Here is a 135,831-nt window from a genome sequence, read left to right on the forward strand (position 1 = left end):
CTACAGTCAGAAACAGTTCTATCCGTTTTCTCATTGCTCAAGCAGCCAACTTGGATCTGGATTTAGATCAAATGGATGTTGTAGCAGCATTCCTACACCCAAAACTGGAAGAAGAAATTTACATGGAACTCCCTGACCTCCCTGAATATTTTCCTCACAGATATTGCAAACTGAACAAATCCATATACGGACTAAAACAAGCAAGTAGAACATGGTACATGGAACTAGCTGAAACCTTCAAAGACATAGGACTTTCCAGATCGAAAACTGATCCTTGCATCTTTGTTTCAAACAAGAAAGGAAAAATTTTAATAGTTGCCGTCTATGTAGACGACTTGCTGATTCTGTCGAATGACCGTAAGCAAAAAGACGAAGCTAAAACAACACTTCAAAATGAAAGATCTAGGAGAAGCCCACCACATTCTTGGAATGACCATCACAAGAGACCGTACAGAAGGAATCATCAGTTTAGACCAAAGCACCTATATCAGAAACATGCTCAAAAGATTTAACATGCAAGATTGCAAAGAAACAGCAACACCTTTCCCAACTGATCAAGTACTATCTAAAGAAATGTCTCTGAAGGACGAAAAAGAAAGGCAAGAGATAGGACAGATACCATATAGAGAAGCAGTCGGAAGTCTAATATATGCAGCTCAAGGAACACGTCCAGACATTGCATTTGCAGTGGGGGTAGTTAGTAGATATGCCAATAACCCAGGAAAACCTCACTGGATGGCTGTCAAAAGAATTTTCAGATACCTAAAAGGTACATTATCCAAAAGGCTAACTTTCCGGAAAAATGGACAACTACAAGGTTACACTGACTCAGACTGGGCCAACGACAAAGACGACAGAAAATCAACAACAGGTTTTGTCTTCTGCGAATCAAATTGTGCCATAATTTAGAACTCCAAAAAGCAACAAACAGTCGCCTTATCAACTGCAGAAGCTGAATACATGGCAATTTCTGCAGTATCACAAGAATTACTGTGGATTAAACAACTCAAAGAGGAACTGTTCAACCAAAAGATGGATGCAATAAAATTATACTGTGACAATCAAAGTGCTATAAAGATCAGTACCAACCCCATGCTATCATCTAGAGTGAAGCACATAGACATTCGTCACCATTTCATAAGAGAAAAAGTCGAACTTGGACTGAACCAGTTGTGCTACATTGATTCGAAATCCAATACTGCTGATGTACTCACCAAACCGGTGACTAGTGAACAACTTAAGAAGTTCAGTATTGTATTGGGACTTTCGTGAAGTGGGGGTGTGAGAATATCACTCAACTCTACTGAAACTTTCAGACACTGAATCTGGCAACACCATCACCGAGACTCATCTGATCAGTCTGTTTACAAACACCGCGTCGTTCAGACGCTCATGTCATTCATTCGTAATTTCCATTCTATTTTTATTTACATCAAATAAATATTTTCAGTTGATACCTGTTTCCTACGTATCATTGCTCAAATTAAGCTCTCACTAACAGGTCACGGGCCCAGAAATGGAAATACTAATCAACTAAAATGAACATTTAAGAACGAATTCGGAAATCGGAAGTGTTGGAAATAACAGAACAGGTCAGTTTCTTTTTCATCACTTGTTCGCTGAAAACACTTCTGACATCGAAAAATGGCTGAAGCAGAAGCAATTAAAGAATTGCAGCAACAAATTGAAGATTTACAGACTCAATTAAACGTTCGAAGAACACCCGTTCCTACGTCAAGTGGGGGACTTCCAGAATCGAAACATCTTGATGGCTCGAACTATTCCGATTGGAAATTTCTAATGAAAAATTTCTAAGTTGATGCTGGACTCTGGGGATGCATTGAACCGATAAGAAATGAAGAAATTGATCCAGAATTAGATAGAAGAGCACTGGCAAAAATAAATTTATCGATTAAACCGATAGCGTCAGCAGAAACCAAGAAAGCGAAAACAGCTAAGGAAGCCTGGACGTCATTGCAGAATACCTATGAAGATAAAGGGGTAATTAGAAGAATTGGACTGTATTCATCACTATTTCGAACAAAATATGAAGATTGCTCATCGATGTCAACGTATATTGACAACATAACGAACATCTTGGAACAACTCGAAAGTATCGGAAAGCCACTAGATAGTGAAACTGTTGGCGGAATAATACTTGGAGGACTGCCAGAGAAATTCAGACCACTCATTCTAGGAATACAAGGCTCAAATCAAGCCATTACAGTTGATTTTGTCAAAAATTTGCTATTACAAGAAAATGTGAAAGATTTGTGTTCTGCATCGACAAATCATTCTGAAAGTGCATTTTATGGAAAATCCCGGAAATTTGTTCATAAATCGAAGAATAAAGACACTAAAAAACCAAGATGCTACAATTGCAATGAATATGGACATTATAGTCATTCCTGTCCAAAACCAAGGAAACAGAACACACGAAAGAAGGTTGAAAACAGAGAAAATACAGCTGGCTTTTTCACATCTGTAGAATCCAACTCTAAAGATAACCTACCTACAGACTGGTATCTGGATTCTGGTTGTAATGCTCATATGACACCGAGAGGGGACTGGATACAAAATTTAAAACCTGGTGGAAACAGGAAAATTGATATAGCCAATGGCAACGTGGTTCCAGCAATAGGTATTGGAACAGTGGATATTGCATTAAAAAACAGCACTATCACAGCTAGTGATGTTATACATGCTCCGGAACTCACCACTAACCTGCTCTCCATTTCTCAAATCGCCAAAAAGGGTAAGTCAATAATTTTTGACTCTGAAGGATGTAAGATATTGGATTCTAAAATTATAATTCCAAATAAAAATGTAGTTGCTACTGCATCAGAAAATAATGGACTATATGTGTTAGACACTGCTAATTTTTCTGCATCAACTGCCATACTAAACTCTCAAAACACCTGGCACCGTAGACTTGCTCACTTAAATAGAAGAGATATGAACATTTTAAGTAATAAGATGTCCACTGGAATTATCTGCGACACTAATAAATCTGACACCTGTATTACATGCATCGAAGGAAAACTTTCAAGAACACCGTTTCCTAAGGAATCTAAAACCAAAACTAACTGCATTCTAGAACTTGTGCATTCAGATCTGTGTGGCCCAATGCAAACATTGTCTATTGGAGGAGCGCGTTATTTTCTAACATTCACCGATGATTTTTCAAGAAAATCTTTTGTTTATTTCCTCAAAAGTAAAGATCAAGTAAAGGAAACTTTTGTGAACTTTAAAGCTCTTGTTGAGAATCAAACCAACGGGAAAATAAAAACCTTAAGATCTGACAATGGAGGTGAATATGTCAACACTGATCTTAAGAACTGCCTAAAGCTTTGTGGCATCAGACATCAAACAACTGTACCAAGATCTCCAGAACAAAATGGGACATCAGAACGCTTGAACAGAACTTTAGATGAGAAAGCTCGTACTATGCTAATTGATTCAGGACTCTCAACTGAACTATGGACTGAAGCTGTTTACACAGCTAACTACTTAAAGAATAGATCACCCACAAAAGCACTGAAAAACATGACACCTGAAGAAGCCTGGTCAGGAAAGAAACCAAACCTCTCCCACCTAAAAGTCTTTGGATGCAAAGTCATGGTACATATCCCTGATGTGAACAGAAAAAAGTTTGATCCAAAAGCCAAAGAAGGCATCTTTGTTGGATACAGTGAAGAAACAAAAGGATACCGTATTTTTAATCCTTCTACAAAGAAAGTTTTCATTAGTCGAGATGTCATTTTCCTTGAAAATGACTTTTTAAATAAAGCAGATGACTCAACGTCAAAAGAATCCCAAACTGCAGACATGACTGAAATCGAAAACATTTCCACTCCAACTACAACAGAGGAACCAGACACCACAGACAAGTCTTCAGACAATGAAGATGAAGATCCTTATAATCAAGACACAAATAGATACCCGAAGAGAGCTACGGCACCTAACAGAAAAATCTCGATGACTTCATTGTGTATCAAGCAAATCTTTGTAGAGCTCAGGATCCAGAAACTTACGAAGATGCTATGCAATCTGACGAAGCTCAGAAATGGAAAGCTGCTCTGGAAGAAGAGATCGAAGCTCACAAACTAAATGGTACATGGAAACTTTGTGATTTACCACCTGGTAGAAAAGCCATTAAGAGTAGATGGACATTCAAAACAAAATTCAAACCAAATGGCGAAACAGAAAGACATAAGGTACGCCTAGTAGCTAAAGGATGCTCTCAAAAATATGGAATAGACTATGAGGAAACCTTCTCACCTACAGTCAGAAACAGTTCTATCCGTTTTCTCATTGCTCAAGCAGCCAACTTGGATCTGGATTTAGATCAAATGGATGTTGTAGCAGCATTCCTACACCCAAAACTGGAAGAAGAAATTTACATGGAACTCCCTGACCTCCCTGAATATTTTCCTCACAGATATTGCAAACTGAACAAATCCATATACGGACTAAAACAAGCAAGTAGAACATGGTACATGGAACTAGCTGAAACCTTCAAAGACATAGGACTTTCCAGATCGAAAACTGATCCTTGCATCTTTGTTTCAAACAAGAAAGGAAAAATTTTAATAGTTGCCGTCTATGTAGACGACTTGCTGATTCTGTCGAATGACCGTAAGCAAAAAGACGAAGCTAAAACAACACTTCAAAATGAAAGATCTAGGAGAAGCCCACCACATTCTTGGAATGACCATCACAAGAGACCGTACAGAAGGAATCATCAGTTTAGACCAAAGCACCTATATCAGAAACATGCTCAAAAGATTTAACATGCAAGATTGCAAAGAAACAGCAACACCTTTCCCAACTGATCAAGTACTATCTAAAGAAATGTCTCTGAAGGACGAAAAAGAAAGGCAAGAGATAGGACAGATACCATATAGAGAAGCAGTCGGAAGTCTAATATATGCAGCTCAAGGAACACGTCCAGACATTGCATTTGCAGTGGGGGTAGTTAGTAGATATGCCAATAACCCAGGAAAACCTCACTGGATGGCTGTCAAAAGAATTTTCAGATACCTAAAAGGTACATTATCCAAAAGGCTAACTTTCCGGAAAAATGGACAACTACAAGGTTACACTGACTCAGACTGGGCCAACGACAAAGACGACAGAAAATCAACAACAGGTTTTGTCTTCTGCGAATCAAATTGTGCCATAATTTAGAACTCCAAAAAGCAACAAACAGTCGCCTTATCAACTGCAGAAGCTGAATACATGGCAATTTCTGCAGTATCACAAGAATTACTGTGGATTAAACAACTCAAAGAGGAACTGTTCAACCAAAAGATGGATGCAATAAAATTATACTGTGACAATCAAAGTGCTATAAAGATCAGTACCAACCCCATGCTATCATCTAGAGTGAAGCACATAGACATTCGTCACCATTTCATAAGAGAAAAAGTCGAACTTGGACTGAACCAGTTGTGCTACATTGATTCGAAATCCAATACTGCTGATGTACTCACCAAACCGGTGACTAGTGAACAACTTAAGAAGTTCAGTATTGTATTGGGACTTTCGTGAAGTGGGGGTGTGAGAATATCACTCAACTCTACTGAAACTTTCAGACACTGAATCTGGCAACACCATCACCGAGACTCATCTGATCAGTCTGTTTACAAACACCGCGTCGTTCAGACGCTCATGTCATTCATTCGTAATTTCCATTCTATTTTTATTTACATCAAATAAATATTTTCAGTTGATACCTGTTTCCTACGTATCATTGCTCAAATTAAGCTCTCACTAACACTAAGCACATCGATCAAAGATACAAGTTTGTTCAAGATGAGTTTGCTACAGGACATTTTGAACTAGGCTACGTCAGAAGTGATGAGCAACGAGCAGACATTCTGACAAAGGCAGCACCTCAGTTTCATGCCCAGAAGACATTACTTGGTGTGACTGCAGTTCTTTGAGTGACAATATTGACTACTGACTGTTTTCATGCTCGAAGGAGGCTGTTATAAATCGAGCATGCTATCAGCGAGCCTCACGTTATATTTGTTTATCTTGTAGAGTTGCACTTTCGTAATCTGGCAACTTCTATTTCTTGTATATTCTGAGTTTATTTTTTCTAATCGTTCTTTTCTTTTTATTTCAAAGTTCATATTAAATACTAATTTAAAATAGCTGTCACCTTTATTTTGCTAATATTTATAACAAACATTTATAAAATAATATGAGCGTACTGTCTTTTCACTATTTTTCTTACTATAAAACGACATCTTTATTAGTTATTGCATGTGGAATTTGAACTTAGAATTCATTGTAAACACAAGTAAATAAACAAATACAACGTTTGCAAGAACTACTATTCAAAAGAATCTCAAAACACATACACAATCATCTCGTTCTGAGCTAAATTTCTTCAAAATACACCAGAAACAGTAACCCGGAAGTATAGGCGGTAAAGAGCCTGCAGTGGTCCCTAGTGTAGAAAACACCATCCTTTACGTTGGCATTTACAAGAATGAAATAAGTCCCGAGCACACATGAAAGCAAAATCTGTAGCCAAAGTCAATTAAACGCCAATCGATGCATATCATCACCTATGGGGTGGAACCTATTCACCTTAAAGTAATTAATGATATTTGTGTCAAACGACTTAGGTGGCAGTGGCGACTGGAAGACTTTGACTCGGATATTAGGGCTGTTTTACAGACTGCACGTCCCGACTGTCCTCCATCTAGGCTTCACCCATCCACTTTTCGTTCTGTGCCCTACGGTAAGTCTCTACCAACCAATACGGGATTTGAAATTTTTACTGATGGTTTGAGGATGGAGGTCGCCAACCCCAATACTAACGATAAGGAATATAGAACAGGCTCTGGCATGATTGTGAAATTGGATGGTGAGACTATTGAGGTGGCCTCCATCAGACTCACCAATAACTCTAGCGTTTATGTTGCAGAGCTCGTGGCAATTAAAAGGGCAATTTCATGGCTTTCTGACATGAATTATCCCAGGGCAACCATCTACTCCGATTCGCTGTCCTCGTTGCAAGCACTAAACAATCCAAAGCCTATTTCAAAACTTGTGGAAGAGATAAAACTTCTTTGGCATGACAACATTGATTGCAATTGGGTCAAAGCCCATGTGGGCATTCAAGGCAACGAGGAGGCGGATCGGGTAGCAAAAGAGGCCACGAGTGACTGCAACATCTCAATTGAAGTCCCCAGTTCCAATGCCCAAATTAAAACCGTGGTCAAATCACACAATATGAGTCGCTGGAAGCGGGAGTGGGAGAGTTCCGGGAAGGGCAGGCAAACTTTTAAATTCTTCAAGGAACCAAAACTAAACAGACTGCAGGCAAATTTTTATTTTAACCAATTTTTAACGGGTCATGGAGTGTTCGGAGAACATCAAAATAGACTATTTAATAAAAACATTCAGTGCAATTACTGTGGGGAACAACAAACAATCGATAATTTAATTTTTAATTGTTCCCATTTCCGGACACTTCGTGACAATATTTTTACCAACTTTAATCAACACCAATGTTTTGCCAATTTGGCCTGCAGAAAAATTATCATCTCTATTATTAAACAAACACTGGAAGATGCACTCGGAGACAGGCAATAACACCCGGAACCTGCGCTCCCTACTTCTTGGGTGTCTCAGGCATTTCATCGACTTTTAACTTATTGTTTTACTTTATTCCATTTTTAATGTTTTTTCTTTAACGATTTTGTGTTACTCATTAATTGTCATTCATCTTTTCTACTGGGGCTTGATTCTATGCTTTCATGGGTTTTTTTTATCACTGTCAACTTTTTAATATTTCTTTTTATCGGTTTTACCTGCATTTTTCTATTACGATGTAATCTCAGTAATTTTAACTCTTTTTGTGTTCGATTTTAATACAATGTGATTTTATTGTGTTTGATTTTACTACTATGGTCTTTCAACTGTCTGTTTGCCCCTTTGGGTGTTTATGTAACTTTTTTTCTTCTGTTTATTGTACAATTTCTGTTTGACGTAAACCCTACACAAATAGGGTGGGTCGTGTCAATATTCAATATCATCACCTATATAGGAGCCTTATCATCACCCTTTGCACACGTAGTGACGTCATTTTCGTCCAACAGCGTGATCCTACCTCTTTGAACTTTATGAAAGAATATAAAATACCAGGACCGGAGGTTATTGATGGAATCAGCAATACGAGGTTGTTGTAAGCAGTCTGACTGATGCATTGCCTTGTTTTGTTCGTTTGATTTTGGCAACTTCTTATTTTTTAATTTTATAAAAAATATATCAATAGAAGTGTTCTTTTTCTTTTTTCGTTGATGTTTGTTTTATGTTATAATCTTTATTAAAATATTTCCTTTTCTCAAAATGATCTGTTTATTATAATTATAATTTAATTTCAACACTTTAATCACTCGTCGCGTGCACTGCTAATGGATGGTGTCTTCTACACTAGGGAACGCTGAAAGCTCGGAACTGCCTAAATTTCCGGGTTACTGTTTCAGTTGTATTTTAAAGCCATTTGGCATCATTGTGTTTTGAGATTCTTGCAAGCAATGTATTTGATTACTTATTACTTATGTTTACAATGCTAACAATACTTGTGTTTACAATACTTAAGGTGTTAACACTAACGTAAGATGGTGCACAGCTTGCAGCACGAACAAACAGTAATAAACAAATGGAAAGAGGCCAAATCAAGACTACCAAAAAAGCGAGTTATTCAAAATCTAGCAACCATGTCACCTTTTTTAATAATAAATAACAAAATAACTAAAACAAATTTTCACTCCAAACTCTCCAGAATTACATAATAACATTAATATCTAATGAAATACGGCAGATTTGAGCTCAGAAGTTATCTAATTCGTGCACCAGTCAAATCGGCATCCACCAATCAGCATGAAGTTGGAATAGACCAATGCAGTAGTAGAAATCCCTATTCGCGCACATGGGGCAAATCTTTCAAAGCTAGAAGCTAATATATCAATAAAACATCTGCTGTTGATGAATGTTTTGGTTTCCATAGTAACTTTGCTTGTAGTAAAACAATAGCTGTAATTTTATAAATGGAAATCTTTAAATTAATAACCAGTCTTGCAAAAACTTACTATCATGTTTTATAGTGGATCAATTAGTTTCGAAAAACATCGTTTTTGAAGTAAATGAACTCGACTAATATTTAAATGAGTGTTCTATCTATTATTTTAAAGAATGCGTTTTAAAACATATCTCGGAAAAGAACCTCGGCATATCCTTTTTGACTTTATTTGTGTTTTGATTGTGTATATCTCTTTGACAGTCCTATTAGCAATGTTTCGTATTTTATATTTTAGTTTATTCATAATATCTTTATTTGAATGATGTTATTCAATGACATGAAAGTATTGCCTGAGAAGATTTTCATATCGTGATCTGCGGAAGAATAATCGTCAAATCGTGGCAACTTTCGGGCTACAGCCCACGAGAAAAAGAAAAAAAAACATCGCATAAAGTTACCTACTCGTACTCGTAGTCACCCCTGGTGAAACTCTACATGTTGTTTTTAAAAAATTGCAAGTTTATAATCCATTTGGTGCCTTGGTGATAGATTATGATACAGATAATCCCCATATTCGTTTCGGTTGAATTAGTCTTTGGTGATATTTCCGTATCGTGATCTGTCTCGCCAACTACAATCTCCAAGTTGCCAAATAGATTTTAAACTCGCAATTGTTTTTTAAAAAATGCATGTAGATGTTTAAATGGTGAGGCTTTGAGTTACACCATTTGAGTCGGTCTCTTTTTGCAATGTTTTTTTGTTTTTGTTTTGTTTTGGTTTCTCTCAGGCCACTGCCCCGAATTTGTCAAAACTTTTTGATTATCCTGCCACGATACAGAATTATAGATGGGATTATAGAGATAAATTATAGATGGGAAATATTATATATAACCGTACTACCTGAGCCAAAATATTTGCCAAGTTTTAATGGGTTTCGAGAAGAAAGTGCCAGAAAAAGAAGAAGAAAAATTTAAAAGGCGACCAACTCAAAAACAATAATTTATTGCCACCCCCCAGCCATGGAAATATTTTCATATCAGTATCTAGTTATACAAGCCATAATCGCAAATGTACCAAATTATTTTAAACTTGCAAATATTAAAAGGACAAAAGCATGTTGAGGTTTGGTAAAATCATTCATTCTAATATGGAATTGCTGCATTGATGATCAATATATCGCGTGCTGTAATGATACGAGCATCAATGAAAATTACTTACCAAATCAACCTTTTATTAAATATTATTTACTCTTTTTTGTTGTTATTGTTAAACTTAAATTAAAAGTCAATTGATGCAATTTTCACATAGACCTTAGATAAGAAAGACCCTATTTTTATAAAACCACAAAAAATAACACCTTCTTTTCAAATTGGATTCTAGTCACTTATCAGTTATAAAAACCAATATTCATGTTAGCTACAACTCAGAAAATAAATCGTCGACACACGGTGCTGATTATGGATAATTACTTCAATTTCTTATTTAGTTCAACAAATTTTAAAGTTTCTGTTTGTATTAATCTTTAATTTATTAAGTTTGTGTGCATGCCTTGACTCGTAATACATTCAGACATTGTAAGTTGCATTGCGTGGAATACGACAGATGAAGTATTATCGTGTGCTGATGATCATGAGGTGTTGATTTGGAATCTTATCACCAATGAAACAACTAAGCTGCTCACCCTTTCAAATGATCTCTTTCCAACTGATATGCATATATTAAAAACATCAAGTCCTTCTGGATTGAAGAAACAAATTGGTGGAGATGTTTTTGTCATAACTACTACTGATGGTGAGAATGAAGTTATATTTGATTTAGTATTAAAATTTCTTTTAAGCAAATCCTGTTTCACCGTAAAAGTTGGCAAAACTAAAAATTACTTGTTTAGTGAAAAGTATTAAGTTTAAACAAATTAAACTATATATTTAACTGTTTTGAAATTATATCTATATTTATATATTTTTGTTTGTACCAAGTATGGCAAGTTTCTTCCACAATGGAAGAAAACAACTCAGAAGAAATAGGTTTCTTCCAACCGAAGTGGAAAGGAAGAAAAAAAGGAAATTTTTTCAAGAAAAGAAAAAAAAATTATCAAGAGTATTATTTAAATAGTTTGTAATTGAAATCTAGTTTAAATAATAGTAATTATTTCCAAGCAATTTTGTACCTCATTTTTAAATAAAGGCAATAATTGCAAAGAAAAATGAGTTTAATAAATTTCTAAAGATAATAAAATAACTGTTATTAAATATTTTAGACAAATGAGTCTAATAAAATCTTATTTCATAATTATATAAAGAACTATTAAAATATCATTGCCAATTTTATTTAATGCTCCTAAATTAATAAATTGCATATTTACACTACTACAAATCGCATATTGAATTCACAATTGCCAATAGCATATTATTTTCTTATAACCAAATACTTATAGGTATTTATTCTTAAACTGATTCTCAAATAATTTGATATAAGGATTTTAAAATTCAGTATATTACTAAGCTATTCTTATAAATATTTATTGCTAAACAATTGTATTGGTCATTAGTTGTTTCTTTTTTTTCTTCTGGTTTTTTCCAATTACTGCCAGTGTCGTGGATGAAATGCCCGGAAGAAACTAAAGTTGTTTAGTATTATTTTAATAGTTAATGAATTTAAATAACATTTGATATACTACCAAAAAATTAATAGTTATTCTTTCCTATATTTTTGAATGTATAGCAATTTGATGTAATTATTTTGCAGAATTTTAAAAGCTGCATGTTACTTTAGATTTGGGTTTGAATATCTTCATACATAGGAGTATTGACGACTTTAAAATTGTAAAAATAATGTTCACAAAATAACTAACAATTTTTGACAAATTCTGTATTAGCGATTTAATAAAAAATTTCAAAAATTACTTCCTTAAACTCTAACGACTGATTTTCTCCACTCAAATCTTTTAATTTAATGTTTTATGAAAATATCTAATAAATTTACAATTTTATTGCATTTTTAGAAAAAGTTTACTCATTTGTTGTCTATTTTTGTAACAGGAAAGTTCCACTTAATCAACAGAACTGGACGCATTGAAAAAAGTGTTGAAGCGCATAGAGGTGCTGTGCTTGCTGGTCGTTGGAGTTATGATGGAACAGCTTTCGCTACTGGTACAATTTTTTGTTTAAATGAAAACCATTTTATCGTTCATTTAAAATTTTTATACTTTTAAATAAAGGGTCGTACAAGTCTAAGTGTGAACAATTCTATAAAAGTGCCCATTATTGTTCAAAAAAAATTTTTTTAGTTAACATTAACTTTAAAAATAATCAAAATTTTTAATAAGTTTTTTGTATTTAGCTACTTGGAAAAAAAAATTTCATAAATTTTATTATGAAATATTTTATCCCGTTTTGAATAGTATATAAAAAAAATTGTCATTCTGTAACAAAAGATAAAAGTTGATAATTCTTTAATATATGTGATATATGTTTAAATTTAAAATTTCATGCAGCTTATACCCCATGTGTGTGTAATTACAATTATCTACAGTTTAATTTAATGAAATCAAAAATTACTTGTAAACTAAAATTTTCTTCTTTAAATTAACACTTTTGTTGCAAGAAAAGTGATTAAAAACTACTGCATACATTAAGTGGCACCCTAGTAGCCATCATATGTTTCCTCTATCTATTCACATGACAATAGCATAATGTTGCGCCAGGTTTATCTTTATATTACTGTTCTAGTCAAAGAAGTTATCAAGAATTAGCCACTATCTTTTATCTGCATTTCTTATGCTCTCACCCATTCATTGTTCCTTTTCTCCTTCTTAACTGCAAAAGGACACTTGATTTGAATTCACATTTTATAAAATAATTCAATTTATGGTAAATGTGTATTGTGGTTTGAAGATCTCTATGTTAAAAAATAAATTCTAAGAATTGTTAAGATTTCCCTTTGGCTAAGAATTTTGAAATTTGGCTAATTTACTGGCTAAGAATTTGGAGTCCTTAGTACGGGACCTTTGTATGTGTGTGTGAGTATATATATATAAACATACACATACATACATTATAAATATACACGTACATACAGACATTTGTTTTATATCTTTGTTTGTAGCTGGTGAAGATGGTAGTGTAAAAATTTGGTCTAGAAGTGGAATGCTGAGATCAACTTTGGTTTCTACAAGTAAGTTAAAAAAAATTATATATTTTATTGAATAATTCACTAATTTTAGCATTTCATTGATATCACTACACTATTTTACTATTCTACTATATACCTGTTATTAAAAGACGAAAAATATTAGTGGCAAAGTATTTAAAATGTGTATCCATACTTAGGAACAAAATAGTATAAAATCCATTGGTATTATTGATGCAAAGTATCAATAATATTAAAACTAAGAAGTGCTACCTATAGTATTGACACTGAATTTTTATTCATGGATTGATTTGTGCTTTATTAATTATATTAGTACCCATGGTTGACAAAATAGTTCAAACAGGGCTGTACTCTGTCCTACAGGGCTATTCATGAAGAAGCTGTACTCTGCTTATTATCGTAAGTATAGGCCAAAATTCATGTACTTGATTGCAAGGAAAAATTTCAAAGAAGTAATATTAGGCAAACTTAAGAAACAGTGTGATTGTTGCCTATATTTAAAGGCGGCATTCATATTTTCTTCCTTCTGATATATAATGTATTTGTTGTTACTATCAATATCTATCCTATATATAAAAATCTAATGATGGTGTCGCAGTTTTCCATTGTTGTCGGTGCATTTTTATTGGCCGGAAAATCACACAGTAGGATCCAGTTTTCCCACATTAATTTTCATATTGGTTTGGGTTGTCATCGACATAAAATTTATATAAGTCATAAAGGTATTGTTTTCCTTTAAATATTTTTGCATCCCTCATTTATTTTACCTGTACTTCTTATTTATTTATTGATGTAATATTGATGTTATAACATTTTTAATTTTGCTTATTTTCCAAATTAAGTTTGTATATGTTTATCTTCAATAATTTCAACTGTTTCATGACAAGAAGCAACTATTGCAAAGAAATCATTGGGGTTGGTGAGTGTGAGCAAGCAGAGAGCTTAGCCCCTTAGTTTTTATTTTATTTTATAACCGTCGTTGAACAGCATACCCAATTTTTGGGTTTACTACTGCTAATGTTCAACTCCGTATTCTTGTAATTTTGAACCCAATTCAGAAGACAGGGGAACTCTTATTATGCTAAGTCATTATATGGAATGCCTGCATTTTTATTCAAAGTGTCAAATACCAGAATTATTGTACACTTTGCCTAGCCGTTGTATAGAACGCCTGTAGGTTTTTAATAGCATACTTTTTGATGTCTTGGTAATGAATGAAATATTAATTGTTTCATATTTTGCCACTTAGTTGTTTATCATTCCCTGGGCAATAAGTTAAAAAATATGTATTTCATATTTGACTTGTCAGTTTTAAGGATAGATTACAATGACTAGACATTCTATAGAAATTCAGATTTCATCTATCAATAACAACATATGGATTGAAATGTGTACTTTTATTTGTGTATTGATTAGTTTTATAGTGAAATTCTTCCATCAACATAGAAAATCTTTCCACTAAAGTTTTTTTTTTTTTTTTTTTTTTTTTTTTTTTTTTTTTGAAAATTGATCTAATTTGTGTTAAAGCATTTTTCCCCCCTTCTAAGCTTTTTCTTTTTTTCAGGCTTTCCTATATATTCTCTTGCGTGGGGACCAAATTCAGACCAAATATTACACACTTCAAGCCGCCAGCTCGTCATAAAACCTTTACAGCCAAACTCTAAACCTCTGCAGGTAGCTTCAGTTTTGAATCATAATTTTCTTTGGATAGAAATTACTGTGTAGAAAATTTTTGTTGAAAATGTTGAATATTTATTTCCAATTGTTTATTATTCTAGTCCAGAGTAATTTAGTTATATAGTTATATTAAAAATCAGAACTGGAGAATTTAATCTGATATGCAATAAAAAATCTTTTATTTTGAAAATATGGAGCTCCATCAAATTAAAAATTATTGTTCATTTTTAATGGACATGTGAATTGCTAAAATAAAAAATTTTGAAAATGGCTGCAGGAACAAATCCGTTCCTCCATTGGAAATCAAAAAAGCCTGTGATATATATATATATGTTAGAATTGTTTTCGCCAAGGAAAGTTAAGGAATCCTTGTATTGGCTATTAATTAATTAAATTTTTTACCAAGGTTCCCTTTCTTTCTGGCAACACATTTGATTGTGTTGGCAGAAAAGAAAGTGGGGAAAATAACGAACTTCAATAAAATTAAAAAAATTAGCAACAATGTAACGGTTTTCAAATTCTATGCTAATGTGTTAATGTATGGAATCTCTAAAAATAGATTTTATTCTGAACTAAATCAAGGTTATTGAATAAAAAGATAAACAATTATATTTAGAATTTTTATTTATTGATCTTTGCATGGCAATTTCTTATAAAAAAAATTTTAAGATGGTGTAAATCTAAGATTACATCTTGTTGTCTAATTAATTAACTATGTTTCAAATAATTGAATTTGATGTTTTTTCTCAAGATGCTAATACATTAATGATGAAAACCAAACCATAACAATTTTGTAGTCTGAAGTCTAATTTTTTTACACTTTAAGATAAAAAATATAATAACATTTGGCAATAATTAATAATTATGTCTAATAAAAGATGCTAAATGTTTATCTTTGATGACAGTTAAAAAAAAAATTTTTTTTAGTGGCGTGCTCACGATGGTTTAATTTTGAAAGTGGCCTGGAATCCTAGTAACAATCTTATTATTTCTGGTGGAGAAGATTGCAAATATAAGGTTGGTTTATTTAATAATTGAATAAAGAAATTCATTAAAAAAATAAACTTCACATTAATGTACCATGGACATCATTGGCATGAGGGACAGGGGATTTATGTTTCCCTCAATAATTAAAAATCTCTCCTATTATTTCAGACAATTAAAATAAAAATTTCAGAAATTATCAATTTAAATTTTGTGAAATTGGAAAAAAGCTAAAAAATTATTTATTTTATAGTTATTTATCAGATAGGAAAATTTTTCTACTTCAAAAGTGAAATTTCGAAAAGTATTGTATTTAATGTCATCCCCATCGTGAGGGACTTCCCATGTACTGATTACATGCAAAACTTTTCATTTTATTCATGTTATGAGTTTTATTGTGCAATTAAATTTTAATTATAAGAAATTTTATGTAGTTTAAATTAATTTGTTAGTTACAATCTTGTTTAAAAATCATTGATTATATTCCCCATTGCTTAAAGCTCCTGGTTAAAATTGTACCAAAATTACGTAGCTATAGGCAATTTCCAGGTTGAATAACGCAAAAAGACAGGGATTTTTTTTTTAAGCAAGGGTTATTTATGGTTTTTGTGAAGAAAAAAACTAGTGGTTTTTCCATTCTTTTGTGAAAGGACCTGTTTTATTTAATTCTATTCATGAACCCTCTCCAAAATTTCAGAATTAATAATTGCTGTAAAATGGAGTTCTTTCCTCCAGGGCCATGTTTTTTTTTTTTTTTTTAAATTTTTTTATACAAAAATAAACATTCTTTGAGGGGAAATTTGTTTTTTAAATTATAAATTAAGGATGTTATTGACTCTGTTTTTTATAAGAAGAGTTTTGTAAAGCCTCAATTTTTAAATTGAAAAGTATTGTGAGAAATCCATTTTTGTGACAAAATATATTTTTCAATAAAATATTTTGCAAAGACTCTTTTTTATCATAAAACGTCATATTTTTTACTTTTATTTATCTGCTTGAACAAAATGAGTTATAAGTTGGAAAGAATTGAAAGGTTAAAAGCAAATAGTTCATATCTACAAACAAAGTGTTCCATATTATGATATAAATATGCTTATGCGGGTTCCATAATAATAGTTTCATTCATTGAAAAATGATTATTAGCTGTGCTATTCTGCCTTTTAAGTGTACTAAAAAAAGTGTGTTCGAAGATCAAAAGAGAGCATTAATCACAGTTATGAAAGATGTAAAATTGAAAGAATGCTTAGCATACATCCCGTCATACATGTTGTTTCTAAAAGCATAATAATTGTTTAGTTTCTATAAGTTTTTCTATTGCTTGCCTTTTTTTCAATTTATATATATTTTTACATAATTTATTATTAACTAAAGTTTTAATTATTTAAAGAAGAAATAATTTTAAAGATTTTAAAAATGAAACTCTTAACACTAAACATACCAACACTTTACAATACAATGCACTATACAATAACCAGTCTTTTGACTAGTATTGTATATCGCGGCTTTCAGGAGAACTCTTCCGGACATCAGTCTCACATTGTAGCGGGTACCATGGTTACGAGGAAAAGTCACTTCAAATAGGGGTGTGAGGTGAGTAGTTTTGCCTTGATATTGGCATAGGTTAGTGTGAGTAAACCAATCGACACCTTTATTCCTCCATTGCACCCCCATTAGAATTGTGCTCTCGCTTGTTTCCATAGCAGCAGACTGCCCCAGACTTTTAGTCTGGAAGAGTTCTCCTCAAAGCCACGCAATATGTGTTAAGATTTTACACTGAAACACATTTCAAATGGGTTTAACTTAAGAGCGAGCAAAGCAAGCTGGTTTTGAAAAACAAACCATATGAGATTGCATAGCAGTCTTTGCGGGTTGGCTTTGCATCAGCAAACAGGGTGTGGAGCCTCTAGTTACAAGAAATGTCTTTTAAGGGAATGAAAATAAATATATAAAAATATGAATTTGTCATCAAAATCTGCTAAAAATCTGTTGTTAATAATTGAATCTATTGATGTCCTTTTTGAAGTATTCTATAACTGTTTTTGTAAATCTGGCCTAATTTTGAATTTCCTTACATCGAAATTTGTTATTAGAGTTACTGTAAAAACGGAAATTGATATAAATAACGATTGATTGATCTCTTCTAAAGGTATGGGATTCTTATGGCAGAATTTTGTACAGTAGTCATGCTAATGATTATCCTGTTACTTCTGTTTCCTGGTCTCCTAATGGGGAGATGTTTTGTGTTGGATCATTTAACTCTCTACGCCTCTGTGATAGAACTGGCGTAAGTATGTTTAAACTAGCTCATTTCTTCCTGACATGCATCACTATAGTGTGGTAGAACCACTGTAAGAGAGAGTAGAAAAGTATAGAAAGTGGGAGAATTACTTAACCTTGAGATGCTTATTCTATTTACAAAAGTATAGTCACTTATTACAGAAAGAATAATATAAGATTGCATTAGTGGTCACAAAAACTAAATTTTTTTATTGTTAACTAAACTACTTTATTGCAAATATCGTGAACTATTTCTTTAAATGTAATGATTAGTAGCTACTTTTGAAATGTAGTCACTATTTAACGACTTTAGGAAACGAATTTTGCTAGAGGATTCAGTTTAAATTCATGTTCAAAGTTAAGTAAAGTTGTATATTGAAAGAAAAAAACTGTAAAAAATTTAATTGGAACAATAAATAAGCCAATTTATTTTCGTATAGTTTTTTTTTTTTTTTTTTTTTTTTTTTTTTTTTTTTTTGTCATCCTTTAACTTGAAACCTTAACCTTTCTTGACAGTGGATATTTTTTCAAATTATTTTTTTCAGAAAATGCTGCAAAATTATCAAATATTATAGATTTTATGTGTTTAAAACTTAAAAATTAAGTATAGTACTTTGAGGACATTGTTATAGCTGTCTATAGACTCGAGTAAAGTCTTCATTATTCAGATTAAAAAATTAGTTGTAGTTGTTGTAGTAAATATACTGCTGAAAAAATGTATGACTGTAGTAGTTTTGTAACTTTTAATGTGTTAGTTACACATACTGGATTTAGTCATGAATAATTTATACCTTAAAAGTTATGCTCTTTGTTACTGGGTTTTGTTTTTCAACCACAATGCCACAAACCATACATTTCTATCTCTTTTATTTGTTTTTAAACTGATCATTTAAATCCTAGATCATTTTTAGGATATCTAATATGAATAGCATATTTATTTATGAAATAAAACAATAAGAAAAAAGCACAAATAAAAGTACAAAAATGGACATAACATAGTTTCAGTTCTGTAAACAGGAACCTTCCTCAATGTCTGAACACAAAATGACACACAGTTAAGCACATATTCATCTTGTTACTTTCTTAAGTGTTCAACACCAAGTTAACCTATCCCTATTTGGATTTTGAGCTATATCAATACATATATACAGGGCCCGGGCTAAGCATTCGCTGCCATGCCAAATGCAATAAACTTGTAAATTTGACGAATAAAATTGTGTTTTGGTGAAAGTATTGATGAATAATTTTTTCCATTTGAAAGAAAAATATATATTTAACTTGATCCTCAAAATGAATTTCTCTAAACAAGTCAGTATTTTGTATTCGATTACAGTAATTTTCGATAGATGCGTCACATAACCAATTTGAATTGGGTCCAAATAATATAAGCCTGAAATAAACTGCCGTAAAATAGTTTTCTATGGGAAAAAAATTAATCCTAAAAACTTTTTAAGATTTCTATTTGGCGAAGACTTTAAAAAATTGGAGAATATTCTTTTGATATTTGGCTAATTTACTGGCTAATAATTTGAAATCCTATTCACATTCCCTGTATATGTATATATATATAGAATTCAACACATAATTTAGTTAGAAGTGTAATAAGTATTTGATGGAATTTACGTAAAATTTCTCTTCAGGGTGCACTCCTTTACAAAAAAAGGTATTTCAAAATAAAGAATAATAATCCTAAGATAAAAATTATTCTTTATAATGCATGTAGGCCTCAAGAAACGAAATAATAATGTAATTGTTTATGAATTTTAAAATTAAATACGAAATAAAGGAAACCAACTTGACACTAAAAAGTGAAAGAAAAAATACATTAAAAATAAATTTACTTACCTTACAGTTAACAAAATTTGCTAAGAAGTAAATATAAAAATAATGAGCCTTTAGCTGTCTATGTATGATGTAATTGGTAAAAATATAATAATTTAAAACTCAATATTGCTATCTATGAAGAAAAAAACACTTTAATAATAATAATAGAATTTCGAAACATGTTAGAAACAACACCCAGAATAAGTAAAGAAGTTTATGAAAAAAGTAATTGAATTTGCTTGATTATTATTTAAAATCATGAAGAAATTAAAAAAAATTTAAAAATCGCATTGATATTAGTAATATTTTCTGGACTTTACATGCAAACAGAAATAAATTATTTTACTAACTTTCTTTCTTTTGTAGGATGACTGCTTATAAAGCAGAACCTACTTATATGGCTGTTTATGGACCCTTGGATAGAAGGCTGTTTATCATTCATAGCGATAAAGTCTACTGCATTCATTGGGGGTGTCTATTTATAGGACATACTTACTAAAAATATAACTGCTTTTTAAAATTGTCAATTAAAACTTAAAAATTATTTAATAAATGCTACAAATTAATAGTTTCACTAATGAAATAATTTATCCAGCATAAAAAATCATACATCTAAACTATTCTGTCCAGTGGCTTTAAAATAACTTATCATAATTAGTTTTCACCTTAAAAAAGCAAATCAGAGCTAGTACTAGGATCAGAAATAAAAATAAGTTAGTATCCTAAATTGCTTATAATTTTGTTAAAATGTAATTGAAAGACTGAATAAATAATACATAGAGAATGAATAATTACTAATTAGATATAAGTCTCTTTATTTTGATTTTGCATGAAATTATTTTATACTTTTTGCAGTGGTCTCATAGTTTAGACAAACCTGAAACACAAAGTTTATTTTGTTTGGAATGGTCATCAGATGGAACACAAGTAGCAGGTGCTTGTGGAAATGGACATGTCATCTTTGCTCATGTTGTTGAGAGGTAGAAAAGAAATTGTGTATTCCAGATCTCTAATTGTTTATTTAATTTATTTTTCGTTTGACAAAAATTTCATGTAACTGCAATTTTTTTCTGGAATATTTTTGATAATCAGAAGCAAAATTATAGCTGATTGAGGCATAAAAAATAATATGTATTTGCTTTTTTGAATTATTTTCTTTCTAAAAAGACGAATTTATCCTGAAAGATAATATCTTTATGTTTTTAACTAACATGACAAAGGCAATAGGGTTGGTAAAAGTTATGCATATATATTTTTGAATAATCGAAAATATCATTTTTTTTTAAATTCAAATTAAATTTTTTATATTTAAGTCTTTTTTTTAATTTGTTTTGCATTTAACAATTATATATCAGATAGTATGTATTAATAATATTTAATATTATTGAACAACTATAAAATATTTAATATTTCTAACTAAAGCTGTTATTATTGTTGCATAATTAATTCTTACAAACAGATCACTGAATTAAAGATTATTAAGAAAATTGTTTTTATTTAAGTTCAAAATCCTCATAAATAATAATTTGACTTAGATCAGAAAAAAAAAATCATTGTTCTAAAATAATCCTGGTGGAATATGTTAATTTTTCAATATTTAAATATGTGGCCTAGTTGCATGTTTGCTAAGTTTTAGCAGCTCTTGTATTTAAATGGACAAAGTACTAAAATGGTACAATTTAAATATATATTTATTGGAAATAAAACTTTCTTCTATACACAATCAAAGCAAAGTTATTATTACATTATTATTTGAATTTTGTCTATTATTTAGATAAAACCTTCATTACTAATGAAATTAGACTTAAAACATAGTCTTAAAAATCTGTATTTATTTATCAACATTTAAAAATATTTTTGACTCTGACTGGGTAAAAATCAAGTATTTCAGAAAGAAAATTAGATTTTTTTAAATTGACTAAATTCAAACTTTGGTTTATTTGCTTTCTAAATTTTTGTTCTCATCTTTAGAAATAAAGTTATGGCTGTTTTTCTTTTATGCTGAACTGGATGCTTTAAATGTTCTTATGCTTTAAACTGAAACTGGAAGCAAACTCCCAAAAATGTTTATTTATAGTGCTTATACTTTAACGCTTTTTAATATGTTTTGATTTTAACCTTTTTTTAATGAACTGTATTTATAATTTTAGTTAAATTATAAATAAAAATAATTCATTTAAATTAATTATAAATTTTTTAAATTTATAACTTAGGATTTTTTGTTTATAATCTTACTGAAAATAAAATTAAAATTTTCTTTAAAGCTGTTTCCAAAACAATTGTGTCATACCCAGCCGGATACTTAAATCCTACATACGTATTTAAAAAAGATTAAATGATTTAAATTCATAATTTCTAAGGAGAAAAAAAAAGCATGTAAATGTTTCATTTTTTAGGAGGCTGGAGTGGAAACACTTTGAAGCAACTGTGAGAGGAAGGAAAACAATTACTGTACAGAATGTGAGCTTTGATTTAATGGAAAATTTAGACTTCAGGGATAACATCATTAAAGTGTCTTTTGAATACAACCACCTCATTGTTCTCACTTCAACACAGTGTTACATTTACAGGTATTCATTAAGCAACTCTAATACTCAGGCGGACAGTTTACGGCGAATAAATTTAGATTTATATAAAAATGTTTAAAAGAGCCTGATGTCGTGAAATACTTGAAAATTTAAAAGATAAAATGGGCTGGACATCTGGTTAGAATACAAGAAAATCGAAACTGCCGAAAACTATTTCTGGCTAGGCTTATAGGAACTAGACCAAGAGTCAGATCTCGTCCTAGATGGATCAACTTTCTCGAAAAAGACATGGACAATTATTTACAATTTCATTTAAAACAATTGAAAACTATTTAAATTGTTAATTATCATGTACATTTTGTTTAATTTTAAATAACAAAATACGAAATTTTAAGCCCAATTCGCTGAATAGTTTCTGAGAAGAAATATTGAATTCTATTTCTCAAGCACTAGTTGACTAATTCTGTTAAAATTTTCAATTTCGTCAGTTTAAGTTTCGACGGTCAGTTTCATTAGGTCTTTCCTATTTACATTTCTAGTTTTATTTCCGTAAAAATAATCGTTTTATTGCTTGCTTTAGAAAACGTAATTAAGTATTATTTACTGCTTAATGAAGTTAGATTCAAATTGAAAGTTAATTAAAAAATGCTCTCTTTTTCTTAGCAATTATTCTGAAACTTCTTTTTTTTCTACTTTTTATTTATAGATTGACAATTTTTATCAAGTTAAAAATGAATGAATATTAAATTTAAAACTGTATGTTTTATAAAAAATATGCTGTAACTATCGAAAATTTAATGTCTATAATGAATTTAGAAATATATATTTCTTTTTTATATTTTCACTCTCTAGCACAAAAAATTGGAATACTCCCATAATTTTTGACTTGAAGGAAGGAAATGTTTCTTTAGTAGTTCAAGCTGAAAAGTAAGTTACTTTGTAAGTTTTTATTCCTAACTGGGCATGTGCATGATATGTTTTTGAAAGGTTTCAGCAAAATAGTTTGATATTTTTATATTTTCAATCTCACATTTTCAATATGAAAGGCTAACCTTGAAGCCTAGAGACCTCAAAGTCTGAGCCTTTGCCCCATAATGATTATGCTTAGCGTTTAAATAAGTAAGAAAAGGTAAGCATGCAGTTCCTCATTTAGTTGTTAAATTCGGATAGAAAACTGAAAAAGGTAAATTTTTCGCTGTGACTCTTTTTGGTAATTGAGCTGTGTTCTTCTTCCTTAACATGCAAAGAGCTTTTTCCATTCTGGTAAAAATGCATTTGCAGCTTTGTCCATTTTCGTAAATACACAGTTTGAGCTTTGTATATTTTCGCAAAAATACATTTTGAGGTGTGTCCCTTTTTGTAAATGCATTTTGAGCTGTGGCCTTTTTCATAAACACACATTCCAGCTATGCCCAGATTTAAAAACTATCCAAAGGGTTCCTTATTTTGTTTATGAGGAGCCATTTAAATATTATGCTTGTATGTTTTGGGCAATTTTAGACTCCTTCTGGTAGATAAAATAATTTTGTCAGCAAATCACAACAGTCCTTTGTTTATGCTATATCCAATACTCTAGTTATCTAATTTTCCAATTTTAAAATTAAATTCAAGTAAAAGATGTAACTTTGCGCAAAAAAAATCATGCTTCAATTCTTTTTAAAAAATTTTAGTGGAATATTCTTTAGAAATCATTTGTGTTCTCTTTCAGTGGATAAAACTGTCGACTTTTGAAGAAATGTTTTTCCTACTTTTATTTCAAATTTGATGTTTATTTTTTCAAGAAATGTTTTTTTCGAGAAATTTTTTTTTCCAATAATTTTTTTTTTTTTTTTTGCACTTAAATTAATTTTTCAAATGTATTGTGATTTTAATGTCTTATATAAGCTTTTCTCATAAATGCTTAACGAAAAAATTTATACATTCTTTAAGAATTTTAACATGTCTTTCATTATATTGTTTTTCCCAAACATAGAAATTTCACAAATATTACAATAAGAAATGAAGTTGAGCAATAGTTATATAGATTACAATTAGAAATGAAATTGAGTTTTGCTTCTATGCATATCTTGTTAAAAAAAATTTAATTCTAAAATTAAAATAAAAAACTTCATAATTTTTCAGGCATTTTCTGTTTGTGGATGGTCAGAGTATGTACATTTATAACTACGATGGTCGCCTAGTGAGCTCTCCCAAGTGGCCGCTCATGCGTACAGACTATCTTAACCAATCCACTGTTAGCTTGAGTAATGATACAGTTGCTGTGAGGAACAAAGGGGATGAGAAAAGTGAGTCTTTGCTTCCATCATTTAGGATAATTTTCTTATGCAAGTATGAGTAGAATATTTGTATTAATGTTTTGTATTTTTTTTCTTTTTAAGTTATTCATATCTTTGATGCTGTGACTGGGAAATATGTACCAGAGGGAAAACCCTTTACTCATAAAGTAAATGAGACTTCTTCTTTTTTTAAAATCAAGTCTTCTTTATAATCATTTGCTTATGTGATAATATTGTGTTCACTCTTATAGAGTTTTTAAGCAAAATAATGTTAGTTCTGTCTGTAATCTTTTGTATGACTACCCAATTCAGCAACCTTTCCATTATAATGACTAATGTATAAAATCTTGTTTGCTATTCCAGAAATGCAATGCTATTTTACTGTACAGTGCACACAAAAATAAATGGACCACACCGAATAACGTATGATCTAACAATTGAATTTTTAGTTTATGACTTTTTTAAAATTAAATTTCTCAGGAAATATTCGACCCATTTCACTTAAATTTTCTATTTTGCCATTTAAAATTACATTCTTTAAAATGGTGTAAACAATTGTATACCTTACAAATCCAAGTTATTTCTACTATTAAAGTAAATGATAAAAAATAATTAATATTTACTAAAAGTTATTTTTTGCACGGAATTATCTTTGGATAAACAAATTTAATAATTCAGTGTAAAATTTTTTTAATTCGCTTAAAAATCTCTCGAGATATAGCGAAATACACAAAAGGTACAATTAACTTTAAATGGTCCAAATTAAGAAGTGCTCTCCTGTTCTAACTATTGGGACCCTATTTCCCAGACTGCGGTCACCCTCTATATGTTAGGGGGTCAGAAATCCGAATCCGTCCAAAAAAAGGCATATTTCAGAGAATGTAAGTTTTTTTTGTCTAATTTAGTAACTTAAAATATTGTCTGCTTTTATTATTTATCATATTTGAGATCATCCTCTCAAATCATTAAGATTGAGTCGTAGAACGTGAAGATCCGATCTTTAGATCTAAAGTTACATAGAAGAACCATTAACTTTTTTTGTGCACTGTACGTTAGAACAACCACCATTCTGATATAGGGAACAAAATTCAATCTTATGATTTTAAAAAGGTTTTGAAGAAATTACTCTTCATACTGTTATCCTCTTAGATGTTAATACAAAATGAATATAAAACACCTTTGAATGAAGGAAGGGTGGCATGTCCTAGATGGTCATAATATATGGTCATTCATAATCACTCTAACTTTATTTTTTTTTTTTTTAAAAAAAACAATAATTGTATCAATCTTGATTTTCTTGTTATGAAATTGTATTTTGTTAAATCTCAGTCCCTTTGTGTGCTTCATTTTTGAGTTAAAACATGTAGTTTTTGCAGTTATTTTGAGGCACATGTTATTTATTGAAAATGGCAATGGTTAATGCACTTTTAACCTACTAGGTATTATTTTAAAGAATACTTTTATGCATATCTTAATATAAAAAATAGTTATCTTATTGTAAGTTCTTCTGTTAGTTATATAATTTTTATTAAAGTGAAGCATTGCTTGTTAAAATTTGCTGAAGTATTTTTTTCTTAGCTATGAGTTAATATTTACAGCATTTTTGTCCATTCATGCAGCAATCTCACATTATAATATCACCTGGACTATGAGTGTAGTAAAATTAAGCATCTACTGTATAACAAAATAAAATCAATCTAATTGGAATAAATCTTAACTTGCCATAACAAAATTTAAACATTAACTTTTTGAAGAGTTGCAGTTGGGGATAGACAGAAATACATCAAAGCACAGAGTGTACTGCAGTATTCTCAAAATTGAAAAATAATTGCTTTTTTGGTGTTAATCAATATTTGATACTATGCATTGCTGTGAATCATAAAGTGATTTGAATGATTTGTATTTGATAGATTCAGATCAGTTTCAAAACTATTTTAGTTCTTAATTTTTTGGTTCAGTTGTTTTAATCATTCATGAATATTTACTGATTGACTTACAAAACAAAATAATGATCTTCAGGATCAGTGACCCAACTCACTGATTTAGATTTGAATTAATTGACTTACCTGATCTAAAACATTTCTTCCTGATTAGACATCCTGATAAACATTTTTCCATTCAATTGATTTTAAACAAACCGAGATGATTATACCAATCAAGAAATAGCTTTGATGATTCAAATCATGACTAATAACTACAGTAATGAATACTAATTCTTTAACAACACAATATGTGCTTAGATATTGATTATTTTCTGGAGAAAAAAAATTACATTATCAAGAGCATTACAACTGATATTCGACAAATTTATCGATTTTGCTTTAGAGAATGTTAATTTAATGCAATTTATGCAAAAATTATGCTATACAGATCTATTGTAAGTAGTATGTTAAGAAATTAGAATAAACACCAATACATTGAAAATTCAGGAAATTTATGTTAAAATGCATCATAAAAAATATGACTATTTTTTTGTTACATTTAGGTCTTTTATTTTTTTTTTCTGAGAAAAATCAAATGTTAGTGATAGTTCAGAATTTGTAGAAAAAGGTAGTTGTGAGAAATGATATTTATTATTTGTAGATGGAAGTTCTAGAGGTTGCACTAGATCAGTGTGGTCCATCCATCAACAGAAGACTGGCAATTGTTGATAAGAACAGAGATTTGTACCTGTTGAATGTTAGAGCTTTACCCAATGCCTCAAAAAAGATAATGAAGCTTGGTGAGACCCCATATCAGATATTTCAATAATTAGAAGCATAAAATAAATATAAGAAAACAAAATTGTTTTATATATTTCTATTAAGCCATGATGGCTCAGATGATAGAGCGTTTGCCTTCCAATGAGGTGATCTGGGTTCTAATCCCAGCCATGGCCGGTCGATCCAAATCCTACATCTGGCTTGCACCAATCACAGTGTTGACATAAAATATCCTCAGTGGTAGACAGATCATGGGTTAGAGGCCCCTAGCCGTCAAGCTAATCATAGGAGGTTCTCGTGGTTTTCCTTTCCATGTAATGCAAATTTGGGTTAGTGTCATCAAAAAGTCCTCCACGAAGGTGAATTTTTCCCTATACTTGAACTAGGAGTTTCCTTGTCATCTGGATTGGGTTCAAAATTACGAGGCTACGGAGTTGAACACGGGTTGTCGTAAACCCACAAAATTGGATCGACTGTTCAATGATGGTTATAAAGTAGAATATATATCTCTATTGGACTGTATTTGCTACTGTATAAGTCAACTTTTTAATCACTTACATTGACTTACACATTGGAAACACGTTTAGTCACAGTGATTTTTTTTCCTGCATAATTTGGCACTTAGCTAAGATGCATACAAAGACAAGAAAATGAACTTAATCATTTCACAATCATGTTAGTTTTTAAGTTAAATTCTTCAACCTCTCTTTTTTTTTTACCATATACTTTAGAAATTTCTAAAAAAGGAAAAGTTATTTGGAAAATCCCTTTTGATATTGACTTTTTTACTAATCTTATTGTTTGATTGAGAATGCTACAATCAATGCTTCTAAATAATGAAGTAAGTATTATTCAGAGGAATAAATATTAAATTTTGTTCTTTAAATTTATATAAGAAAATTTCTTTAAGTAAGAACTTTAAATTTTTAGCTAAACTAAAAAAAGACTTTTTTTATACTTCAGACAATTTTTAACCTATATATTTGCCGAAATTGAAGTGCCTTTACGTAAAATAAATTTAACATCTGTTATTATTTAAATTTATGGATTGAAAAATATCGTAAACTTAAGAAAAAAAAGCATTTGTATTCAAGTATGTACATTTAATATCTATGACAAATTTAAAATATTGCCACCAGCAGGGCTTGGGTTTTTTTTTTTTTATCTCAAATCAGAAAACCTGATTTTTTTTATTTATTAAAATCGACATTTTAAAAATTTTTTAGATGCTTTATGTTATTATATGATACTTTATAATTAGTTAAATTCTATGAATATAATCTTGATTGAATTAGTATAGAAAATAAATCATGAAAGTACAATTTGGAATATATTAATGTTTAAATAGTTTTATATTTTATTTTATAACCGTTGTTGAACAGCCAACCCAATTTTTTGGATTTACATCCTCTAATGTTCAACTCCGTAACCTTGTAATTTTGAGCCCAATCCGGAAGATCCTGGATCAAGTATTGGGAGAAATGTGCCTTCGTGGACTTTTGATGGAAGACTTTTTGACGGAACTAACCTGCATCTGCCTTGCATGAAAAAAAAAACTACGAAAACCTCCCATGGTTTGCCTGATGGAAAGGGGACTCTAACCCATGATCTGTCTACCACTGATGATATTTTATGTCAGCACTGTTGTCGGTGTAAGTCGGATGTGGAATTAGTTTTGACCAGCCATTGCTTGGATTTGAACCCGGTTCACACGTTACGATCATTTTATTTTTATATGGAATGAGCTTTTAGATTCTAAATCGTATTTGTAATTTTAAAAATAAAATGTGGTTTGGGAGATTGTTTTTTTTTTTTAATTTAAATTAGTTATTGGTGGGATTTTTATTTTTATCATGTTTTTTTTTCTTTTTTGGGGAAAAACCTATCTTTAACAGCTAGCTGTATAAATTTGTAAAAAATTTTAAAAAATAGCGTTACATTTTTCCTTTGTTTTTATTTGCCTTCTGAAAAATCTGAAAATATCATAAGATTTGTGAAATATCATTTCATAAGTGCAGAAAGTTATTACATACCAAATACTAATGTATTTTTGAACACATTTTAAAACTATGCTATAATATGAATAAACTAATCCATAAGTTTTCAATAGGTACAATGATGCATTCAATTCGATGGAATGATAACTCAAATATGTTGGCTTCCCTTCAGGATGGAAAGTTAATGATCTTCTACTACCCAGCAGTCGTCTTTGCCGATAAGAATTTATTAGCTACAACTCTCATGCAGAAGGATGACAAGTGAGAGGGTTATTCTATTAAGTTTATATGTTATCACTAAAACCGTTAATCTACTCAATACCGAGCTAATCTGTAGATTAATTAGGGTAATCCATTAAGGTGTGAAATCAAGAGTTACACTATTAATCTAGGTAATGTGCTCACGAATGGTCTTCTTATCGTTGAAACTCGTAAGTTTGTTTTTTTCATTCCATCAACTAAACTGTTGATTGTTTAGATATCAAACAATAAATAAAAGACATTATAGTAATTTTCTTTGTTCAGGGTGCATAGCATTTTAAAAAGTGTTTAAAGGGGCTTGTTTTTTTAATTTTAAAAGCCCTTAAAAGTCAGGGCTAAAGAGAATACAAGGGCTAGTTCACTCCGCTCTTAGAGCTGAAGCTACGATTTCCCTCCTCATGACGTCACTGTGTCCACAGATCTCGGAGATCGCAAGCAAAGATATGATAACTTTGCATCTTTCTCTTTGTAAAAATAAGTTAGACTTTTTCTGGTTATTACCCTTCAAACTTTACGTAATTAACACATTATTTCCGTTCATAAACATAGTTAAAAAAAACTTTCTTGGTTATTATATTAAAAAAAATACCATTTTAAACTTATAAAAATGTTTTGCTAGTTGTTGAAAATGACACGATAAATACTTTATTTTAAAAAGTTCAGTTTTAACTATTAAGAAAAATGAAGGCATATATCGACACTTTTTTTTATCTGCATATTTTTTTTATAAAGATCAGTTAAGTTAAATTTAAAATCCCTGATTTTAAAATATGTCGTTAATAGCAATTTGTTCATACTTAATCATTAGGAAACATCAACCTTAAACGCTAATTACTGAAACAAAATAATAATTTAGGTTCATAATGACATTAGAAATTTTACAATTGTTTATAGACATTTAAATTTACGATGATATAATTTATAGATATTTAAATTTAAAAGAATATAATTTTTTAAAAAAATCATAAATATTTAGAATAACTACATTAAAAAATATGTTATGAAATTAGGAGAATTTCAACTATATACTATATATTTTATTTATACTTTTTACTTACATTTTAATTTTCTTTGACTTTATCCAGTTTTTAATTCTTTTCACCTGCCTTTCTTTATGAAGTAACGAGGCGGTTTCTATTTAGATAATGAATTTTTATAAAAGTTCTTTACGACAGAATAAACGTATTGCTGTTTTATATTAACTGTGTCATTTCGGAATCCATTCTTTACATAGTTGTTCATTTACTTTAGGGAACACGCGAAAAATTATACTTTCTCCTTTTGTTTTTATATCAGAATTTTTGCAAGTTGCAATCGCGCAAACTGGCATTTCGATAATAGTTTTAAATTCTTGCAAATTCACTGCAAAAACTGAGGAAAGTCATTATAGAAAATAACAAATGTCTTAGAATATCTCGCAAAAAGAAATGATCCAATATTAGTTAGAGCTAGTAAGGCCAAACGCTCCGTTCTTGAAGTAAAAGTGCGAGCTTTGCGCCAAAGTGACGTCACTAGAGTGACGTCGGAGGATCCGCGCGGCAAGAGATACTTCAAAGGAGTGAACCAGCCCTTCTATTCTCTTTAGCCCTGCTTAAAAGTACTCCTTTTATTGGTTATTTTTAAAAAATGCTTAATTTTCCCTTTTCCAAAATGAGATATTTTATCTTTACCATGTCGGTTTTTGCCACGAATTATGCAAAATGCGTCACATTGTTCTACTTAACGTTTTCACAATTCAGTCAACCCCAATCCATTTCGGGGTATCGTTGTCTGTAGATTATGAAAGCACCAATCATTTTACACGTTTGATGAAATACTTACGGATCCTCATGTGCATACACTGAGCTGGATTCGGTGGGAAGCTCTCTCATACGTTACTCTGTTGCATTGTGCAAGGTATTCCTAACTTCAGGCTTCATTTTCAGACCTTTGGAATCGAATCGGAAAATCTCTCGCACTTTTACTGATCAAGGTGATCAACTAAATATTGCCAATTTTTTTCCTCTAACGGCAAAGGAAAAAAAAATTTTTTTTTTTTTTAGTTTCATTGTTGGTGAAGTGCCATCGTCTTCATCACTGGCAAGCTAATGGCTTTCTGGCGCTTTTTATTTGTAGATCACTATCATTATCCTTGAACTTAACTTGGGGATCATTCACTAATTACATATTTTAATGTAAATCCCCAGAACAATAAAAAATTACAAAACTTCATCACCTTAAAACTTTTATCTCCTTTTCATTCACTTAATTTAATAAAGATAAGAATTGATTCAGATTTTTAATTCTAAGATTTCACCATCTACTAATTGCATAAATTGCTTTTATCTTTTATTGTACTTAATTAATTTTTATTAAGTAACAAGCAATAATTTGTTTTTATATTGCTTGTTACTTTTTAGTATTGTATTATTACTTTTAAAATGTTCAGTGCTCTTAAGATGTTTTATGAAAAAACTCAATAATATTTAGAAGCAAGATTTTAAAAAAGTATGAATGAGGAGCTTTCACTATTTTGAATGCAGCGAAAAATCTTATGTTATTCACATTTGTCATTCCAAAAAACTTTAATTTGTCTCTTATAGGCTTAATTTGTCTCTTATAGGCTTGATTTAAACACACTTGAAATAAAGAAATTCAATTATCTCAAATTTGTTAAATATTATGAGTTTAGGAACCATATAATGATTTACTTTTGGCAGAAATGTTTAGGTTCAATACTCATTATATTTACATTTAAAAATTATTTACATTTTTTTTAATCATTTCTTCAAAAGAAAATACCGAACTAAGTAACAACTTTTTTGAAAAATTTATTAGAGGCCATTCACTAATTTACATTTTGTATAATCAATAATATTAATCTTGTTATAGTCTTATTAACTATGCATTTATAAATAACTTTTTAAATGTGAAAAATACATTCAATAACCTTTTTAAATAATAGTTAAATTAATTATAATTTTGAATTAAATTTCCTTAACCTAATTAAATAAAGTAATTATTAATTTTAAAAATGGAATGAGCCACTCAATATTGAGTATATTGAAAATTGTGTATAATATAATCAAGAAGGAAGGAGTTCTTTGTCAGAAACTAGTTAGTTTATCATGATCACATGAAGTCTTTGAAAAATATTTTGCGAACTCTTTTTTAGTTTTTGAAAACTCTTTTCTTTAATAAATTCAAAGGAATATTATCATAATGTAATTATTTTTGGCTTTCCAATTTTTAACTTCGTTTTTAAGTATTTTTCATTTAATACTAGCTGTGCTAAAAAAAAAATGTGAGGGATTGCTCTTTGATCGGATTGCATTCATAAATGACATATAATTTGTATATTTTGATATAACAGGAAAGATATTATTTAGTTTTAACTTTAAAGTTATCCAATTAATTTGGATACAAACACATTATCTGAATTATTTTCATCAAAATTAATATAAAATATGTTACCAATGAAGACTACGACAAAAAGATTTTTTAATGCCAGACCAGTTGCCACACAAAAAAAAGCAGGCCAAATTTGAGATGCATAAATGGCCTAGAAAAAGACCTTTTGGTCTTAAAAATTAAAAATTGGAAAACGCTAACAGGAAAAAGGTTGGCCTGGAAGAAACTTCTTGAGAAGGCCAAGGCACACCCTGGAATCATTGATGATGATGTTGCTACCAAAATAAATGCGTTGGTTATTAGATGTATGTTCATTTACTTAAAGGCAAGATTTTAAAACTGTATTATAACAAAAATATAAATCGATTTTGAATGATGAAAAAAACATTTCTTTATCGTTATTATTAACTTGTTTTTTTTTTTTTTTAAAGGGATATTAAAATTTTGTAGGTTTTTTGTCTTACAAAGGGGTTTGGTGATCCAAAAAAAGTTCAAAATCTATGATCTACAGTTGCGGAATGTCAGACCCAATTTCCCATATTCCTAAACAGTGAAACCTTTTGAGGAGTCATAATTACCCCTTATCATCTCTCTTCTGATTACAAATAAATTACACATTTTTAAGTTATTAATTGTTGTTTTGCATCAAACTATTTTCAAATTTTTATGTTATAAAGGAAGTCCTGTTTGGGAACTATCATGAAACCATAAGAAGCTACAGAACAAGAACATTAAAAAATAAAAAGCATAAGTATGTGCACAAATAATTCTTCATTGTTATTACCTATTTTCGAATAAATTTCGAAATTAGAATGTACTTTTTATATAGTTTATCTTGACAAGGATAATTTCTTCTAGAAATATAATAGAAATAATATTTTTATCACCACTTAAACCTTTTGTTTGAAGTGTTATAAAATGTATGGTAACACTGGGCAGCTAAGATTCAGAGGCATATTCGACCTAGAAACTGTCAGATTTAATCAAGATATTCAGTCTTTATAATTGTGTACAATTCTTGAGCCATGATGTCTCAGGGGACAGAGCGTTCGTCTTCAATGTGTTAAACCGAGTTCAAACCCCAGCGATGGTTGGTCAATACGAATTCCGCACCTGGCTCACACCGACCATGGTGCTGACATAACATATTCTCAGTGATAGATGGATTATGGGCTAGAGTCTCCTTGCCATCAGGCTAACCGTGGGAAGTTTTCGTGATTTTCCTCTCCGTGTAACGCAAATGTGGGTTAGTTCCATCGAAAAGTCCTCCACGAAAGTAAATGTCTCCCAATGCTTGATCCAGTGGATCCCTCATGTTCTGGAATGGGTTCAAAGTTACAAGGCTACGAAGTTGAACGTTAGTAGTCGCACAAAAAGTAGGTCGGCTGTTCAATGTCAGATATAAACTGCTGTTTGTAGAAAATGCAACACCATGAAAGAATCATCAGAATCAAATGAAATTTAATGCAGAAACGACTTGTACTGATACAAATAAATGATGAAATTTTCAAAACAAAAGAAACAAATTAAGCGTCCGAAATCAGTATTTGGTGCAGCCACCACGCGCTGCAATAAGTGCTGCTATACGACGTGGCATGGAGTCAAACAGATGTTGAATATCTGCTTGAGGAAGAGAATTCCATATCGCTTGTATGCGCAACCAAAGTTCGTCTTTGGAAACTGCAGGACGCGGATCACGAGTGAGACGCCGACCAACCATATCCCACACGTGCTCAATAGGCGACATATCCGGCGAATAAGCAGGCCAGGGAAGAAGTTGCATGCGTTGTGCTGAACAGAAGTCTCTAACAGTCCGCGCAACATGTGGGCGTGCATTATCCTGCTGAAAGATAGCTCCAGGGATGCCTTGAAGGAAAGGAACGACTTCGGGCTGTAGCACTTCACGGACGTATCTGTTGCTATTGAGATTACCCTCAATTCGTATCAAATTGGATCGTCCATGATACGAAATCGCACCCCAGACCATAACTCCGGGTGTTCGACCACTATGTCGTTCAATAATACACTCAGGAAGGCAGCGTTGACCGGCATAACGTCTAACACGAACACGGCCATCATGGGTCCACAAATTGAAGCGTGATTCATCTGAAAAGACAACTTGGTGCCAATCAGCTCGCCAGTCTCTGTGCTCAAGAGCCCACTGCCGACGCAGCCGTCGATGATCCGCCGTGAGGGGAATCCTGTATAATGGCACCCTTGCACGCAATCCACGGCGCAGCAGACGACGACGAATTGACGAAGCCGACAATTGTACACCTGTAGCAGTAGACCAATGTGCTGCCAGCTGCCTGGAGGAAGCTGTGCGATCATTCACCGCCATGCGGAGCAGGTGTCGATCATCGCGCTCTGACGTCACCTTCTGTCGTCCAGTGCCTGTTTTTCGAGTTGTTCGGTGCTCGTCGGTCCACTGCTTCCAAACTCGCATCACTGTGGAACTGTTCCGCTGCATACGAGCTGCTATTGCGCGATAGGAAAATCCTCCTTCTCGAAGGCCGATTATCCTCCCTCGTTCAAACTCCGTAAGTTGCTTGAATTTCTTATTCTTCCGTCGTGGAGGCATACTCAGGTCTCACTAAACGTTTGCCACTAACAAATAATCATAGACTATTTTCAACGTCCCGCTACAGCACTTTATTTATACGCTTTCAGCATCAATTCAGAGGGCGCTGCGCGCGCCACGCACGCGCGATGGCTCTGAAACTTTATTAATTTGCATAATATCCTATAATTGACATTTGCTGCGAATTTCATTTGATTCTGATGATTCCTTCATGGTGTTGCATTTTCTACAAACAGCAGTTTATATATATATATATATATATATATATATATATATATATATATATATATATATATATATATATATATATATATATATATATATATATATATATATATATATATATATATATATATATATATATATATTGTGTATATATATATATATATATATATATATATATATATATATATATATATATATATATATATATATATATATATATATATAACGTCGTTGCCGAGTGGAAGGATTAAAACAGGTCTTAGACAGGGAAGGAGGATACAAAATTAATTTATTAATTATTAGACATGGAACGTTTATCAAAGAGTGGTAACGATAAGTTGTGCTCCTCATTATAAGTTAGGGAAAATCTTGCAAAGTACATTTTAGGAAATAAGGGAAATCTTAATAATTATAATTGGTTTATTAAACAGATCGCGCGATTCCCACAAAAAGCAAAGGAGGAAAATGTCTTACTTTTAATTAATACATACTTGAGCCAAAAATAAATTAGTCAAAATAGAAGGACAGGATGTGAATTTAAAAGTGTGAGAAATAATTTCGTTTTGAAAAAAAGTTAAGAAAAGGATATTTAGAAAAGGAATAACATAAAAAGATTAATTGAAGCTTTTTATGTTACATATCTATATATTATTCCTGATAAATGATAAATATACTACTTTTATAAAAGATTTTTTTTATAGAAAAAGACAATTTGTGTGTGATTTTTATAAGGCAACATTCTAAATGAAGTACTTGTTGTTGTTGTAGTGATTTTGGAAAGAATCCCCAAATAATGAGCTTTGTGGGAAATCACGTGAACATCAGGAGAGCGGATGGATCCATCCTGTCCTCTGCTACTTCACCCTACCCTTCTGTCCTTCATGGTTATGTCGCCTCCAATAGATGGGATGATGCTGTCAGGCTTTGTCGATACATAAAAGTAAGTCTTGCAACATTGAAGGTTTTTTTACATGTCTCCCAATAGTATAATCTTTGTTAATAATGAGTCAATGTTCAAAATTCGATGAAAATCTCGCTGCTCCAATTTTTTTTTCCAGCAAAATTAACTAATTTTATTGTTTTTATTTTACTGATCAAAGATATTGACATCATTAGAACACTTAAAATAATTTCATTAAAAAAAATTTAAAAATTGAGTGATGTTTATGTTACTGTGAATGACCAAGATTGATGATTTTTGAGTTCCACCAATGAATGCTGACAATCCCGTAGTAGGTTTGGTAAGTGTCCAAAATATATACTAGGTCTAGTTAAGTGCCACTGCCCGGTATGCCCTACACTAATGTTTTTTTAACGTCAAGTGCCACTGTCCGGTATATATTTAACCAGTACTCTGAGCACTGATGTTTCTCCTAATCTATTCTTAGTAGATATAAAAACAGCGAATAAGTGTAATAATAGCAACAAATAAATTAATATAAAATTGGATATAGCAAATATTTCGGACATTCTTCAAAGCGACTGTGTCATTGTGGACATTCACCGTTGAAAGTCGATATTCTTTTGATTTCGATCATTCGTGGTAACATATATAATAAAAGATATAAGTAATACAATTTTTTACCTCCACTAACTTATATTTCTGAAGCTGCATATCCCTAAACTAACCAAAATTGATAAATTTGTTGATTTTTAGTTCTAATGCTCTTGATAATTTCATTTTTTTTGTTAATGAAAATACTTAAATGCATATTTTTGTGTTTTAAGCTGTTTATATTTAAAAATTATGTTAAAGCATAATCTTTTCGAGATAAATTTAATGGTATGTGTGATCTATATTTCACAATGTTCTATGTAATGCAAAACCTCACATTTCAAGATTTGTCTTCTATAGATTTTCTAATGATCGTTTTGCATAGTTAATACATAGTTTTGTTAACGAAGTTAAGAGAAAGGGGGAAATTTCCTTAGAATATGAGGTGTATTTCTCAATTTATATTTCAAGCTGATGAGAATCTGACAGTTTGTAGAGGTATAAAAAAAGTTTGTATTTTCATTTCATAGAATATCGATGTAATTTAAATATGCTAATGTGATTAACTCTAATGTTAGATGTAATTGAAATACAACCTGTTTCTATTTGTTTGTTTTTATTTTATTTGTGTTGAAACTTCCAAAGACTCTGAACTTTGGATCATTGTATAACTTAGCAAAGGAGATTTTTCTTCAATACCCTTATGAAAAAGCATCCACGATTATTGTGTTCTCAATTCTTAATTATATCTTGTCGATGAAATACAGGAAAATAAAATTAGTTAGAGCGTCATTTTTCATAAAAAGATTATGAAATTAAAATTTGCGACAGCAATGTCATCAAGTTTTTAACAAATTTTAGCCAAATTTAGCTCATTAAATAACTATTACATAAATCGATTTGTGGCTGTCAATAAATAATTTAATTAAATCAATTTAACAAAAACTGTATTTGCTGAAAAGAGTTTTTTTTTTAACTTCAAATTTAAATTTTGAAATGGTTTTAAATTTCATTTATCAAACAAGATTAAAATGTGCATATTTATGTATTTTTAGGAAAAATGAAATAAAATGTGAAAATGCAAGGTGACGTTATTAGATCAAAATCTAAAGTATTTGACATAATTTTGAATTCCAGGATGAAACGTTGTGGGCTTGTTTGGCTGGTATGTCCCTCTCATCAAAAGATCTAAAAACAGCAGAAATTGCTTATGCAGCTATAAAAGAGGTATTGCTTATTTATAATTATTAATCAACAAGATTGATTTTTTTAATTAAAAAAAATAATTGATTTGTCAAAATATTTTATATATATATATATATATATATTATTGCTTATTGTTTGAGAATATTTCAAATGGAAATCTGGCATGTAGCGGAAAGCATTATTTAATAATTTTTCTAGTCAACTGTATAATCAGTGCATTTATTTCATTTTTTACTTAGAAAAAGACTAAAAACCTACTGAACAAAAAATTTATTACAAAAAGATAAATGTATTGTACATTTACAATTAACATTTATTGAAAGAAAACTTTCATATTTTGTAAAAGGATATGTGGACAACATGTACAATGACTGCTTAAATTGGCAATCATCCTATGTATGATATATGAGCTTGATATAAAAGCTTGATATAGTTTACTAAACATCTTAAGGCCATCAAAGGAGAGTGATTATTAAATATGTTAGACATTTTTGTAGTGATCTGAATTGAGTTTAATGGAGCCTCCTAAAAAGCCATTGATGCTCAATAGGGCTATTCAATCTATCATCTCCACAAAATTAACACTCAGGTAATTGTGAACAGGTGTTTTGAAATGAGTTATTGAATTGTAATACTATGAATGGCTGATACATCAGAGAGCTAGTATCAATACTGCCCTCTACCCATGGAATTAACAGTTAAATCGAGCCACCAATACTCAACAGCAGGACAAATTATTGTTGGTTGCCATTTAAAGATGTATGGTGCAGATTTTCGTCAGGAAACGTTGTTCAAAAATGTTACAATTAAATGTCTTTTTGTTCCAATTTATTATTTTTTTTGTATTCTTTCATTAATGCATCGTTTCCAGCCACACTTCGCTGTACAAAGAAATGTCTGTTTTTGTAAGTTGTAACTCTACTAAGGTTTTTCTCGACAATGTAGACTCACTCTGTATCAAAAGCGTATGTTTTAACGAAAGAAAGGCTCCAGCATGTTGGCAGGGCGGTATGTCCCCTGTTTAAATGCCTTTTTTACGTATCTTAAGATTTCATTTTGCTTGTATTTAAATTCTCACATTTTTATTTATATTGTTTAATTACTGTTTCTTATAAGTGTGTGTAGGGAAAGTTCAGTTTTCAGAAGTAGCACACTGCATGTGGTAAAACTATTGTAATTGCTACTGAGCTACTTTTTTTTTCTGAAAAAGCAGTGTAGTGAGCCATGCAATGTAAGAAAAAAAACATTAGTTTGTTGCCATTTCTAGCAACTACTTCTAATGTTAGTGTAGAGAAAAAAGGTTTGACTGTAACGAATTTTCAAATCTAATGGGTCTGGATCAATGGGCGAATGAGAATGCTTTTGTGGCCATGTGTTATACATATTGCTGATATTTAAACTAGCCATTATGAATAACAACTTATTCTACGCCTTCAAATGTGAATGTACGCTCATGAAACATTTCAATGGAAGGGAACATATTTTCTCTAATTTTTTATGCGCTTTATTTCTTAGAGGAAATAATAGAGCATTAAACACTCGCAGAGGTGAAAATATTTGATAATTTCCTAAATTAAATATTCGCTTGTCAAGAAAGGCACGAAAAGTTGAAGGTGAATAGAACAAATTCGTCAAAAAATAATTTAGAATAACAAACTGGCTTATGTAAACATGAATAAATATGTCTTAATTTCTCATTTTTAAATAATTCAATTTTTTATTCAAAATTAATTTGAACATGAGTGTAAATTAAGTTCTTCAGCTAAGTTAGTCTTCTGAAAGTAGTAGTAACTGCACTTTAAAAGTAGTTTGTAGTCACTACATCGAAGAAAAAGTAGTTGTAGCTGTAGTTAACTACATTTGTAATGAGGTGGTTGCAGCTAACTACAAAAAATAATGAAGTTTGTCTGACCTCTGGAAAATGTTTGAGTACAGTGAAACTACTGTGATGTGGTGTTTAGTATGTCTACTTAAAGAAAGATTTTTCGTTAAGTTATTAATCGTTTTTTGTATCAAGTTAGTGTACAATATATAAAATTAACATATAGGTTGTCATGTACATTGCACAAAATAAAATTCAGACCACCCTGAATAACTTTTAATCTAATGATCGAATCTTCAAATCTTAGGACGCAATCTTAATGTCTCGAGGGGATGACTTCAAATATGCTAATTAATAAGTGCAGATGATATTTTAAGTTATGAAATCAGACACAAAAACGTACTTTCTCTTAATAAACATAACTTTTTTGTTGTTGATGGATTTGGATTTCTGAGAGGTAGAAGCAATCTAGGAAATAGGGTCCCAATAGTTCTATCCAAAGCCCCTTAATGTTAGTTCTACTTTTTATGTATTTTGCCATATCTTGATAAAGTTTGAAGTGAACTGAAAAAAACTTTGCACACATTTGTAAAATTCGTTTTGCCAAAGGTAATTCCATACAAAAAATAAATAAGTATTTATTATTTTATTTAATAAAAGTCGATAAAATTTTAAATTGTAGAGTATAAAAATTTTTATACCATTTTAAGTATTTAATTTTACATGGTGATATTCAAAATTTGAGTTCTTGAGATATCAAATTTTAAAAATACTACTTTTTCAATCTTTGATTTCTCAGAAACTATTCGACCGATTTCGCTCCAATTTTGCATTATAATGCAAAATTTTATAATGTAAAATTTTATTCTTCAAAATGATGCAAAAAAATTGTTCACCTTACAATTCAAATTTTTTTCGACCATTATCAAAAAATATTATAAAAAATAATAAATATTTACTAAAAGTTATTTTTTGTATATAATTATCTTTGGATAAACGAATTTTATAATTGTGTGCAAGAATTTTTCAATTCGTTCTCGAGGTATAGCGAAATTCGCAAAAAATAAAATTAACTTTAAGCGATCCAAAGTTTGGATCACTCTCCTGATCTAACTACTTCCACGATTGCGGCTACTCCCTAGATTTTGGGGATCAGAAATCCAAATCCGTTGAAAAAAAATGTGTGTTTATTCAGAGAAAGTACATTTTGTGTCTGATTTCCTAACTTAAAATATCATCTGCTCTCATTAATTAGCTTATTTGAGGTACCCCTCGAATCATTAAGATTGAGTCCTAGAACGTAAAGATAGATCCAGTCATTTGATCAAAAGTTATTTCTGGTGGTTCATTCTTTATTTTGCTCACTGTACGTTAATAGTCTTTCCAAACGATCCATTTTGATTAGCCTAATAATACACTAAAACTATATTATCAACTCAGGGCAATCCTAATGCATAACATAAAATTACGGAAAAAAATTTATGCAGTTTTTTTTTGTGCCAGTTAGCTTAGAATCCCATTTAGTGATACTCTTAGACAAATTTGACTTATTACAGCAATCAACATACAAGATAGATTGGTGATCAGGTTACAAGGGTTTAGCTCCCTACTAGTATGTAGAAATATTTTGGTTCTGGGTAGGCAAGTGGTCGATTTGCAAGAGTGGTTGAAAAAGTAACCTGATTTACGCTTTCTTATGCTGTGAAGCCTAACAAGTTTCAGTGCATAAGAAAGTGTAAATCTGGCTCATGAGGTTCTTCTGTTCTTTTCAGTCAGACAAAGTGGAGTGTATTCAGTACATCAAAAAACTGCCACTGAAAGATCTACAGACATCAGAGATGGCTCTCCTGAATGGGAATGTGAGAGAGGCAGAGTCTGTGCTGTTGGGAGGAGGCCTCTCATTCAGAGCCATCATGCTCAACCTTCGCCTATATAGGTGGGATAGGTAGGCTCATTTCACAGACATTTATTTCCAGAACTGGTCTTCTGATAACATTATGTGAATAGCATTTGTTTGTTGTAAAATTATTTTTTATCTTTCAACAGCACAAATAGCTGGGCTGTCAAATTATATTGGGTTGTAGGACTGGGCGATAAATTGATGTATCGCGAAGATATCGCGTATATCGGCAGACTGACTAATAATGACTTTCGTTTCAGACAATGCATCAGAAATCTGATTTAAGCCGCCGGTAAAAGACGACGCTCGCCATTTAACATGCGATGATCCTAGCCCAGAAAGCATGTAACCTTGCGACAACATTGTGTCGGAATTTTCTTTTTATTGTTACGAAAATGTTTGTACTGAAAACCTTTTTTCAAAAAAGCAAAAAAATTTCAGTTTCAAATCCTTCATCCTAAAAAGATTACAAATAATTTTTAGTTCCATAATGGTCCATAATGACTTAGGTTCTTAATGACGTTTTAGCTGACGACACGCTAGCGATAGGATCAAATTGCATTGTTCTTTAAAATTTCATAACAAGGTGGATTTTAGCTGAGCATACAAAATGTAAACCTTATAATTACCTAGATTTAAGATTATTTTCACGTTGAGACTAGCTTTATGAAAGGATTTTTTCATGCTTGAAAACGCTAACTCAACCTCGATTTAAGGTTTTTATATAGAAGGTTTCTTTCCAAGGTTTTGGATTAGGGCAGGGGTCGGCAACCTTTTGAAATGAAAGAGCCAAAAGTTATAATTTTACAAAATTTCCCGCGTTTAAAGAGCCACTAAAAATTTTTGATTTAATACTATAGAATTTTTTTATGTATATTTAATTTTTAATTAAAAAAACGGTTTTGAATGCATTTATTCTTTATTTTTAAAATACGTTAATAATTTTTTTTAAATTTAGTTTTCATTTAATTTTTAATTTTTTAAAATTATTTCTTTTGGGGGGATAAGAATACTTGGATAATTAAAATTCGATGAAAATTGTAAATTTTCTTACTAATTCTTGTCAAATTTTTAACAGAAAACGCGATTTTTTTTCTATTGAATGTGCAACGAAACACAATCTTATCAGATAGATTTTATAAAAAATTTTTTTTTAATTTTTCATAGCAATTCCGCAATAATATTCATTTATATTATATCAGAATTTTTTCACAATTTTCCTTTTTTAAGAAATATGTACCGTCTATTCTTGTAACTGTTAAAAAAAAATTTTAAGCACTTAATTATTGAACATTTAAATAAATTAAAAAAAATTTTGTCAAAGCAAACGTTAAATCGACTTATGATGAAGTGCTAGAAACGATGGTCACATACTTTTTCTATTTATTGTAAAAAATTTTAAAATTTATAGAGCCTCGAGCTTTCCGACTCAAATAATTTAACATTTTTTTTAAAAATTAATTTAATAGAAGTCATTGAAAGTAACGATCTTCTATTATTTTAAATATCTTTTATACGCAAAATTACAACATTAATGTATTTGATTATGAAATTTAATAATATGCAGGTGATTCGGAGTGACGGCTCCCGCATATGCATTTAAAGATATTTTGTTTTAAGTGAACGCGAGAAAGAAAGAATAGAGGTCACACGTTAGAATTTTAACTATCGAAAACAAACTAATCACTATTGAGGAAGGCAAGTGTAAAAAGGCGATTAACGATTTTTTGCCAAATTAAATAACTTTATAAATTAAAAACTTTAACATTCACCTGGCAATTAAACAGGCCTGTTATTATTACTATTATTATAAAGATTATTATCAATGTATTGTATTAGATATTTTTTAAATTCATATGCTTGTTTTTTCCCTTTTAAATTTTAATTTACTACTTCCGCTGAAGTAGATTTTTATCTTTATTTTTGACAAGGTTTATAAAAATTTATATTAAGGATGGTTTTTTCATAACATCATGTTTTACATAATAATAACATGTGATACACATCAAAGGCTTTAAAAAATGTAGATGAAAATTAAATTAGTATTTGTTCATTAAACTGAAAAATTATCAGACATCAATTATGACTCGTGCATTTTTTTTTTTAAATTCTTAATCTAAGTAGGATTCTTTTTTATGCATTTCAAATATTATATGCGTATTTATTTAATTTTAGTAATCTTATTTGCGAATAAATACTTTTAATGATTATTTATTACTAAAATTTTATTTTTCAATTTTATTTAATAATTTATTTATTTTTATTATTCATTTCATAATTTACATTGTAATTAATATAAGAGCTGTGATTAAAATCTTGAATGGGAATATAGAAATAGTTCTTTTTTTTCTGGAACTAGTTTTGGAAGTACATATAAATTTTTTCATGCATTCTTGCCTTAAATAATTTGTAGAATGCTAAATTTTTTATCCGAATATTTCTTTATATGAAAATAACACAATAAAAATAATAAATAAAATTTAAAAAAATTTAACTATGTATTCAAACATTGTAGCATGATTAATCATAAATAAATATTTGTAAAATTTGATGATTTGTAAATAATGCTTTACCGAAGAACGTTTAAGTCTTTTTTTAAAATATTAAATAAAATAAAAAAAACCTTAAATCGCAAAATAATTTTTTTTCTAGTTAAGGCAGTTAAAGTACAATTTTGTTAATTATTTATTTTGTTAATTATCCTGCCTTTTGATACAAAACTGCGAATTGAGTTTTTACATAATTACAAAAATATTAAGTTTCTTTATACTAATAATTAACTTAAACAAATGGAAAATTGTTAACTTAAGTCTAAAATATAATATAAAAAACATTAAATATATACGAAATACATCAACGTAGTAACAAAAAAGATTGAAAAAAAAATCATTTAAAAAAAAACTGAAGCTTTTTTTAAACTCAATTCTATTTTTAAACGCATTAAATTTTTAATAAAATAAGCATTAGTATAGTTTTGTTCATAAAGGATTGCAGTTTGAACTTATTATAAAAACAAATACTACGAACAAATATAGAATTTGATTTTTGAAATTTCAATTAAATAAGATCTATAAAAAATAATCTCAACTGAAAAAATTAAATTTAAAAATAAATTGCTATTTCATACACAAAATTAAAAAGCTTAGTAAATAACTGTAAAAAAGGAAAAAGTTACTGTAAAAAAGGAAAAGTTTTAAAAAAGGAAAAAGAATTCCTATATTTAGAATTCAAATGTGATTTATCTATTTCTATCTCAAGCTCCTACTAATGAATATAAATAACATAAAAAAAATTTAATTGCTCTTTTTTTTTTCTTTTAATCATTTTACTGAAGAAAAGAGATTAAATTTTTTTTTATCTACTTCAGAAAAATCAATTTTTACCCATATATATTTTTAAAAATTAATTTTTTTTTTCTTTTTTGAAAAAAAGTCTTATGCCTAAATTTTGAAGCAATAATTGAGGAATTAATTTATTTTGAAAATAACATATTTAATGCAATTTAATTTTACCTTAATATTTAAACAATAAGACTGCAAATAGTAAATATTCGTAAAATATTTATACTTACATTCAATAATAATATTAATTTATAAAATACGCTTTGAGTAACTAAGTACTTGTAAACTGGTACTGGACAGGTCAGTGAAGTAACTGGTAGGGTGAGTGAAAAGAAACTGGACAGTCATATAGAGAAAACCACAGCTGTATGTGCATTGAGCCCTTTCCTTCCCCTTCTTAACGACATGGACAAAGATATTGTCTTTATTCTTAGAAAGAGTAAGAGAAAACGTGAGAAAAAGGCATTTCTAGCTAAATACTTTTAAAACACCCTGGATTTTTCAAGTTGACAGAAATTTCCGGGGTTTTGTCTGCTGTTTCACAAGATCAGAGCCGCGGGCACCATCCTTTTTTGTGCCTTTTCATAGTGTTGGTAACGGCATGCTCAAACAGACAACAGACTTGATACTTTTCTGGGTGAATACTCGGAATCGAGTCGGAATGAGACACCCCTCTAACCCCCGTTAACGACGGGCCTGAGCGTAGCGGTTTGTAATTAACGATTATAATAGAAAGCTCTTGAGAAATTAGGTACTTAAAAATATTTTTTCTTACTTTTAAGGGTTTTGGTAACAATTTATAATTTTTTTCGTATGGAACTGGAGAGCCGCAGCTTTACATCAAAAGAGCCACCTGTGGCTCGCGAGCCACAGGTTGCCGACCCCTGGATTAGGGTAGTGTGCGTAGAATAGATCAGATTGTCACAGATCTCGTTTTAAGGTTTACATGTAAACCGTATGGCAAACCTTTTCAGGTTTACATTAAAAGGTTTTTGTTGAGTGTAAATAAACCTGATTTTGCTATCTGGATTGCCTACTCTTAAAATAAAGCTTGTATTTGTTTTTACTTTAAAACATGGCTCACAAGTCGACCCATTTTTATTATTTTGATTGAAAAAATTAAGCAATTCTATGGATGTTATCGAAGTAATTTTTCAATCAATCATTTCTTTCAATCTTAAATACTATGTTTTTATGAAGTTTTACTTGGAATTGTTATGTACTTATTATTATGTTTTGAAGCAATTGAATCATTTTATTGATTTTGTTATGGGAACTTAAAGGACTTTGCGATTCAAACAGATTTACCATGCACCAGTCACCATTTAAAGATAAATCTTTGAAAGGAATAGCCACCTGTAATAAGTTTATTGTTAACATAGTAAAAATATGTTTTATCCTTTTTTCATGAATATCATTTTTTTACTTATGACTTACAGTTTTATTGTTATTCAGAGCTTTAGAGCTTGCTGCTAAGAATGGAAATCATGTTGATACAGTCTTGGCATTTAGACAAAAGTATTTAGAGACCTTAGACATGCCTGAAGATAAATCAAATTTCTTACAATTAATGAAAGAAGTAAGTTCTTCATTATTTTCTCACCATCTTAAAATTCTTAGTAAAAAGAAAATTATTTTTGTTGAAAAGATTCTTAATAATTTTACCAATAGGTTTAATGATAAATATCATCAAACAATGTCACCAATAGGTGTAGATGAAATTGTGTACTATTTTATGAATGTTTTGTTATTAGCACTAAAGCACAGAGAGCTCAAAACTGGGACATATGTTTCATGACAATTTATGTATTTTTTAATTAATTAAGATTTTAATTTTTTAGCAAGTTTAGTTTGCAAAATAAAATCATTTGTCATTTAACCCATTAACAAGCGTTAATGACAAGATTTTTAAAAGCTTCTTATAAATATCAAGTTTAATAATGTAAAGAAAAACAAAATATTTTGTACAAGCATGGGAAATATTATATTTTTATGGCATAAATGTAAAAGCAAGTTTTCTTTAACTTTGACTCTTCAACTGAGAATGGAAAACTTCAAACTTTTTCCAAGGCATATTAAAGCATTTCTATAGCATTTTTATCATTATATTTTTATATCATATTTAATATTTATTATCTTTTTACTTTAGCATTTTTATTATAAGCAAGGCATATTAAAGCATATAAAATTTGGACGAAATCGGTCGAATAGTTCCCGAGAAATCGAGTTTTGAAAAAGTCATATTTTTAAAATTTGATTTATCGGGAACTATTTAACCAATTTCGCTCAAATTTTGTACTTTGCCATGTAAAATTACATTCTTTAAAATGAAGCAAAAATTTTATATCTTACAATTCAAAAATTTTATATCTTACAATTCAAAAATTTTTTGACCATTCATGATTAAAGTAATAAAAAATAATAAATGTTTACTAAAAGTTATTTTTTGCACGGAATTATCTTTGGATAAAGGAATTTTATAATTTAGTGTAAAATTTTTTAATTCACTTAATAAGCTCTCGAGATATAGCGAAATACGCAAAAAGTAAAATTAACATTAAATTGTCCAAACTTTGGAGAGCTCTCTTGTTCTAACTATTGGAACAATATTTCCCAGATTGCGGTTACCCCCTATATTTTAAGAGTCAAAAAATCGAATCTGTCGAAAAAAGGCATATATCGTCTGCACTTATGAATTAGCATATTTGAGATCACCCTCTTAACGCATTAAGATTGAATCCTAGAACCTAAAAATCATAAAATCAAAAGTTATTCAGGGTGGACCGTTTTTTTTTCTTGCGCTCTGAACATCTGTAATTATCAAAAGCCTTGCTGCAGAATATAATTTTTTGCTCCTGGAGTTAGTATCTTAAAGTGTTTTGCCCTTCTTATGCATTAATTATTTTGTAGAGCCTTTGATCAATTGTGCATATTTCAGGCAGTATAGGAACTAATCAAAATAAAATTATAGTAGACACTATATTTGTGCTTGCCAAATGTTTTTCTAAAATTAAATACTGCTTAAATTGTTAACAATTATATACAAAATTTTCTAGCGTTACCATTCTGTAAATCCTGATTTTTAACTTCAAAATGAATGATTTTGCGAGCAATTGGTGTGCAACCGAATGTGTAATTTTTGAATGTATTAAATTTACAGTGATGTCTTTCATATATCTTTCATGCTCAGTGATTGGAAGTAGCGCTATTTACAAGTAGTGAAACTACTAGATAAAAGAGAACTAAACAGAAGGAATTTGTTCATTGAAGATCAAATGAACAAATTCGAAAGAGATGTTTTGGAATAACAAACTGGCTCTTGTAAACACGAATAAATACTTCTAATTCCCTTGCAATTAGCTAAAGTTTGTCTCCTTAAAGTAGTTACTACAATTCCAAAGTAGTTTCTAATAACTGCATTTAGAAAAATAGTTGTAGTTACCTATATTTGTAACAAAATAGTTGTAATAAACTACGAGAATAATGTAGTTTTTCCGACTACTGTTCGTGTTATCTTTATATCTTCTATCTATTCTAACTTGTGCATATTTTAAAAATATTGATGAGACTGAATGAGAAGAGAATGTTGATTGTTTAGGTTGAAGTGAAGTGGGATGCGGTAAATGAAAAAATTGAAGAAGAATACAAAAAAGAAAAAAATATGACTCCCTCAGATCCTGCGGCACGTCGAAGGTAAGTTGTTCTTTTTACTTTTATTTTCAGAACTTCTCTACTCTGCATTTATTTTTAAACAGAAGAAAAAATTTAATATCTGAAAAATATTTTCACATGAGCATTTTTATCGAAATTATATCCTTTTTTTATCAGTTGTAAAGTTTAATAGTTTCATTGTGTTTGATAAAAAAAAAAATTGTCAATTAGATTTTTTACTGCTAAATCTTTTTTTTTTTAATTAAAAAAAAATTCAAAGGACTTTGTATAGAATATTTTATGTTTTGTGCATTGGATTCCTTATTATTATGTTATAGAATCTACTCATTTTATTGTGATATCATAAAATCTATTGCTTTTAAGAATTCGATTGAAAGTTTGTGAAGTTTTGTGTAAAGAAAATTAATAAAATCTCCTCTTCTTAACATGCTCGATGGAAGAGGGACTATTTATATGCTTATTTTTAATGTAGAAATACGCATATAATTTTCAATTAGAGCTAAGATCTTGTATAAATAAAATCTTATTGTTGTTTTAAGATGGTTTGCTTTTTAAAATAATTATTTTTCTACTTCTTAACAGGAACTTTAAATAAAGTACTATTATTTCATTTTTCATTATTTCAAATGGAAATACTTAGTTGAATAAGTAAAAAATAAACATAGCAACGTTTTTATTCTAATTAAATGTAGAGGCATGCCATTGATTGATTGAAAATGGAATATCTTTTAAGTGAAAGTGAATTAAATGAATAAATAAGCCTATTTCAATTCACCAAATACAAGAATGATATAATTGAATATCTGTGCACGCAGATAGTTACATTTTATTCAAAAAAATGTATTGATATAGTATAAAAATATTTTTTAAAAATTTTTAAATTGACATTGACTAATATTCTATACAATATAGTTGCTTTGTTGTTTAATGATATGTATTCATATTATATTTTATAGGACATCACTGATGCTTTGAGTCACCTTACTGGAAATAAATATATTTTTTACGACTTGTGCAATATTTTTGAAAATATATTACAAAATCAATGTTTGCTTAAATAACATTATGTATCATGACTAATAAAATATCCCTTTGTTTTCTTGTTGCTTTCAAATTATATCAATATTATGCTTATCACAGAAGAGATTTATTTTTTTATATATTCTTTTTCAATTCAAGAATTAATGTATGAAATCTTGTCTTAATGTATAAAATATTTTTTAATTCAAGAAGAAATATAAGAAGAAGAAAATCTTTCATTTTCTTTTTGTATGGTAAACTTAAAAAAAACTTAGCCATTTTTTGAAAAATGGTTTTTGTCTTAATTTTTCGGATGAGGAAATAATCGCTGTTTTCAAGGCACTTATTAGGACACTAAAAGATCTTACAGAGTGATTAAATACTTAAAGTTTCTAGTCTCGGTTTTACTGAGGAGAAGCAAATGAAATTTAAACGCTTGTTATGCGAAGTCAAGATTTCCACCACAAAAATATAATGTGAAAATGTGTCAAAATATGTCGCTGAATTGTTACAATCTTATGCATATATATACTTTTGTACTGCTGTGTCACTTACATTTTCAGCTAAACGGAGCTTCGATTAGGCCGAAACTATGGCCAACTTGGCAAAACTTTTGACCTGGCCAACTAATGAGCTGTGATTCGGCCTATAAGAATTTATTTCTGATTTTTTTTTAGTTTTGCTGTTATTAATATATAAAATATTTTAAAATTTAGTAAAAATTTAGAATTTGAAAGCTTGTGTGTATTAATATTGAACCCTTGCAACCAGAAACCATTCCATGATTAATGATTAATTTGATACCAATTATTATTGATAATTACGAATTATTAATAATATAATATTTTACCTATATATTCTTGAAAGTTACTAAGACATAAATTACCTTATATTTAGTTAATAATATATGAACAACTTCAGTTTTTTTGAAGTGAAGCTATTAAAATATTGCATGGAAAAAAATCTTTTAACATTTCTAGCTTTAAAACTTGGGAAAACAATAGTGTTATAATTTTTATGTTCTAGGGCAGATACTCCAGTTATTGGCACTCTTCAGGAGCTTTTTTTTAATATGTATCATATTTTATTGAATAGTTATTGCCATAAAATTTCAGATTTTTTTAATACATAAATTTGTCGATACAATTATACCAATGTCATAGTCATTGATCAAGATTATTGTCAGTTATCCAAGATTAGAAAACATGCGGAGAATTATGAAAAAATAAATTAAAAGCTGAAATTTTTATATTTATTTTTACCAAACAAAATATGAAAAGGGTGCTCATTACTTTCGCATCCATTATGGAGATAAATTCTAAGCATTTATTCTAGATAATTTAAATCATAAAATTTATTCTATGTCAGTTATTGTCATATGATAAAATGTTTACTATAAAATGTTTTCAATGTATATTATCCTATTGTATACAAGATTAATTCATTTAATTTTACCTAGTAATCTGAATATGTTATTTGAAACTAAGAATCTTTTAACATCTGAAGATAAATGATATTATGTACAGTGCGGAAAAAAACCCCACCTTGAATAAGTTTTGATCAGATCTTCAAGTTCTAGGACTTAATCTTAATGGTTTGAGGGGGTGATCTCAAATATGCTAAGTAATAAGTGCAAACGATGCTTTAAGTTACGAAATCAGACACAAAAACGTACTTTCTCTGAATAAACATACAATATTTTTTCGACAAATTTGGATTTCTCACCCCCGAAATATAGGGAGTAGCTGAAATCTGGGAAATAGGGTCCCTATAATTTGGATCCCTTAATGTTAATTTTAATTAGCGTAATTCGTTATATCTCGAGAAATTTTTAAGCAAATTAAAACAATTTTGCACACAATTATAAAATTTGTTTATGCAAATATAATTTCAAGCAAAAAGTAATTTTTGGTAAATATTTATTATTTTATTTAAGAATGGTCAAAAAAATTTTGAATTGTAAGGTATACAATTTTTTTGCATAATTTTAAAAAAGATAATATTACATGACAAAATTTGAGCAAAATCAGTTCATAAGTTACTGAGAAATTGAATTTCAAAAATACGCAAAAAGAAAAATTAACATTAAGGGGTCAAAACTTAGGAGCGCTCTCCTGACCAAACTATAGGGACCCTATTTCCCAGATTGAGGGTATCTTCCATATTTTGGTTGTCAGAAATCAGATGGGGGAAAAAGCATGTTTATGAGAGAAAGTACACTTTTGTGTCTGATTTCGTAATGTAAAATATTGGTCTGCATTTATTAATTACCATATTTGAAGTCCCCTTTTCGAGCTATTAAGATTGAGTCCTTGAACGTGAAGATCCGATCATTAAATCAAAAGTTATTCACGGGTGGCTCGTTTATTTATTTTGCGCATTGTACACGCGAACTAATATTGCTTTCTAGAGATATAATTTTTTTTTAAATAAAAACCCTAAGATTACATTATGTAGCATTATTTCATCTATTTATAACAGTATAATGATATTTTTATCCCCCCCCCTCAAAAAAAATACTGCCTCAAAAGATTAGTGTTTGTAACACTGTGATCTTTATACTCAATGATGCGCACCCTAGACTACTGCAATTTAAATCAGAGGGCAGATGGTAATTACCCGGCCTCCCCACCATGCTCTCCAATTATATGGGGAATTTTCCAGCTCTGGAAACACTGGAGACGTTTCGTTCGAGTGGATTACGAACCACCAAGACATGATCATAGAAAGAACAGTTCGATCAGACACCCAATCCCTTTAGAAGAACTGGAATCAAAACCTATATTGTAGTAATAAGTATAGCCTCTACCCACCACACCGAATAGGTGGTAGAGGTGGATAAGGACTGAAATTTTCTTCCAAACGTTTGAGCAAACATGACTCTTTTTCGTTAAAGAGCCTAACAGTGTTTTCGCTGCCAAGCCTACGGACATTCACAGAGTTCTTGTACTGCCCAACCCAAGTGCATGAAGTGTGCCGAAGGGCACTACTCCTACCAGTGCAAGAAAAGCAAAGACTCTCCTGCAACTACAAAAAAGCTCATACTTCTAACTTCTCTGGGTACGAGGCCCGCTCCAGTGGAAAGAGCCGAGGAAAAAGAACACCCCAGCATCCTCTGCCCACAGACTTGTTTCCATAATCAAGGAACTTCAGGAGCTCCCGAAAAATGAAGAAGTACTCAGCCTCCTCCAATCCCTACACAAGGGGATTTCCAACGAAAATTAGCTCCCGCTATATCACCTACCAACCCTTACTCACATCTTCTTCTCGATGAAAGAGCAGATAACCTTTTAGGTTAGGTACTCTGAAAAATCTGAACAGTTAGTTTTTTTCCTGCATAAATAGTTTTGAGACTAATATTTTCATTGAAAACGAAACAGTTATTCACCATCTAACCTTAGAAAACAAACGAACCCTATCGGAAGTCTTTAGGTCATCTTCTGACGTCGTAGCATTGACGTGACTATTTCTTTTTCTTTTACTTTCTGAGTCTATTTGTATGCCCTCGGAAATTCTCAGTTCCTCGAAATTTTATTTTTGTGTCGCGTTTTTGCGAAAAAGTGTGTTCATGTTTTAACATATCAGATGAAGATATGAAAAAGAAGAACTTTAAGAAATTTATCATAGATATTGATATACAATTACCTGATCTTTAAGATGAATCTTCTACCGGAAGTTATAAACAACCATGGAGAACATGAAACGCGTTGTCTGGACTATTCAGTCTTTGTTACAGTACATAGACGCGGAGGACATCAGCATAAAGCGATAATTTTATAACTGGAAGTGGCAATGCTATTGCTTTAAAAAAAAAGAGCTTGACACAAATTTAGATAAATAATTTTTAACTTTGAAAACTGAATATATACGTAAGCTTTTTTCTAAAACCATGCCACCTAAAAAGCAACCATCTAGGAGAATAAAGAAGGAAAAAATCACGAAGAAACCAAAGGTTGGAATTTTACGCTGATTTTTGTTTTTATTATTTTCAGGTAGGCGAAAAATGAATGAGAATCGATAGGGTAATCCATTACAAATTGTTTGTTTCTATGTTTCTTTCAAGATAATAACAGCAGTAGGAGGACTCTTCGTCAATGATAATTTACCACTAACGTTTAATTATGATCGTATCGATATTTAGGTTTATATATTTTAAATTAGATTTGATTGATAGTTTAAAAGAAAAATATATTTCAAAATGCCCATTGTAAAAAAATTAGAAATTTCTTTTTGGCAGTACTTGTATTTACTTACTATGTCTTGTCAAATGAAATATCTCCTAAACAAAGGTCCCGCAGTAGACTGACCGTAAAGACATGGTTCCCAGTAGAACACCGAAGTCAAACATCACTGACTGCGGTCAGTAAACGGATGGGTGACCACTTTGGTCAGTCTATGTAGGGACAGAGGAAGCGCGGTTAGGTCCTCGTTAAACTGTTCCACCGTAAAGTGCTCAACTTTGCGCGTGGATCATCGGGCTACCAAAACAGGGGAGCCATCCCCTCTGCAGAGGACCAAAATTGCGGTCGCATGTCTTCGGATCGTCTTCAGGGATGTTTCCTGGACCGTCGCCTACCTACCTACTAAAAACAAAAAAAATTACAATCCGAATGAAATGCATTTTATATTAAATTAAAACAAAGAAATAATGTTAAAAAAGAAATGCATGGTACCTAATTTGGAAACATTGACTTGCTTTAATTTATGTGAGAGTTGCCGTAAATGAATTCTGGTGATGAATGAGTTTGGCGATCCTCCAAGTGACACCTCGAAATCTAGTCTAATCGGTCAGGACAAAATATTTTATTACTGATGGTACTACACAAACTTAATTTTTTGCTCGCCAATGTTCATGGAAAATGCAAAAAAATTTAAAAATGAAAACTGATGTATATGATAAATGACATTTTGGTGACCGAAACTATAAAAAATAAAAATATTTTTAATGCAAAAATGATCTATACACTTAGGTCATAAAAATCATGAGATATCTCTTAATAGCATGTCGAACGTCCTTCCACCACCCACTCTGTTTAGTATTTAAAATTAATTCAATAAAGAGTTTATATTGACACAGCACTATGGTACAGCAACTTTTAAACTGGTTATGGCTGATGTGCATTGAGAGAGGTTTAAATAACTGCTAATTTGACAAAATATTTCATACCATTGGATTTTTTTTTTTTGTTATTTTTTTAATTTAATTATTTTAATTAGCTTCCATAGTTTTAAAAAATATTTAAGGATTGCAACTGATTAGAATCTCATTTTTTTTTAAAAAATTATGCATAGTTCAAAAATGTTTCATTTAATGTTCATTGAGGTTTTTGGGGTAATAAAAATGTGTTTAAGTTTGTTAAAATTATTGCATATCTTAAAAATGCTTTATTTCATCTATGTGGAGTTTTGAGTTCGATTTTAAATAATATGACATGTTATAGAGACTCAAAACATTTCTGTTCCCCTACATGCTATTAAGACGGCCCTGAGTAATGGAATAAACATGCGAGAAAAGAATATATATAAATTACAACATGTGACAATGGAACCATCGTGCGCCATCGGACCAAATAGAAATTACAACCTACGTAATGGAATAAGCATGCGACCAAAGAATAAATATAAATTTCAACAAATGACTTTAGAGCAAACACACAACAGTGGAACAAGTAGAAATTACAACAAACGCAATAGAATAATACGCCACAGCGGAATAAATAGGAAATTCAACATGCAGCAATGTAACAAACATACGACAGTGGAATAAATAGAAATTGCGATACGTGACAATCGAATAAACATATGAAAACGGAAAAAATAGAAATTACAGCAAGCGACAATGTAATAAACAAACGCCACTGGAAGAAACAGAAATTACAACGTGTGACAATGTCACAAAAACGTACGACAGTGGAACAAATTAAAAATTGCATCATACGATACGTTATGGAATAAATAAGCGACAAAGGAACAAATAGAAATTACAACTTTTGACAATGAAACAAATGTACGACAGTGGAACACATAGAAATTGCTACATGCGGATGTAACAAGCAGACGGCAATAAAACAAATAGAAATTACAACCTGCAACAATGGATTATTAGTAAGGAAAACGTATAGAAATTCTTAACTTTTCTATTTGCTTTGAAAGCATTGGTTTACTTTTGTTTGCCAGTGATTGAAACCGCGTCTGAATTCTTAGATTCAATTTGAAGAGACAAGTTAGACGCATCCGTTTTTTATAATTAGAATTGAATAAATCTCCATTTTGTTATCTTCAAGTTATATTTTAATTCGTCTTAAAATCGTGAAAAACTTGCGAAGAAACTAAGCTAAATGAAATTTCTCTGGATATGAAAGGATTTTGAATAAAATAAAAAAAAAATTGAAATTAAGTTTAAAATGGGCTAAATAAGATTAAAATGGGCAATTCTACTTTCGTCAGGCCAAAAAAGAAAAAAAAAGAGGAGGGATTTTCGTTGGTGATTAAAGTTAATTACTAAAATGATGCGCTCCATGTTTTCATTTTAGATGTGATGAAAATAAAAACATTTTCTCTATTTTAATCTAGAATCTGAGATTTAAAATTTTTATTTTATTCTATAATTTCTTTCTTTTTAGTTTTGTGTCTGTTTTTTGTTTATATCAGAAAGGTGGTCGAAATTTCAGTTTGCGATTGAACGGAGATGGAATTCCATTGGCATCAAGTCGGAAACAATTGTAATTTGCATTGCCGTCAGGCACAGTACTGCAGTTGGAATTCGAGCAAGCTAGCTAGTCAGAAAGTCTGCATTTTGATTGACTAGATCAATTGAACAGTTTTGGTAGTAGCGATCAGAACACAAATGAAATTTGTATTGTTATCAGGCACATAGATTCATTATTCTTAATAATCGAAGAGCGTTTGAAATTGCAATTCATGAAAAAAGTTGCTTGTAGGATCCAGAACAATTGAAACTTGTATTGTTCTCAGACACTGAGCATTAGCACAGATTTAAGCACTCTAGCTAGTGGGAAAGTGTCCATAAATTATAATTGCTAGATTCACACACTCGAACGCAAGCAAATGAATGGAAATGTTGTAGTTATACACGTGGAATTCTTATTTGTCCGGAATTTCAAATTTTTGGCGGGATCACATAATAAATATTAATACGTTTTTTGTCACACAATTAATTATATTTAAACACGCATATTATTTCAAGCAAAATAAAAGATATTTTTTTCAGGATCTTGAAGAAGAAATTGATACATTTTTAACAACCCGGAATCCTTACATGTCCGCAAAATGCGCAGAATACGAGTACAAGGTAATTTTTTTTAAGCAATCTCTCTATAGTAAAAAATCGTAATGACTGCCACCTGGGGGTACGTACAACTTAACATTACATTTTGTCTTTCTACGCAGAACCTTGAGACTTATAGTATATTACTTAAGTAATATTGCTTAGTATATTAGTACTTGTATAATCAAGGATGATTACTTAAATCCTATACCGCAATGGTATTTTCTTAACTTGCAACGGAGAATAGTTGTAGTTTTATAACTTCGCAAAACTATAAATAGATAAGCTTGAAAAGTTAAGAGCTTAACTTGTAATACATTGAGTCACGTAATCTTATAGCGTATTTGTAAATAAAATTGGTATCCCAATGTTATGCTAACATGGCCATGAATTCTTGCTTTTTTCCCTATATCAGTGCATTTCAGTTAGACTGGGCGAAGTAAGATTTGCCAAAACTGGAGAGGGAAAAAGTGTGAGGAAGGAAGAAATGACGCAAACTTTAGAGACGCCTATTTTAGTTACCAATAGAAATAGTTATAGTACAGTAATAGATTTTTAAACAAATGTTCATTTTCAGACTCAGACTTTCAAACCAGTCAATGACTTCAAGAAGGCTGTTCTGTTTTATAAAGCAATAGGTTCCATCAAGCGCAAACTTAAAGGACGTAAGCATTTTCATCCCATTATAAAATTGTGTTGTACAGTTAGTCTCTTACATGAATGAATGGTCCATTTGTGTGACCTAAAATACATTAAAAAGTTTTTTTTTATTTCAGAAAATGCCACACGTTTTGAAACTACGGCTTAGGTTTCAGAGATTAATTTAAAAATTTCGTTAAATAATGTGGCAGTTTAAGTATCTAAAAAGGCAAAAAAAAAGAAAAAAACAGTTCGGTTGTTTACGGACCAAGAAAGACAACTTTTCAATATGCCTTTAGGAAGCCGTGGTGGCTCAGGGGATAGAGCTCTCGCATCCCAACGAGGTACCCGGGTTCTATCCCTGCAATGTCTGGGATTCGAATTCCGCACCTGGCTCTCAACAACCACAATGTCGTTATAAAATATCCTCAATGGTAGACGGATCATGGGTTAGAGAACCCATGCCGTCAGCCTAACCGGGAGTTTTTCGTGGTTTTCCTCTCCATATAATGCAAATGCGGGTTAGTTCCATTAAAAAGTCCTCCACGAAGGTAAATTTCTCCCATTACTTGATGCAGGAGTTCCCTTGTCTCCTGGGTGACGGTTGTTAAACGACGGGTATAAGTTGAGCATTAGTATTTGTATACCCAAGAAATTAGGTCGGATGTTTAATGACGGTTATAAGATAAAATAAAAAGGGGATTTCTGGGAAAAAGTTTAGACTTTAAGTTATATTTTGTATACGTAAGTTCAATCATTCGCCCAAAACGGTTCAGGATATCGGAACATCCTATTTTGTAATAGTATACAAGATGGTTGCAACTAAATCAAGCCTACTTTGAGGTGCGCCATCTACCAGTCGAACTAGTACAAATTTCGATAAAATAAAAAAAAGGTGCTATTTTTATAGTTAGACGAAAAAAAGATTCCCATAAATAAAAACTTAATTCAAAAACTACGTAATACGGGGAAAAAGTGGCGCTGTTCCTACAATTTTGGTCCAAATAAACTGAAAATGTTAAGATGATTGCTAAAATATGTAAACTCTAGTTTGTCCTTAAATCAACAGCCATAAAAATAATTACTTAATATTATTATTTTAAGTTAATAAATTTTAACAATTCATGTTTTATTCACTGTCTTTTTCTTACACGTTTTCCTTTCCAATTTATAAGTATGCACTTCATTGTTTCATTTTTATATTCATCAATATCACAATTGCCGTTTTTCGGAAAAAATCATTTTTAGTGAAATTTAATATCCTTTCTATGTTTAGATTGCGGTACTCCGTATAAATTTGATTTAATTACAAAAATCCTGTTTGAACAAAGGACTCTTTGATTAACACCTTTAAGATCGAGTTTTAGAATCCTTGTCGAAAATGAAATAATTGAACAATGAAAAGAGAAAGAAAATTAACTAAACTTGACGAACTGTTAATGAGGAAAAAACTACAGAATCACTGTTTGATGGCTGAAGAAAACGGATATGCGGTGAAAGAGGGCTATTAGAAATATCTCTAAGCTTCTTCTGTTAATCAAACTGGTTTTGATGATTTTAATTCAGCCATCTACAGTAGTGAGTAGTAAAAGTTTGATAACGAGTTTTTTATTTCCTTACATAAATATTATTTGCGATTTTTCTGACTTATTTTTAAACAAAAATTTCAAAAATGTATACTATGGGCAGTGATTAATGACCACCCTTCGCATGTATTATGTTTTCTCCATTAAATTATTTCATTCTTTACATGTCTGTAAATAATTTCGTTCACAAAATTATTGACCACCTTGTGACCGTACTACTAGGGTTTTATTTATACGTTTATTTTTATAAGTTTTTGGCTTTGTAAATAAAATAAAATTAAGAATTAAATATGGGATTCAATGGAACAGTGACCTTTATTCTAAATGTTAATATACTTTTTGAAAATAGAATTATCATCTCGAGGTTACGCGGATTTCTCCATTCTCCGCACTTTTGCCCTCTCCGTTATCACGTTACCATGGTATCGGAAAATCTTAGTTTTCTCCCACTGCAGTACTTTTCAATTAGAAGTTGTAATGTACTGGAGTGGGGAAAAAAATTAGCAGAGACCGCAGCGAAGAGAAGAAAAGAGTGAAGAGGGGAGATATCACGTGACTTTAAGACGCTTACTTACAAAGAGTCTTACAAGGAAACTAAAGTACTCGTATACTTTTTATGTGTGTATTCTAATAGTGTATGGTGTTGTGTATGAAGATCTTGACAAGAAGGAGGAGAAAGTCGTAAGAAATAATATCAACTTTCGCACTATTGCAACACAAACAGAAGCAAAACATTTCACTGTAAGTTCTAACTTATTCCTTAAGTGCTAATACGTTCCGTTCTAAATATACTAATGCTAAAATGAAGTAAAAAATATATAAAGTCCTATGCACATAAGAGATAGCATACTAATATTTAAACGATGAAAAAACAAAAACGCTGTCAAAATCTATCGACCCACTACTGAGGAAGGCGGTGCTGAAAGCCTGCATGATTATTTTTCAAATTCGGGTAATCGTCCATTTCGTTACGATTAACCAGTGGTCGGAAGTAGCGCACTATCAGTAGTAGAAATTCTGTAGTCGCTGCTTTTTTTTGTAGTTTGTAGTCTGCTACTTTTTTTAAAAAGGTAGTGTCGTGATCCAAAAAATAAACAGTAGCGATTCCTGGCAACTATTTTTAATGTTAATTTAGTAAAGGAACATGACAATTAATTTTTCGAATTTGATGGGCACGAACTTTCCGTCAATGAATGCAATGACCCTCTGTGGCTGAGCGTTCACAGGAATCAAGTATTTAAAATCACGTATAACTAATATTTAAGCCGACCATTAATGAATAAATAGATAATGAATCACTTGGGTTCACATTCGAATGTACACTCGTGAAACATTTATGTTATTTCAAAAGGAGAGAACGTATTTTCGATGTTGTACTTGATTTCTTGGAGGAAATATAAAAGCATTCATAAAAATTGTAAGTATTTGATGATTTCGCATTTCTTCAATTAAATACTCGCTGTCGCGAAAGACATAGAAAGTTAACTGAACAAATTCGAAAAAAATGTTTTGAAATAACAAGCTGGCTCATGTAAATATAAATAAATATATCTTAATTATTCCTTTATTTTTAATTTAATCCTATATTTTTCATTCAGAATAATTTTGAACATAGATGTAAATTAAGTTCTCCAACGAATTTCGTATCCTTAAAATAGTGATTACTAAGTAGTTTGTAGTCACTCAGTTTAAAAAAAAAAGTAATTGTGGTTGTAGTTAACTATATTTGTAACAAAATAGTTGTAGTTGTAGCAAACTACAAAAATAATGAAGTTTTTCCCACCACCGCGATTAGCAAATTTATAAAACTAAAATGATTGTATATTTTTTTTAACAAAATTTTCTATGTTTTTTTGGAAAATATCGACTTTTAAATAAATTTAAAAAAAACGATGATGAATGAGAAGCAACCTCGGTGTGCGGAATATTTTTTAAAAAGAGATTTTCCTAGGATCAGAAGGATGGGATTGATCCATCTCTTTCACCATCGATGAAATTCGGAGATACTGCATCACGTGTACAAATAGCAACAGCTTACAAAGAATGTGAGGTACTATCTTTAAAAATACACCTATTTCACAACTTATATCTTTTTTCAGGTAAATATCCTTCCTTATCCTGAGACGTCAACTATCTTTAAGCAAATGAAAAATATTTTGCACTCATTTATCCTGACATAGTTCTGCATAGAATATAACTTTTTAGGATTATTAATAATTTTTTAAAAATTATTATTCGATTCAATCATCATCAATAGCTCAACAGTCCTGGATGGACCCTGGCGTTCTCCAGAAGACAAGACCAGTCCTTCCTTCTGCGGGCCATAGCCATCTAATCTCTGGTGTTACCTCAGACCTTTGGTTTTAAGTAACGGGGTTATAAGTAGCGAAACTATTGTAGTCGTTACTTTTTTCCGTGGTTTTCGGTGTAGTACGCTACTTTGTAAAAAAAGTAGTTTATTGAGTAGTGTGATGCAAAAATAAAAGTAGTTTGTAGCGATTCCTGACAACTACTTTTTATGTTAGTTAAATGAAGAAACCAAGTTCAAACTCAAAACAACTTTCGAATCTGATGGGTGCAATTCCTTCGCGGCCCCGTCAACGTAAGCAATGAGAATGCCTCTGTGGTAGAGCGTTAATAAGATCTACGCCTGATGCTCGGAATAATAGGTGTGAAATCGGTCGAGTTGTTCGTGAGATATCGAATTTCAAATATCTGACTTTTTTAAAATTCGATTTCACAGGAACTATCAACTATAAAGTACATTTTAGTGTCTGATGTCGTAACTTAAAGCAGGGCTCGAAAAACCTCCCGTCCTCGGCGGTCAAAAATTCCCCGCGGACAACAAATTACTCGAATCCATTTTCCCGTTAATGTCCGTGATACATTTTCAATTTTTGTTATCTTACAAGAGTCTAGCGCCTCACTTCTAAAATGACCCTCTAATCTCGAAATACAGCAACATACTGCGCATGGTGGAATTGATGTTTTCTCTGTCTGGGAGTACTGCAGCGGTTGAAAGGGGCTTTTCAGCAATGAACTTACAAAAAAACACATTACTTACTGGTCTTAGACAAGAAGCGTTAAACGCATTTATGAACATCTACCTAAATGGAAAACCTCTTTCAGATTTCTGTGCAGAAACCTCGGTAAATCATTGGCTTTATTGTGGAACTGGCAAACGTCATATTTGATTCATTTAAAAAACGCAGTACCATCGGATAAATTGACATGATAATTGACAGATAACTTAACCTTTGTTATTTAAATTATTTCATCAAAGAAATAAATTATTTCATAATAGAAATGCTAGGTTTTACTATTAGTAACGTAGTATTTCTTTTATTACTGTATAATGTAATCCTAGTATTTGTAGTCCAAGTAACTAGTAATTCATTGTGCAATTTATATAAATGTTTGTAATAAATAAGAGAAAATTATATTTTTATTTATTTAGAAGCGACGGATTAGTTTCAAAGGAGGACGGGTACATTGTTGAACAAGCCGTCCTCGGGGACGGGTAAAATTTCTGAGTTTTTTCGAGCCCTGACTTAAAGTATAGTCTGCATTAATTATTTGCATATTTGCAATCATCCTGTTATTTGCGCAACTGTTATTTCCCTTCTATTTCGAGTAAGTCAAGCCCGCCAATCATCAATTCTCTTCAATGACTCATTCTATATTATTTCACAAAGATTTCAATTCTTTCACTACTGGCGATCGCAACGCTCGAATACGCCATCTGGGGAGAGACCGGTTTCATGCCTTTGGCCCTTCTCCCTTTCCCTCTCCTCCTCTTTTCACTTGTACAGAAATGTACTACGATATTTTCCCTTTTCTTAATATTTTTCCTTTTTATTTAATAAAAATATTTTTTGAAAGTTCCGTGATGCTTTTCTTTAGAACTATGTTTCTATGTTTAATGTAGTTTTCCGTTCCATATAGTTTTCCAACTTAAAAAGATTTTAATCTATATGAAAATCAAGAGAGAAACTAACGTACTTCCTTCCTCTATGATTCTCCACACGTTAATGGGGAAAGAACAAGCACGTAGGTATAGTTTTTTCATGGGGGGTGTTTTGTGATTGAGGAATTTTTTATCTAGATGTAATTTAATTAAACCAGTTACATACATACAAGTAAACTCTTTTTGATTTTGATAAATTGATCTAATACAGAAGTTTTCAGTATAAGCTTCATTTAAAAGTTAAAAATCAAAACCTGTGATCTAAATGAAGATCAAAATAAAGACAAGCCATAAACTTCGTTAATCGCTTCCCTTCGATTAGGACAAACCACCGTTATTGTCAAAAATTCAAGTATAAAATATCAATAAAAATTCATCTGTTCATCGCAAATTATAATGCGTTTAAGCAGCCAAAATAATACATAAAAAATGAATTCTTTACGAAGTAGAATATATGGATAATTTTCAGAAAATACGACACCTAGGAAATTATTTTTTTAATTTCTAACCTTTTGGATTGGAATAATATATTTAAAAAAAAATAAGCACTCGTTTATTAAAGTACCTCTAATATATAGAAAGCAATGTACAATAGTTAACCAGCATTTAGCAATTATTCTTTGGCATTTAAGTGCCAGAAGAATTACAATTTATAATTTTATAGCTTTTACTTCCATGTTCCATTTCATTTTTAGTTAGTCTTTGTGTTATTAATCACAAGACTTTATTAAACAGCTCAGATTGAATAATATAGTTTATATTTATTATTTAGAAAACGCAGGAAAATGACAATGCGTAAAATCATTCCAAAAGGCTAATAATAATGGTGTTAAATAAACCTTTAAAAAAACTGTCATTTTATTCTATGATATCAGATTTTGTTAAACTACATTATTAAATAGAAGGTGTAAAACTTTAATAATGTAACAAAAAATTAGAAATAAATACAAACGATATACAGCGTAAGAAAGAAAAAATTAGATACAAAGTCTCAAAATATTTCGTAAATAAATATTGAATGAAAAAATCCGTGTTTCGTAAGGTCACGGGATATCAAATTTGGATTTTGATAGGGTGGCCGCGGGCATTTCAACATTTAAAGAATTACTTATCACACTAAATTAAATTTAAATATCAGAGAAACAATTAATTCTTTTTAATTTGTTGACTTTAAAAAAAGTTTTCGTTACTTAATCAGTATAATGCATTATGTGTTTAAATGTTTTATACTCACACACAACATATATATATGTATTGGAGTTAAGCAGGGTTATGATATCTATCTATCTATCTATCTATCTATATATCTATATATACATATATATATATATATATATATATATATATATATATATATATACAGGGCCGGATTTACGTATAAGCTAAATAAGCTGTAGCTTGGGGCCCCGAGATAACAAGGGCCCCCAGATCCTACTTTTTCCCTGCTTTTTTTAAAGTTTTATTCGGAGCTGGGGCCCTCAGAAGCCCAAAATGTATTTTTTTTTCTTTTTTACATTGTCGAACAAAATAAATATAAATAAATGACTGAATAAAACAAAAACCTTCGTTGTCACTAGTAGGGAACATATCATCTTTCAAGCAATTTGAGTATTAATAAATTATTTATAAATAAACAATTTTTTAGTTAAAAAGTAAAAAAGTTTTTTTTTTGCCCCATCATTCGATCATCAGACTATTTAATATCTGTTTCAAAGATCAGAATTCCCTTTTATTTTACTTCAAAATTGTACAAATGATATATTTAATGCTTTCATGTAATATGCAGCAGTTTTAAATAGCACTTTAAAATATCTAAAAAAGGACAGAAATTGTTAGCTCAGAAAAAAATTAACTAATACTTTTGAATAAGAATTTAAATAACTACACACGTTTGTTTTACTATCTCATTCTATATAGCATTATTTAGAGTAGACAGTTGCGTGTGGGTGCGATGATGACGTAATAAAAGAGGCATACAAAAAAGTTAAAATCCTCAATATTATATTTTTAAACTCCTCCAAAATGAAGTAAAAGAGGTACACAAATTAACTGTTGCAAACAAATTAATAAGTAAGAACGAAACAAAAATGATATCGAAATATGCTGAATCACTAATGACACCGGGATGAAAGACATCAAAACCTATTTGATTGTAATAGTATAACTAGAAGGTGTTTCTAAAATTCTGAAATCTATCAGGCTTTAATTTTTTTTTCTGTCACAAACTTTATCAGTAATTAAAAATAATAAATTCGTTAGATTTCAATATTGGTTGTTTTTTCGTTGATTAAATGTTAAAAATTAACAGATATTTGTCTTTTAAAACATTTCATTCTATAATAAGATAATTATTCATCAATTGTAATTATCTAAAACTAATTGCTAATTGATATAAAGCTTTAGTGTGTTCCATTGATATGTTGAATACTCGTTTTGGCCACTATACAACAGCCACTATACAACATCAGCCACTATACAACACCACTATACAACATCAAGAGCAGAGCTGATACTTTAAACTCGTATGACATTTAGTCTCTCTGATATTTAATAGACCCTTTAATAAATCCTTAAAAATATAAACCAAAAATTTACATAAATAATGAAATTTTTTTTCTTGCACAAAAATTTAACAAATGTACTTAAAATAATTAAAAAGAAAGCAAAAATAATGAAATATTTTCAATATAAACATCAATTAAATAATATCAGCTTACGAAACGGTCTTTTTATTTTTACAAACAGTATTAATATAACGGCCCTCCCCAGCTCCAGGGACTGCTGACTTGGGTTCAAAATGACAAGGCTACGGAGCTGAATATTAGTAGTCGTGAACTCGAAATTGGGTCGACTGTTCAACGACGGTTATAAAATAAACTAATAAATGTTGCCGGGATAGCCTGGTTGATAGGGCGTTGGACTCATGTTCGTGAGAATGGGAGTTTGAATCCAGCCGGCAGAGGAATACCCATGTATAAAACGGTGACTGGTGCATGTTAAATCTGTCGAGGTCACAAAGTCCTCCAAGCTCTCACAACAAATAAATACCTCTGGGTACTAATCCAGCAGTTCCTATGTCTTCTGGATTGGGTTCAAAATTACAAGGCAACGGAGTTGAATATTAGTAGTCGTAAACTCGAAATTTAGTTGGCTGTGCAATGACTGTTATAAAATAAACTAATAAATTTGGCCGGGATAGCCTGGTTGATAGGGCGTTGGACTCGTGTTAGTGAGAATGGGAGTTTGAATCCAGCCGGCAAAAGAATACCCATGTATAAAATGGTGACTGGTGCATGTTAAATCTGTCGGGGTCACAAATTCCTTCAAGTTCTCATAACAAAGAAATACCCCTGGGTATTAATCTGTCAGTTCCCTTGCCTTCTGGATTGGTTTCAAAATTACAAGGCCACGGTGTTGAATATTAGTAGTCGTAACTCGAAATTGGATCGGTTGTTCAACGGCGGTTATAAAAAAAAATAAAACTAATAATCAAAATGTATTTTCTTGTTTTCTTTCTAACTCTCTGCATATTTTCTACGCACTTTCAAAATTTCATGTTTCTAAGTCTTATAGATTTTGCAACGTAAAAAAAAAAAAAAAAAAAAAACAATTGAGAAAAAAATTTGAGAAAAAATTATTAAAAATTGCAAATAAAATATATTCAAAATGAAACTAAAAAAAAAACTCTGTTAAATATATAGTGGCTCAGCACGCCAAATTTTTACTCTGTGCTTAAAATGTGCTTCTTATGTAACTTTTTTCCCTCGTTCAAAAAATATGTGCAATAAGAGAAAAGTTCTACATAATAGTCTCGTCACAATTAATATATTTAACAATAAAGTGATATTATCAAATTTTTTAATAATATAATGTTAATACTCAACAATAAAAAATAATGACAGTTTACTTTAGGTGTATAGAAATGGAATTGAACTCATAAGGGCCCCATCATTTTCAGTAGCTTAGGGCCCCACCAAGCTTAAATCCGGCCCTGTATATATATATGGGTGATTCTCCCAAAATATGACAATTCACTGTCCCTTTCTCCAAGATCTAATACTATAATACTAGAAGAACATTTAAAAAAAAAATAGCATTGCTGTTAGCATTTTTGCTAACATTAGCTGACTTTGCACTAGCATTGGCTGTTTTTTATAGTTACAAAATTTAATTGAACTTAATTCATGTTACTTCACTTAATTTCATGTTTCACTTTAATTTCATGTTTCTGGCATGTCACAAACAATGTTTCCAATAATAGCTAACTTCAAAACTTCACATAAATTTTTCAATATCAAATTTTTTTTTATCTCAACCATTTCTAGAATATACGCAGAGGGTATTATTTACAAAAACTTCGTTTAAATTAATTTTTTGCATTAATAATTTGTTTGTCCCAAGAAAATCTGTCACTTTTCTGGCTACTTTTGTTTAGTTATTTATAACCAAAATAGATAGAGCCAGCAATCAATATCTTATGTTAATAGATTGATTAGATGCCTTCCTATATGAACATGTCTTATTGCATGAATAAAGAACCAATTTTCTGGTTCAAAATCTTTTTCAAACAATTTTTCAAGGTGAGTAGGGTTTTGCGTTGTCATTTTCCTCGCTTCTTGAAATCATTAATAACATAAACTACGTAGATTTATCTGAGTTATTTTAAGAAATCCTATTATTTTCTGCAGAATATAAACGTCTTAGGCCAAAATATTAAAGTAAAGTTATATGTTATAAAATGGCGAATTTGTCATTTTCCTGGGTGTCATTTTCCTGGCTTATGAATTCCAGGACATTGAAGTGTTACCAGAAGATTTTTTTTTAAACTGCTAATACTGTAAGGAGGGAAAGCAAATATTAACCTAATACCAAGTTTATGTATGATTGTAATATGTTGGATGTAATCAAAGTTATTTATTTAATGATTGATTATTATACGCAATTTTATTCTGTACATATCAGCAACAAAATATTTTTTTATTCTTTCTACAGTAAATAAAAAGAACTAATTTAAGCAATTTTTGGTCCATCTAACATAAAGGCTTAAGTTGAGTTACTTACTATTAACTTAAAATGACTGTTTTTTAATCTTCTAAGCTAATATCTCATTTTCCTGGCATTCAAAATTTGATGAATTTCTATTTTATTTATTTTTTCTACATTGCTCTCTGTAAGATATTAATAAGTGTAACTAAAGAAGTACACAAAAAAAGATTTTAGACTATTTTGAAGACTTTAAATTTGAAGAAATTTTTCGGTCCGAATTATCATGTTTAAAAAGAATCACTCATATATATTACTGCATGTATAATCACTAAAAATAAACATTAAATGCATAATTTTTATTTAGTTCAGAACATGTTGTCACAATCTTAATTAGACGGAAAATTTAAGAATTACGTTGAATTTATTATTACGAAAAATTTATTATTATGAAAATTTTATTATTACGAAAAATTTATTATTGGTAAATATTTTTTTTTATTACAGATTAGAAACTCCTCGATACTATTCTCATATTTTGTAATTTAAACTGATATTATTTAATAAGTGGATGTAAAGGTTTCCTGTTAATCTGTTGCGTTAGGATAAAATATTCATTATTTACCAAATTTCAGTTGGCGTATATTTTTTTTAAAGACTTCTTCACAAGGTCTATGCATATAATAGCTAACGAAAAAGGGGTCTCGACTTTGCTATAAATATATATAAAATTAAGTAGACAAAAAAAAAAAACATTTGAGCTGATTCAAATTATTCTTAGAAAGTACTGAATTATTCTTTTAATTAACAATTCCAGTAATTTTTATGATAATTTAAAGTTTAATCTTATCAGGGCTTAATCCAGGTCAATTTTAGGTACCTTCACAAAATGTAAAAAAAAAAAAAAATCGGTACCTTCACAAAATAAAATAAAGAAATCAGTATTTCTACAAACTTTGAAAAAAAAATAAAACAAAAAGTTCGAAGGAATTAAAGTGCTGAATAGTTGTCCGAGCGGTTATTATAATTTTATCTATGTATTCTGTATTTCTATTATTTTTCAACTATTAATTCAAAAGTAAAAGTTAGCACAATATCAAAATAAAAATTTCTTAATCATAATAAGTTCAATAAATTTTATGAGTAAGTAAGCTAACAAAAATTTTTAAACTTTATATAAATCTAATTTTTAACCTTAATATTAATCTGTATAGTAAATTCCATAATTTCTATACTAGCTGGCTGTATAATTTACATTGAATTAATAAATAGAATTAATCTGCAAGCTGTCTTATAAGCAATTCCTTGCGCAATATGTGAATGTTTTTTATAGTATTGCACTTTTCGTATACAAATGTAGTTTATTTTTTTTTTTTTTTTTTTTTAGCAATACTAAATTTTCACAAAAAATTTTTTTTTCTCACAAAAATAGGTACTAGGATGGAAATCCTGGATTAAGCCCTGCTTATGATTATGCAATGAAGTATTATCGTTAAAAATGTGTCAATATCATAAGTAACTTCCCTTGCAATAAGATCCCAAGAAGGGAAAGTTAGTAATAGAAAGTATTTTCAATTTTCTAAAAAATAGTTAAACTTTAAGTTACACTTACACATTTATACTAAGATAGTTTGAACGATTAACTACTCTCAGCTATTCATTCATGAAATTTTCGTGTTTTATTTTAAAATTAAATGTAATATAAATATTTCAATTCTGACTGAATTATAATAAAGTTGTTTCAATTTTCAGTTTAAAATTTCAAAAAATTTTAAGTCTAATTTCATAATCGTAAAATAAAACCAAAAATGGGAAATAAAACTGAGCATGAATATTCAACTTTACTAAATAAATCTATTTGTTGTACAGTTTAAATGTTACCTATATTCGGAAAGATTGATTTAATACAAATATTTGCTTACCTCCAATATTTTCGATTCAAGCTCTTTTTATAGCAAATAAAATACCCCATTTTATTTACAGGAACAGAATTACACAATAAAGATATACGAGATTAACAAATAAAAATTAATCCGAAAGAAAAAAAAAGAAATTTTAAATAAAATGCTACATTAAACAAAAGGAAAAATTTAAAACTAAGAGCTTTTAGGATGAGTGTCTAAGACAAAGTTCCCGGACAGAATGACCGAAAAAATTGCCAAGGAAGTTTTATGTCCTGAAAAAGTTAACATATATATGCAGTCCTAGAAATCCAAGAGAATTCTTATAGTGTGAAGCATGCATTTTATGACCGTAAACAGGATCTGTGTATAGCCGATATTTTAAAAAGTAGATGAGATAAGATAGAACCCATTGGAAGAAAGGAAGAACATTTTCTCTTAGAGTAATATGAGCTGGGCTGGCTATTTTTCTGAGGGGAGAAACTTTGTGGGTGGTAAATCAGTGAGGAAAGGGATGCTATCTTATTTAATCACTGCGTTTATTGCTCTCTTGATGAATGGGTAGAAAAGAGGCAGCAGTGACTGATAAAAATCTCAAAATAAAATGTCCTGGGAATTCTCCATTTTTTTTCAGTAAATAAAATATTTACAAATTTTCTAAAATTAAGGAAAAATTATCTATAGTATAAAAAAAAAGAAAAACTGCTTTGTACAATGGGGGGTGTTTGAACACCCTGAACACCCCCTTTACCTACGTCCCTGGGAAAGAATGCGAAGTGTTGCCATAGGTAGAGAGTTCTGCAGCCCATTTCGATCGCCAATATATGTTTTACTTAACACAAAGACAGGCATGAAGCCATGTAGAACATAAACGAACTAATCGATGTTGCCAGATACACAAAGCAAAAATATATCACGGTAACAATGAAATGCAAATAATAACTCTAAGTAAAAGACATAGACGAAAAAGAATTATATTTCAACAAATTTGGCTCTACATTTAATTAACTTCACGTTAATTAACATTCTAACTTATGTGGAGAAACTCAGCTCAACTTTAATGCACCTTTTTGCTTAGAAACGATCAGCTGGCACTGACGTCATAGGTCACATGTGTTGTGTATCTTCTTCTTGAAGTGCAAGTACCCACCATGCACCACCATTGTCATTTTTATAAATGGCATAAGTGATGCCTCTAAAATACGTCAAGAACTAGATGAATTCACAACGCCATAAGCGTTTCATGAGAAAAACCGACGAATTTGAACATAAAAATTGAACTAAAAAATAAAAACATTGATTTTAAATTTTTTAGGAGAAAAATAAGAAAGAAGAGACGGTCATTTGGAGAGGAGACATCATTGCACTTTTCAAGGGTGCGGGAAGAAGGAATATTACTGTAAGTATTTATTCAATTGCACGTTCTTTATAACCCTTTGCTAACGGAGCTTAGTATGATGATGTCCGCCATTTTGGTTCACCTCTTATACCATCCGTAAGCAAACGATTAATAGATTTCGATGGCGGGAAATTGTTGATGTTTTTTTAACATAGTGATAACGGTATTTTAAATAGATTTACTTGGTGTTTTTTGTGAATAAATTAGATCTCCAATTAACTAAACCCGATTACCAGTAATCTTTTCTACTTTTCTCATCAGACTCAGTTTATAATTTTACGCATATTTTATTCTTGTACAGTTGAAGTAGCATAACTAATCGCGGCTTTTACGATCATGAACTATGTATTCAATCTAATCTAATCAGCTTTTTTATTTTTTCCTGTCTGTCTTGTTGGCTTAACCTTTATAACTCCTGCACGGTTCAAAATGACCCAAATTTATAATAAAATTGGGAAAATAGCTGATAAGGGTTAATGGGTAATAAATGTTTCCTTTCCCTCTCTTCACAGCCATTTGAAGTTCACCAGGTCGTCTTTTTTAATAACCGTCGTTGAACAGCAGACCCAATGTTTTGGGTTCGCGACTACTAATGTTCAATTCCGTAGCCTCGTCATTTTAAATCCAATCTAGAAGACAATTAACTCCGGAATCAAGTATTGGAAAAAATTTGCGAGGAGGACTTTTTGAGGGAACTCACCCGCATTTGCGTTACATGGAGTGAAAAATCACGAAAATCTCCAACGGTTAGTCTGACGGCAAGGATACTCTAACTCATGATTCGTCTACCACTGAGTAATATTTTACGTCAGCACTGTAGGCAGTGCAAGCCGAACCCGGGTCACCTCATTGGAAGGCGAGCGCTCTGTCCGTTGAGCCACCATGGCTCAGGTGGTCTTTTTAGTGTGTTCCTCAACCACCACCTTTTATACATTTTTTAGCAAACTTTATCAGGCATGAAGCCAAAAAAGAAACACGTTAAAGGTCGCAAGTTAATATTTAACCAACAAACAAAAAAGACACTATGAAAATCCAATGACGGGGGAAAAACAGCACTGAAATATTAAAACCTGGTTGACTGTGGGAAGAAACGGAGAGACATTTGGAAAGCGATTATTAGAAACACATTTCTATTTCATCGGAAAATCATAACTGGTTTTAATATTTTTCATTCCACCTTTCTCTATAGTGATTTCGGTAGCCTTTTCGTTCTTCATTTAAATATTAACTTGTAATTTTAGTAATAAGCATTTTGGACGATGCGTGTAGGATACTTCGTGCAAAAAGCCTTTCCGCTACAGCTCGTTGTGGAAGTTTATGAATGGTTGATTGAATTTTAACACTAACAAGCTTTCTGAAACCGGAAGAAATTTAGAAAACTTCCGGTGTATCCCTCCGCTTATGTTATGCTTACGAGGCGATAAGTGAACAGGCTTAATATTCTAGGAAGTTTTATTATTGTGATTTGTGCTTAAATTTTCGCGTCATTTTATCATTCAAAAGACTTTCCTGTCACTCATAAATTTTAACTGCTTGTGAGCCTAAAACAAATTGAAGATAATTAATATCACTACATAAATAAAGTGTAAGGTTTACCATCTTTTAAGTGTTATCCCTTATTTGAATAAATTTGTGTAAAATATCACCGTTGGCTATTTTTTGGGTTGCATCTTGCGGAGTCTTCCAAATTCTTATGTTGTTTGTTCGTTGAATTTTAAAAAAACGTGATTTATAGTAAATAACACAGGTATAATAAAATTTGAGGTATTTCAAGATTAGATATAAAAATCAGTCGCAAATAGTAACCCGGAAGTCTTACGAATTTTAACACACGGTCTACCATCCATAGAGATTGTAGGATCCACAACTTTGAGAAAATGGTGGTTATGTGTGAGCACTGGCCTTCTTTATTTTTTATTACCCAAACCCATTGATCTGAAGTTGGGTGGGCTTCATAGAACCCCAGTTATCTACCATGACAGTTCAGTGCCGTCATTCGTGTAAAATAATTATCAGTTTAACTTAAATGATTCCCTTTATCAAAATGCAATAAATTGGAAAATCAACCATTCAAAACGTTTAAGCTTTTTGAACCATAGTAACCATGCCTTAAAATACAGTAGCATCAGCTTGCATTGCTGTACTTTTAAAAGTTGGTGATTACTAAATTGTTTGAAATATTGAATAATTATACAATCCACAGCTTCAGGATAGCTACAGTCTCAGGCTGTTTGAGCGGATGCTGGACCAAAATATGTCAGGCTCTAATCTAGGTAATTACTTCTCTTATTTGGTGTCACATACTTCATTTCTGCTCAAATAAATGAGGGAATATAACAAGAAAAAAAAATTTCGAAATTTAACTTAAATAGCAACATGAAAGTTTAAAAACTGCGTTTTTCATGTACTAGGTAGGAAGAGGAAAATAATTATCATTTTTACAAAATAGAAAGGTATGTACTAGATAGAAAGATAAGTTTAGATAAGAAGAAGAAATAATTTCCATTTTTACTGGATAATAAGATATGTATTTGAACTAAATAGAAAGATATGTACTAGATAGAAAGATTACTAGATAGGAAGAAGAAAATAATATCATTTTTGTCTAAGCTGAAGCATAGAAAAAAAGCGAATCATTTTCGAAAGGGGAAAGATGGTGATACGCATTAAGTTTTAGTTTCCTGGTAAATTTATTCATTATTTCCCCCTTAATTATCTCTTTCATAATTAATTTGAAAATCGTAGTTTTTAATATTTTATTTTCTTTATTTTGCTTGTTATTTGTCCTAATTGGGACGAAATTTTAATTTGCGGGGAAAGGGAGACATATTTTGCTCTCAGTATTTCGGAAATATTTGTAGTTTTTATTAGCGTCAGGCACATTGAGTTGAAATTGGATCATTCTAGCTTGTCAGAAGAAAATGGTTGAAATTTTCGATGAACTATTTGGTGATAAATTCTGCAATTTAGAAAAAAACCGAAACTTGTATTATTTTACAATACAAAGCTCCTGTAAAAATTTAAGAATCCTAGTTAGCCTGAAAGTGGTCGGAATTTTGAAAGTAAGATTTCACCCTTTTAGATCCGAATAGTACAGAAAAATTAGACTTCTTCTACGGAAAAAATTATATCCAAGATGTTTTCTATGGAGGGTTCTGTTATCCTCTTATAAAAATTAATTTTTAAAACTCCTTTACATTTCTCTGTACAGTTCCTCTACTTTTTTTCTTTTTTTTTTTTTATAACCGTCGTTGAACAGCCGACCCAATTTTTTGCGTTTATGACAACTAATTAATAAGTAACTTAACCGGAAACACTCCGAAAGTTCGAAGTGAACGCAACAGTTCAATCACATAAGCAAACATATTCAAAATTTTCAAATTAGAGTTTTAACAAATTGGTAGAATATGTAATATTAAATCCAGAAAACAGCGTTACTTAGAAATGAACTAAATACAAGCAAACATTATAGAGAAAATAAACAGTATCAACAATTTACGACAACTAATGTTCAACTCCGAAGCCTTGTCATTTTGAGCCCAATCCAGAAGACAAGGGAACTCCTGAATCAAGTATCGGGAGTCATTTGCCCTCCTGAAGGACTTTCAGATGTAACTAACCGACATTTGCGTTACATGGAAAGGAAAACCTCCCACAATTGGCCCAACGGCAAAGAGATTCTAACCCATGATCCGTTTACCATTTTGTCACCCTGAATCAATTGAGACCAATCCTGAGACGATAGAACTAGAAGTTTAAAACGTTGTATTCTTGCACTCATTTATATCTGAACAAGTGTGGCGTTGATAATATGAAAACTTCATTTCCTTCAAAAAATAGGAATCCATTAATAAAAGTTGACACGTTTCGAAAAATAAATGCCCCGTTTAGGCGTACTCGACACGTTCGTTCGAAAATAGGCGATTATTCTCGTGACTCGTCTGACGTGAATGTAGAAAATAGAAGAGATTTGAAACAGAAAACATGAAGTTATCTACAAAAAGTGAAAAATTAATAAATGTGAAGAAAAAAAACTAGAAAAGCTGCTGTGGCAGAGAGAGAGAGACAGATCAAGGCAAAAGGCATTTCCACCCGCATTGAGAGGTGGTGAGGAACACTTGTCTTTAACGACATTCACATGAATAAAACAAAAGCTCGAAACATGTGGACTTTTATTACCATCTTCATGTCTTCTGAAGCAAAGGAATCTTTCATATATCTTTTAGTTTTTGAGGGATTATTCTTATCTGTTAAAATGAGGCATTGTTTCATATTCATTTTTTCTTTTACTCCGAATCAAATGAGATTATACACGAGTCAATGAAGCGAATAACAAATCAAAAATAATGTGTAAAGCACGATAGGATATATAAAAAATGTACTTCATTTTAATTTATGTACTCTTTTTACATTGTTATTTAAGAGCTACAGGAACATGTAAGGTTGCTATATTTCACATTCATGCTAAATTGAACGAGACAAAACAGGAATTAATTATTATTTGTAAAAAAAAGTACAAATTTGTACTTACACTTATTCACGCATCTTGCATTGCTATAAGGACAAGTAAAGTATCGTTTCCTATGCATTGTTTCTTCAAAAGAAAATGTTAAAAACGGTATATATTTTATATATATATAAACGCTTGCAATTTTTAAACTATTCGTTTTATTGATTTGTGTAGAGCTCTATAGAAAAGCTATCCAGCGAAGGCTCTATCCTCTGAGCCACCACGATTCTTCCGTAAATATTTTATTTTAAAACTCTCGTTGAACAGCAAACCCAATTTTGGGTTTACGACTACTAATGTTCAACTCTGTAACCTTGTAACTTTGAACTCAATCCAGAAGACAAGGGAGTTCCTGAATCAAGTTCTGGGAGAAATTTGTCTTCGTAGAGGACTTTTTGGTGAAACTGATCCGCATTTACGTTACATGGAGAGGAAAACACCGAAAACCTCCCATGGTTAGCCTGATGGCACGGGATTTCTAACCTATGGTTCTTCTACCCCGGAGGATATTTTACAACACTGTGGTCGGTGCGAGCCGGTTGCGGAATTCGAATGAACCAGGTATTGCCGGGATTCGAATCTGGTTCACTTCATCGGAAGGAAAGCGCTCTTTCCCCTGATCCACCACAGCTCTTTCGTAAATATTGCTTTTCCCCTCATCTCCTGTATATTCCAACTTTTTGTTCAAACAATGGAAATGTAGGGCCGGAATAGCCTGGTTGGTAGGGCACTGGGCCCTTGTCCAAGAGGTCGTGAGTTCGATCCCTTCCGGCCGAAGTCTCCCCGTGTAGTAAATGGTGACTGATGCACGATAAATCTGTCAAGTCACAAAGTCCTCCATGTTCCCATATCAAATCATACATTTGGGGGTACGGATCCAGGAGTTTCCTTGTCTTCTGGATTGGTTGACAATGACAAGGCTACGGAGTTGAACATTGGTCGTCGAAAACACAAAGTTGGGTCGAGTGTTCAACAGCGGTTATAAAATAAAAAGCAATGGAAATGGAGAAAGTGTGGAAATCGCCTATCCAACTCACAAAGATCTTTTTTTCATCTTCTTTTAGATTTCATGTATTATGAGTGTCCTAAAGATGAGTTCAAACCGAATTTCGGATCACTCTTACCTCTGTGGAATCTGTCTAATCGCGAAACAAAAAGAATGCTAGTGAGTAGCTTATGTTGGAACAATCACTACCCAGACCTCTTTGCTGTGGGATTCAGAGACAATGGAGAGCAATTAGTGGATGGTAAAATTATTTATTATCATCATCACATCCGAGCTATGAATTGACTACAACAAAATGCTTCTAATTGAGGTTTTTCAAATTTTAATATACCGATCTTATTCTAATATTGACCTCTTCTAGAAGGTGCAGCTTTTAAGAGGACGTCGAAAAAAAACGTGGCAAATGGATCCTTTATTTACAAAAGTAATTTTTAAGTATGGGGAGAGAGAAAAAGTGAGTTGAGGTTAATCTAGAGTAAATTATAAAGACAAGAAAGAATAAATTATGACAGCATAACTGCCATCATTTGTTTGAATTTCTTAGTTTTTGAAACTTCATGGTTTATCTGAATTCACTTTCTTCTATTTTGATTTATGGAGAAAACTTACTTGAAATTTTACGTACGGAAGATAACGTGAATTTGCAAAACTTTCTGTTTATTTCTGTTCTCTGCAATGTTAAGTACTTCTTCTTTTAAAACACATTTTTTATCATTTCATTTTTTTTTAAAAAAAGGGGTGTTGTACAAGGAACAGTCTTTATTCGGAGACCATTTTGTGCAACTCGTGATTCTGTAATATAACGGGTTACATAAATCTCAGAAATTCTTTTTTTTTTTTTGGCATATTAAATAATTTTTTCCCCTTCAAAAAACTGTGCTGTATTCTATATATATATATATATATATATATATATATATATATATATATATATATATATATATATATATATATATATATATATATATATATATATATATATATATATATATATATATATATATATATATATATATATATATATATATATATATATATATATATATATATATATATATATTCTCTTACACGGCGACAAAAAAAAGCCTCATTGCAACTCCCTGAATGGCAACGCTAGAAAATCGAACAATAATTGCCGCTAAAAATGTCACATGCCAAATCTGAGGTGGCTCAACATATAGCGCTTTTAAAAACGGAAACTGAAATAACAATTCCGCTGCGGCAATCTCATACTATTAAGCTAGGCAGAAGTGAGTAGTAGTCTTTGTCGATAGATCTCTATTTTAGTATTTTATCGAAAGCGCTTTTTTTCACGAATTTATGTATTACGAATTTATTTGACGATTTTTGATTTATATCACGAATTTATTTGTTTTATTATTGTTATTAGTTATTCATAGAAAAATGAGTCTTAGTCAAAGAGTCTTCATTTGAATTCAAATTTATTTTAATGACTTAGTATTTACTAAAAAGATGTGATTTTTTTTTTTAAAAAAAAAGTTGTTATATGGATTTGAATGATTGTTTTGAATTCCTAGAATTTTGTGTATTTGCAATGTACCTAAGTTAGTAGCGAGCGAAGCGATCTTGGTTTGCGAAGCAAACCATATAAGATTGCGTAGCAATTTTCGGGGGTTGGCGAGCGTTAGCGAGCAGGGGGCGCAGCCCACTAGCAATATTTTAAAATCATATTAAAGAATGTAGTTTTACATGCCAAAATACAAAATTTGAGCAAAATCGGTCAAAGAGTTCATGAGAAATTAAATTTTAAAAATAGGACTTTTGCACATTTTTTTTCTCAGAAACTATTTTGCCTACTTCGCTCAAATTTTGTATTTTACCACTTAAAATGACATTCTTTAAAATGATATGCAAAAAAATGTATACTTTACCATATCAACTTTTTTCGACCAATATGAAATAAAGTAATAAAAAATAATAAATACTCACTAAAATTTATTTTTTGCATGGAGCTATCTTCGGAAAAGCAAATTTTATAATTGTGTGCAAACATTTTTCAATTCGCTTAAGAATTTCTCGAGATATGGGAAAAATACGCAGAAATTAAGATTAAGATGAAAGGGGTTCAAATTTTGGTCCACTTTCCTGACCAAACTATGATTAGCATATTTCCCAGACTGAGCCTGCCCCGCCCCCTCCCCATTTTGGGGGTCAGAAATCTGAATCCATCGAAAAAAATATATTTAATATTCGTCTGCTCTAATTAATCAGCCTATTTGAGGTCACCACCTCAAACCATTCGAGTGAGACCTAGAAAGTGAAGATCCGATCATTAGATCAAAAATTATTCGGGGTGGTCCGTATTTTATTTTGCGCACGTTACTTTCTAAGTAGAAGTTACTCTCAAGGAAAATTAAATATTTTTGTTCAATATTTAGTCAAAAATATAAAGTACGCAAAATTAATAATATTGGTTGATTTGCTTTCAAAAAATCGTGTCCCCCGACATGATTTAATTAGAAAAAAAAATTCTTATTTCTCTAATTTAGTCTTGTAATTCTGTACCCAATCCAGAAGACAAGGGAACTTCAGAATTGAGAGAAATGCGCTTTTATGGAAAATTTTTTGATGCGTTCTAACCCGCACGTGCTTCACATGAAGAGGACAACCACGAGAACCTTCCACGGTTAGTCTGGTGGCAGTGCGACTCTAACCCATGATCTGTCTACCACTGAAGATATTTCAAGTCAGCACTGTGGTCGGTGCAAGCCAGATGCAGAATTCGTATCTACCAGCCATTGCTAGGATTCGAACCCAGTTCACCTCATTCAAAAGAGAGAGTTCTATATCCCTTGAGCCATCACGGCTCTGTCTGCTGCTATAGTAATAAGAGAAAGAATATTTCTATTGGGAGTGCATTGAAGAAAGGAAGGCGTTGATTGGCCGAATTGTGTCAGTCACAGCGACCTGTGCCAAGATCATTACAAAACTATAGTTCGCTCACCAGGAGTTGGCACTTGGCTCCACCTCCTCGTACCCAGAGTTCATTTTAGCGCGGGAGTAAGAGGAGAAACATTTCTACGTTTGAAATTGTGACAACGCTTAATGCGTGCCAAACGCAAACAGTGAATTCTTTTTCAGTCACTTACTTCGCTTTATCACCTGCTATTATACTTTTCGTTACTCTAGCTAATTAAATATATTTTAAATTTAAAAACTGCTGTTTTCCCAGCAAATTGTCTCAAAGAGAACAAACTATTCACTCAAAGGAGAGAAATATCATCCAATTTATGAAATATTTAATGTTAAAAAAATGCACATAAAGACTGCGAAAAAAAATTTTTTGTCATAATGATCGCCAAATAGCAACCTTGTTCAGGATTGTTCACATCCTTCTTCCACATATAGCGAAATAGTATCGTTGGATACCGCGTGATGAAGGCGAAGTCAAGTGCCAACTCCTGGTGAACGAACTATATTCACTCCACACCGAAGTGACTTACTCTCGTAACCATAGTACCCGCCACCACGCGAAACTATGTCTTGAAGAGTTCTCCTGGAAGCAGCACAATATGTTGTGTATTACAGGTATTTAATCTCATCCTTCAACTTTCAAACCAGTTATTGAGATGAATCAAAAAACACTGGTCACAAGCATTTTCCATTCCATCAGGCAATCAAACTTGTTTTGATGTTTGTTAACAATTGCCCTTCCAATATTATTGTAAGTTAAAACACTTAATGTGTCATTTTACTCAAAAGCTAAGATGCATATTTATTTAAGTTTTTGTGAATAACTAAATTTTACAGTGAAACAGATTTTTTTGAAAACTTTTCTCAGAGATGGAGGAAAGAGGATTGGTGTATGTTTACAGTTTAAAGGGACCTTCTTTTCCGGAACGAATCGTTAGGTGCGCATCCGGAGTCTGCAGTGTACTATTCCACACATCTTTACCTCAAATCGTGATCGTAGCTCTGACTAGTGGTGATCTAGAACTCTACGACCTTTCGAAAACCCCAATTGCTGTGAGAGAGTCTAAGTTTGGCACGCATTTTCACGAGGATACACTCTGTGAAGTATGTTTTCCTTTGGTATTTTATTTTTGTACGTTGTCCTTTTATTACAGTAAAAGCCCTGTAAGTTGACCACTTGCATTACATCAATTTGAAATTTTGACTAGCTGGAGCACTTATATTTTGATTGGAGATTTCAACCTGCTAACCCTTCTAAGAACACAAGTTTTGGGACCGTTACAAGTAAAATTTTGAATTAAAAGGAATTTATCGTCAAACGTAGTTTCGATCCCTTTTTGAATCATTAGATTTCTCTCATTTCAACTGAAATTCTGAGTCTGATGACAAAACAAACTACTATTATTGTTTATAATTTGCCTCAAATTGCATTTCCCTACTTAGCATGCTGTTTTTTATTATAAAAAAAAAGGAAATGGGTTGTAAAACATATTCATCTGTAAAGTTATAAGTTACGTTTTCCTTCAGGTCCAGTGGTTACCCGATAAACTTCCGCAGAAACTGTGTTCGATATCCAAAGATGGAACCATTATCAATTGGCTGATTTTCATGGTATGAACTCTTTTTCTCTCTCCCACTCTCTCTTTTTTTTAAAAAAAAGTCCTTCAGTATTTTCTACATTGTTGCAATAGTTTAATATTTTAATCAGAATACCCAAAATGTATAAAAACTGTTAAATGTCTCGCTCGAAAAGAACACATCGTCTCAAATATGTCAAAACCACTGATCAAATATTTTCCAAGGATGCATTCTAAACGCGACCCCCTTTCCCAAATTAGGTCCCACCACTCAAAAGTAGCTCTATTTCCGGGGAGTGGGGAAGGTAATCGAGTTTGATGTTGTTATATAGGTTCTTTTTAAGAAAATTAAAAAAAAAGCAAGTCTCTGTATATGATTTCGATCTAAGATGTATTAGGGGGTATTTATACTTGTATTTTAAATTATTTCTAAGCGATCTTCATTGGCAGTTACAGCGTCACCTATGAACTAATGAACAACAACATGTATTCGCGATCCCAACTCTCGAATACGCCCTCTGGGGAGAAGACTGGTACCATGTTCTGACCCTCCTCCTTTACTTCTCTTCCTGTTCTCAGTTGCATAGGAATGTACTTCGATATTTTCCACTTTATTATTTTTCGTATGTGCTTGTCAAAAATATTTTTCAAAATTTCCACGGCGTTTCTCTTCAACGTAGTTTTCGGTTCCATATAGTTTCTAAACTTAAAATTTTGTAATCTATTTAAAAATGCAGACAGAAAGTAACGTACTCCCTTCTCCTATGACTCTCCACACGCTAATGGTGGAAGCATGTGAAGTGTTGCCATAGGCAGAAAGCTCTGCTATACGCCATCTGTATCATATTTCGATAGCCAATATCAAATTTGGGTACTCTTTCTGGAAAATCCATAAATACAATAAAAAATTAGAGTTCATACATAAGATTTGAAATTTGTCCCCACCCCTTACCTGGCAGCAGATCCTATACGGAATGAGACACATGCAGTTGTCAATAGAATACCTGAGCAAGTGACGTAGTATGGGTATCTCGATCCTGAATGGTTGTTCAAACAAGGCATTTGTTTGCGTCATCAACTGTTCGTTTCATTCTATTTCGAGTAAGCCAAGCACGTCAAGTATCCATTCTCTTAATTGACACGTTCTAATTTCTTTCAGAAAGATTCTTTTACTGAGATTTCAATTGTTTCACTAGATATTTCTTACTAAATACAAAGCAAGGCACGGAGCCACGTGGAACATAAACAAACTAATTATGCATCGAAGTTCCCTGGTACACAAAACAAAAATATATCACCGTTACAATGAAATACATAAAAAAAAAGGAATCTAAGTTAAGTAAAAGACGTAGTAGAGAAATATTTTTAAAAAAATTACAAATTTGATGTGCGGTGTGGTGTTGTATTTAATTAATTTCACATTAAATAACATTCTAACTTATATGAAGTGACTAGCTCGATTTTAACTCGCCATCTTGTTTATAAGCGATCAGGTGGCGCTAAGGTCATAGGTCACGAGTCTGTGTATCAGTGATCGTCTTCTTCTCGAGTTGCAAGCATCCAATTGGCGATAACGCATACATGTGGTGGAAGAACGAAATTATGTTAACCTAAACCGCAATTTAATATTCGTTTTCTTTCCGTCGGCTATCCTTGATAAAAAAAAAAATTACAGTAAATTGATTAAAAAACTCTTCAGCAGGTGTTTTTGCTAAAATTTCCTTCTTTTCAGAAGCAGTACAGAAATTTTAAAAAAAATAGGTCAATTGTTCTATTTATTTTAGAAATTAAATGAAATTGCATTTTTAAGAATTTTTTTTTTACCTGGATGTATGAAAAACCTTTATCCATGTAGCTTGCTTTAAGTGTCTGTGAGCTAATTTACAAATATGCGATAAATAAATTGTGAAAATAACTCTTGTTTCTGTAGGGATTTAAAAACACTTTATTGTCAGGATCTTTTTACAAATACACTGTATTTATGTTTTATAAGACGGTAGGTAGATTGGTATTTTATTTACGTCGCACTAGAGCTGCACAATGGGGTATTGGCGACGATCTGGGATACATTCCCGATTATGATCCGAAGACATGCAATCACAATTTTGATTCTCTGCAGAGGGGATGGCACTGCCGCTTTGGTAGCCCGACGACCTGCACGCGAAGTCGAGCACTTCACGGTAGAACTGTTTAACGAGAACCGTTACCGTCTTATAAGACGCATAACTATATTCAATAGACTTTGTTTTTTGATAGAGTAGTTAAATTTGCTTCACCAGATAATTGGATATGTTAAACCAGAACTTATTTTAATCAATTTTTACATTTGTCATACTTTTAAAGTACGGTATAGCTAAATCCTGCACTAAGGCGGGTATTTGGCAATACCACACAACTATTGTGCTAGAAATCTAACGAACTAATCAACAAACTCGCGAGTCTATAACTGCCTATGTAACTTGCACATCGCATTCACTCAAGCTTGAGATTACCAATAAGATATAAAAATTAGAGAAAAGATGCTTTTAAATTGAATCAAGCTATATATATATATATATATATATATATATATATATATATATATATATATATATATATATATATATATATATATATATATATATATATATATATATATACCAATTTGTGTCACTTTTTAAATTATGAAAACCTTTACCCATTATTGAAATTATTTATTGTATTCGTTGTATGAAGAGTTCTACATATTTTTAAAATCATATCATGTAAAAACATTTCCTATAATTTTTTGTGACCAAAAATTTAAAAAAATATTGAATTAATTTCAATGATATACAATGAAAAAAATATTTTTTTAACTAACATCTCCAAGTATGAACAGTTAATTTAGGTATCTTGAGTACGTAATAAGTTATCTGAAGAAGAACTAAATAAATTTTTAGAACAACCTTATTCCTGACGAAGTGGTAGCCAATCTGAGTATTAAAGAATGGCCCCTAAGGGAACCACCTAAAGGACTGGAGATGGCTGTGAAACCTAAACATCCTCTCAGAGATGCTTTACCAGTTAACAGTAGGTGTCAATTTGTTAATTTGTATGCCTAAAAAGAACGATTTGAAAAATTAATTAAAGAAAAACAGAAAAAAAATTGAAATAAAGTCTTTTTTTTCTTCTTTTTTTTTGCTATCTGCTGAATGATATAGTTTATTTTCAACGTGTTCTAGAATTAGAAACAAACTTTGTCAAGAAAAAGTGCAGCTAACTAAGAGAAACAACGAAACAATTTTTTTTTAAATAATAGCTAAACTTTGTGACACGAGTGTTACTACTAAAGAGTCATTTTTTTATTGATAAAAACGACATTTATTTACATATTTGACCATTTCCAACTAAATATCTATTCTAATTCAATCTATCCATCATATGCTCTTCTATAAGCAAATCATTTCATACTATTCTATATTAATATTATTCAACAATTCTTCACTTTTTCCTCCCGTGACGCGTAGTTCAGCTTTCTATATAACTAAGTTTTGGGATTCCCTGTTACGGATTCACTAAATTTCTACACACCAAAATAAATAAACTAATAAAATATAAAAACGCTGTCTGAAAACAAATTAGCCCCAAGAAGTTCCAAAATTATCGTCTGCGTAGTCTGTTTTTCAAATAGCTCGCGCTGCTTTTTTTATTGATCACGCCATGCGGTTTTTTAGGACTCCTACACCACTCATCCCGGAAACAACGTTCTGCAATATGAGGATTTAATTAACAGACGCCCACACCAACATTTCAGATGGAATTGTCGCACTATCGGATTTCACATTAACCCCAGCTAAGCATAAAAGATAATTTTCTATCAATATTAAAGCTTAAATTACCTTTATTCTCCGTTATGTTATATTTAAATATCATTCTTCGTCCTTTCGTAGGACTGAAATATGCATAATTTGGGCCCACTTAATATGCATAATTTGGACACCACCTCTTTGGGCCCACTTAAACGTTTGGGCAGAGCAACTGGGAAGCCTACTCTCGTAACTCGTAGAGTGTATAATTATTTTGAGGACCATCACCGTGTCAATTTTACACACTTAGTAGAGAGGAGATCCTGGGATCAAAACCCTTTGGACAGTCGCCATCCTGACAACACACGTGTGCCCCTATCACAACCACCTGCACCTCCAAGAAAAGATTCTCCAGATTATCGGATCAACCAGACAGGAGTTGGCCAACCAATAAGACCAGCTCCCCATTTATTTACATAGTTCAACAAAGTTACAGGACACTGGTCAGCACTAGAGTTGGGCAAAATGAATCATCTAAGTGAACTAAGTGGACTGCTTTGAATTGCTTAAGGTGTCGTTCGCATCAATGATTTGAGAGCTAGTGGTAGTGAGTTCAATTCTGACAGCTGGCAAAGCAACCAGAATCATTATCAAGAACGCATCACGATGCACGTTAAATCTGTCGTGGCTGACGATCCTCTTGTTGGCTGTGATGTTAAAGGTTAGACAGAGGGATACCAGCTCAGGCGCAGTTCACGTCGTCTGACTGGGGTCAAAATTATTTGAGATTCCTACCATGACCGTTAAAAGATAGAGCCCTGAAAACGGCGTTAGGTGCTTGGACATAGTTGAGGGCGTGTATTAAAATTTGTTGTTTGGTCTTCGGTTTGTGTTGTGCAGACTTTAATTGTTCTTGGCTAGTTTGTTCTTGAAATTAGTATATTCTTGCTATTGTTAGCGTGGGTTGAATAACTTTTGAAAAATGGGTTGAAATGATTGGTGCAGTTTAATTTAAGACAGTCGATACCGAGGAACCTGCAACAGCGAAAAGGTCTGTTGTAGGTTGAAAAAGAGTTAGTCAATTTCTGCTGCATCCTTATACTGCTCTCTGACAGTTTTGTTAGCTACTGCCGTTTTTTGCTTTGTTGTTAGTGACTGATTATGAATTTTGGTTAGTTTGGTAAATTTTTTTTAATTACACTTATCGTCACGATACTGAAATAGTATTTAAGAATATAGAACAAAAATTCACAACAAATTGTGTCTATGAAGATCAATTAATGCTGGTTTAGTAAATATTCACACATGTACTGACCTCTTTTATTAGTAGTTTATTAAATTTGCTTATTTGGCTGCTTCTTGATGGTGCCCTTTTAGGTTAATTAATTAACATTTAACTGTGAATCTATGTTCTATTGAGAAGTAGAGCGACTAAACGAGTTTGCTCTTTCCACAAAGCTTGTTTAGGGCTAAAAGTGTTCACTCCCTTTCACATTAGGTCAAAATAAAACTAAATGCTTATTTTGACTGCCATATTAAGCTCTTAAATGTATTTTATCTCGGCACCACGTCAGGCGCAAGTTGAAATAACGTTCTTTACCGTCATGTAAGTCTTAACTAGGACTAAATGTCATTCAAGAATACAAATATTGAGTGAAGTATGTCACTAAAGAGGGACCTCATCACCTATAGGTATAGGAATGTCTGTGTCTGTGAATCAGCAAAGTGCATCATTGTTTTTGGCCAGCACAGTCTCGGGTTTGATACAGGAATACACTTTTGAGGATAAGACATGCAAGACTGTTTTTGATGAGCACAGCAGTTCTGTGAGGAGTGTGCGTTGGAATCCCTTTCATCCAGATGTGTTTATCTCCTGCAGCAATGATTTCACTGTACTAGTGTGGGAGCACACGCACAAGTAAGCTGAGAGTAAAATATTCTTACGTAACAGGTTGCAGCAAAAACAAATAACGGTACTTGCATATTTTCCCGTCGACTATTTCAGCCAACACCACGCCAAATTCATTTTGGTAACATATCGTGTTCATTAACGCAATTTTTTTCAAATATCACATTTTTTTCCGTGATAGGTAGACCCCGTAAATCCTAACCATTGTTTTCAGCAAATTAAAAAAAATATGCTGCAATAAGCGTCATCATTAAAACAAAAATGGTTAGACTGAGAGGGGTTGGCTTGCGGCGTTGTAATACGTGGTAATCCAACATTGGCGTCAAAAAGATGCTTTGGCGATTCATCATCAGATTTGGCAAAGCTAGTCAACGAAATAATATCCGAATATATTTTCGAAAATAACAGGTATTGCACCATTCTGAATATTTTTACAATCACTTGATTACTTAAGGAATTGCACCGCCCTTCAGCTTGAATAATAACAGAATAGAAAGACAGCATTTCTGTTTCGTGTAACAGCTTAATGTGGGGACGTTTTGATTGGTTGAACTATGTCATATGCGCACTAAGTGGTTAACTTTTATACAGCCACTGACAGTTTGATGCATTCGAACTAATGCTCCACATTGTTACTGCTTAAGAAAAAGTGTACTGCTGGCATGATTTAAAACTTTTATTTCATAAATACAGTTTATTCAACAATATAATGCTTGGTATTGTAAAAAAAAATATTGAATGAACATGTTGGGGACTTTCGGTGTCCCCACGAACTCCAGATCTCATTAACATTAATGAATGTATTTTACGGAACCATTCATCCATAACCATCAAGTATCACACTGTTGAAAATTACATGATTGATGTATAAAATTACATTTAAAAAAATTAAACGCAGAGGGGACTTTTGATTGGCTTGGTAGAGGAAAATTTTGTCCTTAAAAACCATGCCTAATAGGTCGTTCAAATGCTACTCAAGCATGTTTTTGGAAATTTTGGTCTCCTCTCTTATCTTTTCAGCAAAAATAAGTAAATCTATCCTTACGAAAAAAAAAGATTTTTTTTTTCTTTTACAGTGGTTAAAGCAACAGTTTTAGGATTGAATTCAAATGAACGTTATAATTTTGCAATAAACAACTTTGAAATTTTATAAAGTGAATTGAAAAACAAAGTTTATTTTTCAATTCACTTTATAAAATTTTAAGAAGTTTAGTAGTTTAAGTAGTAGTGTTAAGTAGTTTTATTTTTTACACTGTGGGAATCTCTTTAGGCTTCCAATCTGCGGTTAAAATTTTTGACTTCTATAACTCCGAGAAAAAAAAATTTCGATCATTTTCTATCTGCACACACAACTGTTATTTCAAATTAAAGTTTTCCAAGTAAAATTTTTTACCAAATTTTGCTTTGGAACTATTTTTTTTACATTAAAAATTTAAAAGAATGTGATTTTAATATATTAATTACCTAAGAATAATTTAGACCTGAAAATTTTAATTTTCAGTTAGTCGCCAGTGTCTGGTAGATTCGGATAACTTAGTAGTCACTTTTTCCTCGGACCTGATGAGTCGATGACCAGTACCGATGGGTCCTATTCAATTAATAGCCAATATTTGCTTCTTTTTATCTGAATTAATATTTTTTTTCTTTTAAATTCATGTTAGAAATAATCTACGACTATAAAACTTAACTCAACAATAAACATAATATAATTATATGACAAAATTTAGTTAAACATACTTACTTTCATCATGCTGGAAAATTCAATGCTCAGTATAAATTTTTTTAAAAAAAGAAATTATTAGAAGTAACCGGTTGTTTATTTAATTTAAGTCGCCGCTTTTATTTGTTGACTCGCTGCGTGGCGAATAGTTATTTTCAGGTCTAGCATTGTTTATACAATATATATATATATATAAACTGCTGTTTGTAGAAAATGCAACACCATGAAGGAATCATCAGAATCAAATGAAATTCGCAGCAAATGTCAATTATAGGATATTATGCAAATTAATAAAGTTTCAGAGCCATCGCGCGTGCGTGGCGCGCGCAGCGCCCTCTGAATTGATGCTGAAAGCGTATAAATAAAGTGCTGTAGCGGGACGTTGAAAATAGTCTATGATTATTTGTTAGTGGCAAACGTTTAGTGAGACCTGAGTATGCCTCCACGACGGAAGAATAAGAAATTCAAGCAACTTACGGAGTTTGAACGAGGGAGGATAATCGGCCTTCGAGAAGGAGGATTTTCCTATCGCGCAATAGCAGCTCGTATGCAGCGGAACAGTTCCACAGTGATGCGAGTTTGGAAGCAGTGGACCGACGAGCACCGAACAACTCGAAAAACAGGCACTGGACGACAGAAGGTGACGTCAGAGCGCGATGATCGACACCTGCTCCGCATGGCGGTGAATGATCGCACAGCATCCTCCAGGCAGCTGGCAGCACATTGGTCTACTGCTACAGGTGTACAATTGTCGGCTTCGTCAATTCGTCGTCGTCTGCTGCGCCGTGGATTGCGTGCAAGGGTGCCATTATACAGGATTCCCCTCACGGCGGATCATCGACGGCTGCGTCGGCAGTGGGCTCTTGAGCACAGAGACTGGCGAGCTGATTGGCACCAAGTTGTCTTTTCAGATGAATCACGCTTCAATTTGTGGACCCATGATGGCCGTGTTCGTGTTAGACGTTATGCCGGTCAACGCTGCCTTCCTGAGTGTATTATTGAACGACATAGTGGTCGAACACCCGGAGTTATGGTCTGGGGTGCGATTTCGTATCATGGACGATCCAATTTGATGCGAATTGAGGGTAATCTCAATAGCAACAGATACGTCCGTGAAGTGCTACAGCCCGAAGTCGTTCCTTTCCTTCAAGGCATCCCTGGAGCTATCTTTCAGCAGGATAATGCACGCCCACATGTTGCGCGGACTGTTAGAGACTTCTGTTCAGCACAACGCATGCAACTTCTTCCTTGGCCTGCTTATTCGCCGGATATGTCGCCTATTGAGCACGTGTAGGATATGGTTGGTCGGCGTCTCACTCGTGATCCGCGTCCTGCAGTTTCCAAAGACGAACTTTGGTTGCGCATACAAGCGATATGGAATTCTCTTCCTCAAGCAGATATTCAACATCTGTTTGACTCCATGCCACGTCGTATAGCAGCACTTATTGCAGCGCGTGGTGGCTGCACCAAATACTGATTTCGGACGCTTAATTTGTTTCTTTTGTTTTGAAAATTTCATCATTTATTTGTATCAGTACAAGTCGTTTCTGCATTAAATTTCATTTGATTCTGATGATTCTTTCATGGTGTTGCATTTTCTACAAACAGCAGTTATATATATATATATATATATATATATATATATATATATATATATATATATATATATATATATATATATATATATATATATATATATATATATATATATATATATATATATATATATATATATATATATATATATATATATATATGTGTGTGTGTGTGTGTGTGTGTGTGTGTGTAAAGGAAAGGGGTCTGCCAATTGAAAAGAGACGGAATCAATTTGTGAAAAATCTTAATTTACCATTTGGAGAGACTGGATTGAATCACTTCAGCTATGCAGTAAGAGCGGTACTTTAAATTCCTCTAGTTACACTCAATTTGCGCATTTGTTTTCATATTTTGTAATCTGGCAATCTTGTTGCGAAAATATTTTTAAATCATTTTTGAAAAATTTCTCGTTCATGTAAGTACATCTGATTTCGCTACTCGCTTTAGAGATTTTGTTTTATACTGTTTTTTCTTTTTCTTTTATTTTTTTTCTTCTGTTTTTACGTGTTATTTTTACTTATTGTGTTCTATTTTATTTGTTGTAATTTTGGTAAAAAAAAGTTTTGAGTGCTCCTTACACTATTGTATTAATATATTTTGCTTTGGCTATATTGATTCAGTATCAGAAAGCACTCTTTTTTGCGGATATAATCGTGTGGACTGATAAAAAGATTTATTTTCCGGTTTTTAAAAAAAAAATTCATCCTTTTTTTTAATCAGTTGTTTGTTTGTTTTTTCCATTATTATTCCCCCCCCCCCTTTTTTTCATATGTCTATAATTTTCCTTTGTTTTATCTACATTTTGAAAGAACTTATCTAATGAGTTCTATATTTTTAACAATTATTTTATACGATATAAGATGCAAGCACACTTATATAATTTTTTTTCCTTTTAGCGAATTTATATTAACTGTTAGATTAATTTATCCATTAAAGCATTTTTATTTTTTACTCCATATCGGTAAGTTTGTTTTCTGCTTTTTTTCTTCTTGCAAACTCATTTTCAATTGCATTTTTATTTTTTAGAGGTATCAAAACATTATAAAGGGTAATTTTTTATCTTGATTGAGAAAGTGACACCACTTTTGCTATGAACGACACATACATTAGCGATATGAGTTTGGGAAAAAGCAATGGGCTGAAAATTGTTCAGGTGGAAATATATGACTACGAAACAGATCAGAACCTTGCCTATATATTTTTCTTTCTACATAATTTACAACTTTTAAGCTCTTAGTAAAATGCATAATTTTAAAATAGTACAGTTTTTCTTAAAAACATTATTCTTTTTTTTTCTGTATTAGACAGCCTCTGTTCGAATTCTTTTTCGACAGACAATTGAAGGATGTTTCGTGGGCACCATTTTCTTCCTCTTTATTTGCAGCCATATCAGGAAACGCTGTTGTAAGTTTGATACTTTACTAATCTACATAACAAACTATTTTTTTTCTTTTTGAACAGGAACGAATTTAAATCTTCTAAATGCACTTTCAGACAAATTTCCTTTTTTGCATTTCGCTCATTTCTTCGATGAAATAAAATGATTTACAACCAAGAAGCTTTACTCTCTTTTTTTGCATTAACTTTATGTGATAAAACTTTTACAGAATTCACAAATTTTACGTTTGCAATATGAAGTTTAATTGGCCTGCTCGAGGCGGGACATTCAAATTCTGCCGGTACTTTGCAATGCGCGGTACTAAACGAAAAAAGTATTTTCTATTATGGCAGATATTCGTAAGCTTCTAACAATCAGCATATATACCTCTAAGCTAACAAAGATATGTTCGAAGTAAAGATATGTTTGGGAACCAAAACTTTAACCCCTTAATGTTAATTTTACTTTTTGCATATTTCACCATACCTCGAGAACTTTTTGAGCGATTTGAAAGTTTTTGCACACAGTTATAAAATTCGTTTATCCGAAGATGATTCCATAAATTTCAGTAAAACATTTATTATATTTTAATATTTATATAATGATAGTCGAAAAACTTTCGAGTAGTTCGTTCGAATAGTTCCAGACACATCGAATTTTAAAGATACGTCTTTTTCGAAATTCAATTTCTCGGGAGCTACTCGACTCGGAACTATAATTGTTTTATCTGAAACATTAAAAAACTTTTCTGGAGTAGGTGAGCGTGTTCGACCTGGCCCTTAATAAGGTGGAGGCAATTGGAACGTATGCTGTTTACACACCAAAGCAAAATATAAACTTGACGAAAGTTCTGTTTCATCCCACAATGCCAATACTCATCGTTGGAGACGAAAAGTAAGTTATTTATGGATATTTTTGACCGTTTTAATGCCTTGATTGGGGCATAATTTGGAATTTTTATTTTATTTTTAAAGATTTTTATAACCTCCGTTTAACAGCCTTGTCCCAAGGGAACTCCTGGATCAAGCATTTTGAGAAACTAGCCTTCGTGGAGGACCTTCTGATGTAACTAACCCACATTTGCGTTACATGGAGAGGAAAACCTCCCACGGTTAGCCCGCCAGCGAAGGGGGTTACTAACCCATGATCCGTCTACCACTGGAGACAAATTACGTCAGTTCTGTGGTCGATGCGAGCCGGGGGCAAAATTCAGATCAACCAGCTATAGCTGGGATTCGAACATGGGTCACCTCATTGGGAGGCGAGCGCTCTTTCATCTGAGCCTCCACAGCAGTTTTTAAAACGTCTCAAATTTCAATGAATATGAAAGTTTTGCCAAAAAGTATTTGGATTGATGAGATATTAATGGCAACTTTCCCCTCATCAACTGATGAGTTTTCTAATGGAGTATAATTCAACTAATTTAGTAATTTTTTTCATTTACATCATGAAATAATGCGCCTTAATTTATAAAAAATTGCAAAAAAAAATTTGAAAAAACGGAGTGTTTTTCCAGTACACATCCTATGGTCAAAATAAAATCATCCATCTCTGCACACACACTCATGTTATTTGAATATAATTTGAAAACTTAGACAACTCCGCATTTTATGAAAAATATTTAATAAAATTTTCAAAACTAATAACTTCTCCCTTTTTAGAGGAACTGTAATCATTCTAAAGCTATCGCCAAATATCCGTTCTTCATTAAAGGTAAGCAAATAGTTTTATTCTATCTCTAAGCCGAAGCATTTGTTCTATTGAAATGTGACGAGCGGACAATGTTTCCGAAAAACCTGACCAAATATAATTCAAACCAGATCATAAATACACAATAAACATTAGTGGCGAATCTGAGTTCAAGATTACAATTTTTAAGATTTACAATGAGAGGTTTCTTTTTCAATTCATTAATTTTTCAAATTTAACAAAAACATTCTAATTCTAATGTTGCAGTTTTAATTCTAATGTTACGAAACTATTAGCAGTAGAGATTATAATTTTTTTGCAGTCAAGATCAGCTGAAAAATCAATCTGAAAAGAACTGCGCGAGCTCTCCGATTTTTATAAGAAAAATAATAAATTCATATTTTAAAAGCATTTTTTTTTTTAAAAACTTAATTATTTCAAAAAATATTTTTTCGAAATTATAATATTTATGATAAATAAACTAAAGATCATATTTTTGATCATTATTATTATCATTTTTAATAATTATTGTCATTATTAATAATTATTATTATTATCACTATTAATAATAATTATTATTATTATTATCATTATAATTACACAAGCCTGCGAAATTGAAGTTTTTGAAATATACAAGAGAAGTTATTGTTGATTTATGTGTTATTAGATGCGCTGATTCCGAAAATGGCCTTCATTTTTTACCATCACGTCAGGATTTTTTGTAAAATCGATATTAATGTTTTTACTAAAATCCTATTTGAAAAGGAATTCACTCAAACAATTGTGCATGTTCTATCTGGTAACTGTTCTTCTTTATCATTTCGATCATTCATTACGATCTATTTAATTTGATTCTTGTGAAGGTAAACTAATTTTTGAGCGACCAGCTAATTTTTTGTAGGTTAAAATGAATGAAAAATACTGTTGCCAGATCGTATAAGTCAACTCTGGTCGAGAGAAAAAACAGTAAGTTCCTTGAATTTAAACATTTTACATCAGCTTCTAGAAGAAAATCAGCAACATATCATTTTAATTTATTTTTATTAAGGTAACTTACGTAAAATTAACGATTGACCAAGAATAGCAAATATTGTGTGTGCGTACATGCAAGTTTGAAACAAAAACAAAGCAAAAGAAAAACGTTTCTATGTAAGTACATGCTCATTTTTCTCTAAAACTTATTTTTGATGATCTTTTTTTATGCTTAATCTCAGGCCTATCTCTAGTTAACATCTAACAGTAATCGTCAAGCATGTGCTTGTCCCATCTTCCTTGATATTTAAGTTCCCTATCTCTGATATCTTGATGGAACCTTTCACCTTATTCTTCGCTAACTGCTCCTAAATTTTCGAGGAAAAAGTATATGCATTTTGACACTTGTGGGGCAATCCAAAGTTTTTAATTTGTCCAGCATTTTCATTGCAAATGCTTTCTTTACAGCCAGGATCCTTGTAGTTAACTAGAAATTTACTGACTTCTTTGAAGGCAACCCAAGCTTCTTTTTCCGTTGTGGCCATATTAGTCTCAGAAACTTTATCCTTCGTGAGTTTGCGGATATCTGGACCAAAAAAGATTCCCTCTTTCTGCTTGGGATAAACGTGGAAACTTATTGCACAGCACAGGTATTTGAAACAAACGTCACCTTTTGGAACAGCCTTGACAAACTGCTTCATTACATCGAATTTTATGTTTAGAGGGGGTAACAATACTCTTTTGGATCAACTAAGCTGTTTCGAATAATATTCTTGGAGCCTTGGTCAAGATTTTATCTTTTCAGCCATTATATTTTGATTGAATGGTAAGTCTTGCCATGGCTGTCCCACTCACAAATGAGACAAGAGAACTTTGTAAATCCATCTTGTTGAACAAGAAGCAGGGAGATAACTTTCAAATCAACGCAAATGGTCCAACTGTGGTCAATATATTTCATTTTGCTCAGGATGAGAGCCAGGTTTTTATAGCATTATTTTAAATATACCGATTGTCTAACTGGTATAGATGCATACTGGCTCCCATGATGAAGAAGGACAGCTTTGAGACTTCTTTTAGATGAATCTATAAACATCCTCCACTCATCTTTATCGTAGATGACATTAAATTTGCTCATCAATACAGGAATATCAGAACAATTGACTAAGTTTTCCTCTTCTTCGACAAAGTATTTAATAAATTCTTTTTCTTGATTTCGGTACCAATAAAAAGATGTTCCTTTGGCCAATAAGTTTTTTCTTTCAGTCTGAAGCCTAAAAATTTTTCAACGGCCTCTTTCAAAAGGTCCAGATCTCTAGTCAGATCATCAAGTTTAACCTGAGAGAAGGGAAGAGGAAACCGGCTACAGATGGCTAATATTCGATACCGGAGCCTTGAACTTCTGGATGCTCCGAGTCTGAAGACTCTGAAGATATGACTAGCAATTCAGTTGGTGGTACGACCACATCAGGTCCATGAGGAACGTGGCATATGGTTGATGGAATGTTATCAAGATAAGATAAGCCTTGGATTTTTCCGGTTATATCCACATACATTGCAGGAACGAAAATAACAATCATCAAAGTAGTTCTTAGGCTCCCTCCATGTCATAGGAATTCCAAATCGTAAGGCAGTCTTCTTTCCTCGGAGCCATAAGCGTATATCATTTAGACACTATACACAGACTTTATGAGGAGCCCACGATTTGGCCTGATCTCCGAGTTTCATTCAAAAGTACGCAAGATAAAGTTGTCTAACATAGTCTGTAATGCTCCTCATGCGATTTTTAACAACACTATGACCACTGCATATGTAACAAAAGTCATCTGGGAAATTTTCACAACGTCTCGACCAAAATAAGAATTTTCGTGACGCTGTTGGTCGAGAGATATTGTGATAGAGAGAGGGACGGTGACAGGAAGATGTCATAGATGTATACTCTTTTAGATTTTATCGAAGTAGAATGATGGTCACGCAAGAAGAGAGGTAATTCAAAAATGAAAAAATTTTTATGGTAAATGTTCATAAAAATTTCAGTAAAATTGAATTTTTCAAAAAAAAATGTGACGTATCGGAAAATTTTCATCATTGTTTTCCATTTTAGCACCAAAAAAATACAGTTCAGCTATCAGACCTCTTGTATTTTTTTCATCGCAGGCTAGTGTTATTAGTATTATTATTATTAATAATCAATGATATTTATAACTTTCAATTATATTTCCATTAATTGGCAGAGACTTCGGGGGGAGGGGGAATGTTAAGATAGAACCTCGCCAGTTCAAATCGTGAAAGTATCTGAAAAGAACAACACAAGCAGTTCCGGGAATCGGAAAATGATTGCGAGCAGGGGAAAGAGCGCCCTTGTATTTAAAAGAATTCTAGACACTGCAGGCATTGATGAGTATTTGTGTGGGCCAAAAAATTAATAGTAAAAATTAATACATTAATACAACAAATTAATTTTAATTTAGTTACAAAAAAATTAATACAAAACATAGATCAATGGCAATTATTAAAAAATCCCTAAAGCTTAGAATAAGGAAATGGCATTACACTACATTAAATTATGCTAAATTATTTTAAATTTAAATTGATTTTTTTCCTGCTGACAGTAATCTGTATAATGTATACGATGGCTCCGCTTAATTGTTCCATCATGCAACTGTTCTATTATTTCGTCCATAGGTTTTACGTAACATGTGATAATATTCAGATGTATTTTTTGCTATGAATAAACTTAAACTCTATTTTTATCTAAGAGTGCAGATCATTTTTTTCCCTTCAGGATCTGAACACTGAGGAGTTTGTGAGCAGAGAAAGAGAGAAAATGGAAAGGCTCTTGAAGGTTAGCATCAGACCTGCTTTGTGACATGTCTTTCTTATTTAAACCCCTTTTATCTTAATAAAGGAACAATTCAAAAACATTCATTAATGCTCGTTTCTTTTAATTAACAAAATACCTTATTCTCTCCTTATAAAAGATAAATAGGGGTTTTATGACTTCACCTTTTTAATGTTTTTACACCGCTCAAATATAGTCCCTGACCTAACGTGGTTTTGTTTCCCAGAAATTAAGATTTTTATGGGGTTACCACTAAAATGTGACTCGGAGTTGTCGCCTAGACTAGATATGAATGGTTGACAGAATGGTTGAACAATAACAAACTTCCCAAAAGCGGTAGAAATCTAAAAAAACTTCCGGTAGATCCCTTCGCTTGTGTTATGCGTACGAGGCGATGTGTGAACATGGTTTAATATTCTAGGAAGTTTTTAAGTTTAAATTTGCGCGTGATTTTACTATTCATAAGAGTTTTCTTTAATTTATAAATTCTAACAGGTCATGAGCCTAAAACGAATGTCAGAAAATTAACGCATGGCAAACCTTATTTATGTTGTAATATTGAGTATTATCCCTAATTTGGCTCTATTTGGGTAAAATATCAACGTTAGTTATTTATTTGGGTAACATCTTGCAGGGCATAGCACGCTTGCAGAGTCTTCCAAATTATGTTGTTTGTTTCGTTGTAATTTAAATTTAAAAAAACGAGTTATATTGTAAACACTACAAGTATAATAATATTGGATGGCACCCAATATTATAATACTTGTAGTTTATTAATGACACTCAATATTATTATACTTGTCAAGTTCCGGTGTCAAAATTAATCGGAAGTAAGAGTCTTACGACGAATTTCAACCCATATCTGTGCTGAGCTTTACTCGGTCGACCCTCTATATGTAAAGGAATGGTCAACTGTTTTGGTTGTTTGATATACAGTTTAATGTTTTGATTTGTTTTATTGTCGCAAAAGGGCATATTTTAACATAATTGTGAGGATTACACATTTTATGTATTGTAATTTTTCATATAAATTTCTTTTTTTAAACAAAAAATATAACAGAGACTTACAAACTATCCCTGCGCTTTATTCAATGATCAGAGGACCAGTAGCTAATATTTCTTAATTTCTATCCTGTAGAGTTTTCTTATACTATTAACCCTTTTGTGGTCCTATTAAATTTATACAAAGTTGTTATAGTAATTAGAATTAATTTTTGTGAGAAGGACATAGGGCGATTCTTTTAAGAACTAACACAACTGAAACACGATTCGTAACAGTCATTTTTATCTATCGCCATGGTTTATCAACTTAAATGAACAGAATTGTTCAATACTATGAGATCAGTTTGTGTTGATATATATGTTTAATTATTGTTGTTGAGTAGCCGACCCAATTTTTGAGTTTACGACTACTAATGTTCAATTCCGTAGCTTTGTAATTTTGATCCAATCCAGAAGACAAGGGAACTCCTAAAGTGTGAAATTTTGCCTTTGTGGAGAACTTTTCGATAGAACTAACTAATGACTGAAATTGATGATTGTTGACTTCCACTCATGAATATTGACAATCACATACTAGCTTTGGCAAATGCCCGGTATGCCCTACATCAATGTTTTTTAGAGTCATAAGTGCCCAGTATGCATTTACGCGGTACTCCGAACACTGATGTTTCTCCTTATCTATCCTAAGCAGATATTAAAATATCGACAAAATATAATAATATCAAGGAATAAACTATTATCAAATCGGTGTAGTAAATATTTCGGACATTCACCGGCGACATTCTCTTGATTTCGTGTCACTCACGATAACATATATATATATATATATATATACAAATGAATCTTTAGTGGCTGAAAGTGAAAATATAATCGTAAAAGGGAAACTGGGTCGATATTTAAAGTCAATTTTATAAAATAATTTAAAGAATCGATCAAATAAACCCTTTTTGAATGTTAACTTCAGTTAAATAAAGAAAGCAGCAAAACGTACTGCTAGTCCAGGTTCCGATTCTTATAACTTTATTAATATCTAAGCAGCACTCGGTTCGGTTAGTGTGCGGATAGGTGATTGCTTGGATCAGTCTGCGGATGTGCGGGCATGGGTCCACGTTAAACTACTTTACCTTAAAGTGCTTGACTTCGCACACAGATCGTCGGGCTACCGAAGCGGGGAAACCATCTCCTATGGAGAGCATCAAAATTGTAATGGTATGTATTTGGATCAACCTCAGTGATGTTTCCCAGATCATCACCCCCAGCCCATTATGCAACATAAATGAACTACAACAATCATTCGTATTTTTAACTATGGTAACTATTGCAGGGGGAAAAAATAATTACTGAAACAATGGTAAAAACAGTCTAGATTATATAATATATTTTTATTTCATAAAATGCAAAGGGGCTTCACTATGATCCAAATACAATTCACAACAAACAACCAAATAGTCTTCCACTTAATAATTTTTAAAAAAATATTATTAGGTCATAAAAAATAAAAAAAATACTAGTTAAATCAATTTTAAACAGGGTTAGTATTTTATTCAGAAAAAAACGATTTCCTTCCGAAACTGGACAAAATTGAAGAAACTAAAAATTACCAATACAATTGTTTAGCAATAAGTATTATATGAAGAGTCCAAATTTAAACAAATTCAATTCACTGTGATTACAGAAATTTAAAGTTTTTCCCATTTTCATTAAAAAAATAAATAAATAAAACACCTTCCGTGTATCCCGATATATAAGTCTGCCCGGTTGATCCCTTGATTTATCTAAAATTTGGGGGGTTTATAAAATATTAGATTATATACCAGAATATATGTATTTAATTTTTATTAAGCTTCAAACAGGATTTTAAAATATGTATGTCACATTATTTAAGAGTTGGTTTGAGTATTGATGCTATTTGTTATCGTGAATTCAATATGTGTTTTTTACTGATATCTATGTTTAGTATGGGATTTGTTAATTAAGTAAAATTAAGAAAATTTCATTATTATGCTAACAGCTCTTAAGTTATCAAATTAGGTTTCGCTACACTCTTTTACATAAAATATTGAAATACTACAGTTATTTTAATTTTCTTAGCTAATTCATTAAATTAATTATTTTTTCTTCCTATTGTTGCTTTTTAATTTTCGTTTACTTATTTGAAAATGTTATATTAAGTAGCTCATAAATTAATACTATTATTTAAACTAAATTGCAACTGTAGACTGTTTAAAAAAAAACTGTGTTAACAGTTGATATTTCTTTTTGGATAAAAAAGAAAAGAATGTCTTCCATTTGAGTTGGAAGAAACTTATTTCTCTTCCAGAACGGTTTCTTCGATAGTGAAGAAAATCATCATTTGGCAAATAAAATACTGCTAATATATAGGCATTTAATACAATACTTAAGAGATTTTTCAAAAAAACCAATTGACACAAAAAACAATACTTTTAAAGAGGTCAAATGAACAAATGCCTTCGGGTCTCTTACATTTATTTAAACTTATTACTCGCCCATAAGAAATTGTAATAAATAGATTATATAGGACGATATATATTGAAATATCGATAATTTTTCATTATCGCGATAACGATATTAAAAATATAGCCTCACAAATTTTCGTAAAAATTACTCTATAATTATCTGAGAGGTGGTGGCTCAGGGGATAGAGCATTCGCCTTCCAACTGGGTTCGAATCCCAGAGATGGCTGGTCGATATGAATTCCTCAATCGGCTCGCACCGACCACATTGCTGGCGTAAAATATGCTCAGTGGTAGACGGATCATGGATTAGAGTCCAAAAAGTCCTCCGCGAAGGCAAACTTCTCCCAATACTTGATCCAGGAGTTCCCTTGTCTTCTGTTCAAAATGACAAGGTTTCGGAGTTGAACATTAGTAGTCGTAAACCCAAAACTGGTTCAGCTGTTCAATGACGGTTATATTATAAAAAAAATCTGAAAATATCGACAAACGATAAATACCGAAAAATATCGATACTCAATAAATATAGACACTCGAAAAATACCGATACTCGATTAATACAAACTATATCGTGACCCAATGAGTAAAATTCACTTTGTAGAGTAGAAAGAGGAAAATCTTTTTCTTCACAGTTCAAGGAAGGACACTGGCGACTGATCTTTACATTTCTTGACGCCATTTTTTTTTTCTAGACAGGTGGAAGTATTATAAATATATTGGATATAAGTTCCACGAAACTAAGAAATTATTAGTCGTTTTCTGATGAATCTTAGAAAATGAGCTGTCGAAAAAGAAATGTCGATCACATAATTTTTCCTGTCTTTTAACAAATTAATCAAAATGAATTTTTATAGCATTAAATCAGTAATGCATCTGTTACCATGAATGACAAAAAACAAGAGAATGTCGACTTTCACCGGTGAATGTCAACAATCACATAGTCGCTATGGTGAATGCTTGAAATATTTGTTATATCCTGTTTGATATTAAGTTATTCGTTGATATTATGCGATATTTTAATACCTGCTGAAGATAGAGTAGGAGAAGCATCAGTGTTCGGAGTACCGGTTAAATGCATGCCAGGCAGTGGCACTTGACCTTCAGAAAACATTGATGTAGGGCATACCACGCAAATGTATACCGGGCAGTGGCACTTAGCTAGAACAAGTACATATATATTTCTGACATTTACCAAAGAGGCTATGTGATCGTCAAGATTCACCGGTGGAAGTCAACAACCACCTATTTCAGTCGTTTCATATCAATAATGCAATAAACAATCATTGAATATTCATTTTAGATAATGTATCTAGAGATCTACATTTAAGATTTCTCAATTAGTGAAGAAAAATAGCCATTTTATTTAGTATAGCAAAAATCTCCTCTCTCAAATTATATATTATTAAACATTCATAGTTGCTCGGTTAATTTTAAAATTATTATTATTAAATTTTTTTAGAAAAAAAAAATTTTTTTTTCATATTGAAAAAACATTGCCAATGTAAAATATACGTGAATTAATTTTCTGAACATATAGTGATATATCGATATTTTATAACGCGATATATGGCGATTTCAAAAATTCTGATATTGCCCAGCACTAGTAGTAAATACAGTAGACTCTTGATTAATTCCTGGATAAGATTATTGTAGCAACAGATTATCTAGGACATTTCAAAAGAAGGAAAAAAACATACACATGAAGAAAGCAATGGTTTGACACACCCTCAGATTGAATCCCTGTAAAACATCAACTACAATCAATTTAATAAAAATGTTGCTTATCTGGAATGTCTTTATCCGAACATTGGAGCAGGTTCGGTGTAAAATATTACCAACTTCAGCGCATTAGTTAAGTCTTTATTAATCTCTAAACGCATTTGCCCGCGTCTGACACGGGAGAATTTATCGGCAAATTTGCACATGATCGTGTCTCACACGGGCAATCTTGTATCTCACGTTATTTTATTTTTAATGCCTGTCTGAGATTCGTTCCAGTAAAAATGGATAGGCTAGATTATAATTAAATTTATTCATCTTAGTATTTATGATTAGCTATTCAATAAATTTATTTATTAATTGATATATTGATTTAATTTTATTTTAATATTTCGAAATTCAAAATAAACCAGTAATCAAATTGTTTAAACTTTGTTTGTACAATAATTTTTTTTTGTAACTTTTACACCTAGTCACTCGCCACCACACACACAACTTAAATTGCAAAAAATTACTTCTCACTCATTCGTTTTCTGTCAGAAAAAAAAACTCCATCATTTTTTACCAGTTTTTTCCGAAAAAGCTCGTGCTTTAAGAGGTTAAGACCGAATGTGAACTCCGATTAGCGTAATATAAACCTAGTTCCTGATGCAATTTAATAGAAATTTATCCTATATATTTTTTTATAAACTAGAATAGTAAAGGTTGTAATAAGGTCATAATATATTCTGCTCTAATGAAAATAAATTTAAAAAAAGTTTACATTTATTGTGTGTATCTAACTTATTGTAAATAGGGCATGATGCAGAGCTTCAAATGAGAACATAAAATGACATAACGTTGATTAACATTCTCGAAATAATAAAGATCGAGTCGTTTTAAAAAAAAACATATATTGACAGTTAAACAATTTTCTAATCAACTTTCACTATCCAATTTACTTGGTCAAAAAAAAATTCTTGCAAGCTATGATAAATTTAGATACATACTGATAAAAATAACAACAAATAAATTTTGAATAAACACAGACATTTTGATAAGTTCAAATTTAATTTCCATCTGACTCCAATTCATGACATGCATAATATTTTATTTGAATTATAATACAATTGAAAGAGTTTGGAGCAATGTATTAGGCTGCTTTTCAATGTTCTCTGTCACAAAATAAAGTCCCGTCAGTTTATCATATTAATACAGCTCATTTGGAATTGAGATTTAGTTAAACTAATTATGACATTTTAGTAGTTTTATATAACATATAAATAAAAAGAAGACACAGGGCTGAAAAAAGGCCTGGCTATGACTGAAGTAGTTTAGATATTCTTAAAACTTTTAATTTTTAGTGTGCAATTTTTAAGCAAGTAATAAAGAAAAAGAAACTGAATTTGGAAGCACATTCTAAATAAAAAGTTTTTTAAATGCGAAACAATATGAATACTATAACTCTTCTCGTGTTTTGATTCATTACATTCATTATCATTATTATTATTTATTTTGTGGTGTGAAAATACTTTTAATTTAAAAGCTCTGTCCAACACAACAACGAAATAACTAATTATAAATCTACAATATGAAAAACTATTATGGAACTAAGAATTTAGAACAGATGTATCTTATTTAAAACTAAGTAAATATTACACATAATTTGTATAACTTTAACTCAATATTTTCAGAAAACTTCTTTAATTTTGACTATTATTGAGTTCTGTCTAGTACTAATGATTAAGAATCGCATTTTTTTAAAGAAAAATTAATACTTAAAATGCAATGTTTCAAATAGAACTAAAAGAAATTAAAAACACAATATTCGCATAAATAAAAATTGAAACTTTAAAAATAACACGATTGTCGTATTTTCTATGTACTCTTTTATATCACTTGTTGGGTTTGTAATCACATCAATTATATACACATCAATTACATCATATCAATTATAAAAATTTGTAATAAATCAATCAATTAATTATTTATAATCAAATACACATAAACATACTTCACTGTTTCTTCTTCAATGTCATTTATTCTCTTTTGATAAATATAATTTCATTAAAATTCTAATGCAAATAACACACTTTTTTCATTCTCTCACAAAACAGAGCACTGAACTAAAGCGAAAGCAAATGGCAAACGTTAATCTTGATGGAATAGATGGAGGTGGAATAACTAATAGGGCAACAATCTTCCTTCACTTAAAGACGCGAAACAACCGACTTTTTTTCTCTCTTTTTTTTAAAGATCTCAGGCCCCAGTATATTCTTGCCTAGTTTTTTTTCTATGTTGATGTTTTTTTTTATGCAGCAGTGTTTCACATTTTTTTAGGGATGACAAGAAGGCTGGCATCACTACATCTGGTTGCTCTACATATTCAACAGCACTTTAGATCGCTTTTAGTTCATCTGTATGAGAGATTTTCACATGTTGATTTTCAGTGTCTTCACTAGATTTATTTTATTATTGACGATATTAACAATCATTTCATCTTTAATCTCGTGTTATCTGTCAGCTTCTTTCCCTGAGTGTTTGGAAGATAAAATTCAGAATTTTTTTTTCAGTGGTAGTTTTAAAAATAAAATATAAACTAGAACAAAAAAATTAAAATTCTTGAAATATTTGATAGCTCGGTTTAAGCGGGAACTTGGATAATCGGGGCTCTACTGTAATTGAAAGTCTACACTATTAAAAGACATGTAACATAAATAGTTCCAGATTAATGGGTGACATTGGTGGGTACTTTGAAATTTCACAGCTTTCCACCAAAGATATAAATAGGGGAGGTTGAATAAACATTCAAACATACAATTTATTAAGAAACATATATGTACAAGGGTTAAAATTTAGTTAACTATGTGGCAACGTATCATCTTCGGTGGCGTCTCTTTTCGACGTGGTACGGAACATTGTGGTGTTTTTTGTGAGATTGTTTGGAAGGATTGTCTGCAGTTACAGTTGCAGGTGATAAACACATTTCAAGTTCTCTCTCTCGCTGTTCTTTCATAGCTTTTAATTTTGCTTCAATTGCCATTATCTGATGCAGAGAGCTGAAAGGATATTTACTGTTAAACACTCAAATATCTAAATTTCAGTTTGTGATTCAAATGAGACTGCAATAAATCATTTTCTAAAAAGTTAAAAAAAAAGGTTTAGATTAAAGTATACTTCAAAGTAAATTAAAACAATATTCATAGTTCTTACTTTATTTATTTGTTTTAGCAATTTAAATTTCTAAAATCTAAATTTATAAGTGTATTAAAAATTATAAATTAATAAGTGTTTTAGGAAACAAACTATTCTTAAGTCAACCATTTCACATTTTCTATACATTAAATCTTGTAAATTATGTACATAAAAAAAATTCCTTATTATAAACATTCTCTTTAATTAAAAATTTGAAAAACACAATAATTATTTCAATTATATGTTAATTTTATATCAAAATATATACAAACTAAATTTTGACATATTCAATAATCTGTCACATCAATATTCATATGCTAATTAAGTTCATCAGCAAAAGGATAAAGTAAAGCTAGGAGGACAATGGATGTTAAAACTTCAAATTTTCATAAGGTTGGGGAAAAATTTTAGTAAATAAATGAAAAGCACTCCCCTCATAAGTTGTTGTGTGTTCACTAATATAACATTTATAATTTCATAAATATCCCATGTGGTAGTTTTGAAAAATCTTGGCATGGCAATATTAAGAAGTTTGCTATTTTTGCCAATTAATAAGCAGTTGGATAGCTATGTATTATGGAAAGCTCGATAGATATCCACCTAAGCTAACAAAGAATTTGTACTCCTTATCCTATTAGCCCTGCAGACAAGAATTGGTATATGCAAATATGAAATCATGTGGATAAAGGTTAGAATTTTTCCATGTTGTTACAAATCAATACAAAGGTTTCTGCTATTTGGGCTCCAGATACTGAACAGATTGTGTTTATTAAGCATTGAAAGAAGTTTGTAACAATGCTACACTTCTCAACAATCAATTCTTAGTTAGAATTATAAGAAGTGAGCCCAGTTAGTCAACTTTCATATAAATGTAAGAAAACATCCCTGAATGTCTGAACAATTAAGTAAAAAAAAATGAATAGGAAAGGAACATAGCTAAAACAAGTATGAAGTGTCAAATTTCAAGAAAGTAAGCATGTTAGATGCGGTTCAATTGAAAAAAAATCATTTCAAATGATGCACATCCGCTTTTGAGTGAACACAACTGACAGGTAAAGTTGCTTCTCATTACCTTGTAGTTTTGATTTCAAAATTGACTTTTGTATGAAAATAGAAAATAGAGAATTTTGTATTCATTGAAAATAGAAGAAAAAAAATTTCATCAATAGAATTATGAAGGGAGAGAAAAAATTGAAACAAAATCTTTAGACAAGATAGTGCTGTTTATGTATAGATTGCACGTGTGTTGGCCAAAATCAAAAATCTGAATTGTGTCATCCATCATTTTAATGAACTAAATGATGAAATGCTTTTTGATAATTAATAATTTTTACCGAGTAAGAAAATCTTAAGCATGAGCAGCAGTTCAAAAGAAACAAGACTAAATATTGAGGTGCTTCGTACTAATAAGTTTCTTGAAATCAACTCCGATTTCAAACACAAATTAGATATGTTAGTACTAGACTCCGTAGAGGGGAAAGAGATACATTCTAAGGCAAATTATGAATTTTCTTTAAAAAAACACAAAAAAGAACAACAATTTAATGACTTAAGATAAGAGTTTAAAAGCAATTTGGTTCTTCACTCAAATCAATTGGTTCTAAAGTTAAAATAAAATTTTTAACAAATAACAGTTTGTTATTTTTAATGATAGACAAACCTAAATTTGAAAAAGCAGATCAATCCAAGAACGTGAAAGAGCGTCAAGTTCTCATTTTATGATATTAATTTAAAAAATTTATATAATTTTACAATGGTTAAGCATTTATTAAAATAGATATAAAATGGCTTAATGCCTCAATTTTGAGGATCTGAATTAGTTTTTAATTCTCTCTATGAAGAGATGATGATGAATTTTGATAGCAATAATAGTTCAAAATAACAGCATATTGATAATTCACCAGTTCAATCCAGAATCAATCCCTTTCTTAATGTGATAATAATTTTCTAAATAAATGTATAGATTTTATAACAAAAGCATTAATATCACTTTATTTATTTTGGAAACTAAAGTTTCTAAAGAAAATTTAGTCTGACGTTTTTAGAAATTACCTATAAAGAAAAATACCAACCTTTTAGACTTCTTAGATTCATCAGGTTGTGTGTCACAAATAGTTTTGGTGGATTTCTGTTGAGTAACTGAATCCTAAAATTTAAAAAAATGACTTGATATTTCAATCGTAAGTATGGTTATAGATTTTAAATCATAAAATAATGCTTATTTATATAAAAAAATGTATACTAGTTAAAATTTTGAAGTAATCAGACATCTATGGGTTAAAGAAAATAGTCACATGTTTAGATTTAAGCATGGTCTATATGAGTTGTTATAATGGATCAACGGAATCAAACAGACAAAGCAAAAAAGATTTTATTTGATCGCTAATAATGTTTTTAATATCATTGATAATGTCACAAATTGTTCTGTAATGTACAGTGTGCAAAATAAAAAAAAAATTAACATTAAGGGGTCCTAACTTTGGTCCCCATTTCCAATTAGGGGTCAGAAATCCGAATTCATAGCAAAAACAGTTATTTAGAGAAAGTACGTTTTTAAGTCTAATTTTGAAACTTGAAATAGCATCAGCACTAATTAATTACGATATTTTAGGTCAATCCCTCGAACCATTAAGATCTAGAATGTGAAGATCCAATTATTCGACCATAAGTTATTCATGGTGGTCCATGTTTTATTGTGCACACTGTGCATATCTTTGAGCATTTTCTACTTTAGAAGAAGTGATTAGTCAAAGATAGGCAGCACAAAATTAAAAAAAAACATAGTTCTCACAAAAAAGCATTATTTTACCAAATAAAGAAAGAGTTTTGTCGATAAAAAAATAATATTTTCAATTTCAAAATTGCATAATTATCTTGATAGAAACTTTAGAATACAATTATATTTACAGAACATAATAATTATGTGCATTCACTTACAGATGGTGCTGTGTGGGCCCACTTAACAGCCAATTCTTTTCCCATAAAAAGTTTTCCGTTCAGATTCATCATGGCCTTTTCAGCTTCTTCTCTCCTGTCATAGGTCACAAAACAGTATCCTCTAGGATGACCCTTCAAGTGTCCAGACTTGTGAAACAAAAAGTCAAACTTCTTAATTTTTCCAAACTGTTGTACAATTTTCAGCAGGTTGTACCTTTTGTTAAACCAATATTACTTAGCAATAATTAAATTGAAATAAAAATATTAATACCAATATATAAAATATACAGAAATACAAGGGATAAAAGGTCTTGATGAATTAAGAAGAAGATTTTAATGGCTTAAACTGCCAAGTAAGATACACACAAGTAAAATGTATTTACTTAGTTTTAGACTTTAAAATCATAAGAATAAAAAACTCATACAATGTTTTTTTAAATTTAACTTATTCACCAATAATAAATAATTTCATACATACAATCAATTTTGGTAATCGAGGAAGCAAATTAAGTGAGAAAACTGGTTTATCAATATAAAAAATTATTGGTATATTGATAAAAAAACTTCATTATTACAAGCATAACTGGATTTAAATAGCATGAACTTCTAGAAAATTTTGCTGAAATGCTTAAAAAAAAAAAACCTTGGCTTGTTGCACCTCCGCACAGTCTTTGATTTTATAAAGCAGCTGATTTTATGAATTACCATATAATTAGGAAAAATAATATTTTATAAATGTACCAAATGAGCTAAACCATTGACTATAGTTGTTATAATTTACATTTTGATTAAATTTGTTTTCATTTACAAAAGTATTTTAAGATCTCAGAATACTGTTGGTTGATTAGCAGAATCTTAAATAAAATATTCAACATTATTTTGATGCTTCCAAAAGTTTTTGTTACTTTCCCTACTACATGGAGTACCATTGGAATATTTTTCGAATTTATCATCAAGTACCTTTCAATTTCCCTTTATTTATCCTTCAGTTCCCCCTAAAAGTATACTCCACACCTGTAACTTTTTCTTATATTTGTGGGTGGTAAACTGGGAATTTGTTATCTATTATCTAATACAATTATTATGCTATCAATTATCTAATATTTGTTATCTAATATCTAATACAATTACAGAAACTAAACATTAGCACTTAGATGATTTCTAGTTGTCAGGAACAGCTACCCATATAGAAATGGGGATGTTTCTACATTAGAGCTGGTTCCTCCAACTGAAACCACCATATGTCACTCTCTGGGTTTTTACTGATAATAATTTTTTTTCAAAAAAACTTATAATAGGTTAGCCCAGAAGGGGCTACAAGTTTTACTCTTTGAGTTTGCCTCATTTTGTGATTTATTAATTAATTATTACTTTTTTCCCTGATTGGTGTCTTTTCACCCTGATTGATGCCTTATCTACCATTTTGAAACAGATACATAAACATTCTGATGGGAATATCCCAGGAAAAGCATTCATACTCTGTCAAACGGCTGTCAATGTTTCCAATCCAAAGTCTCTTTTCATCTGCTTCAGGTGGAGGTGAAGGGTCCAATGGTAAAGGAATACTTGCTTCCTGAAAGTCACAATCATACTATTTAAAAATTAATTCATTGTTAAACAAAATAATTGAAATAAAACAGCAACATAGATTTAAAAAAAAAAACAATATAATACGAGACTACGTTCACATTTAAGTCTCCACATAAGAGTTACTTATTTGAATAAAAAGTAAATTCCTGTTAAATTTTTTTTAAAATAAATAAAGCATTTTTAAGGGGTTTTTTTTTCTGAAGGCTTCGCTGTCAAATGAAACAACCCTTTTCAGCAATTATATTGATAAAAATTAGTAACATTCATAAGAGATAAGCTTAGCTTCGCTCATCGTTTGCCAGTACTCTCTATGCCAAATACAAAAATAGAATAAAATATCACTTACTAAAAAAGTTGCTATTTTGTAAAAATAAAAAGAGTTTGCTTTCAAAATTTGAATGTTACTCCAAATTTTTATTATTTGGGTTTATAAAAAATTTTATAAAATCAGGGTGTGAAATTAACAGTGGTCCAAGTATAATTTTAGCTGTCTGAGAGTACTAAAATTTGATTCCGATAACCATAAAATAATATAATTATCAGCGCCACCGAATAATATAAATGGATGGTATGCTGTTTTAGTTTCTTATTTCATGGTTTGCGTTTTGCTTGCATGTATGCTTTTTTTTATATCCTGAAAGCAACATTACATGTTCTCAGCTTATTTATTTTTTTATTATTTAAATTCACTTCAGTAAACTTTACTTTAAAAAAAAATCTAATAGTGAGATTTAACCTTACCACTTAAAATGAATACTGACTAGTAATTATTTTCTTAGTCCAATCCAGTGACTATATTTTCTTAGTTACCACTCTTGTTCAAACCGAGAACTAATATTTGATTTAAATGATTTACAGCTAGAAGGATCTGTCCAAATCAGGAGCTTTTTTTAAATATTACTTAATGCTAGTTGTTCCTTTTACAGTCCAAAGAATTTTTTTAGAAAGATAGCTAGCTTACATAGTTTCAAATTCAGGAAATATTTTCATATTGGTACTTGTTTGCACAACTACTATCACTAAGGGCTCAAAAATGGGTTCGGTAATTGCAAAAGTTAAAAAATATATATATACTGGTTTGCCAGGGATGGCTATAGGTAATACCTTTCAAGCAGTGATGGGCATCATTCACGGAAATTTTATTCATGGCGAAATTTAACAAGAATAAATTTATTCTGAATGATTATTCATATGCAAATTTTTGAATAATGATTGAAGAATAAATTTATTAGTCATGAAGTTAGTTCATGAAAAATGCAAGCATTACATCATTTTCATTGCAAATTGCGCATCGATTACAGTAATTGAATACAAATGTAATTAATCATAGTAGATAGTGATTGCTTTGTAAGCAACTCCCCTAACCATTCATCTGGACCTGTGATGGTGACTACGATAACAAGGTATAACTATTTCAAGTAGGGATGGGGGGTCACTGCTTAGGACAGATTTGGCTCGAGTCGGCGAGAGAAAGGAAATATTTTCCTTCAGTCTATAGTGTTAGCCCCAGAATGAAGAGAAGCTACCCTCCTATTCTTTTATACATAGCCGCAAACGGCCTCAGACTTTGTGGCAAGAGGAGTTCTTACCACAGACACACTATAATGACCATGATTACAAGTAATCACAGTAACAAATAATTATCATTTCTTATTACATGCAGTTATCACTATTTATAATCACAATAAAAAGTAATTACAGATAATCAGAATTACAAATAATCAAGCCTCGGGATTGCAAGTCATAGTGGCTGCTTGTAATCATTAAGTAAGATTAGGAGGTATCATAACTACAAGTTATCATAATCTAACAAAAACAGGTAATCTTAATTTCGAGTAATTGTGATAAATATGATTACAACACAATTAGACGTAATCATAATTTCAAGTGTGCTTGATTATATTGTAATAGGAATTGTAGGTAATTGGATAATTTTAAAACAATGCTTAAATGATATATGTAAATGAATTGTTCAGTTTACTATTGTTTGGTTTATTAAATGAAAAGTTTAAACATAGAATGATCCTGAATAATGATAGAATTCATTATTCAGAAAGATTTCGAACAATTATTCATTATTCTGAATGCCCATCTCTGCTTTCAATTGTGTCTCTTTCTAAGATGCGTATTTTAGCTCCTTGCATGCCACAAGCCTTTTATAGGCAGAAATTGGCATCTCTTTAAGCGTAGGTACCAATAAAGAAATCTTCTCATAGCTTACTTAAGCTTGACTTGAACTTAAGATATTCAAAGTGTTACCATTTTATTTTCAATCGCAAAAAAATTTAATTAAACACCTTTGACTAAGTTGGCTTTTGCATATTTTTAGCTGAGAAATTTAATTAGTTTTAAACATAGAAATTTTTATTTAACAGGGAAATTGAAGCCTATGAGTAATACGTATTAATCAATAAAAGAAAAGTAAGAATAACCTAAATAAAATATATATAGTTTGTTTCATTTAAAGAAAAAAATTTAACTCATTTACAGTTGGAATAAATTTTAGATGGATATCATCACCTACAAAGAGTAAGTTGAAGTATACGAGGAATAGGAACATTTTTTTTTTCATTTAAAAGCAAATTCCAAAAAGTTTAAGACATAACTTCTCAATCGAAAAACATTAGCTACTAAAATTAAAGAAGAAAATTTTTATAAAGCTACTTTCATTTTTTAAGCTAATAAAGTTCCTCAAATCCCAAATGTTAACTATTTTTTTCATGGAATAAATATGAATTCTCAAAAAAATAATAAAAACTAAATTTATAGAGAAGGATGATCTTACAATGGACATTGCTTATTCTGAGATTTTTGAATATTATTACATTGTCTACATCATCGAAATATTACATGGCTAAATTTAATGTCGAGACTTCTAAATAAAATTAATTCTAACGATTATAATAATCATGACATCTATAACATTTAAATAATGTTTTCAGACAAACTGGCTCCTAATTTTGCCTTATACAATTTTTATTTATATATTTTGTTTCATAAATCAGTTTTCGTTTGGCTATGTTTGTGCGATTCTTGCTCCTAGTTGAAAAGAAATCTACCAAGTTCAAGGGTTATTTACACTGTAGCTAATTGCCTAGCACGCATACGTGAATGATTAATTACACGCGGTGAGAATGCTTTCAAAAAATTCGCGGATGTGCTTGATATCTTAGTTGAGGAAACAAACTTATCAGCAAAAGTTTTCCAATTAGGTTCTCTCTTGCTTTCCTTCGCGTCCGCCGCGTGCAGGTCGTCGGGCTACCGAAGCAGGGGAGCCATCCCCTCTGCAGAGGATCAAAATTGTGATGGCATGTCTTCGGATCATCCTCAGGGATGTTTCCCAGACCGTCGCCAATAGCCCATTGTGCAGTTCTAGTGCGACGTAAATGAATTACAACAACAACTCTTGCATCTTCAAATTTTTATCTATGAACTTTTTGCATGGAATGAGATTGTAACGCTTAAGTACGCCCTCTAGCGGGAGCCAGAAAATATCAGGCATTTATTTATTAAGTTTTCATTTAGTTCTATCATAATCATTGGCAGAGTCGGATGCCATTTTCTTAGTAGCAAATAAGAAGCATAATTTCCCATAGGAAAAGGCAGTAGAACTTGAAAAAACTAACCAGAGCATTGGTAAATCTTTTTGAAACAGAAACAGAACACGCCAAACATTTGAAGAACAACTTCTCAATAATCTTTACCTTTCCATTATTAACAAGCTTGCAACCGATAATTTCCATTTTCGTGATCGCATACTGTTACAGATGTGTGTTCAATTCATTACAAATTAAAGTGGAGTCAACATTGCTTAGTTTATTTCAATGAATAAATGTGACTTCAGAACGTGCAGAACTGTCATAGTTTATAGAATCTATATATATATTTCTCTTACACGGCACCAAAAAAAAAGCCTCATTACAACTCCCCGAATGGCAACGTTAAAAAATCGACCAATGATTACTGCTAAAAATGTCACATGGCAAATCTAGGTGAGGTGGCTCAACATATAGCGCTTTTAAAAACGGAAACAATAACCAGAGTGAGCATTATCAGATTGTTCAAATCAGATTCATGCCCTAAAAACATGATAATATTTAATTTAAACTCAATTAGTTAATTAATTAATTGGGTATAATATGAAAAAAACACAACTACTTCGATTTAGTAGGAACAACATATGACGCAATGCTAAACGAATGGAATTTAGTTGTTGTTTATTTAGTTATTGTTATTAGTAGTTGTTGTTATTTGTTTTAGTTGTTGTTGTTTATTTAGTTTCAATAACTTTTCTTTATAATGCAATAAAATCTGGCGAGCAGCTATTTAAACGATCGAACACTTCGTTTGTTTATTTATGGCTTGAAGTTAGGCTCGCAGAAAATGCCGTTCATGAGTTAAATTTAGTAGGAACAACACAACCTGTGACGTAGGCTATAGTATACCCAACTGAAATGAGAATGCTTTAAAAGGCCGCTGTTGAATTGATATTTTGCTACTGGGAGCTACCTAAACGTCCAAAAAGCGTCTAAGTGTTTGTATTGAATGCATTGAATTTTTTTTATACTTCGCGTTTATTTATGCATTGAATTTTCACGCTTTAAAATGCAGAATATTAGTGAAGCTTCTATTGGCAGTAGACAAGGGGAACTGCCAAAATCAAAACTCCCCGATTAGAAATGCAGCATGGTAACCTCCACTTGGTATTTCTCGGATAATGCTAACAGCCATGCATTTTGTATGTAAAACATCCTTATTTTGTTCTAAAATGTTATGTACTTTATCTCAAATGTTAATTAAAATAGAAATTGATTTCAATAATGCTGATCACCAAAAAATATTTCATTTGGCGATAAAACAAATTTTTGTGTTCTTGAAAATGAAAGACTTTTTGAGGGATATTATCTCACAATGAAAAGTTAGGGTTTAAAGTTTATATTTTTAAATAATAAATTTTTTTTCTAAAACTTTCAGAATTTCTAGCATTAACTAATTTATTATACACATTTAGTTGAATTTAGGTGAGTAACTAGAGTAACTGCAATAATTGCTAATTTTTTTTGCTAATATGTTTCTCATTTAGCTAATGTTTTGATTTTTTCACCATGTACAATCTAAATAGCTAATATACTTTTTTAAAAGCCAATAAGAACATTGATAGAATTCTTCTACATAAGTACAATACTATGTCTTTGATGATAAAATACTATGTCTTTGATGATAATATACTCTGTCTTAGTGCTGGAACATTGTGTTCATTGGTGAGCGAGCGCAGCGAGCCATGGTTCACGGCATGAGCCACATAGGATTGCGTAGCAATTCTCGGGGGTTGGCGAGAGTTAGCGAGCAGGGGGCGGAGCCTCCTAGTACTACATATTTTTCTGAATCTATATAATTTGGAAAACAACAATAAAGAATCATCCGAATTACTTGAAATAATATCATTTATGTTGATTATTAATAAATTTTCATAGTTTTTTTTAGTAAGTATTTTATAGTTTTGAATGATAAATTTCAACTAGAATTCAGTGAATGTCATGTTAAAGTAACGAAGGGATAATCTATGTATATACCATTTTGGAATAAAGTTTTCAAAAAGAACATATCATTTTGGAATTCTCCGAATTTATAAATCAGGTAAGTGCTATGATTTTTATAATAAAATATTTTGCTGTAAATAATTTTTTTTTTCTTATTTGGGGATAATTTTCTGTAAAACGGTTTCCTACGTCCGATTATAAATTTTTAAAAAGGCGAGAAAGTCTTTTATTTTAGTTTGAAAAATTTTTAGAATCGATTTTTTTTTTTTCGTAAGCATACTTTATTTTACGTTTTTTAGTATTAGATAATGATTTTTATTGAAATTAAAATTTTTTGATAAAAATTGTTGTCAAAAACTTTTTTCTTGCAAAACTAAATTACATAAAATTATGAGCTTATGTATACTTTTGGCTTATTTTAATGTTTGAAGTAATATGATTCTTAAAACTATGGAATGTAAAGTTTAAATAGGCCTTTCATGTTACATAAATAAATTTAGTAAAATGATTTTTCAGGTTTTAACTCTTATAAGAAGTTACGTATTTTTTTCCTGTTCGTTTACAAATATTTCACGATGTGTTTTGGATGTTTCTTCTCTAAAAAAGAAGAGATACCATTTTGCTTTCGCTTGCATAAGAAAGAATATCAAACATTTTTCTCTTTTAAATTTAATGTGTCACAATAAAGAAGGAACGTTACAATGCTACGCGCTATATTAAAGACGTCTCCGCAACTGAATGACTGTTCATATGGAAATAGTAGAAATTCGTCTCCTACAACAAAGTCCTCTACAGTTCGTTGCGATCGCGAATAGCTCTTTAAGCATGGTACGTCACTCAGGTAGTTCCCATCACAATTTTCGATCCGCTGCAGAGGGAATCTTATTATTAGTGAGGCCAATTCCTCAATGTAGCATAAATTTGAAGGAGAAAGAATTTTTTCCCAAATCCCTGAACACAAGACTTTCGATTCCACAAATTTTACGAGCACGTATATAATATGTAATTGATGGGTCTTAGAGATGTCAATGATTGAACTCCAGCCCCTCCGAACTGGAGTCCGATTCATAAGCAACTGAGCTATCACGGCCCGCAGCGTCATTCAGAGAGAGATAGGAGAGTAAGTACTATATTTACGTTACACTAAAACTCTTTACTGTCTATACTTTTAGTACCTAATGTGCAGCTCTAGTGCGACGTATGGATGGGTGGTCTAATGTAAACAATAACAAGCGTCCTTAAACCGGAAGAAATTTAGAAAATTTCCGGTGTATCCCTCCGCTTATGTTATGACTACGAGGCGATGTGTGAACAAGCCAAATATTCTATGCAGTTTTGTTATTGTAATTTGGGCTCAAATCTAAACATAATTGTACCATTCATAAGAGCTTTCAGAAATGTATTGATTCTCAGAGGTCGTAAGGCCAAAAAAAATTTTGGAAAGTTAATATCTCATTGTGAATAATTCTTGAGGTTTGCCATGTTTAGTATTTTATCCCTTATTTGGCTACATTTGAATAAAATGTCGCCAAAAATATCTTTAAAAATATCTTTTTAAGTTAGACTAATTTGAAAATATTCTAATGATTATAATATTAATATGTTAATGCTGAAGTTTAAAGGCTGAAAGAAAGCACTCGGTACATGTGAAATACTGCAAAAGATATGATGCAATAATATGGTGGCGCGTTTTTTCAATCTGCGGCGTAAAAATATATCGGAAGCAGTAACCCGGAAGTCTTGAAAGAGCAATTTTACAACTAGCGCCACCACCCTTAGCTTTACACGATCACCCATCCATATATATATATATATACAATTATGGTACAATATGGTACAAATATATATATATATATATATATATATATATATATATATATATATATATATATATATATATATATATATATATGTATATATATATTATATATATATATATATATATATATATATATATATATATATATATATATATATATATATATATATATATATATATATATGTATATATATATATATATGTATATATACACTGGTTATCATAAATTAAGGAAAAATCACAAAAATAGCGATAACTCTTTCAAAAGTAAGCCAAACCGTGCAAAATTTGCATATGTTGTCCACTAAGAGTAGCTGAGTAAAATTGCAATATGCAAATTAGTGGCGCTGCACTCGGCTTACGTCATCTGCCTGGAGCATAAAAGTCCAAGTTTGAGAGAAAGCACACAAATTTTACTGTGATTGCGACATTGAAAATCTGAGATAGCCAATTCGTAATAATGACCTCTAGGCATCATTTGCCTGAAGAACTACGATGGAGAGCCATCGGGAGACTAGAGGCAGGGCAGAGTCAATCAGAAGTGGCCAGATGGCTAAATGTGAGTCCATCTGTGGTTCATAGACTTTGGAGGCAATTTCAAACCACAGATTCGGCATCTAGGAGGTTCAGTCAAGGACGGCCAACTGTTACGACCACTGCCGATGACCGATATTTGACATTAAGTGCACGCAGGAATAGAACCGCTACTCCGACACATCTTAGATCCTCTCTTGCTGCAGCCACCGGAAGGTTGGTGTCAACGTCAACTGTGCGCAGAAGGCTCCACGAAGGTGGTCTGTATGCGAGACGACCAGCCATTTGCGTGCCGCTCACATCACGCCATAGGAGAGACCGTTTGCAGTGGGCCCGACAACATGTCCACTGGACGTCAGATCAATGGAGGCCTGTTCTCTTTACGGATGAGTCCAGGTTTAGTCTAGAAAGTGACAGTAGACGTTATTTGATATGGAGAGAACCTGGGACCCGTTATCATCCATCAAACATCCGTGAAAGAGATGCATACGGAAGAGGCAGTGTCTGTGTTTGGGGAGGCATATCCTTAGGAGGGCGCACATACCTCCATGTCTTTCCAAGGGGAACCGTGAATGCTCAGGTTTATCGAGACAACATCCTTGATGCTTATGTGCGCCCATATGCCGGGGCAATTGGTGATTGCTTCCTGTTACAGGACGATAATGCAAGACCACACAGAGCTCGCATTGTTGATGATTATCTTCAACAGGAAACAATTACTCGCATGGAGTGGCCAGCTCGATCCCCGGACTTGAATCCTATCGAGCACGTTTGGGATGCTCTAGGGAGGCGTGTATCTGCCATCAATCCGCCCCCTCAGACCCTTGCCACGCTTGCAACTGCTTTACAAGAGCAATGGCTCTCACTTCCTATTGAACTGATAGACCGCATAATTGAAAGCATCACACATCGCTGTTTGTGCTGTATTGCTTCTAGAGGCAATCATATTCCATATTAAAGGTACTTTTTCTATTGCAAACCGATACTTCCAATTTGTTTATTTTATACATGTGCTAATTTCTATACTACTATTAATGTCTGATAATTTCTTTTTATGTTGTTTAATACCTTACTATGTGTTGTATATTGTGGGTAAGTTTCATAAAATTCCATGTGTAATTTCTTGAGTTATCGCGATTTTTGTGAATTTTCCTTAATTTATGATAACCAGTGTATATATATATATATATATATATATATATTTATATATGTATATATATATATATATATATATATATATATATATATATATATATATATATATATATATATATATATATATATATATATATATATATATATATATATATATATATATATATATATATATATAAAATAATAACAAACAACTGATTAAAAAAAAAGAAAAATTATGACATTTTTTTTAAAAAAACCGGGAGAAAAAAAAAAGATATAATCTTTTCATCAGCCCACACGATTATATCCGCAAAAAAGAGTGCTTTCTGATATTGTATCAATATAGCTAATGCAAAATATATTCATACAATAGTGTGGGGAGCACTGAAAAAATTTTTTTGCAAGAATTACAACAAATAAAATAGAACACAATAAGTAAAAACAGAAAATAAAATAAAATAAAAAACAGTATAAAACAAAAGCTAAAAAGCGAGTAGCGAAATCAGATGTACTTACATGAACGGGAAATTTTTCAAGAATGATTTAAAAATATATTCGCAACTAGATTTCAGATTACAAAATATAAAAACAAAAGCGCAAATTGAGTGTAACTAGAGGGGTTTTGTTTTAAAGTGCCGTTCTTACTGCATTGAAGCGATTTGTTATGCTGTGCATTGATTTGTTAGTTACCAAGGATGAGCCCGAAATGGATGAGCCATAAATAATTTTAGAAAATAAATATTTATTTAAGAGCCTGTTTTGCAAATAATTTTAGCCACTGATTTGCCCGAAATGGATTTGCACATGGAAAAATTAATAAAGAAATTTTTAGTAAATAATTTTACCCACTGATTTGCCCGAAATGGATTTGCACATGGAAAAATTATAAAAATTAACAAAGAAAAAATATTTTAGAAGATAATTTTAGCCACGGATTGGCCCGAAATGGATTTGCACGTGGAAAAATTATAAAAATTGACAAAGAAATTATTTAGTAAATAATTTTGGCAACGGAATTACCCGAAATGGATTTGCACATGGGAAAATTATATAAATTTACAAAGAAAAGGCTTGGTAAATATATCCACAAAAATATGCGATTAATTCAATGATTTTATATAAAATTTTATAACTTTAGTTGGGTATCCATTGTTTTTTATCAAATTTTGAAAGAGTTTATCGATTTGTTTTTTGGATAAATAAATATTACTACATATTCTTTTAATTCTGTTCATTTCATTAAAAGTGGTACTTAAATAGATGTATATATATAACAGAGAGAGAAAACATGGAAAAAATTAAAGATTAATGCAAAGAGAAAAAGAAAAAAAAATGATATAAAAATAAAAATTTGAAAAAAAATAATACTAACATTAAAAAGCCAGAAAACAAAAAAACAAGGAATGAAAGATCTTACACGATGATATCCGCGAAAAGGAGTGCTTCCTAATACTGTATCAATAAAGCGAAAACAAAATATATCAATACAATAGTGTTAGAAGCACTCAAAAAAAATTTTTTTGGAAAAAAAAATGGATATAAGTTTAAAAAAATATCACATAAGAAGCAGAAAATAAAATGTAAAGAAAAAAAAAATTTTTTTTAATTTTTTTGTTTTTCAGGTTTTTAACATTATTATTATTTATTTTTTTTTGATTTTTAATTTTTATTTTATTTTAATTATTATTTTTTTTCTTCTTCTTTTTTCATTAATCTTTAATTTTTTTCCGCGTGTCCTCTATGTTTTTAGCTTATTTTATGAGTTCCATATACTTACAGCTTATGCGCAATATATAGAACCTATTAATGTTTTTAATTTCCTTCGTTTTTCTCTTTTTTTTTTTTATTTACGTCGTACTAAAGCTGCACAATGGGCTATTGGCGACGGTCTGGGAAACATCCCTGAGGATGATCCGAAGACATGCCATCACAATTTTGATCCTCAGCAGAGGAGATGGCACCCCCGCTTTGGTAGCCCGACGACCTGCACGCGAAGTCGAGCACTTTACGTTAGAACAGTTTAACGAGGAACCATACCGCACGCGAATTGCCAAAACGTACCGTAGATTGCAAAGGGTTGGCGAAAATTACTATTGGCGTTAAAGGAGCGTTCTCGCAAATCGCAAACAGCTGTGTGCTTATGTTTTTGTTTTGTTTTCGGTATCGCATAACATTCAACAAGTTAGACATGGGTGCGACATTTCAATTAAGCGGGTCTTCGTTTGATTCTTCTGCATCAAATAAATATAAAGCTTTTTTTTTTGTTATAGCGTCGACATAATCGTTTGTATCTATTGACTAAATTGTGTTTATTAGCGTTTTTTAAAAGGTCGTAATAGAACTAAGATAGAAAAATTACATATTCTATAGTTTCATAACTTTCATTAAATGTATTTCGAGTAGTGAGATTCTTTTCCTACTCATCCACTAATTTGAATTAATAATTTCACAATAACCATTAATCCTTAATAATGAAATGATTATTATAATAAAGTTTGTTTACTTAAGAGATTAAAAATTTTTTTTAATTATTTAGCAGAGGCTTAATTATTGCAGCAAAAACCTTTAAATTTCTAATCAAACTTTCCTTCATTATAATTTTGTGTAAATAATTATTATTAATAATATAAATGACTATTGAAAGGAATTGAGAATGTCCAATTTTAATGAATTAACTGTTTACGCAATCAGATTAATAATTTTTTTCATAATTTACAAATGCAGAAAAAGTCTTTACAGTTTAAAAGTGAAGAGAAAAATACATTTGAGATTAAATTTATAAAGTAAGCACAACCCGAAGGAGATTGAAGTAATGGCATTAAAATCGAAATTTCAAAAGACAAAAAAATCACGTTTTAGTGTACAGTGAGCAATAAACAAAAATCTAAAACTAACTTTTGATCTAATGATCAGATGTTTACGTTCTAGGACTCTATCTTAATGGATCGAGAGGGTGAATTAAATATGCCGCTTAATTATAGCAGACAATATATTTTAAGTTCGGAAATCAGACACTAAAACGAGCCTACTTTGAGAATTTTTTTTTCCTGCGTATTAGGATTTTTGATCCCCAGTATATAGGGGTTGCCACATTCTGGAAATATTGCTCCAATCGTTTGGCCGGGAAAGCAATGCAATGTTAGGACCCCTTAGTGTTAACTTTACTTTTTGCGCATTTCACCATATCTTGGGAACTTTCCAGTGAACTTTTAAGTGAATTGAAAATTTTTTGCACTCAATGTTTTAATGTTCGTTTAATTTAGAATTTCCTTAATTCCCTACCACTATTGTAAGATATTTACTTTTCACCTAACTTGTAAAATTAAAAAGTTTAGAATTCTTTACAAAATCACTCAGGCGAAGTGATTGCGTTTTATTTAAATCTTATTTTGAAGGTATTTTTCTAAAAGTATTTCATTTAAAGTTTTTATCTAATTTTTGTTTCTTATTTATCTGTAGTTATTGAAAGTTAAGTTGTTATATTTTAAGTTGAAATGAATGTCGCCCTGCTTTGCATAGTTCAAAATTTATTTCAAAGGAAACATAACTTAACATTAAACACTCTGGACTTACAATTATAAATCAAACAATCACTACATTTATTTACTAAAAAACTGATAATAAATTGATCTAAGTCCTAAATGTGAATTCCATTATATATAATTTATTTAAACTCAGTATAAACATCTGACCTCTGTTGTCGCCAATGGCTCAATTTTAAAATATAGTTTTTCTTTTATAAGTTTTCGGATATTTTCATATGAAGGATAGTATTAAGTTTGAGATTTAAAAATTTTTGTTTAAAAAAGTTGTTAAAAATTATAATTATTATTAATACTTGACAACAGGAAGTTTTTAATTAAAGGTTGAAAATTTTTTAATTATGTTATTTTTTAATTCTGTTATTTTTTTAATTATGTTTTTAATTACCTAATTCATATAACAGTATTTAGGAATCTATAAATTTATGCTACGCATGATAGTTGCAGAATAACCTGTACACAATATATGTAAATAAAATATATTTTTAAAATTGTGCATTTTCTATTAATTGCATTTATTATTCTTAATCTGAAAGAGTATCAAGGTATCTGTGACCTCCATAATAAATGAAGTATTTACGGACTTTTATATATGTTAAGGAATTGAATGAATTTTTCACGAGGTTTAAGATCTCATCCCATTGAAAAAAAAGTTATTTAATAAATAATTTTTTACAATAAATGCTTCTAGTAATAAAACGAACGCAATATAGGTCATTGAAGAAAAATCCCTTCATTTGTACATTTTTCCCTTCTTGAAATTATTTCACATATTTCTTTTTTTCACTAGCGAATTTCCGATTACTTCAAAATTTTAAAAATATCGATTTTTTCATTTGCAAGAAATTTTTACTTTAAAGCGTGATAAAATTTTTGAATACTCCAATTTTTTTTTTCTAATAAATAATATGTCTTTGTTAATTTCTAAAAAAAATGTTCATAAAAAAGTTTGCATTATTCTTTTATCAAGATTGATTTAACAGAGAAAATCACTAAATTAAAACAGGTTATGTTTTCTTACAATAAAAGTTAAATAGAATTAATTCTTCAAAATAGCGTTCCAATAAAACATGGTATTAAAATGTTACGTTACTTTTTGTGATTGGTTCATTAATAAATTATTTTTATTTTTTCACCAACACAATTCTTGTAAAAAAAATTAAAAAATTAAATCTGTTATGTCAAAAAACTAGATCGTTTTATAAAATACAAATTATTGCGCTTAATAAAATATAAATACAGTTTATTTGTAACGTGATCCTAAGAATAAAAAGGTTATTTTCTTTTTTAATTCTCTACTAATTGAATTAATGAGTTATTTTTATTCATCATGGCTAGTCGAGGAGGAGAAAAAAAATATCGAATTTCACTGTTTAGGTTAATGTAATTTCGTTCTCCCACCACATTTAAGCGTAATCCATCGTCAATTCCACTTGCAATCGCCTAGTTTATAATCTACGGTATGTTTTGTCAATTCGCATACCGCACACCCTCGATCCTCACGCAGACTGATCCAATTGGTCACCCACCCGCACACTGACCTCAGCCAGTGATGGTTGACTTCGGTGATCTGATGGGAACCGTGTCTTAACGATCAGTCCACTGCGGGACCCCAGAAAAAAACATAATTGGAGTACAAACAAAAGTAAAGTATTTTTCGAAAGGGTAAATAACATTAATTTTCGATAAACTTAGTTTCAGAAATTACGTCCAAAATTATGTTTTTACACTAAGGCAGTTCATTAAAAGTTAAAAATGCATTTGAAATAATTATTTGGTTCGGGGTAGCCATGTTCGATAACTGATAAACCTCCAGATAAACACATTTAATCACAAAAATCACACATTTTAAACTGAAAATAAACGACGCAAGAGGACTAATATATTTCACAGAAAGAGTGAAAAACATTTAAACGAGAAAAATATGATTTATTGAACCCTTTGGAAAGAAACTGACAAAAAACAAAACGTTTAATTATTATAGTTATTGTTATTATTGTTATTTGCTATCGTTTTATTGTATTAGTTATTGTTAATATTCAAAACTTTTAACTATTATTTATTGTGCCCCTAGGCGGTTGCCTCGGTTCGCCTAATGGAAGATCCAGCCCTTGCCCTAAGGACTAAAATTATTCTCACTCTCTTCATGCTTTGAAGTATATTCATAAGTTTTACAATTTATAAAGCTGCAGGAAAATTTAAAGCTATAGTAAGTTATAAGACAACAAGATTGGAGAGAAAGTCTTTCTTGTCTCAAATAAAATATTAATTTTAATAAATGTCTTTGAACAGCCAACCCAATTTTTTGGGTTTACGACTACTAATGTTCGACTCCGTAGCCTTGTTATTTTGATCAAGTAGTGGGATCAATCCAGAAGACAAAGGAACTCCTGGATCAAGTGCTGGGAGCAATTTTCCTTCGTGGAGGACTTTTTGATGGATCTAACTCGCATTTGCGTTGCATGGAGAGAGAAACCACGAAAAGCTCCAACGGTTAGCCTAACGGCAAGGAGACTCAAACCCATGATCCGTCTAACAATGAGTATATTTTACGTCATCACTGCGGTTGGTGTGAGCTGAGAACGGAATTTAAATCGAACCCGGTTCACCTTATTGGAAGGCGAACGCTCTATCCCCTGAGCCATCACGGCTCTAACTAAAATATCAATGCTTTTAAGTTCTTTTTTTTTAATTCCATCTTTTTTCTATTGTGCTCCTAGGCTGCCTAATGGAAAATCTACTCCTGAAACTCAGAACCATTCTCATGCTCTTCATACTTTGAAGGATATTCTTAAGTTTTACAATTTATAAAGATGTAAGAAAATATAAAGCTATAGTAAGTTATAGGACAACAAAATTGGAGAGTCAGTCTTTCTTGTCTCAAATAAAATATTAATGTCTTTCAGTTCTATTTTCTTCTTTTGTTTCTTTTCCCTTCTTTCTTTTTTTTAAAGAAAAAAGATAACCTTTTGATAATTATTTGCTTATTTTGTAACATTTTGACTTCGTAATAGTACAACTTTTTCTTTTCAACATCTTATCCTACTGAATAACCTAATAAACTAAGTCGTTCACTTGGTCACACTTTTGCATAAACCGCAAGTTTAACGCTAAAATCAATCAAATAAATATTAAAATCGTCTGAGTTATACTTTTTTTCTAAGAAAGAAGAAATCGAATTTTGTAATGTTAGTTGGCGGCATAAGCAAACTTATTGACCACAATTGAGAAATGGAATATTAAGGAAGCGAGTCACGTAGTGTAAATGAAGTCACACGAGATGATTTCTCAGTAATTATTCTTGAAAGGGTGTGGTCATCATGATGTGATCCGGAAGGGAGCTATCGTCTTGAACACCCTCCGGTGGTCATCCAATTCCCTCATTTTTCCTTCGAAAAAAAATTCTACTTGTTGTGATAAGAGATGATAGATTTGAATGCGTGGAACGAAAAGAAGATTATCAATTGCTTAATTGTTTGCGAATTTCGTGTCTTACAAATCTGTTTCTAATACAGTCGAAACCTGTTTAAGGGACCAAAGCAATCCCTACTCAATAATGAAAATTTGTTACACCGATATTAAGAATAATAATATTTATTCAAATTATTGTGCTACATTCGGATTTTACGTCTAAAAAAATTTATAATTATTTTTCAATTTTGATATATTTATACTGTAATATATTGTCTTTAATATAATTCGGAAAATATGAAGTACAAGTGTAATATTTAAAACAGTTTAATATTTAAAAAACACACAAAAACTATTAAATTAAAACAAACAATCAATTTATTTTCTTATCCGACAAATACGCAATCCGTAATTTCCGTATAATTGACTTGAAACGATTAGAAATTAAAAATTTCTCCAAATTGTGTATATGTTTGAACAAAGTATCCGAAAAGTTGCGCTGAACAAAAACATTATTTTTTTTTTTAACAGTTTCCGAAATGGCTTATGAAGCTGCATGTACCAACGCTTTATTCTGAATGTGTTCATGCTTCCTATTTGAATTCTGAAATCATTGTGTACTTTTGAAGAAAGATAAAACTGCTTTGATCGTGAGAGAAAAAAAAAGATAATTGTGGCTTTCTTTTTACCGTCTTTAAAACAAACAATTCATTTCATAATATCCATACTTTTAATGCATTGTGTCGATGGAAATTCTTTTGGGGACTCGGAAAATATTCATTACTTTAAAAAGTTCGTCATTTCGGATTTCACTAAGACGGGAAATTTAATTTAATTTTTCCAGAGAAAACTAAAAACATAATTAGAATATTCTAATCAACTATTTTTTTAATCAACCGGAGTACACAATTTTCCAATAAATGGAGGAAAAATTTTATGTTTTATGGATCGATATTTAACCATGCTGTTTAAATGATATATTTTGGTTGTAGTAACTAAGAACTGCTTTCCGTTTTCATAATACGATATCTAAAATATATTTTTATGATTTTAGATAGTTTAAAACTGCTATGTTTTTAGCTTTTAGCCATTATTTTAAGGACGAAGAATGGGATATCTGCAAGTGTGGGTATCTCGATCCTGATTGGCTTTTAAAACGTGTCATTTGCTTACGTTAGCAAACTGTTCTTTGGTGTATTTTGTTCTCATCACCATCATCATATCTGGCCAGACAGCCCAGGGTGGGCCAGTGCCTTCCTTTGAATTCGAATCCACTTCTCTCTACTTTTGACACTTGTTCGCCAGTTTTTCTTCCTTAGAGTAAGGAAATCAGTCTCAACTAAATCCAACATATTTTGTTCTACTTCAGGTAATTATTTTTCACCCTCAAGTATCTAATTTTATGCTTGTAGAGGTATTTATTTATCAACCAATGGTGTGTCATTTTACACTTCAGGTTATCCCGTTGAAAGTTGTAATTATTGAAACCTAACAGAAAAAAAATATGCATTAGTAAGAATGTCATGTTTACAATAATAGTGGCAGGTTTTAAAATATTAGAAATTGTTTTTTTATGATTTAAATTAACTGGATGAAATTAATTTTCTTCTTCAGGTGAATAGCATTCTTCTTCTGCCTTTTCTATTCATTCCTCGTAACTAAAAAGCACTTCAGGTACCACAAAATAAAATACGCTGAAGAAAGTACTTCCATTAACAGCATTTACAGAAATTCAAATATATAATTCCAATCTTATAATGCAATAACACTTTTTATTTTCCTACACATCTGGTATCATAATGGTACTTGTAAGTTTGATAATTAGATTTTCTTTCTCTTTTTCTTACAAATCTTTAAACTCAATAAACCTAGTCTATATTTTTAAACTTTTCGTCACACTTCATGAAACTAATAGCTTTTTTATAAATTTTTAACGCTGATTCTGAAAGGGACTTCCGTTATTGTCAATCACATCAGAGTTTCTTAAAAAATAGTTATTTTAATATTTTTTAATCAATGTAATCAAGAATCAACAATTGCTTAATAAATTAAAATTTTTAAGTTATGAACCAATTTTTATTCTTTTCTTTACACTCAATCGAATAGAACTAATTACAAGCTGATAAGGAGCATTTATTTTAAAGTTGTGAGTAATTTTATGTGAGGAAAATGTCTAAGAGAGAATGAAATAATACTTTTAAAAGAAGTTGAGTGTAATATCTCCGATATAACTTATAATACCGGGCAGAATAAAACTAATAGTTAGCTGTTACAAACAATTGCTTAAATATAAAAACACATCCCATAGGATGAAATTTTTAAAAAAATGCATATAACTTTCAACAATAAATGTTTTTATTTGCAATTGATTTTATTCAATTCAGCATTAAAATTGCATAAGAAACTATACTGACTTATTTCTAAAAAATTTAATATTTCTGAAATTCGCTAATTTTTGAAATAGTAAACCATAAACAGCTGCAGAAAAATGCTCATAACCATGAAACAAATTGTCATATAAACTTGAAATCGGATTTTATTTAATTCTCCTCAATATTCTAATAAGTGATAATAATCTGCTTAGTAAGTAATTAACATGGGCAAATTGCGAAAGAATAACATGTAGTGAAAAATAGCAGTTTTGTGATCAAACATGAAAAAGTGAGTACAGTTACAGTACAGTTACTAGTTTTCAGTACAGTACAGTTACTAGTTTTCAGTAATCAAACATCTGTCAAACTATTGTTCTCAACAATTACATAAATTCTGCAGTTTAATAGGAGAGATTACTTTTTCTTTTTGGTATAAATTCAGAACTATTTCCCAGGGGTAGGCTGAGCAGTAGCTTGCTAGCCACTTCTTCGCTATATACATACATATATATATATATATATATATATATATATATATATATATATATATATATATATATATATATATATATATATATATATATATATATATATATATATATATATATATATATACTGCTACGTTTACGTTAAAACATAGGCATTTAAGCAAAATAAAAAAAATAGTTATATTTGAATTAATTACAAACAATAAAATATACTATGCGTAACCTGCTGTAACAATTCATCAGAATTACGTTACCCTAAACAGCGACGAGAAATGTTCAGATTGTTCTCTCTTATCGCTAAGCCTACAACAATAGCGTTTAAGAATATCCTCCGACTTAAATTATTTAAGATCAAGACGCGTCCTTAAAACGAAAATAGTGAAATTTAAGTTTGGAAATTGAAGCATATTTGATTAAAAGTGATAAAACTAAATTAATAAAAGTGATAAAACTAAATTAATAAAAGTGATAAAACTAAATCAAACACACTTACCGAATTTCGAATAGACTTTCGATTGTCAACACGCATGCCATTTGCCAGCTCGCACGGAACTCTGGGAAGTGAGCTAGTTAATATGAAGTGTACTTTAAACAACCTCAAAATAAGCTTAGGTATAAATAAAATGTGTGTGACTTCATACACCTCAATAAATACCCGACTCTCCTTAGTTGAAATAACGTGATAATTTTTATACCTCATAAATACCTCTTTTGTTACAAGTATCAGAAAATCAACCTGGTCTACTTTAGAAATAACCCTATCAGTCTGGTTGGTATGAAGTAAATTTAAAACAAAATCAAAATAAGCTTAGGTATAAATAAAATGACTTCATACACCTCAATAAATACCTCACTCTTTTTAGTTGAAATATACCTCGTTAATACCTCACTCCCTTTAGTTGAAAAAAGGTATATTTTTTCATACCTAGAAAATACCTCACTCTCGGTAGTTGAAATGAAGTAAATTTTTTTTACACCTCATGAGGTTTGTTTGTTTGAAATTCCTGTTTTTTCTAAAAAATAACTTTCAACTCTAAAAGTAAATCATCGTCTTTAGAACACTCTGACTGCAACATGAGGTTACATTATATAAAAAAGAGCCCTCTAAATAAGAGCTTCATACAAATATTTTGAATACATTTTAATCTACTTATTTGTTTTGTTACATTTTGTGATTTTAATATTTTTTCGTGTTTCTTTATTTGACCATTTCCGCATTTGGTGCAGATGTTTGCTTGGTTTAAGGGAGAGGTTTTAATGGTCTCCTCTAAAGATTTTCTTTAGCACCGAAAAAATTCCGTGCCTCCCAAATGTGGTCGCTACATAGAGGTGGTCTTTCCAGGAGGTTTCACTGATTCAATATTTTCTTCACAGGAAGAAAAAAAAAGACATGGGTTCTCTTTACTAAGTCTCTCTTTAATTTTAGTTCAGGTGGTTATTTTCTGTCATTATTTATCCCAAGTAATTAAATAAAATTAATTAAACAAGTAGCATTACAAACGGAGTATGTATGTCGGGACTATGTTCTAGGGCAAAAAGCACCACGATAGACTGCCGCCCAATAACTTGACGGAAGGAGCTTTCTTCAGAAAAGAGAACTGTTTTAGTTCATTTTCTATAAAAGGGTGCAACGCTATGAGTAAGTTTAAAAAAAAATTAAAAGAAATCGCTTGAATAATTCACAAGAATTCACAATTAAATAAATTTTCTTTCAAATTGAGATTTGCATTTTTGTAACAGTTATTCATTGGGAACAATTTTCTAATTAAATTGTTCGGTAACAAACAACCAGATAGTAAATAGGCGGTTGTTGAGGTCCAAACTGTTCCATAATCTTAGTAAGAGAAAATCCATTTATTAGATCAGAAATAATTTTTATCGAAAATATTTAAATTCGAAATTTAAATTTTAGGAGAATAATTTTGTATAGAAGTGAATTTGATTCTGCGATATTTTGTTCTGTTAGTCCATGTTTCGATTGGATATGCTATCTTCCAATTTCGATAATGTAAATATTTTCCAACAAATGAAAAGCTTTAGGCAGCATAGGGATAAGCTACACTTCTATAAAAGTGATGATGTTACATCAAATCGTTCCTTAGTATTGTCCCAGGTAGGTACTAAACAAGTCTTCAGAAGTCCCACTAGATGGCAGCATAATACACAAAAACATCATATTCTTATTTTGCTCCAAACTTCAATATGGCGCAAAACTTCAATATGGCACGTTTTATTGTTTTATTAGCTGTTTTGCACCAAAAACGCTCACCTGAATGATTTGTAAATGTGTTTTATCATTATACGCCTGACCCCAGCCGTTATGGTAAACGTTCAACCCTATAATTGTCACCTCATTGTATCATTTTTTAATTTCATATTTCCCTTTAGCCTTACGAAAAGAAGACGGATTCTAAAAAATCAGTGCACACTTCAACCTTAATATTGAAATTTGACCATTAAAACAATACTCAATTAAACGAAGTTTCCATGAATCTTAGCTTCGAATAATCAAATTTAATAAAAACAATTTGTTCAGTTCATGGAGCTAGGAGTAAGTGGAGTAGACACTCCCATTAGCCCACTCCTTTTAAGGTGAAGCAACCGCGAGAGTTTTCCGCCATCTTACTTGCTGCGTCGTTGTGCGCTCATACATCTTTCTATTTCTAGTTAATCCATGCTTTTAAACGAAGCTTGGAGTGCGGTTTTGAAGGGTTCTTAATTTGATTTAAAGTGTCGAGTTTAGTCTTTTAAGTTAAATAACAGATCCATCCATCCAAGCTTTCTCCATTTTTTATTTAGCCGTTAGAATTTTCGTATTTCTAACTTTTAGAAAAAACATTTCAACTTGACAGAATTTTTGAAACAAATGGAATTCTTGGTAAAGTTAATATTAGGTCAAGTTCATTTAACAATCACTATGCACTTTTCAAAACAATTTCAAGAAGATAAAAAAGTTTATTATCTAGAAATTTAAAATTTATATTACTCTGATAGTTTTAATTCATAGGTCCATAAAGTCAGGTAACTAATTATTTTAAGAAAAGACAGGAAAAAAAATATTAGGTAGTTATGAATGTGTTGCATCCAAGGAGCTAACTCCAAGCTGAATATAGAAATAAATTGAATACCACAATATTTTTTTATTTTATTTAAACGACTTAAAACTCCTCATGCACCACAAAGTATAGCATGAGGCTTACAGTTGTAAGTAGAAAACACCACAATATTGAAAGATGTTTATTGTTAAAGAATGATTTCAGAAAGTGAAATACATAAATTTATACAAATTTCTCTTGCTAAAAATAAATCCATACATATGAAGATTTATACTTTGATAGTTTTATGAATACTTAAATAGGACATTTTTAATTGCCTACAAAGTAAATCAATTTAAAGAAAAATATGTCAAAATGTTTATTAAAAAAAAGGAAAAATATGTTACAGATTAATAAAATATTATCACAGTATGCTAGTGATTATTTAAAAAAAAAATTCTTAAACCAGAGCAAAGGCACATTGAAAAATCTAGAAACAGATCCTTAAATATATACATATATTTTGTTTATAAATTGAATATAGCTGTTTTCAAAATTATTAAATTTGAAAGAAAAAAAATTAGCTTAGGGATTAGAAAATTCTATGCATTAAAAAAAAACAATAATAATATATATATATATACATTGAGAGAGAAACATGTTCAATGCTTTCAATGAAGCTATGTACATTTAATGTATACAACAAAAAGCAACTAACAATTTTCTTAGAGGGGTGCATTGAACTTTATAAATCCAGAAAAAGATTCTTAAATGTAGAGAAAAACACATTTAATGTTTTCAATGAAGGTATACAACAAAAACATTTAGAAAAAAAAAATACTTTAACTTGGAGAGTTTTTAAAACAAAAGTAGATGTATTTCATTTTACAATCGCTATGTATTTATCAATACAACTTAAAAAATATAATTAAATTTATTAAGAATTGTAAAATTTCAACCACCCTGAGAGTTTTATAAGTTCAAACTTAAGAGTTCAAACTTACTAATTATTATACTAGTAAAGGTAGATTAACTTATTACGTTAAGAAAAATTAGAATTTAAAGAACAAGCTCTGAGCGGTTATGAATATGTCACATCCATAGAGCTAACTCATAGCTCAATATAGAAAATAAAATTGAATACCACAATATTGAAAGATGTTTCTTGTTAAAAAAAGAATTTCAGAAAGTGCAATACATAATTTATGTTCATTTCTCTTGCTAAAAATTAGTCTATACAAATCCATATTAATATACCTAAATAATTTACACTATTAAAATTTTATGAATACTTAAAATATGACATTTTTAATAGCTTACTAAGTAAATTAGTTTAAAAATTTTTTGTCAAAATATTTCTTAAAAACAAATAAAAATTAGAGATTGAGAAAATATTATCACAGTATTCTAGTGACTAACTCAAAATATCTTAGCCCTGAGAGCAATAAACAATTTCTTTAAAAAGGTTTAACTTCACAAATCCTTATATATATATATATATATATATATATATATATATATATATATATATATATATATATATATATATATATATATATATATATATATATATATATATATATATATATATATATATATATATAAATAGGAAATTGATTATTGCTGAATTTAAAATAAATCACTTTGATTTAAAAAAGGACTTTGTTTAGGGATTAGAAAACCCTACGCTTTAATAAAAATTATTATTTTTTTTTTAGGGGAAATACATTAAATGAAGGTCTAGAACAGAAACTATCAATACCTTAACATTAAGCAAAAACTACATCACTATAAAGCTTAGAATAAATGTATATGTAATCATGGAGCACTTTATTATTATCTAATATTACATGCAATCACTTGTATATAACATTAGATTTTTAATAAATTTAAATTTTTTTTATCTATTTCATATTTGGAATGCAATGGGATACTTTCTGGTTTTAAAAAATATCAATTTTCAGATGAATAACTTCGACAGAAATAAATAAAACTACAGCTGAAATTTTTATAAAGTAACATAAAACCTTAAGATGCAAGAAGTCATAATTAAAATAATATAATTAAATAATAAGAAGTCCAAGAAAAAATAATGAGACAAAGTAAGACTACTCGAATAACGAATAAAATAAAAATGATAATAACTGTCCGAACATACGACAATTCAAGCATAAACGAGCTACAACTGCCAATGTTTTGAAGTAAGTAAGATGGCTGACGGTTAATTTCGCGGTTAACATTGCCGAGCTTTCGGCTTCACGAATTTCTGCTAGTGTCTCCTCCATCTACTCCTAGCTCCATGCAACTGACTAACTCCTCATTTACATCGAGAAAGTTCGTTGCTTTTTGTTAAAGAGAGCGACATCCGTGAAGCCGAAAGCTCGGCAATGTTAACCGCGAAATTAACCGTCAGCCATCTTACTTACTTCAAAACATTGGCAGTTGTAGCTCGTTTATGCTTGAATTGTCGTATGTTCGGACAGTTATTATCATTTTTATTTTATTCGTTATTCGAGTAGTCTTACTTTGTCTCATTATTTTTTCTTGGACTTCTTATTATTTAATTATATTATTTTAATTATGACTTCTTGCATCTTAAGGTTTTATGTTACTTTATAAAAATTTCAGCTGTAGTTTTATTTATTTCTGTCGAAGTTATTCATCTGAAAATTGATATTTTTTAAAACCAGAAAGTATCCCATTGCATTCCAAATATGAAATAGATAAAAAAAATTTAAATTTATTAAAAATCTAATGTTATATACAAGTGATTGCATGTAATATTAGATAATAATAAAGTGCTCCATGATTACATATACATTTATTCTAAGCTTTATAGTGATGTAGTTTTTGCTTAATGTTAAGGTATTGATAGTTTCTGTTCTAGACCTTCATTTAATGTATTTCCCCTAAAAAAAAAATAATAATTTTTATTAAAGCGTAGGGTTTTCTAATCCCTAAACAAAGTCCTTTTTTAAATCAAAGTGATTTATTTTAAATTCAGCAATAATCAATTTCCTATTTAT

General features: G+C 30.8%; 3 protein-coding genes across 3 annotated transcripts; 2 read left to right on the forward strand and 1 right to left on the reverse strand.

Moving 5' to 3' along the window:
• Nucleotides 1–8,975: 8,975 nt before the first annotated feature.
• On the forward strand, nucleotides 8,976–50,451 carry Oseg5 (intraflagellar transport protein Oseg5). Its single transcript, XM_043047090.3, has 20 exons — nucleotides 8,976–9,253; nucleotides 10,607–10,834; nucleotides 12,082–12,192; nucleotides 13,148–13,216; nucleotides 14,757–14,866; nucleotides 15,797–15,886; nucleotides 18,000–18,137; nucleotides 20,810–20,934; nucleotides 22,351–22,524; nucleotides 23,335–23,409; nucleotides 24,604–24,767; nucleotides 24,861–24,925; nucleotides 27,342–27,480; nucleotides 29,571–29,718; nucleotides 36,683–36,854; nucleotides 38,547–38,636; nucleotides 42,210–42,382; nucleotides 47,134–47,257; nucleotides 49,277–49,371; nucleotides 50,307–50,451. The coding sequence occupies exons 1-20, from the start codon at nucleotides 9,217–9,219 to the stop codon at nucleotides 50,323–50,325; spliced, it is 2,346 nt and encodes a 781-aa protein (XP_042903024.2). The 5' UTR covers nucleotides 8,976–9,216; the 3' UTR covers nucleotides 50,326–50,451.
• A 3,735-nt stretch (nucleotides 50,452–54,186) lies between these two features.
• On the forward strand, nucleotides 54,187–98,114 carry LOC107449288 (dynein axonemal intermediate chain 1). Its single transcript, XM_043047091.3, has 16 exons — nucleotides 54,187–54,322; nucleotides 57,602–57,682; nucleotides 58,236–58,323; nucleotides 60,518–60,624; nucleotides 61,835–61,933; nucleotides 72,050–72,133; nucleotides 74,337–74,406; nucleotides 77,708–77,890; nucleotides 81,452–81,687; nucleotides 82,111–82,194; nucleotides 85,082–85,211; nucleotides 87,620–87,845; nucleotides 92,457–92,556; nucleotides 93,288–93,424; nucleotides 94,192–94,243; nucleotides 97,974–98,114. The coding sequence occupies exons 1-16, from the start codon at nucleotides 54,260–54,262 to the stop codon at nucleotides 98,055–98,057; spliced, it is 1,824 nt and encodes a 607-aa protein (XP_042903025.3). The 5' UTR covers nucleotides 54,187–54,259; the 3' UTR covers nucleotides 98,058–98,114.
• A 6,143-nt stretch (nucleotides 98,115–104,257) lies between these two features.
• LOC107449297 (putative RNA-binding protein 18) lies at nucleotides 104,258–113,967 on the reverse strand. Its single transcript, XM_016064796.4, has 5 exons — nucleotides 113,713–113,967; nucleotides 110,816–110,910; nucleotides 109,338–109,551; nucleotides 108,473–108,546; nucleotides 104,258–106,264 (listed from the first exon to the last, which is right to left on the reverse strand). The coding sequence occupies exons 1-5, from the start codon at nucleotides 113,719–113,721 to the stop codon at nucleotides 106,084–106,086; spliced, it is 573 nt and encodes a 190-aa protein (XP_015920282.3). The 5' UTR covers nucleotides 113,722–113,967; the 3' UTR covers nucleotides 104,258–106,083.
• Between the last annotated feature and the right edge of the window lie 21,864 nt (nucleotides 113,968–135,831).

Source organism: Parasteatoda tepidariorum, chromosome 8, assembly GCF_982258835.1.
Source record: "Parasteatoda tepidariorum strain Cologne lab strain chromosome 8, Ptep-v5.0, whole genome shotgun sequence".
NCBI classification, from domain to species: Eukaryota; Metazoa; Arthropoda; class Arachnida; order Araneae; family Theridiidae; genus Parasteatoda; species Parasteatoda tepidariorum.

Bases quoted from the DNA above. Each gene is read 5' to 3' on its own strand.
- LOC107449297 (XM_016064796.4), bottom strand. The intron at 109,552-110,815 runs GTATGAATGCTT...GTTTAACAAAAG, and splicing joins ATTGACAGCCGTTTGACAGA to GTACAACCTGCTGAAAATTG. The intron at 108,547-109,337 runs GTAAGTGAATGC...TTTAAATTTTAG, and splicing joins GGGCCCACACAGCACCATCT to GATTCAGTTACTCAACAGAA.
- LOC107449288 (XM_043047091.3), top strand. From the start codon at position 54,260: ATGCCACCTAAAAAGCAACCATCTAGGAGAATAAAGAAGGAAAAAATC. The intron at 58,324-60,517 runs GTAAGCATTTTC...GTATTCTAATAG, and splicing joins CAAGCGCAAACTTAAAGGAC to TGTATGGTGTTGTGTATGAA. The intron at 85,212-87,619 runs GTAGGTGTCAAT...CATCACCTATAG, and splicing joins AGATGCTTTACCAGTTAACA to GTATAGGAATGTCTGTGTCT.
- Oseg5 (XM_043047090.3), top strand. From the start codon at position 9,217: ATGCGTTTTAAAACATATCTCGGAAAAGAACCTCGGC. The intron at 13,217-14,756 runs GTAAGTTAAAAA...TCTTTTTTTCAG, and splicing joins ATCAACTTTGGTTTCTACAA to GCTTTCCTATATATTCTCTT. The intron at 47,258-49,276 runs GTAAGTTCTTCA...TTGATTGTTTAG, and splicing joins TCTTACAATTAATGAAAGAA to GTTGAAGTGAAGTGGGATGC.